Genomic DNA, 144179 nt, shown 5'->3' with positions numbered 1-144179 from the left:
CTTTTTAATCACACCTTGTTTAAACAAATTGAAAAAAATAGGTATTATCCAGTAAAGTCTAGCTGGGTTAGTGGCTGAAACATATCACTTAGGAGAAAGGACTTTTGGCCTCAGTTTATATAATCATAAAAAGCAGTAAATTTTCCACTTTTGTGTATCTGAAGTGAATGCATTATTTCTTCAGGTAGGAAAGAAAGCACTTGAGAAAAATATTTTATACGTAAGCCAAAATGTATTTTCATTCTGATATTTGGTCACCTGCACAGACTCAACTTGTCAATATTTCAACTTAATTTTTCACTGTGAAGATTCAATTTACACTGATAGATCTTCCATATACTGAGTGTTTCCCTATGCCACACACTACTCAAAATGTTTTACATACAATGCTGATTTAGTCTGCATTAAATCCATTCAAGATGCATATTATTTTTACCATTTCACCCTTAGACTAAGACTCAGAGATATTAAGCATCTTGTCCAGGTTACACCATAACTGGGATTCAAGTAGAGGTTTTCTATCTCCAAAGCAATTAACATTATATCACATTGCTACCTAAAATTTCAGAAAATATCTAATGCTTTGGATTTATTTTATTTACAATTGCTTTCAACTCATTTGTTCAATAGTTAATTTACCGAGAAAGTAAAAACTTTTTTTTTTTTTTATACACCACTAGAGCATTCATGTTGTATCATGCCAAATGTGTTTCTGACCTACTTTCTGAGATGGAAATCAAAACATATTTTGATTTAGTATTAATTCATGTTAGGGTGATATTTTTCAAATATTTTTAATTTTTCTCTAATAAGCAGTTATAAGGGGTGACTGGGTGGCTCAGTCGGTTAAGTGCCTGACTTTGGCTCAGATCATGATATCACGGTTCATGAGTTCAAGCCCTGTGTCAGGCTCTGTGCTGACAGCTCAGAGCCTGGAGACTGGTTCGAACTCTGTGTCTCCCTGTCTCTCTGCCCCTCCCCTGCTCATACTGTTTCTCTCAAAAATAAATAAAACATTTAAAAAAACAATAACCAATTATAAGAGTTTGCAATTATTTTATGATTATTTCAACATTTTATAAACATCTATGAGATTCATGCCTTATGCATCAGAAACTGCTTTCTATACTATTTCCGTTTCTATGAAATTTGCTTAGCCCTGGTTTGCCTATACATTATGTGTCAGAAAGAACCACTCAAAGTTCTTATATTTTTACCTATCTCATCCATCTCTCATGGTGAATGAACTGAAAGCTGAGTTGATGGTTCATAAAATTCCCTGAAGTAAATTCATTTCAGGTTGCTCTCCCATTTCATTTTTGCACATGACATGTTTTACAGAGGCCATCGAAGTCATGTTTTCATTTGGTGTGAATTAAAAGCAGATAAAATATGAAATCCAGCAGTATAAAAATCTAAACAACTTGTTGATGTGCCATTTAATGAAGATATTTATAAATTTCATATTTCACTCAGAGCAATCATATGCCACATTTTGAGATTTGCTTGTTTTCTCAAACAGAGAAAACTGTTTCCTTTCAGAAGGAAAGTCTGAAAAAATATTCTATTAACCTTCGTGTAAGAAGTAGTGTGGTGTATGGAAAACTACGGACTTTAGATAAGTAAGGGTTTCAACACCATCTTGAATACTTAACCTCCTCAAATGCCAATCCTTTTAGCTATAAAAACATAATAACGTGATTTTGCAAGGTTGTTGTGAGGCCTTAATAAGATAACATAGGTAAAGTGCATGGCAAGTAACTGGCATATGATGGAAACAGACTCTGACAAAGAGCTCCAGCAATCATGAATTTATAGAATCTAACAACGCATATAATAAAAATCTCTTGCATTTTTTCAAATATATTTTACATGTATTATCATCACAACAGTATACTGATGAAATAGAGCACTTTCACATTTTACAAAAAGAATAATGAGGAATAGAAAGTTTACCTAAATTGAGAGCAACATGATAATAACATAACAGTTATTAAAGTTTCATCTTTTTAGAACATTTTCAACACCCAGATAGAAACCCCATGCTCATTATCAGTCACTCTTCATTTCTCTCCAATCCTCCCCCATCTCTAAGCAAATTTTTATCTACTTTCTGTCTCTGGAGCTGCCTATACTAGATATTTCACATAAATGCAGTCATGTGTTTTTTTGTGTGTGATTAGCTTTTCTCACTTAGCATAATGATTTCATGTTGTAGCACGTATCAGTGTTCCACTCCCTTTTAATTTACAACTAATATTCCATTATATGAACATACCATATTTGTTTATACATTTATCAGTTGATGAAGATTTGGGTTGTTCCCACTTTTTGGCAATTATGAACACTACTGTATAATAAAGATTATGACTCCATTTTTTGAGGTTTAATTGCTGACTTTTAGGATTTACTCTTCCTTTTTCCCCTTCTGCTCCGCAACTGGGAAAGCTGATAACAAATCACAGATGTCCCTTCCTTTGGCACCAATGGAAAGATCAAACCCTTGATAGAAACCCTCATCCCAGCTCCATCCCTTAACCACCATGAAAACCACCAGCCACTCACCTTCCCCTGCTTTTTCAAGCCATTTTAGATCTGCTTGGGAGACTCCCTTTTCTCCCCCGCCCAAAGCCTCATATGTTAGTAATCAACCCTTACATACCCTTTTGGTGTTTTGTATGTGTAGAATAATCAGTCTCAAAAAATTTTTTTAAGTTTATTTACTTATTTTTGAGAGAGAGAGAGAGAGAAAGAGGGAGGGAGAATCCCAAGCAGGCTCCATGCTGTCAGCACAGAGCCCAATGCAGGGCTCAGTCCCATGAACTGAGAGATCATGACCTGAGCCAGAATCAAGAGTCAGACACTTAAATGACTGAGCCACCCAGGTGCCCCCAGTCGACAATTTGAACCAAATTTTGAGTGGGAGTTCACCTGCTTCTGCAGGATGGTTACAAAAGACATTGCCACGATCATTTGTGTGCAAATTTTTGAGTGTAGGTATGTTTTCAATTATCTGGAGTATATACCTGGAAATAGAATTGTTGGGTTATATAGTGACTTTGTAAAAATTTTTTTTAGGACCTGGCAAATCTTTCTAAAGTGGCTTCAGTGTTTTACATTCCCACCAGCGGTGTATGAGAGTTCTAATTACTCTATATCCCTGACAACACATTGCCTCTTTTACTACAGCCATCCTAGTGTGTGTAACATAGTATCCCATTGTGGTTTGGATTTGTATTTCTCTAATGCCTAACATTGCTCAGTATCTTTTCATTGGCTTATTGGGAAATTGTATATCTTCTTTGAATGAATACCTATTCCAGTTCTTTTCCCATTTTTATATCAGGGTGTCTTTATGTTGTTGAGTTATAAGACTTCTTTATGTATTCTGGATACAAGTCCTTTATCAAATACATAATCTGCAAATATTTTTCCATCCTGCAGATTTTGTTTTTTTTTTTTTTTTGTTTGTTTGCTTGCTTATTTATTTATTTATTTATTTAGAGAGAAATTTCAAGCAGGGGAGAGGGGCAGAGGAGAGAGAGAGAATTTCAAGCAGCCTCCATGCTCAGTGTGGAGCCTGACATAGGGCTCAATCCCAAGACTCTGGGATCATGACCTGAGCTAAAATCAACAGTTAGATGCTCAACCAACTGAGCCACCCAGGCACCCCTTCACCACTCTGTAGATTTTATTTTCACTTTCTTGATGGTATCTTTTGAAGCACTAAATTCCCACTCAGTAACTTCAACCTTCAACTCACTGATTTTAATTATGTCATATGGCCATCTGATCTGCAAGAGGGGATGGTAAATGTTTTCTCTCAAGGCAAAATTTGCACTCCTGACAAAATTATGGCATTGTTACTAAGATGAAGGGCAGAATGGATTTGGGGGTGATGATAAATAGACTGTGCAATTTAGGGTAATGGGATGAATCAATAAATCACTATCACAGCCCCTCAGAATCTATCTTCCCTCTCAGAAGTCTATTGTGGTGTCTCTCTGCCTGGTGCCAAGACTCCTTTACTGCCATAACTTCCAGGTGACAGATGACCCTTTGTACACAAGGAGATTCGTCTATGTTGTACCCTGGATTCAGCTGCCTTTACCTGTCATAACTCCTATATATATATAAATTCCCCAACTAACCAATATTTACCCATACATAGGGAAGTTATAGAAAATAAGACATTCCATGCTTGGCAAACTTAAAGACTTAAGGGCCAAAATTGTTCAGGGGGGGAAATGATGAAGAGAATAAAAGCAAGGGAAACGTAGATAAAATTAAATTTCCTTAGGGCACCTGGGTGGCTCAGTACGTGGTTCATAGTCATGAGATGCAGCCCCATGTCAGGCTCTGCACTGGGCATGAAGCCTGCTTAAGATTCTCTCTCTTCCTCTGCCCCTTCCCTGCTGTGTGTGTGTGTGCTCGCGCACTCTCTCTATATATATATATCTCTATCTCTCTCTGTCTCAAAAAAATAAATTTCCTTACACTTGCAGGCCATTTATAAATACAGGACATGCCAAGTATGACACTCTTTAAGGAACTCATGGCTGCCTAAATGTTAATGTTTTGCTACCGACAAAAGCTATCTTAGCTTCCTAATAGCCAGACTTCCAGGATACTGTAAGTTTTCTTTAACATATGAAAATTCCATTAGAGACTTCCTTTATCTCTGCCCATCCCCAACTTAAAAATATATAATCAATTACTCCTCACAATCACAGTGCAGCTCTTTCTGCCCATGGGTCATGTCCCTGCACTATGATAAAAGCACCTTTTTGCACTGTGAAGGAAAGGAAAGGAAAGGAGGAAGGGAAGGGAAGGGAAGGGAAGGGAAGGGAAGGGAAGTGGAAGGGAAGGGAATTGAAGGCAGGGAAGTGAAGGTACGTGACAGGTAAGGGAAGGGAAGGGAAGTGAAGGGCATTGAAGTGGAATGTGACTTTCCGTCTTGCCGTGCTTCATTTATTGGTATTCCTTCCTTACGTGCCTCCTCATCCTTCCTAGGCAGGGAGGGAGAAAGAGAGAGAGAAAAGAAATCTGATCAAATCTAGGGCATCCCTTGTGATTCATTTCCAAAATCTTGTCAACTTGTGTAATGTCTCCTTTTCACTTTCCAACCATAGGATTAAAAAAAAAAAATTACTCACTAGAATCAAATGATTGACAACCTCTACATTCCACAAAGCTTTTTTGAGCCCTGTGTCATTGTTATAAAGCTCCCACTATAGCCCAAGGGAAATCTTTGTGATATTTTATTTACATCTTCTTAACAAATGACAATAAATAATTATCAGAGTTGTCCTTATAGTAATCATCTTAGAGAACTAGAAAGGTATAAAGGGTAACAGAAAAAAATACCTCATTTTAGATCATGAATATTACTGCATGTCTTATTCAGTGGAACTCTACTTTCCACTGAATATTATGGCATCTTATAATTTTCCAAATTCACTGTTTAGTATTGACTGCTTAATGGAAAAGATAGAACTGTGACCAAATTCACAATGTTATTCATTTAATATATTATTCATTCATTTGCTCAATATGTTTGTGTATGCATATATATATATATATATATATATATATATATATATATTATGTGCAAGACTCTTACACTCAATGAGTTTATAGTTTAGAAGTAAGTCATGGATCACCATGTTCATTGTTGCTGTTCATAAATGAGGAGACATATTCAAAGAGGTTAAGCCCCAGGAACATAATAAAGTGTAGTCTTTAAATATTGATCTTATCTCTTTTCCTTTTTTTTTTCCTTTCAGATGTAGCTCTGTTATAGTATCTATATTGCAGGTGCTTGAAGTATCAATTTTTAAACACAAATTTAATTCATTTATTTACATAGATATAATTCAAAATACTGTTTAATGTGTTCCTGAATCTTTTGATAAACCCAGAATTTTTACATGATTATTTTTTAGGTGTCTGCATTCAACTTTTCACAGCTGAACACAGGGACTCATAGGGCATGAAGCCAGCATCAGTTGCACTGATGCTGTGAAAATGAAGCCAGTAACATGACTTTGTGACAAAGTTACATTATCTTAACTCTTTACATTGGGTTTACTAAGACAAAATGACTGGATATATTTTAATAACTATGTAACAGGTTAACATACAGATGCCTTTTTACTTTAAAGCAAATAATCTATAAAAATGAACACAATATTTTATTCATGTTTCCTATAAATGAATATTTGGCATAAGTTACAAGTATTTTCTAAAATGCATTTAATAATTTCTAAGTCATTTATAATTTTCCTGATATTATTACCCAAGGTAAACACAGCCAGACATTTTAGCTTTTTCTGGAGTAAAACATTTTGATCTGCCACCCAAAACTGCCACCAGCTTCTTGGAATTCTTTCAGTCATCTCTGTACTCCCTCTCAATATTGAGAGAAAGGGAGAATAGGAGAAATAGGAGAAAAGGGAATGTAAAGGAGGATCAGTACTATAATCTTGCACGATTATTTGATCTTGGAGATGTTCTATACACTCAGAGTCAACTATGCCTATTTCTCTATGAGCACATTTCAGGTTTTTGAAACATGACTTATTTAACATCACCCTGGCTGCTGAAATAAAGGAGCAGAGATCACTGAGGTCATGTTTCCAGGCCCAATACAGAAAGTTTTATATCATCAGATGGTACCTTCCAGGTGATAGCCACAGACAATGCTGTTTCTTACTGTGAATTATCCCTTCCACTAGTTGTTCACTTACTCATATTTACCGCTGTATTTTTTATGCCACACAATACCCAGACTCTTACCAATGTCATGTCGTTACTCTGTAAAGGGCATTTTCCATGGTCATGCAAAACCAATACACGGAAATAGTTTAAATACTTTTAAGCCAGGTATAAGCAGTAGGGGGGAAATGTCACTCATAGAGACTAAGCCTCGAGTTGGGGTTTTAAAAATTGCTATTGCATTCTCATGTTTGTGTCTATCATTCAAAAAGTGCTGGATTTGCTGCAGATGGGCATGTTTCACATTTGAATAAATATTTCTGCAGAATCGAAATTCCAGTCCACTTAGCATATTTTATACTAAACCTTATTACCCATTAACATATTCAACGAAACTTTCTCATTTGCAGCCAGATTCATGGATTTATGCCATAGACCCTGAAGATATCTGAGACTATATCAACATTATACAACATCTACTATACACAGTGTATAGAGAAAAACTACCAAATCCAAGTTGGACTTTAATTAACGTAGTTAACATATCATTATTATGTTCAGGACAAGAAAATGTATTTACATTAGGGATCAGCCTATGAAAGTATAAGAACTTAATCTATTTAAGAATTTCATTCAAGGAATATATAAAAGGATTTTGGTACATCCTATATAACATTTGAGAATTTGGGGAAAAATGTCTGAGATATATATATATATATAAATAAATATATATATTTATATATAGAATATATAGAATATATATATAAATATAAATATTCATATATATATTTATATTTATATTTATATATTCTAAAAAAGGATGTGTACAGTGCCACATCATAAACAACCAAAGTTGTTTTTTTTTTTAATTGGCAAAGTACTTGTACACCGTTATGTAACTTCAAATCATGCTTTTGAAAATCCTGCCTTCTCTGAATTGTGACAAATTCACAGTCCTTTATCTTCAAATGTAGACAATAAAATGCACCCTGATGAAAGTACCAAAATGTTTACTTTTAATGGAATTCTAGTCCTAGAAATGAAAATAAATGTGCCTTGTGTTAATACATGGTTTATAATGTCTACTATATATTGTACAGTGAGTTCACACCCACTCAACTTAAAGACACAGATATTCAATCATCTGGATTGTTATTTCTGTTTGACACATTCAGATTTCTCTGAAGTCTACCTTGGGTACTTACAGCATCTTACATATACTATGAAGGCATGTGTTTATTTAAAGATTCAAGTAAATTAGAAATCAAACACTATGTATTTTAAAATTACTAACTTCTATTTTTAATCTTTCTTCCTTCTTTCACACAAAGTTTTTATTTACTCTAGAAAAGCAACCAAAAGACTTTAAATTTTCAGTATTAAGGATATATAAATGATCTATAAATACTTCAAATATATTTTATTAAATAATTACAGTGTTCATATTACAAGTCTGTTAATAATCGGTCAGAGGCAATGAGACCAACCAGGAAGCATCTGGATGTAAATGTGGTAAATTATTTGATTATTTTATACCAAGAAGTGCCCAGCATCAGTTGGCTTTGGAATCAATTCTTTGTTCAAATTCCCATTTATCATGTATCAGCTAAATAATCTTGGGCAAATTATGTAACTTCTCAAGGAGAACATCTTTAAAGTAGGAATAATACATCCTTACTTCACGGTATTGTTGAGAAGGATTATTTGAAAACACAAATATAAAGAGTTAAGCAATTTACCCAGAGTAAACAGTTAGATTTTCTATTCATCAACAGGCTTAGAGTTATATCTGAAAGTAAAATAAGTAAAAACATAAATCCTGACTATAAGACTATTAAAATAACAAAGTGAACTCTAAAGGACCTTGTAAAATATCCTTCTGTGAATATCTTCCCAAAATAGATAAAACTGTTTCTCGAATAGGCTATGAATGAACCTTACCCCTCACCAGACTCTGTTCCCTCTTTATTGACCTTCAATCTCCTGTTGCTTCCATATATGATTTTTTTTTTATGAAATTTATTGACAAATTGGTTTCCATACAACACCCAGTGCTCATCCCAAAAGGTGCCCTCCTCAATACCCATCACCCACCCTCCCCTCCCTCCCACCCCCCATCAACCCTCAGTTTGTTCTCAGTTTTTAAGAGTCTCTTATGCTTTGGCTCTCTCCCACTCTAACCTCTTTTTTTTTTTTTTCCTTCCCCTCCCCCATGGGTTCCTGTTAAGTTTCTCAGGATCCACATAAGAGTGAAACCATATGGTATCTGTCTTTCTCTGTATGGCTTATTTCACTTAGCATGACACTCTCCAGTTCCATCCACATTGCTACAAAGGGCCATATTTCATTTTTTCTCATTGCCACATAGTATTCCATTGTGTATATAAACCACAATTTCTTTATCCATTCATCAGTTGATGGACATTTAGGCTCTTTCCATAATTTGGCTATTGTTGAGAGTGCTGCTATGAACATTGGGGTACAAGTGCCCCTATGCATCAGTACTCCTGTATCCCTTGGATAAATTCCTAGCAGTGCTATTGCTGGGTCATAGGGTAGGTCTATTTTTAATTTTCTGAGGAACCTCCACACTGCTTTCCAGAGCGGCTGCACCAATTTGCATTCCCACCAACAGTGCAAGAGGGTTCCCGTTTCTCCACATCCTCTCCAGCATCTATAGTCTCCTGATTTGTTCATTTTGGCCACTCTGACTGGCGTGAGGTGATACCTGAGTGTGGTTTTGATTTGTATTTCCCTGATAAGGAGCGACGCTGAACATCTTTTCATGTGCCTGTTGGCCATCTGGATGTCTTCTTTAGAGAAGTGTCTATTCATGTTTTCTGCCCATTTCTTCACTGGGTTATTTGTTTTTCGGGTGTGGAGTTTGGTGAGCTCTTTGTAGATTTTAGATACTAGCCCTTTGTCCGATATGTCATTTGCAAATATCTTTTCCCATTCCGTTGGTTGCCTTTTAGTTTTGTTGGTTGTTTCCTTTGCTGTGCAGAAGCTTTTTATCTTCATAAGGTCCCAGTAATTCACTTTTGCTTTTAATTCCCTTGCCTTTGGGGATGTGTCGAGTAAGAGATTGCTACGGCTGAGGTCAGAGAGGTCTTTTCCTGCTTTCTCCTCTAAGGTTTTGATGGTTTCCTGTCTCACATTTAGGTCCTTTATCCATTTTGAGTTTATTTTTGTAAATGGTGTGAGAAAGTGGTCTAGTTTCAACCTTCTGCATGTTGCTGTCCAGTTCTCCCAGCACCATTTGTTAAAGAGGCTGTCTTTTTTCCATTGGATGTTCTTTCCTGCTTTGTCAAAGATGAGTTGGCCATACGTTTGTGGGTCTAGTTCTGGGGTTTCTATTCTATTCCATTGGTCTGTGTGTCTGTTTTTGTGCCAATACCATGCTGTCTTGATGATGACAGCTTTGTAGTAGAGGCTAAAGTCTGGGATTGTGATGCCTCCTGCTTTGGTCTTCTTCTTCAAAATTCCTTTGGCTATTCGGGGCCTTTTGTGGTTCCATATGAATTTTAGGATTGCTTGTTCTAGTTTCGAGAAGAATGCTGGTGCAATTTTGATTGGGATTGCATTGAATGTGTAGATAGCTTTGGGTAGTATTGACATTTTGACAATATTTATTTTTCCAATCCATGAGCAGGGAATGTCTTTCCATTTCTTTAAGTCTTCTTCAATTACCTTCATAAGCTTTCTATAGTTTTCAGCATACAGATCCTTTACATCTTTGGTTAGATTTATTCCTAGGTATTTTATGCTTCTTGGTGCAATTGTGAATGGGATCATTTTCTTTATTTGTCTTTCTGTGGCTTCATTGTTAGTGTATAAGAATGCAACTGATTTCTGGACATTGATTTTGTATCCTGCAACTTTGCTGAATTCATGTATCAGTTCTAGCAGACTTTTGGTGGAGTCTATCGGATTTTCCATGTATAATATCATGTCATCTGCAAAAAGCGAAAGCTTGACTTCATCTTTGCCAATTTGGATGCCTTTGATTTCCTTTTGTTGTCTGATTGCTGATGCTAGAACTTCCAGCACTATGTTAAACAACAGCGGTGAGAGTGGGCATCCCTGTCGTGTTCCTGATCTCAGGGAAAAAGCTCTCAGTTTTTCCCCGTTGAGGATGATGTTAGCTGTGGGCTTTTCATAAATGGCTTTTATGATCTTTAAGTATGTTCCTTCTATCCCGACTTTCTCAAGGGTTTTTATTAAGAAAGGGTGCTGGATTTTGTCAAAGGCCTTTTCTGCATCGATTGACAGGATCATATGGTTCTTCTCTTTTTTTTTGTTAATGTGATGTATCACGTTGATTGATTTGCGAATGTTGAACCAGCCCTGCATCCCAGGAATGAATCCCACTTGATCATGGTGAATAATTCTTTTATATGCTGTTGAATTCGATTTGCTAGTATCTTCTTGAGAATTTTTGCATCCATATTCATCAGGGATATTGGCCTGTAGTTCTCTTTTTTTACTGGGTCTCTGTCTGGTTTAGGAATCAAAGTAATACTGGCTTCATAGAATGAGTCTGGAAGTTTTCCTTCCCTTTCTATTTCTTGGAATAGCTTGAGAAGGATAGGTATTATCTCTGCTTTAAATGTCTGGTAGAACTCCCCTGGGAAGCCATCTGGTCCTGGACTCTTATTTGTTGGGAGATTTTTGATAACCGATTCAATTTCTTCGCTGGTTATGGGTCTGTTCAAGCTTTCTATTTCCTCCTGATTGAGTTTTGGAAGAGTGTGGGTGTTCAGGAATGTGTCCATTTCTTCCAGGTTGTCCAATTTGTTGGCATATAATTTTTCATAGTATTCCCTGATAATTGTTTGTATCTCTGAGGGATTGGTTGTAATCATTCCATTTTCATTCATGATTTTATCTATTTGGGTCATCTCCCTTTTCTTTTTGAGAAGCCTGGCTAGAGGTTTGTCAATTTTGTTTATTTTTTCAAAAAACCAACTCTTGGTTTCGTTGATCTGCTCTACAGTTTTTTTAGATTCTATATTGTTTATTTCTGCTCTGATCTTTATTATTTCTCTTCTTCTGCTGGGTTTAGGCTGCCTTTGCTGTTCTGCTTCTATTTCCTTTAGGTGTGCTGTTAGATTTTGTATTTGGGATTTTTCTTGTTTCTTGAGATAGGCCTGGATTGCAATGTATTTTCCTCTCAGGACTGCCTTCGCTGCGTCCCAAAGCGTTTGGATTGTTGTATTTTCATTTTCGTTTGTTTCCATATATTTTTTGATTTCTTCTCTAATTGCCTGGTTGACCCACTCATTCGTTAGTAGGGTGTTCTTTAACCTCCACGCTTTTGGAGGTTTTCCAGACTTTTTCCTGTGGTTGATTTCAAGCTTCACAGCATTGTGGTCTGAAAGTATGCATGGTATAATTTCAATTCTTGTAAACTTATGAAGGGCTGTTTTGTGACCCAGTATATGATCTATCTTGGAGAATGTTCCATGTGCACTCGAGAAGAAAGTATATTCTGTTGCTTTGGGATGCAGAGTTCTAAATAGATCTGTCAAGTCCATCTGATCCAATGTCTCATTCAGGGCCCTTGTTTCTTTATTGACTGTGTGTCTAGATGATCTATCCATTTCTGTAAGTGGGGTGTTAAAGTCCCCTGCAATTACCACATTCTTATCAATAAGGTTGCTTCTGTTTATGAGTAATTGTTTTATATACTTGGGGGCTCCGGTATTCGGCGCATAGACATTTATAATTGTTAGCTCTTCCTGATGGGTAGACCCTGTAACTATTATATAATGTCCTTCTTCATCTCTTGTTACAGCCTTTAATTTAAAGTCTAGTTTGTCTGATATAAGTATGGCTACTCCAGCTTTCTTTTGGCTTCCAGTAGCATGATAAATAGTTCTCCATCCCCTCACTCTGAATCTAAAGGTGTCCTCAGGTCTAAAATGAGTCTCTTGTAGACAGCAAATAGATGGGTCTTGTTTTTTTATCCATTCTGATACCCTATGTCTTTTGGTTGGCGCATTTAATCCGTTTACATTCAGTGTTATTATAGAAAGATACGGGTTTAGAGTCATTGTGATGTCTGTATGTTTTATGCTTGTAGTGATGTCTCTGGTACTTTGTCTCACAGGGTCCCCCTTAGGATCTCTTGTAGGGCTGGTTTAGTGGTGACAAATTCCTTCAGTTTTTGTTTGTTTGGGAAGACCTTTATCTCTCCTTCTATTCTAAATGACAGACTTGCTGGATAAAGGATTCTCGGCTGCATATTTTTGCTGTCTAGCACCCTGAAAATCTCGTGCCAATTCTTTCTGGCCTGCCAAGTTTCAAAAGAGAGATCAGTCACGAGTCTTATAGGTCTCCCTTTATATGTGAGGGCACGTTTACCCCTTGCTGCTTTCAGAATTTTCTCTTTATCCTTGTATTTTGCCAGTTTCACTATGATATGTCGTGCAGAAGATCGATTCAAGTTACGTCTGAAGGGAGTTCTCTGTGCCTCTTGGATTTCAATGCCTTTTTCCTTCCCCAGTTCAGGGAAGTTCTCAGCTATGATTTCTTCAAGTACCCCTTCAGCACCTTTCCCTCTCTCTTCCTCCTCTGGAATACCAATTATGCGTATATTATTTCTTTTTAGTGTATCACTTAGTTCTCTAATTTTCCCCTCATACTCCTGGATTTTTTTATCTCTCTTTTTCTCAGCTTCCTCTTTTTCCATAACTTTATCTTCTAGTTCACCTATTCTCTCCTCTGCCTCTTCCATCCGAGCTGTGGTGGTTTGCATTTTGTTTTGCATTTCCTTTAAAGCGTTTTTCAGCTCCTCGTGACTGTTCCTTAGTCCCTTGATCTCTGTAGCAAGAGATTCTCTGCTGTCCTGTATACTGTTTTCCAGCCCAGCGATTAATTTTATGACTATTATTCTAAATTCACTTTCTGTTATATTATTTAAATCCTTTTTGATCAGCTCATTAGCTGTTGTTATTTCCTGGAGATTCTTCTGAGGGGAATTCTTCCGCTTGGTCATTTTGGATAGTCCCTGGTGTGGTGAGGACCTGCAGGGCACTTCCTCTGTGCTGTGGTGTATAACTGGAGTTGGTGGGCGGGGCCGCAGTCAGTCCTGATGTCTGCCCCCAGCCCACCGCTGGGGCCACAGTCAGACTGGTGTGTGCCTTCTCTTCCCCTCTCCTAGGGGCGGGATTCACTGTGGGGTGGCGTGGCCCGTATGGGCTACTTGCACACTGCCAGGCTTGTGATGCTGGGGATCTGGCCTATTAGCTGGGGTGGGAAGGCAAGGTGCACGGCGGGAGGGGGGGCAGGCTTAGCTCGCTTCTCCTTAGGTGATCCACTTCAGGAGGGGCCCTGTGGCAGCCGGAGGGAGTCAGATCCGCTGCCGGAGGTTTGGCTCCGCAGAAGCACAGAGTTGGGTGTTTGCGCGGAGCGAGCAATTTCCCTGGCAGGAACCGGTTCCCTTTGGGATTTTGGCTGGGGGATGGGCGGGGGAGTTGGCGCTGGCGAGCGCCTTTGTTCCCCGCCAAACTGAGCTCTGTCGTCCGGGGGCTCCGCAGCTCACCCTCCCTTTGTCCTCCAGCCTTCCCGCTTTCGGAGCAGAGCTGTTAACTTATGACCTCCCAGACGCTAAGTCGCGCTTGCTGTCGGAACACAGTCCGTCAGGCCCCTCCGCTTTTGCAAGCCGGACTCGGGGGCTCTGCTTGGCCGGCGAGCCGCCTCTCCGCCCCGGCTCCCTCCCGCCAGTCCGTGGAGCGTGCACCGCCTCGCCGCCCTTCCTACCCTCTTCCGTGGGCCTCTCGTCTGCACTTGGGTCCGGTGACTGCGTTCTGCTAATCCTCTGGCGGTTTTCTGGGTTATTTAGGCAGGTGTAGGTGGAATCTAAGTGATCAGCAGGACGCGCGGTGAGCCCAGCGTCCTCCTACACCGCCATCTTCCTGCGCCTCCTCCACATATGATTTAATAGCTAGAAGCATCTTGCTTAAGAAATAAAAGAGCTTCTATTTCCAGAGGAACGCAGAGTTATTGATTCAAATTGAAATTCATGGTGTGAACTTCAAAAATCTGTCACTATTTCTCAGTCTTCATTATATTTATCTCCTTAGCTTATGGTTCAAGATAGCAGATCCTTTTATATTAATTACGTGTTCTTGTTTATCTCTTCCCAGCATGACAAGACCAAGAAAGCATAGATTTAGAATGGAAATACTTAATTTTAAGTCTTGGCTCCAGCATTATTCCTGAGCATCAGGTTTTACATTTGTAAAAATAAATAAATAAATAAATAAATAAATAAATAAATAAATATAAAAATAAAAATAACTACCTTGCTTAAGTCACAGGAGAAAGTCAACAGGCAATTATAAGACATTAAGGACACAAATATGAGAAATACTTTAAGACAAAGCTCAGGTTTTAATTAGGAATTCCAAGCAATTAATCAAACTAGAGTGATTGGTGTCATGATCAGGGAAATTCACGCTTTAGTTTTATTATAAACCTAATATAGGATATCTCCTCTACTACTGAAACATTTTTTTCTTGTACTAAAATTTCCTAATTTAAAATTCTATGAAGGGTCACCTGGGTGGCTCAGTCAGGTAAGTATCTGACACTTGATTTCGTCTCAGGTCATGTTCTCATAGTACTGGGATCAAGCCCTGCATTAGGCTCTGTGCTGAGTGTGGAGCCTGCTTGGGGTTCTCTCTCTCCTCTCTCTCTCTCTGCCCCTTCCCTGCTTGCACTCTTTACCTCTCAAAATAAATAAATAAACTTAAATAAAAAGGGGAAAAGAAAAAACCTCTATAAGATTCACTACTGAATGTAAAAACTTACCAATCTATCTATAACAGTTTCCACACACTCTTCCAGCCTATCTATGCATGTGTGTGCACATATAAACATGCTCATTTATTTATCCAAAACCACATGATTGATTGGTTGCATGAGTCTTTCACTTGAATTTATATATATTTATCTATTTGCTTTCCTCCTCTTATTAATGATAATATTTTACTTTCATTTGTGACTTCTCATTATCGTAATATGTTTCAAGTAACAGTGTTTCAAAAAATAAATTCCTCTTGGAATTTAGTAAATAAAGCAAATATCTTAGGTAGATATTCAATTATTCTTGACATTGTTTCCAAATTAAAAAAAATAAACAATTAATCCTGATTTCCTGAACACTTAATTCTCATTTGAGTTTATGGTAACAATCCCAGATCAGACTTAAGAGGGGAAACTCATTTTGGTATATTCAGATTTTTAAAAAGTTTTACTTGTATATATTTCACTATTACATGAGCAATTTGTATGAATTGTTGATAAAACAGTAAAAAAAAACTAAAGAGAAGTTAAAAAGAATCACCATAATTCTACCAGACTGCTTACATTTTGGAGTATATGTTTCATAATATTTTATGCATGAATAAACCATACTTTTAGAAGTGGAATATTATTCCTAGTTTTATAATTAGTTTAATTATATGTGCTAAACATCTCTTCCTGACAATAATCATGTGTGTATAGAATAATTATAATGACTTAAAAGTATTCCTTTGCATATACCAAATTTTATTTATCAATCCCATATAATGGGACAGTCACATTGCTGTATTGTTACATAGACAATATCATGATAAATACACCTAAATCTTCGTACAACTGTCTAATTACTTCCCTTAGGATAAATTTCTAACATTAGAATTTCTTATGTTAAAAGATATATATCTTTTTAGCTTTCATCATACTTTGACAAAACCCTCCAAAGGATTTTGGGTTGAAGAATACCTTTTTTCTGCATTCTATTTCTATATTGAATTTGAATTTTTAAAAAGTTTTCTGTATAAGGAATATCTTGCTTTACTTATATGTTTTTTTACTACTACTAAGCTTCATATTTGCACATATCTTACTTGGCCATTGTTTTTTCTGATTATATGAAATGCCATTCCTTATCCTTTGCTCATTTTTCAATGGAGTAGTTTTCTTTATATTACATAATAAAGAGATCTTTATGTGTTAATGTTTATAACCTTTTACTTTGTAAATGTCCCAAATGTTTTCTCAAGGTTTATAGCCCTTTACATTTACTTATTGCAGTTTTTGATGTGTGGATGTTTTAAAATTGTACATATCAGGTTGCCTGGGTGGCTCAATCAGTTAAGTGTTTAACTCTTAATTTCTGTTCAGGTCATGATCTCATGGTTTGTGACTTCAAGCCCTGCATCAGACTCTGTGCTGATAGTGTGAACCCTGCTTGGGATTCTCTTTTCCTTTCTCCCGCAAAATAAACATTAAAAAAAATACTACATACAAATTTTGTTCTGGTTTTTGTTATTAATTTTTTCCTGATGCTAAGATGACAAATATTTAGTGGGGAACTCTAAGCCTCCTTGAGCTTTATTTTTTTTCTTTTTTCTTTTTTTTTATATGAAACTTATTGTCAAATTGATTTCCATACAACACCCAGTGCTCATCCCAACAGGTGCCCTCCTCACATCAACCCTTAGATTGTTCTCAGTTTTTCAGAGTCTCTTATGGTTTGGCTCCCCCCTTCTCTAACTTTTTTTTTCCTTCCCCTCCCCCATGGACTTCGTTTAGTTTCTCAGGATCCACATAAGAGTGAAAACCTATGGTATCTGTCTTTCTCTGACTGACTTATTTCACTTAGCATAACACTCTCCAGTTCCATTCACGTTTCTACAAAAGGCTAGATTTCATTCTTTCTCATTGCCATGTAGTATTCTATTCTGTATATAGACCACAATTTCTTTATCTATTCATCAGTTGATGGACATTTAGGCTCTTTTCCATAATTTCGCTATTGTTGAATCTTGAGCTTTAAATTTAAAGTTTAAGGCATTAAAATTTAAAGGCATTCATAACCTATGCTTGAACTTACTATATATTGCACTAACCCAGTGTTGTTGGTACAAGCTTTCAATTATATAAGTTCTTAGAACCATGTACTTTCAAACTACATGTAATAATTATAATACCCATGTTAGTTATGCAATTTTGGTTAATATTTGTTGCCTTTCTAGAGAAAAACCAAGCCTATTTTGTACATTGTTGGATCACCATTATATTTAATTAACTACAGTAGGTGTAGAATAAATAATTGAGAATTGTGAATGAGCCAATAAATAACAAAAGTTTATAACCAAGAACCTCTAGGCAAAATATATCTCCACTGCTCTGACTTTCTTAAAAATAATTTAAAATATTTTAGTATTTATATCCATTCTATGATAGGAAACACAATATGATAGGAAAGACCATGAAGGAGATTTCTAGAATGACTTCTTCTTTCATCATTGTATCATACTGAAATAACTCAAGAAGCATATAATATTTAAATCTTAAAATAATCATCAATGTCATGCTATCAAACATTTTATAGCTAAAGCAATTTACTTCAAGTCACCAAATAACTTGTCTTATTTTATTTTTAGCATGAACTCATTGTATGTATAAACAGCAAAATACAATGTTGGAGAGAATAATAAAAACAGATGGAGGACATTTTCACTTGAATGACCTTTCAGTTCACAGGCTTGAATAAGGCTGAGTCTAGTTATGCTAAATAACTAGTGGTACCTCTTAGCACCTGCTCAGTCTCCTATATGCATTCAACCTTTGCTTCTGGGTTCTTGAGAATAGCACAAGCTTCTGATGGGAGGCAGATGTGAGTTGATGTTGATGTGGCTATACAAGCCATTCTAGTGAATCCTCAAGGGTAAACAATGTACAACCTTGAAGATGAACTATAAAGATGGCAAACATTTGCATAAGGCCTTTTCTCACCATGAAAAAAATATTTCAAAATTTATGATAAAGAAAGTAAATGCTATATTCATTTGTCAGTCTTTTAGCATGATAGGTAACAACAAAATCAAACTGGTTTATTTACAACCTTTAATAACATATACAAGATAAAAAAATATGTTAAAGTCATTGTAATAAGCTAAAAACCTGCTTTATTTAACAGAAGAATACAGTATCTCAGGTGCTGAATTCAACATCCCTGGACGCAGATCTTGGTTCTAGCTCTATATTGTAGCAGTATTATCTACATGAACTTGAACAAGTCCCTCAGCTTCTAGGTTTTCTTGGCTATACAATCAGGTTTGTAACATTAACTATTAACAATAATCTCAATTATTTTTTGAGACACTTCATGCTAATCATCACCACAGTGTACATGAAAACATTCAATAACTATTATCAATTATTAATATTATTATACAAATAAAAACCTAGATTATAACAGTTTTATTGGCATAGATTCCTATGTATCCATCAAGATCCAGATCATAAGTCACTGGTTTTATAAAATCTTTCTTACCTAGAGCAGGTCTAATTATTTTTCATTTGAGCTCCCATTTCCTTATGATTAGTTAATATAATAAGATTAATTTATTGCATTGACTATTTGGATAAGTCACTTGGCTAGGGTAAGACTCTTCAGATCAGATGGCTTGAGGAACAACAAGTATTCACAATTCCATTAATTATTTAGCTTTTCTTTTACTGATTGAAAGGCACAGACAAAACTGCTCAGGGTGATGAAATTTATAGAGTCGATGTACAAGAGGAAAAGAGAAAGGAGGTAAGAAAGTGTAGGAGGAAGAACTTATAAACCTACAGAATTTTATTAAATTTCTGGTATGTATTTTGTAATGTGAGTTCTCTTCCCCAATAAATCTTTAATAACATAGCTATTTCTTATTAAAACTTTATAAAATTTGATGGGTCTGGAAGGGGGTATAACAAAATACTCCATGCATTCTAGATGATTAGAAGGGAGAAAGAGAATTACCAATGAGAGTTCTGCCACCTGCCCATTTCTGTGGCTGGCCTGTGAGTTCCAGCAGGTGGGACAATATTGATAGCTGATGCCTGCCAGAGTCTAAATAGGTGCTGGGGATTATAAGAGAAGTTCTTACGTACTTTAACCTTTCCAAACTGTGAAATCCTGTCATCCATCAATTTTGTGAACTGAACTTGTAAGTGCAGTCATCCTACCCCCTTTAAAAGGGAGAGAGATTCTGGTAGTAATGATGTGCCTAAATCTGATGACACATATAAATAGAAATACCCATGATTACATAGATATAAAAGAACATATTAGCCTACTTATTATTTTTTTATAAGTGTTCCAAAAATTTAGAGTTTTAACCTGGCATTCTAAAAACCAATTTTAGGGGCACCTGGGTGCCTCGTTTGGTTAAGCATCCAACTCTTGGTTTTGGCTCAGGTCGTGATCTCCTGATTGGTGAGTTCAAGCCCCGTGTTAGGCTCTGCACTGACAGCATGGATCCTGCTTGGGATTCTCTCTCTCCCTCTCCCCCTCTGCCCCCCCCCCACTCGCCCAAACTCTCTCTCTCAAAATAAATAAACATTAAAAAAAGCAGTCTAACATTTAAAAATAAAAACCTGTTTTAGAGCCATGATATATCAAAAAAATTATGTTAAAAATTAATAATTGCACAATGATTTTCCAATATTTATTAACTAAATAAATCACGTGTTTTCTTTGCCAGCTGAATATTATGCCTATTTCAGCTGGAAATAATGAACCTAAAGCAAAATTTAAAGGCTCAGGAATGCCAAAAGTATAGTTAAAAAAAAGTATAGTAGTATTAGAGCAAAGAAGAATTAGGAAAACAAATCTGGACACACAGCAATAAATGCATTACGTATTTTGATAAATTCCAGGTATAGTTTTCAAAATTAGGTTAAAAAGAGCCATTGCTATCACTTTATGACAAAAATCCACTGATGCCTAGAATTAAAAAAATTAGTACCTCCTGCACATTTAATTACATGTTGGCAGATTTGTCAATATATACACCTTCAATAATGTGGATAAACTTGCCACATTGTGTTTCTTTTGCCTTTAGTTTCTATTTAAAGACCATGAAGTTAGACATGGATAATTTTAGCTAAAACAGGAAGAAAACCTGAGAAATGAAACCAATTATGTGACACTCAACTTGAGGTGGTCAAAACTACACAACTATAAATGGTATCTCACATAGGGCTCAACCATTTTAATTGAATTCACTATTCACTAATGTGACCAATTGTACTATTTAGATCTGATGAGCTTAAGCTGATAAAATCATCATCTCTGAGATGCACAAAAATTCTGGAGTGACTCATTTCTCAAACTCCACAAGACATTCTAGGAAGAGGGAGACAACGAGGAAGGGAGAACATGAAAGTTGTACATAGACTTTTAATGTTTCCATGGTCTCTGCTTGAATATTCTAAGAATGTCTATGTCTCCATCCAACTGTGATGCTGTCTCTAATTTAAAGTTATGAGATTACATAACTGAATGAAACTTTTCACATCTTTTAAGCTATTAGCTGCAGGAATTTTTTGTTTCTTCCTTCATTTCTTTTTTTTTTTTTTTTTTTGTCTTCACTCAGCCAGGTCCTTTTTTATTAGGATCCTATTAGCTGGCTTTGGGATGATGATAATATAGCTTGGCCAGTTCAATCACCACATTTTGTCTGTCGTTTTCCTCTCATGCACTTAATGGCTGCCTTGTACAAGATGAAAAATACTTAGAGCAAATCCCCCTTGAAAATGAACACAAGTAAGTTCACATAGTCATAAATTAATAACAGGCAATCTTTCATTTATACCTGCTTGTATCCTTTTGTCTGATTGCTCCATTAGTCCCTCTCCTCTGAAGTTTCAAATAAAGAAAATGTAATGCCACCTCTAAGTATAATTAGAATGGATAAATGAACAGAAAAGTAAGAAGCATTCTGAGTCATTAATTGTCCTAACAGGCTCAATCTGGGAAACATGAATGGTGAATATGCTAAACAAAAGAGAATGTGCACATTATGCTTAGAAGCAAAGTAAAAATCAGTGAGAGCAGCCTACAGGAGGAAAATATAGGATGCACATTGCTAGGCATCACTTAGCAAATTATGTCTGCTTCTTTATTATGGTATTGTTATCACAAGTATGGTAACCATACTGGTAGAAGCTTTGTGTTTAGGTGAGTAAGTTCTGGAAACTCTTTCTTATTGATGGGGCTATTATTAAGATGCAAAATGCTCTTTTTTAGATTGTGCTTATGTATTCAAACTATTTGACTATTTTTGTTTTGTTATTTTAAATAAAAGATTTTGTTGTTTGCATGTGTTAAAAGATAAACTGAGGCATATTAAAAATTATGGGTTTGAGCAAAAATCCATTCTATTGGGAGAGCACCAAACCAGAAGTAGTTAGGAGTGCTCCATGGACAAAAGCTTGGGAAGAGACTTTTACAGAGAAGCAAATCAAGGAAATTAATTGGTATAGCTTGAAGTTAGTTGGGTGGTTTGTGATTGGCTGCCTTTAGACTTTGAGTTTGGTAATCTTGAGCCATTTAAAGACTTAGATTTTGGTGTGTTAAGGTAGGCTACCATGGTATTAGAGTCACTTTGATGTAACGGCCTCCTTGTTTAATAGTTTAACACATGTATATTTGGTGTATGTGTGGTGTGTGTGTGTGTGTGTGTATCTGAAATTATGTAAACAAACTATTGGAGTAGACTTATTTGCTAGCATACTGGCAAAGAATAAATAGCAAGAGGTGACAGACCAACTGTATATACATATGAATAACTATAATCTATAAACTTATCAGATAGACAGTGTGGTGAGGTAGTTAGGACTTAGAAAGCATAGTCCTTGGGCCCAAATCTCAGCTTTGTCACTTACTTGCTCTGTGATCTTGAACAAATTACTTTTTTTCTATGTTGGTTTTCTTCGTGATGTGGGAATATTAGTGGTTAATTAATGGGATTTTGTGAGAAATACATGATTAAATAAATATAAAGTGCATGGAACGCTACATAGTCCATGACAAACACCCTTACCATTTCAGGATAAATATAAAATATCATGATGCGATATAGTACTGTCAACTGTACTCTGGTTGATGTTTTTAACAAGTTTTTACTTGATAATCCAGGGTTCAAGCAATCTATCGAGAGTCTGAAGGGAAAGGCATTTGCAAAATATAAAAATACTAAAGGTTATTATTTGCACTAAAAGACTGATGTACTGAACTGTCTATAGGAGATTTCACTAAGATCTTAGAGGTAAGTTTGTTACAGCAGAGGCCTTGGGGAGGTTGTTTTCCTGCCATCTCTGAGCCTTTATGTTCCCAATTCAAAAATGTAGTAAATCAGAAATGCAAAGTTAATGTAAACTAATAGCCCAATTCTTCATAAAATGAAAACAAAATTAAAGTTGCCTAATGCTAATCTGATATATCTCTTATCTCTCGCTTTAGCAATTTATCAATAGACAAAAAAATAACCAGTTTGTAACCATAAGCAGAAAATTAGCCTAATATGGACAATATTTGTGGAACATCTCCTAACATAACTATCTTTAGCAGCAAGCTAGTTTCTCCCTCTTGCCCCACACACCATTATAGCCTAAGACAAGAGGACAGAGCAGATGGGAAAACAAGAAGATAGGATCTAGCTGGAAATCTGCCAGACATGAAGAGGAACTAGGAAGCAATGTATATCTTCATCTTTCTACCTTGTGGCTTTTTAAAGGAATCAGCAAAATGGAGAGAAGGTGACTATAGCATGCCTCTCTCGCTATCTCTTATTCCTAGTTCAGATCTGATGTGTGCTCTGAGAAGGAGGAGGCAAAATGTAGATATATACAGACAGGAAAAGGAGAAAATGGAAACTAGAGACACACTGCCCTGAACATAACCTGGGGGGGGCGGGTTGTCTATAAGCTCCTAAAATACCCCCTCAAGGCACCTCAGCATAACATCCAGTATGACACGGGGGGACAGGAGTTCTCACACATGCCATAGAGAATATGCAGAGGTGCCAGTGGTGACACAGAAGCCTACAGTTAGGAAGAAGAGCTGCCAATGGCAAACATGCAATATCTGAACGCCAATTTAATACTTTAATACTTAAAGGCCTAATGCTGGCCAAACTGGCCATTATAGGCCATTACATTCCAAAAGGCAGTGACAAGCATAGCCCAGTAGAGCAAGTTCAGAGACCAAGCTGATTGAGTCAGCCCTCTTAAATAGAATAGGGCCAGATTACATATACAGGAGGCCCTCTCCCTTGTGGTCAGGAGGTCAAATCATCCTTCCACTTGAACATATCCAGGCACAACAGAGGGAGGAACAGAGAGAGGAGAAGAATATCTGAAAGCCTGATTGTTTCACCAAAAAAGACTTGAATAACCACATTAAGGGTGCTTAAGTCTCAAAGAGACTAACGTACTTTTAAATTTCAGTTGAAAGTTTGTATCTATACCTCCATACATTGCTCTCAATCCAGCTGAGTAGAGGTTTCTATGAATAATTAAATCAGAAATAGAAAATAGAAAAAACTGCACTTTCTTTCTTGATATTCTTAAAAATGACCCCATTACATTTCTTTTCCATGAAAAACAATTGTACTAAAATATATGAAAATTGGTTCTACACAAACTATCAAAAGGCTAAATGTGTTCTCACTTAGAAGTCTAAATAAATGATTTTTCTTAATAGAAAGAAAAGGAATAAGACAAAAAGGTTGACATCTTTTAATGAATGAATAATTAAAATAATTTGGTTTGAGTTGGTTTAGGGGGAAGCTATGGAGGGGGGGTTGTTTATTCTAGATTAAGTCATAATTTTTGGTTGTCATGTGCATGAAATGTCCGAGGTACAAGAAAGTACTTAGTGAAGCAAAGAAGACACATGGAGAGCCCAGAAGAAATTAGTTCGGTTTCCTGGGGTTAGAATTTGCATGCAATTTGTAAGCAGAGGGAACCCAAGGGCCAAGAGTGAACATTCGATTAGCACCACTTAACATCTTAGTTTTCCCTACAAAAACCAAAACCAAAATAACAACAACAACAAAAACAAAACCTCTTCAGAACACACACAAACAAAATCTCTTTTAACTTTATTTACTGGATATTGCTTAACAAATCTTTTCCCAGAAAAAAAAATGGATATCATATGTCCCATTTTGAATTAATTTTAGCCTCTGACACATATCCAATATAAAACCAAGTTCCATGAGGAATTAGGGGACTGGAGATACTCTTTAGTATCCCAACATGACTATAATATAAAAATTTTATCCCAATTTATCCTGATTAACCATAAAATATCTCTAAACTTTACAAAAAGTAAATAAAAACTAACATAAATTTTGTGTTGTTGTTTCTCTTACAAAAAATTGTTCCTCATACAAAATATGTTCTGTCTCCTAAACTGTCATATAAAATATATATAATCTGAATATTTTTAAATGAAACTCAAAATTATACCATGATATGGAGACAGATTTAACCAAATGATGTTGATGCAATTTTAATAGGGACAAAAATTTAAATACACTCACAATTCACGATTTCAAAGGAAAGGCATTAGTATTCATTGAATGTATGAGTTAAGAGAATATAAATTTTTCAGTGTTTAAGATATGAGAGAAACATAGTAATAGATATGAAAATCTCATCTGTAGAGGTGAGTTTTAAAGACAGTTCACCAAGCTTTACTGGGATAGAGATTTCTACATCTTTTCATGACTCTCAGTTTCAGACATAGAACTAAAGCAAATCTAATAGGCTAGTGAGTTTAAGTACAGGTGTTCTCAGTATCTTTGGTAGTCATGTCTCCATCAGAAGCTGGGCGATATTCTGGATCTTTTGACTCTTCATTTGTTAAAAGCTTACCTAGATCAACGTGCTCATTGTTCTATCTCGTTCCAATGCATGCAAGGAAGGTGTGATTTGTAATAAAATTAAAGATAATAAATGACATGTTGTTATCCATACCCATGTTTCCCCTCCTCCTTGAGTATCTATACAAGAATTTTAATGAATACCATTAAAAAAGGATAAGGGCCAATGCAAATTAACAACATGAATCTTTAACTGATAAGAGATTGTTATGGATGTAGTATGGCAGAAATTAATATTATATTTGACTTTGTCACAAGCACAAGTCTGTTTTAAAATCTCCTATTTGTTTTCCGTTTGTAACTCTGGTCTTAGCCACTTTTGACTCATTGGATTGCTTTATTGTCCCTGAGCTCATGGCTTATAAAGAAATCTACTTTAGCTGTTTATGGATGGTACTATGATTAGAAAGGTCAATATTCTCCATCTAAAAACTACGTAGAAGCAACAGAGATATAACTACTTTTAGAGGTCCTTCTCAGAGGTAAAACTCTAAGAATACTGATTCTTCTCATTTAGCTCTATTCTTCTCTATGGAACTCATTCCTTCACTGTCTATTTGAATGTGTTTCATTTCTCTCCAGGAAAATGATATTATAAGAATTGTTCAATATCTCCTCTTTTATTTCTAATCCTATTTGAGTCTTATCTTTTTTGTCTTAGTCTAACTAAAGGGTCATTAATTTTATCTTTTCAAAGAACAAGTTTTTACTTTCACTGATCCTTTCTATTTCTCTGGTTTCTATTTTATTTCTGTTCTGATCTTTATCTTTCTCCTGCTAAATTTGGGTATAATTTGTTCCCCTTTTTTCCAGTTCCTTGAAGTGTAAAGTTATTTGGGAGCTTTCTAATTTCTTTTTTTAACATTTATTTATTTTGAGAGGCAGAGCATGAGCAGGGGAGAGGCAGAGAGAGAGGGAAACACAGAACCCAGAGCCCAACATGGGGCTCTAACTCATGAACCATGAGATCATAACCTGAGCTGAAGTCAGACACTTTACTGACTGAGCCACCAAGGCACCCCCTTTTTAATTTCTTAATATATGTATTTATTGCTATAAAATTTCCTTTCAGAACTGCTTTTGCAGCATTTCACAAAATTTAATATGTTGTATTTCATTTTCACTTATTTCAAGATAATTTTTTCCTTTTGATTTCTTCTTTGACCCATTGGTTGTTTAGCAGTAGTGTTAGTTTACACATATTCAAAGATCTACTCTCACTTTTCTCTTGATATCTAATTTCATGACACTGTGATTAGAGAAGATCATTGGTATGATTACAATCTTCTTAAATGTGCTGAGATTCATTTTGCAGCCTGAATTTCTAATCTGGAGAATGTTCTATGTGCACTTGAGAGGAATATGTATTCTGCTGTTATTGGATGGAATGTTCTACATATGTCTATTAAGTCCATTTGTTCTAAGTTATGGTTCAATTTTGACATTTCCTTCTTTTCTGTCTATATTCTATCCATTGCTGATAGTGGGGTATTGAAATTCCCTACTATTATTGTATTGTTGTCTATTTCTCCCTCAAGATCCATTAATATTTTTTAATATATTTTATGCTTAGATGTTGGGAGCATATATATTTATGATAATTATACCTTCTTGATATATTGATCCCATTATTGCCATATAATGACCTTCTTTGCCTCTTGTTACCACTTTTGGCTTGAAGTTTATTTTTTTCTAATAAAATTATGGCTATACCCACTTTGTTTTGGTTACCATTACTTAAGTATCATCTTCCACACCTTCACTTTGAGTCTATGTTTGTCCTTGGAGATGAAATGAGTCTCTAAAGCCAATATTTAGTTGGCTCTGGTTTTTTAATCCACCTAGCTACTCTGTACCTTTTCACTGGTAAGTTATTGATATACAAGAACCTACCACTGCCATTTTATCTTTTGTCTTCTGGATGTTTTGTATCTCAATTGTTTCTTTTTCCTTGTTTCTGTCTATCTTTTTAAGTTGGAGATTTTCTTTTTTTTAGTTTTTTTTAAGTTTATTTATTCATTTTGGGAGAAAGAGAGACAGCATGAGCAGGGAAGGGGCAGACAGAGACAGGTGAAAGAGAATCCCAAGCAGGCCCTGCACTGTCAGCACAGAGCCCAATGTAGGGCTTAAACTCACGAAATCATGAGATCATGACCTGAGCTGAAACCAAGAGTTGGATGCCACTCAGGTGTTCCTAAGTTGGTGATTTTCTATGATGATTTGTTGAGTCTCCCCTTTTTGGTTCCATATCTTTGCTATAAATTTTTGTTTTGTGATTATAGGTAAGTTTGTATAAAATGTCTTACAGATAAAATAGCCCTTTTTCTGCTGATAGCAACATATCCTCATTTGCCTATACAGGTTCTGTCATTTTTCTCCTCCCCTTATTTTATTTTTTAAAAAAATTTTTTTTCAACGTTTATTTATTTTTGGGACAGAGAGAGACAGAGCATGAACGGGGGAGGGGCAGAGAGAGAGGGAGACACAGAATCGGAAACAGGCTCCAGGCTCTGAGCCATCAGCCCAGAGCCCAACGTGGGGCTCGAACTCATGGACCCTGAGATCATGACCTGGCTGAAGTCGGACGCTTAACCGACTGCGCCACCCAGGCGCCCCTCTCCTCCCCTTATTTGTTGTCACAAACTATTCCTTTTTTTCTGTGAGTTTATTACCAAATTGTAGTAGCTATAGTTATTTTTGATGCTTTTTTCCCTTTAACTCTTATGGTATAGAGCTTAACAACCTATTCTGAAACAGAGTTACAATTTTCTGATTCTGTCTATTTAATATCTTACTCAAAGTTTTGGTATTCTTGTCTTTTTAGTTCAGGTAGAAGAGCTTCTTTCAACATTTCTTGTAAGATAGATTTAATGGAGGCAAACTCTCTCACCTTCTTCTTGTCTGGGGAAGCCTTTATTTCTCTTTTATGTATGAAGGATAACTTTGCTGGATAAACATTCTTGGTTGGAAATGTTTATCTTTCAATACTTTGAATATGTCATTCCACTCTCTCTTGGCCTATAGTTTCTGCTGAGAAATCTGCTGAGAGTCTAATGGGGATTTCCTTGTGGGTTACTTTCTTTTTTTTTCCCTTGGCTGCTTTCAACATTCTTTCTTTATCAGACATACAGAGGACTAACAGACACATGAAAAGATGCTTAGCATCACTCATCACCAGGGAAATACAATCAAAAACTACAATGAGTTATCACCTCACATCTGTCAGAATGGCTAAAATTAACAACGCAGGAAACAACAAATCTTGGGAAGGATGTGGAGAAGGGGAACCCACTTCAACTGTTGGTGGTAATACAAACTGGTGCAGTAACTCTAGAGAATAGTAAGGAGGTTCCTCAAAAAGTTAAAAATAGAAGTACCCTATGGTCCAGCAATTGCAGTAAGTATTTACCCAAAGGATACAAAAATACAGATTTGAAGGGATACATGCATCCTGATATTTATAGCATCATTACTAATAATTGCCAAATTATGGAAAGAACTCAAATGTACATTGTCTGATGAATGGATAAAGAGCCATAAAAAAGGGGCCATAAAAAACTCAACGATAAAAAAGAATCAAATCTTGCCATTTGCAATGATGTGGATGGAGCTAGAGTGTATTATGCTAAGTGAAATGAATCAGAGAAAGACAAATACCATTATGATTTCACTCATATGTGGAATTTATATATGTGGAATTCATATATGTGGAATTTATATATGTGGAATGTATATATGTGGAATTTACAGATGACCATGGGGTGGTGGGAGAGACGTAAACCAGAAAACAGACTCTTTCTTAACTATGTAGAACAAAAAGAGGATTACTGGAGGAGAGGTGAGCAGGTATGAGCTAGGTGGGTGATGGGTATTAAGGAGGGCTTGTTGTGATGAGCACTGTGTATGTAAGTGATGAATCACTGAATTCTATACCTGAAACTAATATTGAACTATATATTAACTGAATGAAATTTAAATAAAAACTTGAAACAAAAAAACATATTCTTACTTTATCATTAACTTGACAGCTTCATTATAATGTGTCTTGGAGAGAGTCTTTTGCATTGAAATAGTAAAGTGATTTATTAGTTTCTGGGAACCATGATTCTCATGTTGGCTTTCCTAATGGAGTCTGATACTCTCACAAGTTTTCTTCACTTTTTCAAAATCTTAGTTCTTTATCCTCTTCTACCTGAACCATTTCTAGATTGCTATCTTCCAGATCACTTATTCTTTCTTCCATCTGACCTGTTGTATTACCAACAGATACCACAGAAGTACAGAGAATCATAAGAGACTACTATGAACACATTACATAACCTAGAAGAAATATATCCATTCCTAGAAACACACAATTTACCAAGACTGAATCAGGAAGAAACAGAAAACCTAAATAGACTGCTAATGATTCAAGAAATTGAGTCAGTAATGGTGAAACTCCTCCCAATACAGAAAACTTTAAGGCCAGACACCTTCACTGGTGAATTCTACTAAACATTTTAAGAAGAATTAATACCAATTATCCTCAAACTCTTCAAAAATATTGAGGAAGAGGGAACATTTCCATACTCAGTTCTATGAAGGCTGCATTGCCTTGATACCAAAACCAGATAAGGATACCACAATAAAACTATAAAACAATAGCCTTGATGAATATAAATAAAAAATTCTCAACTAAATTCAAGAACACATTGAAAGGATTATACATCATGATCAAGAGAGATTCATCCCTGGGATGCAAATATGGTTCAACATAGGCAAATCAATATCAATAATTCATCACATCAATAAAATGAAAGAAAAATTCCATGGTCATCTCAACAGATGCAGAAAAGCATTTGGCAAAATATAACAGGCACAGTAAAGTATAAGATATATGGAAGAAATATGCAAAAAGTTTTGGCATACTGATAAGAGCACAAAGGAAAACACAGACCCCCATGTTTAAGATCCACTTAGGACGGATTACCTTCAAAAAAAGTTTTTAGCAAATGTGTGTGGAAAGGAGAAGAATGGTAGTAATTAAGGGAAATAGGGAAGATTTCAGTGAGTAAGAATAGATATTACTAGACCCAATCTCATATATTTCTGATCCCTCAGATGATTGGGGGGATTAAGTTTAAGTATGCTTAAGTTTGATTTCCAACTTTTAGACAAGACTTACTCTAAAACAATAAGATGACTGCAAAGAGTTCTTCAAAACAGGAGAGTGATATCATAAAGCCAAATGGCAAGAGATGAGGTTTGAGTAACTAGCAGGAACTACCTCATGAAGTGCCCATGTAGCAAGTTAAAGAATACCTTTATCCTGAAAGTAATTTGTCCAAGATCACATGACAGATGAAAGATGGAGTAGAATTTTAAACCTAATCTGATTCTGGAATTCATGCTTTAAACCATCACGACTATACTGCACTGCATTTTAGAAAGATGGCATCATTGTGGAAAGTGCTTCAGAGTTAGACTAGATTGTCAAAGCAATTGGGAAGCTCTTGCCATTGAGATGATGAGGTCCTGTTTATAGAGGAATGGAAAGAGTGGGGAGTATCTAAGGAAAGAGATTAAAAGCCAGTTCATGGATTTAAGGATATTAACAAACTAGCCACACATATTCAGTTTCAGTCTGTAACTGCCACAAATCATCCCTGAGATAAAACATTTAGAATCAGGTAGAATAGGTTTTTCCCTCAGATCTTTGATTTGCTAGCTGTGCATCTTGGATCAGGTAATTTAATCACACTGACCCTCCACTAGTTGTCTGTAAATTAAAAGTAATAATGCTTAATCTCATAGAGATGCCATAAAAATTAAGTAAGGGAATTTTATATATACCTATATATCTATCTATGTCTTTTATAATATCTATCACAATGGCTAATAAACTTCTTATAACAAGGTTATAATCAAGGTTCCACAAATGAGGTTCTTTACACAAGTATGGTACTTCATTTTAATGATGTCTGTCCCAAAAAAAGCATATACGGAAGTGTGTATGGTGAACACTATTTCCTTCAGAAGATAAACTGGAAGGTGCATCTACATTGGCAGATACCACTTATTTGGATATGCATAGCATGACTTAGCTTCCTTATATTGTGAAATTCTCATTTAGGAGAAAAATATATGTTTGAAATACAAATCTGTTCAAATAACAGGAATACATGAACTGGAAATAAGGATTTCATTGCACAATTGGTACCATGATATGGACTCAATGTCTTTCTACCAATATCACAGAGATTAATATTTTTAAGTCAAAAAGAGTTTCACCAGCAAATAATAGGAAGACTCTGAAAATATTAGTACTAGAGCAATTTGACAGGTATATATATTTTTATTTTTATTTTTATTTTGTTAGGTTTATTTATTTTGAGAGAGAGCAAGAGAGAGCATGCATGTGTGTAAGCAGGGGAAAGGCAGAAAGAGGGAGAGAGAGAATCCCAAACAGTCTCCATGCTGTCAGTGCAGAGTCCAATGTGGGGCTTCATTTCATGAACCATGAGATCATGACCTGAGATGAAATCAAGAGTTGGAACCAACTGAGCCACTCAGGTGCCCCATCTATTTTTCTTAAATATAACCTTTGCATGATTTTCAAAGACAATACGATATGCAAACTATGAAAGCCATACTGAAGTTTTATTATGTAAAATAAAACCACCAGTCACAACCTCCCTGAATCTTTTCCAAATTAAACCTGTGGGTAGTAACTATTCAAAACAGAAGCATAGATATGGTAAAACACACAGATTTGTAATCATGGAAAGTTTTAAAAGATTTTAATTTCCTTATCTGAACAATTTTTAAAAGTAGATTCATCATCTATCTGAAATTCATCCTGAAGAAATTAAAGCAAAAAGAAAAATTCAACCTAGACAACCAACCAAAGATACGTGGGTCACAAAATTCCACAAGTCTTTTTTTTTTCATTTTTTAAAAATGTTTGTTTACTTTTGAGAGGAGAGACAGAGCATGAGCAGGAGATGGGCAGATAGAGAGGGAGACACAGAATCTGAAGCAGGCTCCAGGCTCTGAGCTGTCAGCACAGAGCCTGACATGGGGATTAAACTTACCAGCTGTGAGATCATGACCTGACCCGAAGTCAGACGATCATCTGAATGAGCCACCCAGGCACCCCATTCACGAGTCTTTGATAATATATTCACTTTTCTAATAACAACCTAGAGTTTATATCTCTAATCTAAAGTAGGATCTTTTAAAGGTAAAATAGGCAATGGTGTTCAAAACAGCAGGAATGATATTTCTAAAATTAATGCTTTGCTTCTGTACTGTGATAAGGTTTATATTAACCACATGAATTGAGGATACAGCATAACTACTTATATATTACTATTTTAGAGAAAAGTTAAAGCTAGACATACATACTAGAAATTAACAATTAATTGCTATTAGAAAATATTACCCATGCAGTCAAGATATTACTGATGAGTCACTCTATGCAAGATACTAATTTACAACATGTTTCTTTGCACTACATCTAAGAAATATGGTTTTCCTCCTCTGGAGAATGAATTTTTATTCCCAAGTGTCCTCCTTTATTTTTCAACTGTTATAAATACTTTCCATTATGAGATATATACCTATATAAGACTATATCAAACATATACGTTCAATTTAAAAGTAATTATTAAGACAATAACTATCAAGACAATATAACCACCTCTGGGGTTAAGAAATAGAACCTTTGTTACTGCCAAAGACACCTTTGTCCTTCCCTGTCATAACTCCTTATTGTACCCCAGGATTAACCACTGTCCTAACTTCTGTGATAAACATTTCCTTGGTTTTCATTATGATTTTACTATTGTTATAACTCCCTAAAACATATAATTTCATTTTGCCTCCCATGTTGCTTCATGTAAATGGAAGCTATTCTACATATTCTTCTGAGAATTGCATAAGTGCTCAATATAATGTTTGAAAGATTTATCTGTGCTATTGTATATATCAGCTATCCTCAGGTTTTGGAATCTGAGTTAAGCTAAGCTCCTAAAATGAATTGGAGTGTTTCTCTTTCTTGTCTCCAGAGGATTCTGTGCCAAATTAGAATCACTTTATTTTTTTTTATTCTTTATTTATTTATTTTTGAAAGAGAGAGACAGAGCACAAGTCGGGGAGGGGCAGAGATAGAGGAAGAAACAGAATCCGAAGCAGGAATCATTTTATTTCTTGAATGTTGAGAAGTAAAAATTATTATGTAGTAATAATAACGTAATGAATTTTCACATATATGTATTATGCTTATAATTTCAAATTTTGTTATTATAAATATTAGCATTATCATTTTGCATCTATCCATACATATACTTACGTGGTTTATTTTTTATTTTTTTTATTTACCTGGTATAAAATGGATTTTAGCCTTCTCTGATTTTTTTTGTTCCAATACTATGTTTGTTTGTTTGTTTTTAATTGATAGGACTATTCTTAACTTATACAACTATTCAGAATATAATAATGATTTGGAATTGTTTTTTCATATAATATAGAGATAAAAAGTTTCCCCCTCCAAATAAACATAGAAACTAAATGTTTTATAGTTTCGAAGGCCTGTTTTGAAATAGCCTTTGTCAATATTTTCATCTTTAATGTAAAATGATAATATAGTACCCCTGCCAACATTATGTGCTGAGTCATGTGAAATATGTTTACTCTATATCATAATGCTGACAACTCAGAAAGTCCATCTTCCTGCCTGGTTGTATGAAATTTCAAATCACCCCCAAAGGGATAACCCCAATTACAAGAAGTAGATCTTATATAGTGCATTGTGATAGAAATGCCTGTTAAACAGAAATAGTACAAACACTGATGATCAACATGACTGAACTCCAAAATTAATATCATTATCAAAAACTGAACTAATAAGTAAGGTTATGAATTTGTGAGTTTGTTTAGCTCCTTGCATTTCAGGTTTTCAACTTTTTATGCTCCAATTTCATTTTCTTTAAAGAAAATTTCTCCTGAATTAATGAGTTTTTAAGACTTCAGAGAACTAGTGTCCTTTTTCTCTTTGAGACATAAAATATTTGCCTCTATTATATTTGAATAACAAGATACACAACAAAGACATAAGGGAAAAATAAAGTACAATATAAATCACAGATAAGCCAAAATAGCAATTAAACTGTCAGCCTTGGGGCGCCTGGGTGGCTCAGTCAGTTGAGCCTCCAACTCTTGATTTCCGCTCAGTCCCAGTATCCTGGGATCAAGCCCTGCATCAGGCTCCATGCTGAGCACGGAGCCTTCTTAAGATTCTTCCCCTCTCTTTCTGCTCCTTACCTGCTTGCTCTTTCTTTCTCTCAAAAAAAAGAAAGAGAGAAAGAAAGAAAGAAAGAAAGAAAGAAAGAAAGAAAGAAAGAAAGAAGAAAAAGTACTCCAGCAAAAAGACTAAATAAATAAATAAAGGATAAAAAGAATTAAAATTGTCGTGCCTGGGTGGCTCAGTCAGTTAAGCATCAGACTAGCTGACACACTAAAAGTTATAGATGTTTTCAAAGTTGTTACTGTTCTCTCAAAATAGTTCCAATGTTAACTGGATATATTTATTTTTTTCATCACAGTGTAGCTACCTCACAATCTTTTAAAATATAGAAAATTTTATGGCACGAAAATTACACTTTTTATTTTCTTCTCCCACCAGGCTTTTCTTGCATCATTTCAAAAATCTGAATTTAATCCCACACCTTGTAAAAAAGTATCCCTGAAATGATTCTTTATACTTAAGTAAAATAAACACACAAAAAAATCAGAACTTTTCTTTTAAAAATATCATTTCAGAAGTTTATGGAAAAGGCTCTTAAAAGGGAGTATTTCTCAGCAATTCTCATATATTTCCCTAAGAGTAATTCTGGGAAATGAATTTTCAAGCTAACTTAAACAGTAAGAAAATACACATAATGCTTTCGTATTCCATCCCTGGTCCCTGATCTCCCTTAGCCCTAAAATATTGTGAACAGTGCTTTGAGTAATTTAAAATTCCCATTTGGGGCATCTGGATGGTTCAATCCGTTAAGCATCTGACTTCGGCTCAGGTCATGATCTCGGAGTTCGAGTTCTAACCCCACATGGGGCTTTCTGTTAGTGCAGAGCTCAAGCCCATTTCAGATCCTGTGTCCTCCTATCTCTTTCCCCTTATCTGGCACGTGTGTGCGCGCGCTCTCTCTCTCTCTCTCTCTCAAACATAAAAAAATTAACATTAAAAAAAATGATGGGCTCTGGTTAAAAAAATAATAATAAAATAAAATTCCCATTTAATAGAACCGAATAAAGATGAGGTTTGTACCCATTGTGAAACCTCACCTACTGTTTAAATCTTGAGTCTCTACCCATAGAGAGGAATGAAGTTGTCACACCTACCACTGAGAAATTCCACAACTGCTCTGAGGAATTGGAGGATATATAGTCTGGCCTAGTTATGTTTCTCATGGAATGTAGCATAGATCCATCCATGCACATAAAGGCAATTCACAATCACCTATGATACTTTTCACAGGGGTAAAATTACAGCCTGTTGCTACCTGATTGTTATGTGCTTAGAGGAATCAGATTCACAGTCATCACTTTTAATGTTTACTTGAACAGGGCACCTCCTTTTGCTCTGGCTGTCCAGATGTAATTAATTTAGAGGCATTCAAGACTGACCATTTGTACTTAAAGTACCTAACTCTTCCTTAGCTTCTACTTAATGTTTGCTAACACAGTCACCTCTTACTGCCTTTGGGTGCCCCAATACATTTGTATGAATGGAAAGTATTTTTCATATATTCTAAAATCTAACACTATGTTTCAACAAATTCATTGAATATAAATTATACCAAAAAAAAGTTCCTTATGCTCTACTTAGCATTCTAGAAAATAATTTTCATTTTTAGTTTGAAACAGATCATTATTGCTGGCAATTAAACATCATCCAGATAACAGTAAAAAGTAAATAAATAAGAAGAAATTTTCTCTACTTCTGTTGGTCCCAACAGTCTAGAGGTTAATAATCTCCCACAATAAAAACCTGTGTTTGAATACTGCTCTACAATTTATTTACTATTCATGTGGCCACTAGTAAGTACTTTAACTTAAATAAGCTTCATTTTTTCATATGTAAATTCTTCACATTTGAATTATTTTACTTGTCTATTGCGCTAGATGGAATTTTCAGCACAATGTTATAGAAGTGATGAGATTAGCCACACTTACCTTATCTCTGTTTGTAAGGGAAAGTGTTAGATATTACCATTGAGTATAATGTTAGCTTAGGGCTTTTATGGAATATCAAACATACATTAAACAGGAACCTTTCCAGTAGCCTAAACTATCCCAATCCTCAAATCTCATAGGTATACAATTTACAACTTTGTATATTCAACTGATATAACCAAGAAAAATGACAAGTTAAAGGGTAGTGATATTTTAAAAGTCACTTTAAAAGCTGAAAAATACATTGCTTTTGTTTTTAGGCAGTGGAATTATTATGTGCACCACAAGTTCTATTATTCTTTCAAGAAAACCCACATCATTTATCCCTTTTCAGTTCTCAAGCATTTCTATTTCCTCTGATAATTTTACCCCGAAATTAAAATGCATGATAATGAGACATAATCTTAGTTTTTCCCTACTGGGCTGCTCAGAACTGAGAGAATTTAAAACTTTATTCTTCCTAGTTTGATTGAACCTGTGAGAAAATGTTCTTTCTTAACAGATCAGTACAAAATATAATCCACAGGGACACTAAACTCACATGTGCACATGGTATCCCCCCATTGTTAGCAAAAATAAATTACTTCCTCATTATTTCTCTTTGCATGACAAACCTGCTCCACTTTGTAAGCTGCTTCAGATCCAGAAACATTTTACAAGATTGATCTTTCATTAATGTTTATATATTCAGGAATTTTGAATCTTGATTTATACTGGTGGTCTTCAAGAGGACAGTATATATACTAAATGAAATTGCCTGTGATGTACTTGAGATGCCAAATCCTTCTATTTGAAATTAGTCCCTCACCTTTTGTGTGTAAAATAAAAAACATATATTCTTCGAATTTGACCATGAAAGCTGTGGTTGCTTCTGGTGATTTTAGGCACTATTACACTCCTCTTGCTTATTTCCTTAAGCAAGAAATCTTCATGTTTTAGTGTTATTTATTAAATAAAAAAGTATGTGGGGCATAAGGTTCTGTGTCCTAGTGAATGAGTGACCACCTGAATCTGAATCTCTATATAGACTATCCAAAAGCCATATTGTTCAATAAAGAGAGCATACAGAATCACCTGTAATCCATGCCTATAGTATAGTATAGTATAGCCAAAAAGAACATACTATATAAGTTACTCCGTAAGTGTATAGGGAAACAAACATTCCACACCAGCAAAATCAGCTCCAGAGACTAAGGCAAACTGGAAAGTCAGGCAAACACTATGCAGAAAAGAAGAGAGAGCTCTGTGCACCCAGGGGTGAAAGAAGATAAATAAAATCATCATCAGCATCAAAAGAGGCCTGCCCTCCTTGGGAGAAAATACTAAGAAGAATCTAATATCTACTGCGTCAGAAAATTGACTATAGAATAATTGAAGGCAGGGGACTTAAAAGTACATGTGAATAGCAGGTTTGCGGAGGCATTACTTCATAAGGAGGAGAAGTAATTTTTTCTCAGAAAGAAGTGTGCTTTAGATAATTGGTAGTGAAGCAAAAGAAAAAAGCAAGCAGTAGAATTCCTACAAAAATGAAAGAAAATCAGAAGATCAAAATATATCAAAAAAGCACCATATTTTTAAGAACCAGAACATAATACTAATACAAGTGGACAGTTTTGAGCAAAAATACATAGAAAAACCCTCCAACTCCTCACTCCAGCCTAGATAACATCACCTGTTACTATTGATCCAGGAAGTATGACTGTGAAAAGGACTGAGACTGGAGGTAATATCCATACAAAGTCACTATAAAAAGAAAATGAAAATGAGAATCAAAATATTTTACTGGATAAAAACTCTCCCCTCAAAATTAATCTTGAAACAAAATAATAAACATAATACAACACCATACCCTGGATTAAATATCATTAAACAAGCATTTGCAAATATGAGAAAAACTAAAACAAACAAAAAACTGAAAAAAATCTCAAAAGAGAAGTGAACATAATTAGAAGATATGAAATTATTCATGGCATTTGAATTCAGGAAGAAAACTGAAGAAATTTAACAAAATTATCTCAGATTTTGAAAAAAGAAGAAATTAGAAAGTGACAAAGGGAGAAAATATTTGCATAAAAGTATTTGCAAATCTCATATCAAAGGACTCATATCTAAAACCTATAAAGAACTCTTTACACTCAACAGTAAGAAAACAAATAACCCGATCAGAAAATTAACAAAGGAATTCAACAGACACTGCAATAGACACAACCAGCAAAAAAACATATGAAACAATGTAAAAACATCATTAACTATTAGGGCAATGAAATTAAAACATTATGAGATCCTATAACATAGTTATCAGAATGAAAAAAACCACTACTACTAAATTACAGTGAGGATGCACAGAAACTTGATCTCTTATTAGTCTTAGAGTGCAGATGTAAAAATGCTACAACCATTCTGGAAATTACTGTGATTACCATCGAACAAATAATTACCTTGATTTGTGAAAATTTGGTGTATATTCATCTCTAGTTATTTATCCCTCCAGTCAAAATAAACCACCTGGTATATTTTTCAAAGTTCTGTTCACCAGGAGATTTTCCTATACCAATGTCCTTTAGGGACACGTGAGAGAGGGATTGTAGTGCTATAGCTGAATCATGTGTTAACTAGGCTCAAATATTTTTTCTTCTGTCAACTGGTCTTAAAGAACTTTCCATACAGTCACAGGTGGAGATTGAAAGGTAGGGGACAATGTAGCCAGAAGGAGGCTTATGACATTGGGCCACTTACTCATGAAACTTACTGGTGCCTTCAGGATTTGCTCAAGCCTAGTCTTGTATATGCTATGTCTATTTGATGATGGAGTGCTGCTGTGCAGGCCCAGATTTATGGCTAGTTCATGTTGGGGTAACTTAGTGAACAATGGTCAAGCATTCAGTACTTACTAACGTTTACAGCTGTTTCTCAAAAAGAATATAGTTATCTGCAGAGGATAGCACATTTTGCTCCAAAATCCTACAGGCCTGTGGCTAGTTTACAGACATGCTATACAGCATTTGTATCTGCCACAGACATTTCAAATATCACTGCATCTACTGGGATACATGCCCCAAGTTGTATAGAAGCTGGCACAGAAGCCTGGACCTATTGCAAAGTCTTTTCTTATTCTGGGTGCTACTCCAACCCATCAGTTCTTCAGCTACTTGGTAAAAGAGTCATAATAGCTTACCCAAATGAAGTATATGCTGCCTCCAGAATTCAAAGGAGGCCTAGGAGGCACTGTGCCTCTTTCTTGGCAGTAGGATGAACCAGTTGCAGCAACTTTCCTTTACCTTGGAAGGATGTTTCCATATCCCAGATCACAGGACCTTTAGAAATCTTATGGAGGTGACAGGCCCCTGAAATTTCATGAAATTTATTTGGCCATGTATGTGCTTTACCAAGGTACCTAAAGTAGTTGCTACCTCTTGATCACAGGGTCTAATCAGCATGGTATCATCAATGTAATAGACTCGCCACTATAGATTCCTGTGGAATGGAAAAGCAACCAAGTTCACTGCAGATTACAGTCTGACAGAGGGTTAAAGAGTTGATATAGCCCTGAATTAGGACACTGAAGATATAATGTTGGTTCTACCGATAAAAGCAAACAGCCTCTGACAGTCTTTACTAGGGTATCAAGAAATATTTGCCAGTTATCAAATATGCATATCAAGTATCAGGAGATATGTTGATTTGGTCTAGCAAAAAAAAAACAACTACAAAAAACAAACAAAACTTCCCTCCCCAACAAATCTACATGTGCAACTACAAATGTTGTCATCACTTTATTTAGTTTACGATGATTCATTCTTCATAGGCTCCATCTGTCTTCTTCACAGGACAAATAGGAAGGTACAGTGAGATGTGATAGGAGTAACCAGCGCTACATCCTTCAAGTCCTGGATAATGGCACTAATCTTCAGGAATTTATATTGTATTCATTTTACTATTTTGGAAGGCAAAGGTAGTATGTTAGTCAGGATTCTTCAGAGATACAGAATCAACAGGATGTGTGTGTGTGTGTGTGTGTGTGTACACACACACATTTTAAGGAACTGGCTCACACATTTGTAGAGGCTTAGCAAATCCAAAACCTGCAAGGGAGGCTGGTAGGCTGGAGACCCAGGGATGAGTTGCAGTTTGATTCCAAAGGCAGTTTGCTGGTAGAATTCCTTTTAGCTTGGTGGTCAATCTTCGTTCCATTAAGACCTTCAAATGATTGGGTGAGGCCCACCCACATTATAGAGGGCAGTCTGCTTTACCCAAAATCTTCTAATTTAAATGTTAATCTCATCTAATACATAATTTCATAGAAATATAAAGAATATTTTTGATGGAATATCTGGCCATGAGGGCGCAACCAACTTGACATTTAAATTAACTATCCTAGTTTGTTCCACTGGCTTTTACTTGGCCTTAACTACCATAACAGCTCTCTTTCCAAGCATCAGTTCCTAATGTGTAGATGCTGCCAATTACTGAGCATATCATTTCCAATTATGTCTACTAAAACCTTGGGAATAACAATAGGATGGGTTTAGATATCTACTATGAGATAAGCCTGAGACAAAGCTCCATTGACCACTCACTCTTCACAAGCCCCTACTCTCTATAGTAGACAGAGAGAGAGTTTTGCATCTCTAGGAATTTGTGTCAGTATAAAGCCACTGTCCAAAAATCATCAGTCTTATTATTACCCTTACCCTAATTGCATAACCCACTAATAAATGGTCACAGGTCCATTTGGGAAGACTAAGAGTAAGATAAACATGATAAATTAAGGACCCTTCATTAGAAGAGAGAGAACTGAGACTTTTTTCATTAAACAGGATTTGGCTCTGAAAATTGGTTGAGAAGACTTTATCCCCAATTTCAGTAATTCAGGTCTGACTTGTAATCATACTTAGGGCTTTTCCACTTATACAAAGCAAGTAAGCTTCAGAATACTGCTTTTTTCAGTTCTTGGAATATCATGATCAATTACTCAATAATTAATATCATAGAAGTGAAGAATATTTTGATTAATGCTTCAAATGTGCTGTCCAACATTCATAACCATCTTGTCTTTGGTGATAAAGTCTCACCACTTGCATAAATATCATCATTCACATAGAATTCAGGAAAATAAGTTTGATTTCAACAATTATCACTATAATGTTTTGCCTAAAGAGAAAAAAACAACAACACATACCCCCCTATCCACCTACAAAGAATGATAGAGAGAGAGAGAGGGGTGGGGGAAGGGAAGGAGAACAGAGAATATATCTTCTTTTCAAAGGCATATGAGTTTATAGTCTCAAGGACCATTAACACTGACATATATTATGTGATTTTTAAAAAATCTCCAAAATTTTGATAAAACAGAAATAATATAAACATTCTCTGCTCAGAATGCAACAAAATTAGAAATTAATAACCAAAGCAAAAAGAAATCCTTGCATCTGGGAATGTTAAAACTATTACATTAAAAACACTCTTGGGTTAAAGTGGAACTCAAATTATAGCACTTCTAAAATGTAATAATGATGAATATACCTCATATCAATGATCGGACACAAGTTCTTAGCCTTATATCAATAAAGTTTAAAAATAGAATGAAAATGAATTAAATTCCCAACTCAAAAAAATTAGAAAAATAACATTTTATGAGTATCTACTACATGACAGTTCTTCTTAGCAACTTTACTTATTAAAAACACTTACTGAGTATTTACCATGCCTAGACATTATACAAGGTATTCTATGAACATACCTCATTTCATCCTCACAACAATTCTATGAGGTAGTACTATCTCCATTTTACAGATGAAGACTTCATCTTTCTTAATCCATTTGGGCTGCTATAACCAAATACCATAAACTGAATAGTATGTAAACAACAGAAAATCATTTCACACAGTTGCAGATGCTGAGAATTCCAAGATTACAGTGACAGCATGGTTGAGCCCTGGCAAAATTTCCTGGGTTGCAGACTACCAAGTTCCATGTGGTTAAAGGGGAGAGGGATCTCTGTGGGGTCTTGTTTTCAAGAGAATTCCATTCATGCAGACTCCACTCTCATGACCTATGTCCCAAAGACTTCACCTCCTAATACCATCACATTGGACACTAGGATTCCAACATATGAATTCTGAGGGAGATACAAATATTCAGACTATAGCACCAGCCTATTACATTTCTCTAAGATAACTGTGGTCAGACATCTCTTTCAATCATGACAATTATTTTAGTCAAGTGAAATCTTTCAAGACTTGATGGTCTACATAGTGGAGGCTTCTAGAAGCCTGGACCTCAGTAAGATAAACGAAATAGCCATTTAGGCAAAGAAGTTCAGGAAGAACTTGCCTATACACAACCCATATGAATATACAGTTGATCTAGCTAAGGCCCAGAGACCTCAAAGAAATGAAACGATGTTTAGTGGGATAACTATGTTTTAGGGATCTGGAGAGCTGGATTATACTTTTTACTCTACCATAAATTGACTTTATGACCATGGAGAAGACATTGTCTACTCAAAGTCTACTATTTCTAACCTATCCCATAAAGAAAAAAGTATATATAATTTTTAAAGTTTGATTCAGTTCTAATCTGTAACATAGAATTCTTGGCAAGATGGTGAACTAACATAACTGGCTGGCTCCATCCCCTAGATCAACCTTGGAGAAACTGTAGCTTCCAGAAGGAAATACAAATTCAAAGAACTAGAAAGAGGAAGAGAAAGAGACAGAGAGTTACTAGCAAAGAAGAAAAACTTCTTGAACAGTTTCATGGGGAATGACGGTAAGGCAGTCACTGGACTTGCAAAATAGATTGAAGAAAAGCAATTTAAGTTTATTACTGCCTCCCTCTTGCATTATTTTTGGACCTAAATAAAACATAACACATCAAAACCTAAAACATCTCTCCATATGTTATTACTAGCAATAGCCCAGAATACTGGTGGAGGTATGTATGCATAGAGGTTTTATCAAGGCATAATGAAAGTTCTAAAGGGAAGAGGAGAGGTCCCACTAGCTGCCCCCAGGCATTTATTCATCCATTGTTTCTATTTCAAACTCTTCCCCAAAGTGCTGCCTGCACTTAAGGGTTTAAAGGTAAAGCCCTGAACCAAGGAATTATCTGGTGGAGTGACAGCAAACAAAAGCCACTGATAGTAGTTTTATGGATTGGAACCATCAACTCTAGGACTCAAAACCTCACTCTCCTTAAACTCAGTAGGACTGATACAAACCAGGTTCTGGTCTTTGGCCTTTTCCTAGTTTGGATTATCAGAAAGAAGAGTTGCTATACCCAAAGAAACATGAGATCACAGGAAAAATAAGTAAACAATTAATGAGTACAATTCCTCAAAAGTAAAACAGCAACTTTGAAAAGTTTGAAATTTGAAAAATTCAGCCTAGAGTAGAATTATTTAGAAGAGTAGACCAAGAATTGAAATAAGAATGATAAAATTAGGGGTGCTGGGATGCTTAGTTGGTTAAGCATCTGACTCTTGATTTCAGCTGAGGTCATGATCTCATGCTTCATGGGTGTGAGCCTGTGACGAGCCCTGTGCTGCAGCATGGAGCAATAGTTTGTTCCACTCGCTATTCCACTAGAATCCATTGGGATTCTCTCTCCCTCTCTCTCTGCCCCTCTGCGGCTCATTCATGCTCGCTCTCTCTCTCTCTCTCTCTCTCAAAAAAAATAAATAAACATTAACAAAAGTATAAACTTACATTAGGAGATAAGGAAATATATAAAAAGAATAGCATATTATTAAAAATCAAAAATTATTGGGGCACCTGGGTGGCTCAATTAGACGTCTGACTTTGGTTCAGGTCATGATCTCATGGTCTGTGAGTTGAAGCCCCATGTTGGGCTCTGCGCTGACAGCTAGGGGCCTGGAGCCTGCTTCAGATTATGTTTCTCCCTCTCTCTCTCTGCCCCTCTCCAACTCATGCTCTGTCTCTCAAAAATAAATAAACATTTAAAAAATCAAAAATTATTAAATATATTGGGGCGCCTGGGTGGCTCAGTAGGTTGAGCTTCCAACTTCAGTTCAGATCATGATCTCGCAATTCGTGAGTTCATGCTCCACGTCAGGCTCTGTGCTGACAGCTTAGAGCCTGGAGACTGCTTTGGATTCTGTGTCTTCCTCTCTCTACCCCTTCCCCGCTCATGCTCTGTCTCTATCTCTCAAAAATGAATAAACATTAAAAATTTTAAAAAGTTGAACAAAGAGAACAATATAGATAAGACACATATTACAGTAGATACAGCCAAAGATATAGCCTGGCAGATTTTACTGGTTAAGAAACAACAAGCCCTTTTAAGATTCAGATGGTTTATTTGTTTATATACACAGTGAAAGTAAGAGTAACCAAAGGTGCTAGCTCCCAGAATTTATCCCAAAGGACAGCACTGCAAAAAAAAGAGTATATGAGTGTAACATAAATGACAGGACACACTATTGCTAAGGAGCCAATGTCTTGCTATAGCTAATTAGTTTTATAGCTTTTTATACACCATAAAATGGTCATACTTCATCAGAACAATGGAGGTGATGAGGAACTATCTCATGACAGCCTCTTTGGTAAATAAACATACAAGTGGGAAACAGCCTTTTAGAAGCTCTTCACAAAGCATCTCATGGTTTCATGTTCCAGGAGGATTACAGGGCATTCTGCCAAGACTCAGATCAGCTACGATTTAAGACTTTCCTACATTTCTATGTAGATATATACAAGATAATTAGGGTAACATGGTGGAGTTATTTCCCTACAGAGAAATAGCATATGTGAAATCAAATTTTAAAACATGGATGATAGAAATACAAATGCCAAAATCAGGATAATAAGAGATACAAGGAAGAAGAGTAAAAATGGAGATGAGAAAAGAAATTGAAGAAGAAATGGAGATAAATTTTACAGAATTAAAGAAAGTTAGAAGATCTCAGATTGCAATATCTAACAATGTTTCAATAAAGAAAAAATGGAAAAAAACAAATATGAACATAAGAGCAGGAAATTTAAGAATATCAAAGATAAAGGAAGATTCTGAAAGTCTCTAAAGAGACTATAACCAACAAGAAAGAATTAGGTTTATATTCGCCTCCTCAATAAAAATCTGAATGTATTTAAACAATGAGGTTATTTTTAATGCTGAAGAAAAATGATATTTAAATTAGAATTTTATATCATATCAATATGACAGTCAAATGTGAGGGAATAATAATGATATTCCCAGAAACCTCCATTTCTTTAGAATGAGACAATTTGTGGCAGGCTGATTTCCACTACAACAAAGAAAAAAAAAACTAGAAGATTTATAAAAGTAATATTTTAGGTATATCAGAGAGTCATGGAAACAAGGGCTAGATATAATAAAACTATATAAAGGGTAAAACAGTGTTCTAAAGTGAGTTGGTGATTGCCAGCTATACTTTTTCCCAAAGATATTTGCTATTCTAGACAAAGCTTGAACATCTTGTTTGCTATAGGGAGAAGGCTTCTGTTAGGACAGGAAAAATAAACAAAAAAATAACTTTCGGATGGAGTGACAAATTAGAAAATTGAAGACCCTCAAATATGTCAGACCCATACACTTATACATAAACACAGAATATTTGCTAATTTATAGAATTGTATAGGAGGCTAACAAGCTACAGCAAAAGAAGATAAAATGATTAAGGTCTTACACTGCTTAGGAAAAAAAAAACATTGGCTAGAAGAGGCACTTGTCAGATATTTAACTATCTTCTCTCTCAACCATGTGGCAAATTGAAACTGCATGAGGCAGAGGTTTAAAAAACAGTGAAAACCCTAGGGAGGGAAAACCCGCAAATTCTTGGAGATAAAGAGACAAAGACTTACCAGGTTCTTAAACAATAATCCATGAAGGTCACAACATAGGAATAGGTACAATCCAGACAGAAATTGAGTCTTAATTTCTCAATCCCTAACTGAAATGACATAATCACCCTCTTAGTCTATTATCTATCATAAAAAAGGAAACTATCTCTCTAGTAAAAGATATCATCATCAAAAGTACCTACAGTTCTTTGATACAAAATTGTCAGCATACAAAAAAAAATTACTACACTTGAGAAAAAAAACCATCTGATGATAATCAAGAGTTAAAATAAATAATAGAAACAAGCAAAGATAATCCAGATATTTGGGTTAATATATGCAAAAGCTTTAAAATAGCACTCATCTGGGGCACCTGGGTGGCTCAGTCTGTTGAGTGTCCGACTTTGGCTCAGGTCATGTTCTCGCGGTTTGTGAGTTTGAGCCCACATCAGGCTCTGCTGACAGCTCAGAGCCTGGAGCCTGCTTCACATTCTGTGTCTTGCTCTCTCTGCCCCTCCCCTGCTCACTCATGCTCTGTCTCTCTCTGTCTCAAAACTAAAGAAAACATTAAAAAAAAATTTTTTAATAGAACTCATGTGCTCTATGGGCTGTTATCTAGGGTACAAGCTTGCACTACAAGGAGTAGTGTCAGTTTGAGGCCCCCCCTGAGGCCACTTGGCCAAACAAAATGGATGCTGAACCAGCAATAACACAAAGTATGTTACCTAAACCCTTGACACCTTATGAACACAGTTAATGTTTTTTCTTGCAATAAATTCTTATATTTAGAGATGCTGGGTCAAAAGATGTACAATTTTTAAAGCATTTTACATGCACTGCCAAAGTACCCATTAATAACTTTTTATAAATTTATTTCTCTGCCCAAGACAGTTGAAGATGCTTGTTTCTTTGTCCCCTCTTTGGCGACACTAGATATCACCCGATTTTTAAATCTTTGCCAATTTGATGGATAAGTAAATATTGCTTTCATGTTTCATTTGTATTTCTTAATTATTTGTGGTTAAATATTTTTCATTTGTTCATTGGACACTTGCAGTTCTTTTATTAATTATATTTATTCTATTATTTTTAAAAAATAAATTAGGGGCGCCTGGGTGGCGCAGTCGGTTAAGCGTCCGACTTCAGCCAGGTCACGATCTCGCGGTCCGGGAGTTCGAGCCCCGCATCAGGCTCTGGGCTGATGGCTCAGAGCCTGGAGCCTGTTTCCGATTCTGTGTCTCCCTCTCTCTCTGCCCCTCCCCCGTTCATGCTCTGTCTCTCTCTATCCCAAAAATAAATAAACGTTGAAAAAAAAAAAATTTTAAAAAATAAATTAAAAAATAACATTTGTGATTAAGAAAATATAGTTGAAAATATGGATAGGTAAAATTTAGAGAAATTTCAACTAAAATTCGACACATAAAAAAGAATCAGCTGAATAACCTAGAACTAAAAATATATTTTCTTAAAAGAAGAACTCAATTGATATTCTTAAAAGCTGACACAGAATTGGCAAATGGAAGACATGTCAATATTAAATATCCAAAATAAAGCACAGAGGAAAAAAGAACAGGAAAAATAAAATATAAGAAAAATGTGGGGCATGCTGAAAGGCTTAACATATATACAATTAAAGAACTAAAAGAATAAAACACATTAATGGAATAGAAGTAATATTTAAAGAAATAAAGGTTAGAATTTCCCAAAATGATGATAAATACACAACTCACAGATTAGAAAGTTAATTAAACCCAAGGAGAATAAATGCAAAAAAATTACAGAGTGCATATCATATTAGAATAGCCAAATGAAAAACAAAGAGAGAATCTCAAAAGAGGTAGGGAAAAAGCAACACGTTACCTTTATAGGAAGTAAGACACCTGACTTCTCAACACAATTAATGAAAGCCAGAAGCTCAAAGAATAACATCTTTGAATTTCTGAAAGAAAATAATTGTCCATCTATAATTCCATATCCAGCAAGGGTATCTTTTGAAAATAAATGCAGAGTGAAGATGTTGTCAGAAAAACAAAAGCTGATGGAATAGAAATTCTATAATTCAGTCAGGCAAACATCATCACAGATAGAAATATGGAATGCATAAAGGGCTAAAAAATACCAAAAAGGTTAATATAGGATGAATATAAATTAATATTGACTATAGCTTATGCCTGTTAAGAAGCCTGAGAATAGGGAGGGACCAAGATGACGGGACAGCATGGAAGGTTTTTTTGCATCTTTCATCCCTGAAATACAGCCATATCAACAATAAACCATCCTTCACACCTAGAAAAGTGATTCAAGGATTAACGCAACAATCTGAACAACCAGAACCACAGAACTCAGCAGGTATGCAGCTCGGAGAAGTGAAATGGGGAAGAGAGAAGCTGCGGAGGGCAGGGAGCTGCTTTTGATTGCAGAGAGAGGACAGAGACCAGGGGAGAGTAGGGGAAAGCATCCCCCAACTGCCCAAAAACAGGTGGAGAGAAAAGAAAGAGTATGCAAGGGACTGAACAAAAAAGGGAGAAAGGAGAAAGGAAAGTGTAAATTCCATTAAGATTCTATAAAAAGGGGGAGTGCAGAGTCCGAAACTCCCACAGCTCCATATATGGCAGAGCTCTGGTGCGAAGGGCGAATCTCCAGGAGCAGGGAGTGAGGTCCAAAGGGTCCATGGGCCACACGGGGAGAGGCGGTTCCCCTGCTGGGAGGACATTTGGTAGAGGCTGTGCAGCTACCACCAGACAAAGGTCCCAGTGGACCTTAGAGAAAAACCACATTCGCTGGTGCTGGAATAAGGACGTTAAGTGGGAAGCCTGGTGCTAGATGTGTGTTGTGATTTATCATAATCCCTGAAATGTTGCTGCTACACCATTGACTGAAATTTTTCTGGGGTGGGCTGGCACCCAGCCAAGTCTCTGTCCATCGGCAACAGCACAGACCCATGAACATTCCTGGGGGCACCCAGCCATTGCTTGGTGAGACCCTCCCTCAGAGGGTCATAATGTGTCAAAGCTGAAGTCCCTCAGAAGTGAGGGGTTGGGAAACACAGCTGCATCTGACATAAAACTCAGGAGGGAGGTGCCACTTGGCACCTGATGGCTTGGTCATGGAAGGTGTAAAAGCAGGCAGTGGATGGAAGCCGGAGACAAAGGAGGGGTAGGAGATTGCTGGTCAGGGAGAACAGAGTTCCAATACTAGAGACGTAGCTGGGTGACACCATTTTCACCCCTCTGGTGCATGCGTATCCACACCTACATGTGACAACAATCCACCCCAGTAAGCTAAGCAGTGCCATCTAGTGGAGAACGGAGCTATTACACTAAGCCCTGCCCAACTGGGCCAGTTTCACTCTTCAGGAACACCACAAGTCTCTCTGCCTGCTTAGTATATGGACTATAAAGTGCTTCATAGTTTGACTTGTAGAGGAAACTGATATAATCTCAATAGAATTTCAGTCTGTTCACTGGTCCATCTATTCAATTTTTTTTTCTTTTTCTATTCTTGAATACAGAAAGAAAAATTTTTATTTTCAATTTTTAATAAAATATTTTTTAAATTTTTTTCTACTATATTTTTTACTTTGTGTAAATTTTTCAAATTCTATTTTACTTCCATCATTTCATTTTATTCTATTTCATTGTAATCATGATTTTCAAATTTTCAAATGATATCCTTTTTCCCCCCCTCTTTTCTTATCTTTCCCTTTTTTTTCTAATCTATCAAGCTCTTTTCAACAACCAGACCAAAACACACCTAGGATCTAGCATCACTTATTTCATTTTTTTGTGTTTTTAATTTTAATTTTTTTACCTTATTAATTGCTTTTCTTCCTTCAAAATGACAAAATGAAGTTCACCCCGAAAGAAAGAACAGGAAGAAATGATAGCCAGGGATTTAATCAACACAGATACAACAAAGATGTCTGAACCAGAATTTAGAATCACAATACTAATAATACTAGCTGGGGTTGAAAATAGATTACAATCCCTTTCTGTGAAGATAAAAGAAGTAAAATCTAGTCAGGATGAAAAAAAAAATTGTTATAACTGAGTTGCAATCTTGAATGGATGCCACGTGGCAAGGATGGATGAGGCAGAGCAGCAAATCAGCAACATAGATGACAAACTTATGGAGAACAATGAAGCAGGAAAAAAGAGGGAGACTAAGGCAAAAGAGCGTGAATAGAGAATTAGAGAAATCAGGGACTCATTAAAAAGGAATAACATCAGAATCATAGAGGTCCCAGAAGAGGAAGAGAGAGAAAAAGGGGTAGAAGGGATATATGACAAGTCATAGTGGAAAAATTTCCTAACCTGGTGAAAGACACAGACATCAAAATCCAGGAAGCACAGAAGATTCCTATTAGATTCAACAAAAACCAATGATCAACAAGGCATATCATAGTCAAATTCACAAAATACTCAGGCAAGGAAAGAATCATGAAAGCATCAAGGGGAAAAAAAGTCCTTAACCTACAAGGGAAGACAGATCAGGTTTGCAGCAGACCTATCCACAGAAACTTTGCAGGCCAGAAAGGAGTGGCAGGATATATTCAATGTGCTGAATCAGAAAAAAACATGTAGCCAAGAACTCTTTATCCAGCAAGGCTGTCATTCAAAATAGAAGGAGAAATTAAAATTTCCCCAAACAAAAATTAAAGGAGTTCATGACCAATAAACCAGCCTGCAAGAAATTTTAAGGGGGAATCTCTGAGGGGAGAAAAGCTGGAAAAAAGAAAGAAAGACCAAAAGCAACAAAGATGAGAAAGGACCAGAGAACACCACCAGAAACTCCAACTCTACAAGCATGATAATGGCAATAAATTTGTATCTTTCAGTACTCACTCTAAACGTCAATGAACTCAATGCTCCAATCAAAAGACATAGGGTAACAGAATAAGAAAACAAGATCTATCTATATGCTGTTTACAAGAACCCACTTTAGACCTAAAGACACATTCAGGGGATAGAGAACATGTATCATGCTAACAGTCACCAAAAGAAGGCCAGAGTAGCCATACTTGTATCAGACAATCTAGACTTTAAAATAAAGATTGTAACAGAGAGATGAGGCATTATATCATACTTAAGGGGTCTATCCACCAAGAAGACCTAACAATTGTAAGTATTTATGCTCCAAATGTGAAAGCACCCAAATATATAAATCAATTAATCACAAATATAAAGAAACTCATTGATAATAATACCATAATAGTCGGGAACTTCAACACCCTACTTATAGCAATAGACAGATCATCTAATCAAAAATTCAACAAGGAAACAATGGTTTAGAATGACATACTGGACCAATGGAGCTGACAGATATATTAAGAACATTTCATCATAAAGCAGCAGAATACACATTCTTCTCCAGTGCACATGGAACTTTCTCCAAAATAGATCATACACTGGGACACAAATCAGCCCTCAACAAGTACAAAAAGATTGAGATCATATGGTGCACATTTCCAGACCACACCATGAAACTTGAAATCAACCACAAGAAAAAATGTGGAAGGATAACAAATACTTGGACACTAAGAACCATCCTACTAAAGAATGAATGGGCTAACTACGAAGTTAAAGAGGAAATTAAAAAGTAAATGGAAGCCAATAAAAATGATACCACCACAGCCTAAAACCTCTGAGACTCAGCAAAGGCAGTCATAAGAGCAAAGTATATAGCAATCCAGGTCTTCCTAAAGAAGGAAGAAAGGTCTCAGATACACAACCTAACCTTATGCCTTAAGGAGCTGGAAAGAGAACAGCATATAAAACCCAAAACCAGCAGAAGACAGGAAATAATAAAAATGAGAGCAGAAATTAATGCTATTGAAACCAAAAAAACAGTAGAACAGATCAATGAAACCAGAAGATGGTTCTTTGAAAGAATTAACAAAATTGATAAACCACTAGCCAGCTTGATCAAAAAGAAAAAGAAAAAGAAAAAGAAAAGGGACCCAAATAAATAAAATCAAGAATGAAAGAGGAGAGAACACACCCAACACAGCAGAAATACAAACAATAATAAGAGACTATTATGAGCAATTATATGCCAATAAAATGAGCAATATGGAAGAAATGGACAAATTCCTAGAAACATATACACTACCAAAACTGAAACAGGAAGAAATAGAAAATTTGAACAGATGCATAACCAGCAAAGAAGTCAAATTAGTAATCAAAAATCTGCCAAAAACAAGAGTCCAGGGACAGATGGCTTTCCAGGGGAATTCTACCAAATATTTAAAGAAGAGTTAACACCTATTCTCTTGAAACTGTTCCAAAAAAATGGAAGGAAAATCCAAACTCTTTCTAGTAAGCCAGCATTACCTTGATTCAGAAACCAAATACCCCCACTAAAACAGAGAACTATAGATCAATTTCCCTGATGAACATGGATGCAAGAATCCTTAACAAGATACTAGCCACCCAGACCCAACTATACATTAAAAGAATTATTCACCATGACCAAGTGGGTCACCATGACCAATTTATACCTGGATGCAGGGCTGGTTCAATACCCGTAAAACAATCAACGCAATACATCACATCAATAAAAGAAAGGACAAGAACCACATGATCCTCTCAATAAATGCAGAGAAAGAATTTGACAAAATAAAGCATCCTTTCTTGATAAAAACCCTCAAGAAAGTAGGGATAGAAGTATCACATCTCGAGATCATAAAAGCCATATATGAAACAACCAACACTAATATCATACTCAGTGGGGAAAAACGGAGAGCTTTCCCCCTACGGTCAGGAACAAGACAGGGCTGTCCACTTTCTCCACTGTTATTCAACATAGTATTGGAAGTCTTAGCCTCAGCAATCAGACAACACAGAGAAAAAAGAGGCATCCAAATCAGCTAGAAGGAGGTCAAACTTTCATGCTTACAGATGACATGATACTCTATATGGAAACCCAAAAGATTCCACTAAAAAACTTCTAGAACTGATCATTCAATTAAGCAATGTCACAGGATATAAAATCAAGGCACAGAAATTGGTTGCATTCCTATACACCAACAATGAAGCAACAGAAAGAGAAATCAAGGAATCAAGCCCATTTAAAACTGCACCAAAAAGGGGCGCCTGGGTGGCTCAGTCGATTAAGCGTCTGACTTTGGCTCAGGTCATGATCTCACGGTCCGTGAGTTCAAGCCCCGCGTCAGGCTCTGTGCTGACCACTCAGAGTCTGGAACCTGTTTCAGATTCTGTGTCTCCCTCTCTCTCTGACCCTCCCCCTGTTCATGCTCTGTCTCTCTCTGTCTCAAAAATAAAATAAACGTTAAAAAAAATTTAAAAAAAAACTGCACGAAAAAACCCATAAAATACTAGGAATGAATATAACCAAAGAGGTGATAAATCTATACGCTGAAAACTATAGAAAGCTTATGAAAGAAACTGAAGAAGACACAAAAAAATTGAAAGATATTCCATGCTCCTTGATAGGAAGAACAAATATTGTCAAGGTGTCAATACTACCCAAAGCAATCTACATATTCAGTGAATACCTATCAAAATGACACCAGCATTCTTCACAGAGCTAGAACAAACAATCCTAAAATTTGTATAGTGAAATACAAATAGCGAAAGCAATTTTGAAAAAGAAAACCAAAGCAGGAGGCATCAGAATCCTAGACTTCAAGCTGTATTACAAAGCTGTAATCATCAAGACAGTATGGTACTGGCATAAGAACAGACACTCAGATCAATGAAACAGAAGAGAGAACCCAGAAATGGACCCACAAACATATGGCCAACTAATCTTTGACAAAGCAGGAAAGAATATCCAATGGAATAGAAACAGTCTCTTCAGCAAGAGGTGCTGGGAAAACTGGACAGCGGCATGCAGAAGAATGAAACTGGACCACTTTCTTACACCATACACAAAAAATAAACTCAAAATGGATAAAAGACCTAAATGTAAGACAGGAAGCCACCAATATCCTTGAGAAGAAAGCAGACAAAAACCTCTTTGATCTTGGCCACAGCAACTTCTTACTCAACAGGTCTCCAGAGACAAGAGAAACAAAAGCAAAAATGAACTATTGGAACCTCATCAAAATAAAAAGAAGGAAATAATTAGCAAAGCTAAAAGGCAACTGACAGAATGGTAGAATACATTTGAAAACAACATATCAGATAAAGGGTTAGTATCCAAAATCTATAGAGAGCTTCCCACACTCAACACCCAAAAAACAAATAATAAGACATAAATAGACACTTCTCCAAAGAAAACCTCCAGATGGCCAACTGACACATGAAAAAATGATCAACATAACTCATCATCAGGGAAATACAAATCAAAACCACAATGAGATACCACCTCACACCTGTCAGAATGGCTAACGTTAACAACTCAGGCAACAACAGATGTCGGCAAGGATACAGAGAAAGAGGATCTCTCTTGCACTGCTGGGGGGATGCAAACTGGTGCAGCCACTCTGAAAAACAGTATAAGAGGTCCTCAAAAAATTAAAAATAGAACTACCCTATGACTCAGCAATTGCACTACTAGGTATTTATCCAAGGGATACAGGTATGCTGTTTTGAAAGGGGATATGCACTCCAATGTTTATAGCAACACTATCAACAATAGCCAAAGTATGGAAAGAGCCCAAATGTCCATCGACAGATGAATGGATAAAGAAGATGTGGTATACACACACACACACGTATTTATATATATGTATATATATATATATATATATATACACACACACACACACACACACACACACACACACACACACACACATGCATACATACATACCATGGAGTATTACTCAGCAATCAAAAAGAATGAAATCTTGCCATTTGCAACTATGTGGATGGAACTAGAGGGTATTATACTAAGTGAAATTAGTCGGAGAAAGACAATATCATGACTTCACTCATATGAGGACTTTAAGACACAGAACAGAAGAACATAAGAAAAGGGAAGCAAAAATAATATAAATACAGGGAAGGGGATAAAACATTAGAGACTCTTAAACATAGAGAACAAACAAAAGGTTGCTGCAGGGGTTGTGGGAGGGGAAATGGGCTAAATGGGTAATGGAGCATTAAGAAATCTACTCCTGAAATCATTGTGGCACTATATGCTAACTTGGATGCAAATAAAAAAGTAAATTATTTAAAAAAAAGATTTCCTTAAAATGTGAGGTCTTTCATGTCTCTTTAGCCTCAGCTCCAGAGCTTAGTCATCAATTCCGAAGAGTAGAAAAACAGCTGTATCATTATAAGAGCTTTTAAAATATATGACAAAGCATTTCAAATAAATATGAAATCAATGAGAAACACTATATGTGCCCAAAAAATGAGGGAATGATTCCTTTCTGCTGGAATGTTTAGGGTCTAGACTTTATGAAGGAAGTACACTTCAGCTGAACTTAAAGAATAGCTGTAGTACAAATGGAGAAGAGATAGCAGGAGGGATAGTTCATGTAGTAATTGCATGGAATTTGATGACTTTTTGGAAGTGGAAGCAAAGAAGTGGGATGCAGTCAACTAACTACAAAATGTTAAACCTGACTGATAAGGAAAATAATAATACAATTTGACCAAATCAAAGAAGCCAGGCAGAGGAACTAGGAGTAAAATAATGTTTTCAGTTTAAGACTTGTTTAATTTTTAGTGACAACAGTGAATAAATTCAGTAGAAGAAAGATGCTAATGGAATGTGGGGCAAGGTCAGGGCTGAAATTGATCAATTTGCATTATAAAGTCACATCCTCCTTTTTAAAAGTGGCTGATTCAATCAATTACTTAAGAAATTCATGTTCTCCTGGAAGCAATATTTCTTGCTATTTTAAACTTCTCAAAACTTCAAATAAGAACCAAAAAAATTGTATTTTAGTTGGTTCCTTCCTGCAATCCTTCAACAATATCTTTTGCAGGATAAGAAGAACAGGGTTTATTTAAAAACAGCTTTATATTCTCAAATTTTGATTTTGCAATGAGTCACTAATGAGTCACTATGGATGATTAAATATAAATTAGAATTAGTGGGTATTCATTCTGTAAAGCATGAATTATCAATATATCTTTATTCAAAAAAAACTAAAATTTAAGGCAACATGAATACTTTAATATGTCTGGATAGTGATGACCCTATCTCTTTAGCAAAGAAGAAACAAAAGGTATAGTGTTCTGATTCAACTTCTACTATTTTTCAGGTGCTAAAATTTAATGACTTCAAAGAGAGTTTTTAACATAAAGGTTTTTTCTATGTGAAATGAAACCCACTGACACCTAATTTAAGCAGCAATATGCAATCATCTAGACAGCTTTATTTTTCATGATTCTTTTATCTAAGTGGTATTGAGAACAACTCTCTTTGAAATTTTCACAAAATACATTCCTAGGTATAATAAAGCATGAAATAAAGTATTAATTGATATTTTATAGAAACACGGGAAAGTATTTGTATAATGAAATCAAACCTTTTATTACTGGTGCTCACATATTTGTATGGAAATTTTTCACAGAAGTTCAATTTAGTGTTTAACAGTTTGGAAAATGTAAAATTTATAGGATGGAAAATAAAACACACAAAACAAAAAATGTATGAAACTAATATTTTCTGTATTCTCATTTTCCCTCAAATAAAATGACTTTTGCATTTCTCATCATCACTCCCTATATGTGGAGAGTGAGGATCTTACCTGTTAACCATAGCAGTCTGCTCCAATAGCCAGTGACAATGTCACAGTCACTTGGATTGAAATGGGGGAAGATAGCCCACATTTCCATAGTGATATTCCTACATGATCTTTTGACTTGGCCATAAAAAAGGGATTATATCAATCAAGATAATATTAGACTGGAAATAGTAAAAAACAAACAAAAAACATAAATAGTGACTTTTACTTTAGTAGTTTATTTTAGCTCATGTAAAAATTTAAAAGTTTGGAGGTCAATACTATAGAATGATACAGCTGCACAAGGACATTTATCTTCCTGATCTGCTGCTCTGAACTTCTATGCATGGTCACTAGATGGCTACTGCATTTCTAGGCACCATGTTACTGGTTTAGGCTTGAAAAGGAGAAAGGACAAAGCCAATGGGACATGCCAGCCTAACCTGTCCCAGAATACCCACCCTGAGCTTCTACTTAGCTTTCATTGTTTTGAACCGGATTAGCTACAAGAAGGTCTGGGAGACATTTTTAGCTCTCTATATTGAATAATGAAAGAAAGTAAAGGGAAAAGAAAAGTGGCAGTGGCTTTGGGCGACTAACAGATAGCAGAGAGAACACTGGAAAGCTTTAGAGGGTCTCTTTAAGTATTCATATGAGTACTTATAGTTTATATGAGTACACTACAAGTGTATGCATAGTGTATGTAACTGAGGCCAGGAACAGAATCATCCGAAAGGATTAGAAGTAACAGTGCCCAGTGCTCACATAAGTCTGGCATAGTACCTGTTTCCACAAGCCAGATGGGGAAACACTGTGATTTGTGGGACACTGCATGAAATACAGTAAGGTTTTGCTTTAGTAGTGGGAATTATTAGCTCTAAACTGAGCACTGTTCCAGTCCTACAAAAAACAAACAAACAAACCTTAAAATTACGACCCGGGGCTCCTGAATGGTTCATTCCGTTAAGTGTCCAACTCTTGGTTTTGGCTCAGGTCATGATCTCATGGGTCGTGGGTTGGAGCCCCATGTTGGGCTCTGAACTGACAGCATGGGGCCTGCTTGTGATTCTCTCTCCCTCTTTCTCTGCTCCTCCCCCCCACCCCTTTCTCTCTCTCTCAAAAAATAATAAATAAATAAATAAATAAATAAATAAATAAATAAATGGTATTACTGAAAATATCAACTGTTTCCAAATACCTTAATGATAGTCAGGAATGAAGGTTAAGAACTTACATTTTCTCTATCTAGAGAAAGATAGAGATAGATTGAGAGACTTCAAAGAATTATCTTATACAGTTGTGGGAGCTGACTGAGCAAGTCCAAAATTATTAGGGCAGGCATTTAGAAAAGGGAGATGACAATCAATATAAAACTCCATAAATTCAAGCCAAAACTATTGGTCACAGGCAGAATTTCTTTCTCTTTTTAAGAAGCCTCATTCCTGCTTTTAAGGTATTTTGATTCACTCAGGCACTCAAATAATCCAGGATACCTTCCTTTAACATTAATGGATTAGGGATTTTAACTACATCTGCATAATCTATTCACAGCAACACCTAGATTGGTGTTTGAATGATTTGGAACTGCAGCTTACTCAAATTGACATTCAATTTGAGGAATATGGCTAAATTGGTACTTATGAAAAATTGTACAGTACTAAACTCCTACATTAGAAATGAAGAAAGGTCTCAAATCAGTGCTCTCAGCTTCTGCTTTAAGAAACTAGAAAACAAAAACAAGTTAATAAAATCAGTAGAAGAAAGGAAATAGCAAAGAACAGAGTGAAAATCGATGAAATGCAGGATGGAAAAACAACTGAGAAAAATCAAGGCAACCAAAAGTAGTACATTGAAAAGAATAGTATTCAATGAATAATAAATCAGTCTACCAAAATTCATTAAGGAAAAAAGGAGAAGACACTAATAATTAATCAGAAATGGAAGATATGACTACACTTCTCTTCTACACTACAGGTTCTATAAATATTAGAATAATAAAGGAAAATTATGAAAAATTATATGCCAGTAAGTTTGACAACTTTAGGCAAAATGGACAGATTCATCAAAAGAAGCAAAAATACCAAATCTAAGTCAAAAAGGAAAAGATAACTGGGCTATTATTAATGAAAGAAATTGAATTTGTAGTTTAAAACCTTCTCATCAGGAAGACCCAAGGAGCAGATAGCTTCACTGTAAAGTCTCCCTAACATTAAAGAAGGAATACCTAATCTACACAAACTTTCCAGAAATTTATAGAAGAAACACTTTTCAACTCATTCTATATGGCCAGAATGACCCCAGTACCAAAACCAGACAGAGACATTACCAAAAAAATAAAAATAAAAAAAAGGAGGAGGAGAAGGAGGAAGAGAAAGGAAAGAAGGAAGAAAGGAAGGATGGAAGGAAAGAAGAAAACGATCCCTCATAAACCTAAATCCAAAAATGACAAATAAAAAAATGAATTCAACAATACCTAAAAAGGATAATATACGCAGTAATGTAGGAATAGAAAGAAATTTCTTCAACCTGATATAGAACATCTACTAAAAACCTACAGGTAACCTAACTTAACAGTAAAAGAACAAATTCTTTCCAAGACTGAGACAACTATCTGTTGTCTCCACTTCTTTTCAAGATTTTTACAGTAGGTTCTAAAACATGCAAAAGGGCACTGCAAAGAAATAAAGGAATCCAGATTTGAAATGAAACAGCAAATTATCTTTTCTCCCAGATGATATGAACATCTAGAAAATACAATGGAATATAAAAAAAGTTCTAGAATATATGATTTTAGCATAATTGTAGGATACAAGATCAATATGCAAAAATTAATTGCACTTACTAGCAATACTCAACTAGAAATGAAATTAAAAACACAGTATCATTTACAGTAGCATCAAATATGTGAAATACCTGAGTATAAATATGACAAAATGTGAAAGAGCTAAATTCAAAACTACAATTACAATATTACTTTAAAATTATAAAATATTGTTTAGAGAAATTAGGGTAAATGAAGAGATATACTACATTCATGGTTTGGAAGACACAATATTGTTAAGAAGACATTTTTTCTCCAATTGATTTGTTAATTCTCCTCAAATACAATATCAATAAAAATTTTAGTTCCTTTACTTTCAGTAGAGATTGTCAAAACTGATTTTAAAGTTCACATGGAAATGCAAAGGACTAGATTAAGCAAAACAAATATAAAAATAAGAATACTTGTGCAAAGACTAACACTACTCGGTTTTAAGATTTATTATAAAAGTACAATAATCCAAATAGTGTGGTACTGGTGGGGTTATAAGCACAATAATCAATGGTACACAATAGAGTTCAAAAATAAATCCACACACATATAAAAAACTGATTTTTGTTTTCAAAAAAACTGATTTTGGGGGAAGCCTGCGTGGCTCGGTCGGTTAAGCATCCAACTTCAGGTCAGGTCATGATCTTGCAATTCGTGGCTTCAAGCCCTGTATTGGACTCTGTGCTGACAGCTCAGAACCTGGAGCCTGCTTCAGATCTCTGTCTCCCTCTCTCTACCCCCAGCCCCCCTGACTCGTGCTCTGTCTCTTTCAAAAATAAGTAAACATTAAAAAAAACCCTGATTTTTGACAAAGGTAATTCAGTGGTAATTCAAGAGCCTTTTCAACATTTGGTGCAAGCACAACTGGATATCTATTTGCAAAATAATGGACTTTAATAATCAATAAAAAATTAGCTTAAATCACTTAATTCAAAAAATAAATCTAAAACTAAAAACTTCTAGAAAAATATATTTGAGACAACCTTTAAAACTTTGGGTTATAGAAATTGTTCTAAAATAAAACACAAATAAGCATGAGCCAACCACAAACAAATTGAAAAATTGGAATTAATCAAAATTTAAAACTGTCAATTATCAAAAAACACCATTAAAAGATTGAAAATACAAGTCACACATTTGGAGAAAATAAGTGCACACCATATAAATACAGGTAAAGAACTTATATCCAGGATATATACAGAATTCCCCACTCAAAAATAAGAAAACAAGCCAATTAAAAAGTGGGCAAAATATATGAAAAAACACTTCACAAAAGCAATATATAGACAGAAAATAAACACATGAAAAGATGCTCAACATCATTAGTAATTAGGTAACATGTGAATTAAAATCACATTGTGATACCATTACACACATATTAGAATGGCTACAATTAAAAAGACATCATACCAAGTACTTGACAAGGATTAGAGGAACTGGAATTTTATATGATGCTTCTGGGAATATAAAATGTACAACCACTTTAGAAAAAAGCTTGGCAGTTTCTTAAAAATTTGAATATATACCTCCATATGCTCTATCCATTACATTGTAAGAGAAGTAAAAGTGTATGTCCATATAAAGACTTGCATATGGATGCTCATAGAAGCCTTTTTTGTAGTAGTCCCAAACAGGAAACAACTAACTTGTCCACCAAGGGGTAAATGGTTGTGTTTCTATACTAATAACAAACTATCAGAAAGATAAAGTAGGAAAGCAATGCCATTTACATCAAAAAGCAAATACCTAAGAATAAAACTAATGAAGAGGTTAAAAAACTATGACAACTATGACTTTGATGAAAGAAATTGAAGACAAATGAATGGAAAGATATTCTGTACTCATGGATTACAAGAATGAATATTATTAAATTGCCCGTTCTATTCCAAAGCAATCTACAGAATCAATGCAATTTCTATCAAAATTCCAATGGCATTTTTCATAGAAGTAAAAACAAATAATCTTAAAACTTGTATGGAACTACAAAGACCCTGATAGCTGAAGCAGTCTTTAGTAAGAAAAATAAATCTAGAGGCACCATGCTCCCTAATTTCAAACTATATCACAAGCTAATAGAAATCAAAACATATACAAAAGAACAGACTAGAGATCCCAGAAATAAACCCATGCAAATATGGTCAATTAATTTATCACAAATTAATTTTAATTTATTTATGGGCAAGAGTACACAATGGGAAAAGGACAGTCTCTTCAATAAATGTTGAGAAAACTGGATAGTCACATGCAAAAGAATGAAACTGGACCACTATCTTCTATCACAAACAAAAATTAACTCAGAATAGATTAAAGAACATAAGACCTAATCCACAAAACTCCTAGAAGACAATATAGGCAGTAAGCTCCTTAACATCAGTCTCAGCAATGAATTTTTGGATCTGACTCCAAAAGCAAAGTCAGCAAAAGCAAAAGGAAACAAATGTGACTACATCAAACCAAAAATCTTCTTAACAGCAAAGGAAATCATCAAAAAAAAAAAAAAAAAAAAACACAAAAAAAAGCAACCTAGTAAATAGGAGAAATCATATAATCTAGGTTATATGGGTTAATATCCAAACTACAGAAAGACTCATAGAACTCAATAGTGAACAAACAAACAAAGAAAACTCAAAGATACAGAGAATGGATTAGTAGCTGCCAAAGGCAGAATGAAATGGGTGAAGAGGGTCAAAAGGTACAAACTTCTAGTTTTAAAAGAAAGAAGTCATGGGAATGTAGTACACATGGTGACTGTAGTTAATAACACTGTTGTATATTTGGAAGTTGCTAAGAGAATAAACCCTAACAGCCCTCATCACAAGAAAACAAATTTTTGTGACAATGTATGGGTTCAGATTTATTGTGGAGATTATTTTGCTATACACACACACACACACACACACACACACACACACATATATATGTAAATATTGAACACTCATGTTTTACACCTGAAACATAATGCTATGTGTCAATTATACCTCAAAACAAGAGAAAAAAAGAGGCAAAAGAAAAAACTGAGATATATTCATAAAATGGAACACTATCCAGCAATTAAGCAAAATTACTGAGTGAACCCTTTGTTCCAGTTTAGACCCTGACCTTGTCCATGACCCCTACTATACTACTACCTCATCCACAGGCTGCAGTACCTCTTCCTCCTTTTTGTTGTTGCTGTTGCTGCCTATATACCTCTTTGGGTTGTGGAACTTTGAATTTGCACTTCCCAATTTGATGATATTTGATGATTATTTTGTAAAAGACTTTCTAGTGTGTAGAAGACACAGCTGTGTCCAACTGTATATAGCCACCAATTAGTTTTATTTGTTTTTACTATCTTTTGCTATCTGTTATGACTCAATGTGGATTTGTGTTTATACAAATTTTATTTGTGAGATTTCATGTTAAACAGCAAATAAATGCTTCCTTATGTGAAAAAAATTATTGATACATACAACAACATGAATGACTCTCTCAAAACAATTATTCTGGGTGACAGAAACCAGATAAAAATGGTTGATACTGTATGATTTCATTTATATAAAATTCTAGAAAATGCTAACTAGTCTATAGTGATAGAAAACATATCTGTAGTTGCTGAAGGAAGGGGCAGGATTAGTAGGCAGGAAGGATTAGCAAGAGGTAATAAAAACTGTTGGAAGGAATGAATATGTTCCTTATGTGATTCCAGTGATAGTTTCATGGTGTATACATACATCATAATTTACCAAACTGTATACTGCAAATATGTACAGTTTGTTGTATGTCAAGTATACCTCAATAAATGTGTAAAAAAACAAAAACAGAACTCTGTTAATTGGCACCTTAAATAGCAAATAGAGGCAAAGAAAAAAAAATTGTTGGGGGTAGGACATACACTCTCAGAATGTGTAGCCAAGGTTGAAAACCATAAAGTAAACACACTACAGCCCAGTTAGTATATGGATAATGGAAGGAAATGGGTATTTCCTGGTTCAATCATATAGCAGGCCTGATAAATCATAGAACATCACTGAAGATAAAGAGGTTCCCATGTTTCTTTCCAATGATAATTTATCTACCTTTGCTGTACTTCATGTCTCCTTAGTCTTCAGAAAATTTGCTCTATCAATTACCCCTTGCTCTTGGGCATCTTCACATTTTTTTGCTAGTTTTGTACTTGTTTGCCTATCAACACACATGCTTCAGAGACTAACACAAAAAGACAAAAAACAAAAACAAAAAACAGAAAAACAGTAACAACCAAAACAAGCTCTCCTACCCTATATCACTTCTTGACAATTTCTCTCTCCTTCTCCCCTTCCCTCACCTTCCCTCTATCTCCTTCTCCCTTCGTCATTCTCCGCTACTTGAAAGACTTGCTTACATTCACTTCCTTTACTTGTTCTCCTTCATCAACGCAACTACGACAATCAGGCTTCTAGCCCCACTTTTCCACTGACGTGGCTGTGGCTCAGGTCAAAAATGCCTGTTTTGTTATGAAATGCATTGAGAAATTTTCATCTATTTTGACCTTTCTATGTATAGTGTTTAACTCCATTAACCACACCTACTTTTGAAATCTTCTCCTCTCCTTCCAAGGTATGGCCATGGTTCCATAGTGTCCCTTTAGAGTTCATCTTCTGCTTTGTCACAGAAAGCCTCCAAATTTCATCTTCCAGAGCTCTTCTCTTCCCTTCTGTTTCCATGACTTCTCTATGACTTTTATGTTCCAGATCATCAGTTGTCCCACAGACACAAGTTCAAGTGGAACTTGTCATTTTACCTCCCCTTCCCCAATTTTGACTGGCATCAACAACCACCCGGCTGTTCAAGACGAAGAAAGCTGGACCATCCTTCCCTCCCTACTGAACATATTTAATCAGTCATTAACTGCTACTTATGCAATAACTTTAATATATTTTGAAATTATCCATTCACTCACTGCCATTAACTTTTTTCCTTTCAAAATCTCTTAACTGGTCTTCCTACCTCTGTTCTTGTTCTACTCTGATCCATTTGTCATATACCTGTCAGAGTAATTTCTTTAAAAGTAATTCTAACCCTGCTCTTTTCTCCTTCTGTTTAAGAGACTTCGTAGGGCATCCATCATCTTTAAGACAATATTCAAGTTCTTTAATGCTCTGACTTTTGCTCTCCACTCCAGGCCCATCCTTATGTCCTCCCAAATCTATTCCATTTACTCTAAGCATATTGAATACTTTGTGTTTCCTCAAACGTCCTTGGCAGTGCATTTTAATATTAGATTAGATGCTCATGTTTCAAATCCTAAGTAGAGTAAAGACCTTTTTGTGTGTCTGTTTTGTTCATGACACTCCCACATGGGTCTCCATAGCCATATTTCTTTTTTTTTTTTTTATTTTTTTTTCAACGTTTATTTATTTTTGGGACAGAGAGAGACAGAGCATGAATGGGGGAGGGGCAGAGAGAGAGGGAGACACAGAATCGGAAACAGGCTCCAGGCTCTGAGCCATCAGCCCAGAGCCTGACGCGGGGCTCGAACTCACGGACTGCGAAATCGTGACCTGAGCTGAAGTCGGACGCTTAACCGACTGCACCACCCAGGCGCCCCTCCATAGCCATATTTCTACTATGTGACTTTGTTACATCATCCATAACTAGCTGGTTGGATCAGGGATGAACATATGTCCCAAAATAAAACAATCAGTTTTTTCTTCTATATGGATATGCAATAAATTCAACTGTTTCTGATGTCACCTGGACCATGGACATGTAATATTAGGATCTGGGGAAATATATATTTAACCATATGCATAACAAAGCAGTGGAAAGAAAATTGAACCTGAAAGGAGATAGAGTTCAGATATAGGAGAGAGTTGGAGACAGGAAAGAAAAAGCAAAATTCCAGTAATCCAAAGATTGAAAGACAGACAGTTGGTAGGTAGAAGCTTGGGTGCCCAATGACTTTCAAGTTTCTAACCCTGATCAAGTCTCTCCTTTGGCTTTCTGAGCCCTTCCATTATATTTCCAATTAATTTCACTTTCATTTGTTAGCTCTACAATGTGTAACTAAATGAGACTTGACTATTAAAAAATAACATATAGATAGATAGATAATTAAAATAAATATCACTATTAAAATACTGTGTTAAAATAATAACTTTTTTTATTAAAGTTATTATTTTTACACAGTATTTTAATAGTGATATTAGGTATATTTTATACTGGGCCCTAAGTTTTAACAAATTTCATTAATTTACGATTGTGTAGAGTATTCAAAATCAAAAGGCCCCTCTCAACATAAATAAAGAAAATCAAAGGAATGATATTACCACAAGTAAAATACCTACAAATCGGAGAGAGCAGAAAAAGAGAAGACAAATAGAAGAATATACAAAAAAAGAATATTTCGTATTGAATAAGAAAAATAGCTAGACATTTATGAAGTCATAAAATGCCCAAATGAGAAATGTGTTATCCATTTTGTCTGATTTTGTCCAGAATCAGACAAAAACTGGACCATTCAGTCTGTCAACCTTATTTGAAGAACAGATAGATAAACAATTGACTCAACCAAATGGGACTGAAGGTCTTCCTTCATGAATTTGGAACTGGAGCTATGAGATTTAAGTCAGTCTTTATCTTTATGGCTTGATAGATGATAGATAAGATACAGAACCTTTAAAGAGTCCTTTCCAAACTACACAAGGAGGTGGAGGGGTGGGGAGAGAAAGTCAGTCTGCGAAGAGAAAAAAAACAACAAAACAGACCTGTGAAGAAAAGGCAAAAATAAGAGGTGAATCTTCTGCTAGAGGCAAGGAGGCACAACTCCTCCCTGTATTCTATGACATTCTCCAATGTCCTTATAATAAACTCATTTTTTCTTACATAGTTGCAAGCAGGTTTCTATTGCTTGAAACTATGGTGTATGGGGTCCTACTAATAACAGTTGTTTAATCAATGTTTGTAAAATGGAAATAGACATGAAACAGAAAATTTAAAAAATTTGATTTGTATGAACCTTCTTGCTTGTAATCATATTTTGGAGAAGAGGGGAACTTTGTAGACACATGCACTAGTCTTTAAATAAAAAGATAAAACTAACAAGTTTGAGCACTTCTTTCTTTTTATTTTATTCTATGGAAGAAAAAGGAAAAAAAGATTTATAAAGGTAAAATAAGCATTCAACCAAGAGAAGTCAACTAAAATTACTTTTGTCTGAAATTCTAGCAAATTTTTAACAAAATTTATTTTGTTATGTGAATTTTATTAACTATACAAATTTAACAGCTTCTCGGGCAATAAAAGATCTTAAGCTGAGATTGAAAGAAGCTATTGAGTAAAATGACACCCATCTAAGAAATAAAATGTAATCTATGGGAATTGCTTGTTTCATTTTGCCACAAACCTCTCACTTAATAATTTTGACTTGTGCAGCTTAGAGTTTTAGAATAGGAAAAAAAAAAAACTAGAATTGTTTTTTGTCTTATTCTCTGAGGATATATAGCCTAAATTATGCTAAGGTATTCTTTTGGATATGAAATTTTATCAGGAAACTGATTTTTACATGGGTGTTTTTTGTGCTGTAACTAGAAGTATTATCAGAACAATAAGAAATAATAATTTGATCTTAAATTTATTATCTGGCACAAAAATAATCTTAAGGATGGAAGTCTGAGTAATATCCACAATTGTGTCTAGTGCTTAGCATCTGGTAGAGCACATAGGTGTGGAAGTGAGCTCTGAGTATGGCTCACAGTGAACCCACACTTCCTATCATCCACCCTCCACATGGTACTAAGCTTTGTTGTGTACTGCCAAGATGGATGGATGGATGTCACCTCTAAGATTAGGTTATGTAAGATACCGTAACTTTTATTTTCAATGAACTCTCTTCTTTTGGATCACTCAATATGGGCAAAGACAACAGCCCCACAGGAGCAACTGATGTCTTCTACCATTGCCATGTGAATGAGCTTAGAAATGGATTCTACCGCTCAGCCAAGCCTTCAAGGACTGTAGCTGGCACTGATATCTTGAGTGCAACACTAGAAGAGATCTTAAGCTAGAGCCATCTAACTAAACTTCTTTCAGATTCCTAACTTTCAGAAACTGTAAAATAATAAATATTTGTTATCTAAGCTGCTATATTTGGGGGTAATTTGTTATAGAGCAATCAATAACTAAAACATAGATGATGATAAATGTTTGCTGATTTATAAATAAGTGAATAAATATTTTAGAATTATAATTTTCAATGATTAATTTTAAAAGTTTGAATAATGTCAGGGCCAGTAAAAGCCCTAATTCGTACTTTACGCATTCTCAGACAAAAGCTGTGGTAATACTTCTATTTTAATTCAAATTGTAGTTTGTTGTTATTGTTTTTTTTTTAAGATTTAATATTCTTATTATATCTGTAAAGGTACTTTTACTTTTTACACAGTATCAGTATAGGAGTCTCCTTGTTATTCCCTCAGAATTGCTATTCTAATGAAGGTTACAAGATTTTAGGTGCAAATTCAATCTTGTTTGTATTTCTTGTTGTAAAAATTTCCCCAAAAAACTGTGGGCAAAAAGAATATAAGCAAAAGGGCCAAGTTAGAATAAATTTTCTCAGTGGTCAGTAAGTTCCAAGTTTAATATAAGACACAGCTTTACATTTAACCAATTATTTCCTTGGAAAATTAAAATCTATTTATTAAACATGTATCAGTTTACTTCTCCAAAAAGTAACATTGCATGCTATTTCTTGAATGCATAAACACCTATTTAAAAAGAAAGAAAAACTTAGACCTCAAAAACTTTCATATTAATATGATACAGAATCTTTCAAGCAAGTCAGATAAATGTGTTTTAAAGCAGTTCTTCATTATACCAGTGCTATGAAATACCATCAATTTCCAAACTGTGATTCACATCCAATTTAAAACTTGTTTTTGTTATATGCATAGTTGGTAGCACTCTTTCTTTTTCAGCTGTGAGAATAAAAATTACAGAGGGAAAAGATAGAAGGCAAGCAAAGATTAATAGGATCCAACTTCAACAGTTTGATACTTTCTCAGTTGCTACAATAAATCAACAAATAGGTCAGAAAAGCCACCGTCTCATCTTAAAAGCATCAACCATAGTATATAATGGGATTTATGCATATTAAAGTAGCAGGCTAAAAATGCCAACAGACAGCACATTGTCATTTAAGAGGAACAAAAAAAAAAGCACCACTATCTACTACATAATACAAATTAAATGGAAGATCACAGCTATTTAAAGGGCTTGCCTAAAAGTACAATAAATTTAACTTTAATAGAATTGCAGTCTTTGATTTTTCACTAGACCTAATATATTCATTCAAAGCCATTCCTTTAACAATATAGAAGTGTAGAATTCACTCACCAACAGTGAAGAATGTGCTTATTTATAGGTTATTTTATTTTCTCATTGTAAAATACATCCATTACAGAGCCTCTAGACATGTGCAAATAAAATTAAATACAAACATATTTTCCCAAAAGACAAAAATTAAAATGAGGGTTATTTGATCCCAAGGTAGATGAATTTAATTGTAATGCCTATCTGTTCAGTCCACTTCAGCATATACTAAATAGCCAAACTCCACAGGGGTTTAGGAGGGTGGGGATCCTAGCCTGTAAAACACAGCCTCAAAGCAGTTTAAATGCTGAGGAAATAAGAAGAAAGTTTGTGGGGCCCCTGGGTGGCTCAGTCGGTTGAGCATCTGACTTCGGCTCAGGTCATGATCTTGCAGTGTGTGAGTTTGAGCCCACGTTGGGCTCTGTGCTGATAGCCTGGAGCCTGCTTTGGATTCTGTGTCTCCCTCTCTCTGCCCCTTCCCCGCTCATGCTCTGTCTCTCTCTGGCTCTCAAAGATGAATAAATGTTTAAAAAAAAATTTTTTTTTAAAAGAAGAAAGTTTGAATTCAGTGTTTAGAGGGAAAACTTATAATTGTGAAAAACGTTTCTTTAACACCTTTCTACAGATATGTGAGCATTCTCCTTTCTCACCAGAAAAAAGTATAGGTGCCTTTTGCTTCCATAAATCCCCCTTCAGCTTTTTCAACTTCTTCTGATTCCTCATAAATTCTCTAAATGACCTTTCCTTTCTCCCACAGGCCAACCTCCCCAAATTCTCATTTCCTTAGTTTCACAAAGTTTTAAACACACATACACATGCGCGCGCGCGCACACACACACACGATTAAGTTAATTCACATAAGTATGTGAAGGACTCTAATCATCTCAACCTTTGAGAGGATTTGACAATCAAAGGAAGATTCTTAATGAATCTCAACAAAAAAATGTGCTACTTAGGAGACCGTGTATCTTCGTCTCCAATCACTAGGTTTATATTGCCCACTAAATACAGTAAAATCATTTTCAAAACCATTCCGTTTAAATCTAGGCCAAGATATTAACCTTGTCTCTCTTAAAAACTAAACTAAATTAATTAAAATAGCCCTTGAAAATGAAAGTTGAGGCAAAATTGTACAGGGTCACTGAAGACCAGAGAAGCACTCTTGAGTTTTTGCCTGATGGTTTAGCATCATGGAAATTTGATGTCTTTGTCCTCTTGACATTGATTCTTGATTTGTTAGAATATCACACAAATATAATACAAATGAACTTTGTATCGGGTACCTAAATGTGAGAGCACATTTGTTACAGCAACTCTGTCAGGTATGCATTATTATGTCCATTTTTATATCAAATAGAGCTGAGGCTCAGCAAAATTAAGGCTCAGCAAAATTAAGCATTATTAGTAAGGGATAAAACAGAGATTCATATCCCTGGAAGTCATTTCAAAGCCTAAATACTCTGTCTACTACAATATGCATCCTTCTTCTTACCTTAAAATATATAATCAGATGACATTTAAATTACCTATTTAAATATATTGCTATAAGCCTGTAACTATATAATTCTGGGTACATTGGAACTTCACGATTCCCTTTTATGCACTAGTAACAGTATCTTCTACTTTCCAGCATGATGGCATGAGTGCAGTCTTCAAATGTTCAAAACGTTGTGAATCATCTATTTCCCAGAGATATGTGTTTTTGTAAATAATAAACTTAAAAAGCACCTAGAAAAACTCATTAAAAAGTAGCATAGCTACAAGTTTACAAAAATCCATCTATCCAGGTATCCTTCTATCTCTTTTTGTATATTTCTGAAAAAAATATAAATCATAATTTAAGTGTATCCAATGTAAAAACAGTACTAATTCAGCTAACTAGTTTCATCTGCTTCTTTTCATCTGACTTCTACTTAGCATTCTTTTAAGTATATTTCTTTGAGAGAGAGAGAGAGAGAGAGTATGAGAGGGGGAATGACAGAGAGAGAGAGGGAGAGAGACACTAGGCTTGACCTCATGAACTGTGAGATCATGACCTGAGCCGAAATCATGAGTTGGAGGCTTAACCAACTGAGCCACTCAGGTACCCCTTCTACTGAATATTTAATGCTTTCATTAATAATGTTAAGGACACTTTATGAAAGATAATAAAGTATTCCATAGCAGTGATGCAAACCAAATGTAAGCTTTGAATTTGCAAATGATTTAGCCAAAGCAGAAAGGAAAATAAAGGTGGTATTAGTATAGAGAAAGTAATAACAAGACAAAACTTAGGTTAGTAATTGATGATACAGAATACAAATACAGAAGTAGTTAATTTTTATTTTTAAGTAGGTTTAGATCCAAGAAAACTTGAATTGTAGTCAATATGTTGAGAGAGATGAATAAATATATGGAATTAACGAAGAAACCATATTTTTACCACATAAATAATTTAAAAGTAGAAGTAACCCTTCTAATCATTTATTAAAATAAACTGATAAATATATTATTGAAAAAGAGAAATTACCCACAAGTATATATGAGCATCTCAGCTTCTCATTAGTTTCTATGGCATACTAAAATCAGAAAATTTCAAATAAAAATTATCAATTCTCAAAAATAATATAATACAATTTAATTCAGTTTATCTATTATAAACTTTACTCATGTTTTAAATTCTAAATAGAATACCAAGCAATCATTTTAACTTACTAATAAAAACCTATGGTTAGGGGCACCTGGGTGGCTTAGTTGGTTAGTGTCCGACTCCTGATTTTGGCTCAGGTCATGATCCCGACGTTGTGGGACTGAGCCCTGTCTCTGGCTCATTCCTGAGCATGAAGCCTGTTTAAGATTCTCTCTCTCTCTCTCTCTCTCTCTCTCTCTCTCTCTGCCTCTCCCCTGCTCACACTATGCACACAAGGATAGGCTCTCTCGTCTAAAAGAAAAAAAAGCTATGGTTATTCCCACATGTTGTTACTATACTATTACAGGAACTTCTGACTTTTGTTGCTCATTGGATAGTCTACACAGGTCCAGTTTTGACACAATCAAATTATTTGACACAATCCCATATTTCTGGAATCTTGCCCATCATGGAGAGATCAAAGTGACAATTTGGTCAATCTATAATCTTGCAGACTGGCAGGATTCATCAATTATAGTTATAACTCACAGTTTCAGTTTAAATTCATAACTGAATATAGATCCAACTTTTATCAACTATCCTAAGAAGGAAGAGGACCACAAAGAATTTTACTTCTCAAAAGCATAGCTAATTAAGTGAAATTACCAACAGATTGCTACTTTTGGCAGAACACTGTCCCATTTGCTGACCATCCAAAGCGAGGATGGTTAGAAGATAGTGTTGTGGCAGAATGCCTCTCTGGCCTAGATCAGAAGACAAGACAGGAAAACTCAAGGATGGGGGGCAGGGGGGCAGGGGTTGTCTTTCATAAATGTTCAGACATGTCATCCTAAGTTTTACACGTATTCGGAACTAGATAATATTCAACAATGAGACAAATCTTGAGGGTGTAACAGTAGTCCTTTTTTAATTCCTTTATTTACATAAAATTGGTGGTGCCCTTTGTTCTTTTTTAAAAATCAAATACATCAGTTTAGTTCTCTTTGCTGCAAAGGACAATTTATTGAAAACAGTTGGTAGAACTTAGTTATTCAAGAATTTCAGGAGATTCTCCTTAAGATAGCAGAGTTATAGCTATCTCTGGGTCCATAAGAACAACTATCAACCCAGCATTCTTTAATAACAGAGACTAAAATTTTCCATAAGAAATTCATGATCAAAACTCTCTTTTCCTTTCAATGTTTCTCTTGGGAAAGAACACCTGAACTAGGCCTACTTGAATTCTAAGATGGAAACCCAAAAAGAAACAAAATAATGTATACAACTGCTCTGCATTTTTTACAGAGCTATTTTCATCAAATTTTAGTATACACAAAACACTTGAAATGCAACCCTGCATTTTCTGTGGCTTAATCTAGATCAATTCAGGATATGTACTTTGAATCTTTGTTCAAGTCATTCTCTTTAGCAAGATGAGTTATATAAAGGTAACCCTACATGAAGCCTGCCCCTCAGGTACCCAACATCAGTTTTATGAAGATCATCACACAGTGTCTACATGTGGTCCCTGAAGAAATGCATTAGTTGAACGTGGGAGGGGAGTCACTGGTTACCACTATGATTTTGATCAGTAAGGTGTGCCCGGAGAAATGCTGTTGGGAGTGTGTACTAATTGCCTACAAAATAGAGCTTCCACTGAGGACTAATCCCTCTGCCTATAATTGACCCAATGCTTACTTTTTAGTCCTTTATTTAGGGTAGGCAGCACTCACCAATACCAATGGAGAAAAAAAAAATAATCAAGCAAAAAACCAAAACAAAAACAAAAAAAGAACACCTTCTTCTAAGTTATTTCATATTAGAATTCCAAATTATATCATAATAGAGCCAATGCATAGATATAGGTCCTCAGAAATCTTTCCCAAAAGCACTTTCCTATATATATTAGTAACCATTACCATCAATGAATATTTTGAGAGTTATATCCTTGAGGTATCTCATGGTTTACCTTAGTGCTATGAAAATCTGGATGATAACTTTGTTCCCTGAATTCTCATTCTGTATAGTTGTCTAATTTCTGGTCTATGTGCACTGTGGTTTTTTTTCTCATGTAATGAAAAGGCATTATACAAATTCCCACTGGAAATTAAATAGAAAAGCCATGCTTCCACAAACTGGGTATATTTCATGGAATTCATGCCTACTAACATACTGTATTTTAAACCAATTACTCTAATGGTTCTTAAAGAATGTGTTTGAATATCATCATCCTGCATTGTTCTCAAGAGCCTGTCTTTATGTACAGTGACTACATACACTCTTAAACACAGATGCCTTAGGTACAAGATGAGTCTGTCATAAGGTATGTGCCACCTGCTTTTGCCTATCACTATTCCCTTAATGGCTTACTACCTGTGGGCACATTGAGCCACCCAAAGAGTAGTGTCATCCCAAAAGTAGCACCACAAAAGCAATACTTATGAGGCTGGCAACAGAAAGCCAGCTAACACAGCATTTTCCCAGTACACTGCCACAATATGTCATTTTTGAAAATGCCATGTTAGTGGATACAACTTTGGGAATTGACTTACTAACAATAATAACAATAAAAATGGTTGGCACTTAGCAAGGAAAGTGTTTTTCATTCCCATAGGGCCTACAAGTGCTTCAGACTCAGAAAATTCAGTCAACTCTAAGAAGGGTGATGGCACACCGCACAGTAACGAAAGCTCAGATAATGATCACCAAGGAGAGCAGTACAAGCTCTATCTAAAAGAGATATCATAGCTTTTTATTTTTCCACATGGAGTGATATAACCTTGGGTTTTTATCTCTTCAGAAGGGTGCCCAATAGGTCAAAAATAGACTTTTGCATCCCACTCTACATAGAAACAATTGAATGGTAAGGAAAATTGAACTTGCAGCTATGGAGCCCAGGTTTAGAATGGTACCATAAAATGGATTCCCAAATCACCTTGGCATATGTTTTTGCTACCCAGGATCTCAATGTAGACATCCCATTATAGACACATACTGTTAAAATATGAGCCAAGTATGTTTTCTATTTTAAAGAAAGAGGTAATAAGATTGAATTGCTGGGTAGTTTTTGACCCTCACAAACCAGTATTCATCACAAAAGGTTTCATCATGCTGGCAAGTGGCTTTTTGATCTTGCTAATGAACTGCCATAGTTGGGACTGGCTGACTTCTTAGGCTCATTATTACATTCATGTATGATACTGCCTATAAAGACTTTTTATAATACATATCAAGAAGTGTTTGTGTGCAAATGATTGTCAAGAATATGCTTTTCTTAGGGCAGGAATAGATATTTTCTTCCTTTTAACATAACATGTGTAAGTACTGATTTTTAAGAATTGGCAAATCTGATATGAAATCACTTTGATTAGTACATATCTTACCATTAAACTGACTTATCTAGTTTTCCCTCCAGTTCTCTTGATAACCGTAAACTAACTATATTGAATGAATTTGTGAGGGTTTGACTTTTCCCAATAGTTTCAAAATTTCAGGATTATTCCATTATTTTGGTAAAATTGATACCTTTTCTCTCTGCCCCAACCCCTATCTTGTAAAACTTTTACAAGTCTATTCAGTGTTCTGCTTTTCCTCCAAGAATTTTTTTTCTTGAAAATGTAACTATTGACTCATTTGCAGTGAGTCAGCAATGGTTTTCCTCTCTGAGTAATGCTCACATGAGTTCTACATATTAATTACTTTTACTGTCCCTTTTGCCACCTGACAGGAACTTACCCTTCTGGAAATGACAAAAGTGATGTTCATCCTGGAAATAAAATCCCCATAACCCAGAAATCTACAGCATTACACTCTAGCATAGTGGTTCCAAAGTTAATGGACCAGGGCTGACCCAACCTACTTAATAAAACTCTGGCAGCTGGAGACCTGCATCTTCAAACCCTCCATAGGGTTATCTCTCAGTTAAAATGCATATACACCTACTAGTAATAAGAACTTGAAATACAGGTTCTTGAATACAGTGAAAGTTTACTTTCTTCTGTTTTTCTTTTAGAAGTTAGAAGATAGACAAAGTCATAGTGGTATGAAGCACCACTAAATCAGTGGAGTCTCAGCCTCCTTCCTTCTGCTCTGTTACTTGTATCACTTTAATCAGAGAGAGATGAGAGCAAAGAGGAGAGAGAGAGACTGAGAGAGAGAGATGAGAGAGCAGAGGAGGGGAAGAGAAAGAGAGAGAATCCCAAGCAGACTCCACACTGCCAACACAGAGCCTGAAGCGGGGTTCAATTCCCCTGACCCCAGGATTATGACCTGAGCTGAAATCAAGAGTCTGATGTTTAACCAACTGAGCCACCCAGGCACCTCTGCTCAGCCCACTTTTAATCACGACCTCCCGCCTCAAAGTCATTTAGTCCTTCAAAATAGCAGCTTCACTATCCTTTCCTCATTAGGGCTAGAAACAGGAAACTAAGAGATAAGGAGAAAATGAAAGTCCCAGTCCAAGATGGAGACAAGAAGTCTCTTGAATTTACCTCCTAGATCTACAGTAATACACAAAATACTTCCCTCTGAAAGAAATCCAGAAACTAGCTGAGTGACTCCTACACTTCGGGGAAAATGAGAAACATGCATTCAAATGGCTAGGAAAGGCTGAGACACACTGTCACAATAAATATCACTCCCAGCATAGTGCCATACAGTCAGGAGGGAACCCCAACTTTTAATCTCCTTCCTGAGCCGCAAAGATTTTGAACCCCACATCTAGCACTCAAACTTTTAAGACTCACACCTGAGCCTCTAAAACACCTAGCTATAAAAGCCAATGGAGCTTGCATCCACAACTCTCAAGACCACAGCAAAAAGAAACAAATAAACAAAAACCTACACACACACATACACACAAAAACAAAACGCACATAAAATAACCAGTTCTTAAGGGGCTCACAAGGACTCATGGCTGAATAGTGAACATTCCTTGGGGCTCAGTGCAGAGGCAGAAGGCAAAAAATATCTATCTCCACTATTTCCTTCAGAGTCCTACTTGCATACTTTAAAAGCTATTGCCTGAGGGTCAAGCTTTCTAATTTAGAGCTCATTTAGGAGCTGACCATAATCTTCCTCAGAGAAGTTGCTAGACACCATCTCTGCCTTTTCATTCAAGTTCATACCAAGTCATCAATAACTTCCTGGAAAGAATTATGCATACATCTGGCACCCCAGTTTTATAGATGCTGCCCAAGGGACAGGCTCCTATATCTCTTGGCTCTGATAGCCAATAGAGTTTTTATTCACAGGTTCCACAGGACTGTAGTAAACAAAGAAACAGTTATTAACCAACTACCCCCCCCCCCCACCCCAGGACAGAGAGAAACACTTATCTCCCAGGCTTTCCTTGAAACAGGCCTATTTGCTTACTTTAAAAGCTGCTGCTTGAGGGCCTGGCTTCTAATTCAGCCTGGCTGACTGTGATCCTGTCCAGAGACTGGGGAAGGCAACAAATACCACCTCTGACTTCCCAATTCATCCCACAACAAATCACCAATACTTCCAGGAAAGGACTTTGTCACAAGTCTGGCACCTAAGATTTTGTGGCTGCCACCCAAGGGATGAGCACCTAGATCACTTGGCTCTGATAGCCAAAGGGGTTTACCATCATGAGTCCCACAGGAGTGTAACAAAGTAGGGTTTCTTAACTAAAACAGAATACCTCTCTGTGGTTGTATACCTGGCTTAGCATAGATGGAGTAGACAAAAAAGTCCATCTTGCAGTTTCTCTCAGGAAGGACACTAAACATGTATTTCCTTGAGTACCCAGTTTCCAATTAATCTGCATCTAAGGACTGAAAATTCTCCCCTTTAAGACACTAACAGGTTTTGGCACACCCTTAACAACTGGGAGCCACTAAGAACAAAAAAGGCAGGTGGACAATCACAGAGGTTGACAGACAACCAAGACTGGGCCAAGCTAATTGATAAGCATCTTGTCCTCCATGAGAGCTTTCTATCAAGACTGAGAGAGGTAGCTCTTTTATCTAATGCACAGAAACTAATGCAGAGAGTCCAGGAAATGAAGGAACAGAATAAAGAGTATGTTCCAAAGGAAAGAATAAAATTCCGGAAATACACCTTAATAAATGGAGAAAAATTAACTACCTAGAGTTCAAAATAATGGCCATAAAGATACTCATGAAGGTTAGGAGAACAATGCAAGAACAAAGGAAGAATTTCACCAGAGACAGAACATATAAACAGTACCAAATGAAAAAACAGAGTTGTAGAATAGGATAAGCAAACTGAATAATTCAAAAGTGGGTTCAAAACAGTCTATATAAAGCAGAAGAATTAGCAAACACAAAAAATAGGACAATGGCATTTATTCACTCAAAGGAGCAAAAAGAAAAAGAGAATGAAAAAGAGTGAAGATACTTTAAGGTCTTATGGGACAATATCCAGTGAACCAATATTCACACTCTAGGGGTCCCAAAAGGAAGAGAGAAGAAGGAAAATGGCATAAGGCCTAATCAAAAAAATAATGGCTGAAAATTTTCCTAACCTGCAGAAAGAAATAGACATTCAGATCCAGGAAGCCCAACAGCTCCCAATAAGATAAATCCAAGGTAAACCACACTGTGATCCATTATAACTGTCAAAAGTTAAAGACAAGAATCAAAGCAGCAAGAGAAAACAATTTGTTGCACACAAGAGAATTTCAATAAGACTTTCAGATATTTTAGCAAAAACTTTGCAGTCTGGAAGAGAGTAGCACAATATATCCAAACTGCTAAATGAGAAAAAAATTGCCAGCCAAGAATACTCTAACCAGCAAAGTTGCCCTTAAGAATTTAAGGAAACTAAGGAGTTTTCCAGACAAGCAAAGCTAAAGAAATCATAACCACTGGGTCAACTTTAACAAGATGTTAAAGGGACTTTTGGAGTTTAAACAAAAAACACTAATTGGTGACAGGAAAGTACATCAAAATATAAAGCTCATTGATAAAGTTAAATTCAGAATACTCTAATGTTGCAATAGTGGTGGGTAAATCAGTTACATCTCTAGTGTGAAGGTTAAAACAAAAACTATGAAAAATATTTAAAAACTAAACTGATTTGTGGGGCATCTGGGTGGCTCAGTCGGTTAAGCATCCAACTTTGGCTTAGGTCATGATCTCACAGTTTTGTGAGTTTGAGCCCCACATCAGTCTCTGTGATGACAGTTCAGAGCCTGGAGCCTATTTTGGATTCTGTGTCTCCCTCTCTCTCTGCTCCTCCCCTGTTCATGCTCTGTCTCTCTCTCCTTCAAAAATAAATACTCAAAAAAAATTTTTAAAAAACTAAAATAATTTGTTAATGGACACACAAGGTAAAATATACAAATTATTATATGAAAAACACAAAATATGTTTAGAAGTAGTGAAAAGGTAGAGTTTTTACATCAGTAAAGTTGTTATTAGCTTAAAATAGACTGTGATAACTGTCATGTTATATTTTATGTAAGCCTTGTGGTAACCACAAAGTAAACACCTACAGTAGATACACAGAAGATAAAAAGAGGGAATCAAGCATACCATTATAAAAAATCATTGATTCACAAAGGAATATGGCAAGAGAGGAAGAAAGGAATAAGAGAACTACAAAACCATCAGAAAACAATAAGTAGAATAGTAAGTAGAATAAATTCTCCAATCAAGATCACCTAGAGACTGAAAATGAAGGGATGGAAAAAAGATATCAATGTAAATAGAAGCCAAGAGAAAGCAGGGCTACTTTATACTTATGTCAGAAAAAAATGGACTTTAAGCCAAACATGGTAATAAGAGAAAAAAAGAAGATCATTACATAATGATAAAAGGGTCAATCCAACAGAGAAAATAACATTTGTAAATCTTATGCATGCCACACAGGAGCACTTAAATACATAAATCAAATATTTACAGACCTGAAAGAAGAAATAGACATCAATACAAAATAGCAGGAGACTGCTTTCAACAATGGAAGATCATCCAGATAGAAAATCAGTAAGGAAATATTGGACTTAAATGACACGTCAAATCAGATGCAATTAACAGACATTTACAGATTATTCCATCCATCAACAGAATACATATTCTTCTTCTCCAGGATAGATCACATATTAGGCCATAAAACAAGTCTCTCTCTTTTTTTTATTTTTATGTTTATTTTTGAGAGAGAGACAGAGCGTAAGCGAGGGAGGAGCAGAGACAGAGGAAGACACAGAATCCGAAGCAGGCTCCAGGCTCTGAGCTGTCCACACAGAGCCCAACGCAGGGGTTGAACTCATGGACTGTGAGATCATGACCTGAGCTGAAGACTGATGCTCAACTGACTAAGTCACCCAGGCTTCCCAACAAGTCTTAATACATTTAAAAAGAATGAAATCATAATATGCATCTTTCTGATTACAATGAAACTAGGTAAGTATTACAAAAATGCTGAAAAATTCAAAAATATGCGGAGACTGAACAACATGATACTGAACAACCAATGAATCAAAGCCAAATTAAAAAAAAATCTTGAGACAGTTAAGATGGAATGCAACATATAAAACTGTGGGATGCAAAAAAAAGGAGTTTTAAGAGGGAAGTTTATAGTGATAACAACCACCTGAGAAACAAGAAACCTCAAACATCCTAACTTTACATCTCAAGGAACTAGAAAAAGAAGAACAAAGCACAAAGTTGGCAGAAAAAAGGAAGTAACAAAAATCATAGCAGAAATAAATGGAGACTGGGGCTCTTGGGTGGCTCATTGGGTAAGCATCCAATTCTTGGTTTCAGCTCAGGTCATAATCTGTTTGTGAGTTCGAGCCCCACATCACACTTTGCACTGACAGGATTCTGCTTGGGATTCTCTCTCCACCTCTCTTTCTGCCCCTCCCCCACTTGCACTCGCTTTGTGCTCTCTCTCTCTCTCTCTTTCTCACAAAATAAATAAACAAAAAAATTTTTAAAGAAATAGATGGAGACTAAAACGGTAATAGAAAAAAGCAATGAAACTATTGGAGCCAGTTTTTTTGAAATGATAAAATAGATAAGCTTTTATAAAGTTTACCAGAAAAAAAGAACTCAAATAAATAGAATTAGAAACTTAAAAGGAGAGGGCACCTGGGTGCTCAGGGTCTGACTTGGGCTCAGGTCATGATCTCCCAGTTCATGGGTTTGAGCCCAGCATCAGGCTCTGTGCTGCAGCTGGGAGCCTGGAGATTTGCTTCAGATTCTGTGCCTCCCTCTCTCTCTGCCCCTGCCCCACTTGCTCTCTGTCTCTTTCCTCTCTCCAAAATAAATAATAAAACATTAAAATTTTTTTAAAAAGGAAATTTAAAAGGAGATAGTACAAACTGACACCACAGAAAGACAAAGGATCATAAGTGACTACCATTAACCAATTATATGCCAATAAGAAGGACAAACTAGATTTGGATTAATTCCTAGAAGCATACAATCTTCCAAGACTGAATCAAGAAGAAACAGAAAATCTGAACAGACTAATTACTAGTAAGAAGATTGACATCAGTAATAAAAACCTTCCAACAAAAGTCCAGGACAGATAGGTGCTTCTCTGGAGAATTCTAAAAATTTAAAGAAAAATTGATACCAATCTTTCTCAAACTCTTCTAAAAAAAAACAGAAGAAAAATAAGTACTTTCTACTCACTTTACCAGGCCAACATACCCTGACACCAAAAACGAAACAAGGATACCACAAGAAGAGAAAACTATATCCCTGATAAACACAGATGCAAAAATCCTCAACAAAATATTAGCTTACCAAATTCAACAGTACGTTATAATGATTATAAACCATGATCAAATGGGATTTTTCCTAGGGATTAAAAGATGATTCAACAGGCACAAATTGGTGTAATATACCACACTATCAAAATGAAAGGTAAAAATCATATGATTAACTTTATAGATACAGAAAAAGCATTTGGCAAAATTCAATAACCTTTTTTGATTAAACACTCCAACATATAACGAGTATAGAGAGAATGTACCTCAACATAATAAAGTCTATATACAACAAGCCCTACCTAACATTGTACTTAATGGTGAAAAGCTGAAAACCTTTCCTTTAAGATCAGGAAAAAGACAAAGATGTCCACTCTTGCCAATTTTATTCAACAGGGTATTGGAAGTCCTAGCCAGAGTAATTAGGCAAGAAAGAAATAAAAGACATCTAAATCAGAAAAGAAGTTGGGGTGTCTGGGTGGCTCAGGTAGCTTATCTTCCATCTCAATTTCAGCTCAGGTCATGATCTCTCAGTTCATTAGTTCAAGCCCTGTATCAGGCTCTGTGCTGACAGCATGGAGCCTGCTTGGGATTCTCTCTCCCTCTTTCTCGGTCCCTCTTCCACTCTCTCAAAATAAATAAATAAACTTTAAAATAAAAAGAAAGGAAAGAGGTCATTTTTTCTCTATTTGCAGACAATTTGTATTTATATAAAACCTTAAAGACTCTCCCAAAAATCTATTGGACCTAACAAACAAATTCAGTGACATTGTAGAATACAAAATCAGTATGCAACAATTAATGCATTTCTGTTCACTAACAACAAAGTATCAGAAAGAAAAATTAAAAACACAATTCCACTCACAAGTATATCAAAAAGAATAAAATACCTAGGAATAAATTTAAACAAGGAGTTGAAAGGGGTGCCTGGGTGGCTCAGTCTGTTGAGCATCCGACTTCGGCTTAGGTCAGGATCTCGCAGTTTGTGAGTTCGAGCCTTGCATCAGGCTCTGTGCTGACAGCTCAGAGCCTGGAGCCTGTTTCAGACTCTGTGCCCCCCATCTCTGCCCCTTCCCCACTCATGCTCTGTCTCTCTCTGTCTCTCAAAAATGAATAAACGTTCAAAAAAAATTTTAAACAAGGAATTGAAAAATCTGTACACCAAAAACTGTAAGACATTGATGAAAGAAATTGAAGAAGACACAAGTAAATGAAGGGATATTGCATGCTTATGGGTTGGAAGAATTATATTGTTAAGATATCCATACTACCCAAAGCAATCTACAGATTCAATATAATCTCTATCAAAATTCCAATGGCATTTTTCACAGAAATAGAACAATAATCCTAAAATTCATATGGAAACACAATCTTTTGAGAAAGAACAAAGTTGAACGCATCACCCGTCCTCATTTCAAACAATACAAAACTATAGTCATCAAAACAGCATGGTACTGGCATAAAAACAGACAAAAAAACAGTAGAACAAAATAGCCCAGAATAAGACCACACATATACTGTCAATTAATTTATGACAAAGGAGTCAAGAATATTCAATGAAGAGTCGATAGTCTTTTCATAAAATCGTATTGAAAAAACTGGATAACCACATGTGAAAGAATGGCTCTGGACCTCTACCTTACACCATACACAAGAGTCTTTCCAAAAATGAATTAAAAACTTGTATGTAAAATCTGAAACAATAAAACTCCTAGAAGAAAAGTACACAGTAAGCTCCTTGACACTGGTGCTGGTGATAAGTGTTTGGATGCAAAGGCAAGAAAATCAAAAATAAATATGAGACTACAGCCAACAAAAAGGTCTTCACAGCAAACAAAACCATCAGGCAAATGAAAGGCAATCTACAGAAAAGGAGAAAATATTTTCAAATCTTATATGACAAGGGGTTAATATAAAATATTTAAAGAACTGATACAACTCAATACCAAAACATAATCCAATTAAAAATGGGCAAAGGGACTAAATAGATATTTTTCCAAAGAAGACACACAAATAGCCAATAGTTACATGATAAGGTATTCAATACCACTAATTATCAGGGAAATCCAAACCAAAACCACAAAGAGATATCACCTTACACATGTTAGAATGTCTACCATCAAAGAAGTAACAAATGTTGGTGAGGATGTGAGAAAATGGAACATTTGCGCACTCTTGGTAGGAATGTAAGTTGATGCAGCCACTACAGAAAAAAGTATGGAGGCTTCTTAAAAATGTTTAAGTAGAACTACCATAAGATTCAGCAATCCCACTGCTGGGTATACATATGCAAAGGACACAGAAACAGGTTATCAAAGAGATATCTGAACTTATATGTTTACTGCATCATTATTCACAATAGCCAAGATATAGAAATAACCTAAATGTCCATCAATAAAAGAATGGATAAAGAAGAGATGTTTTATTTACATACAATGAAATATTATTCAGCCATGAGAAAGGAGAAAATCCTGCCATTTGCAACAACATAGATAGAACTTGAGGACACTATGCAAAGAGAAATAAGAAAACAAAGAAGAAAAATTATACATGATATCATTTAAGTGTAGAACCAGGGGAAAAAGTCAAACTCATAGTAAAATGGAGTAGACTAGTAATTACCAGGGGTTGGGGTTGAGGAGTATTACAGGGAGGTACAAACTTTCAGATATATGATGAATAAGGTCTGAAGATCTAATGAATAACATGATGACTATAGTTGATAACACTATGTTGTATAATTGAAATTTGCTGATAAAACTTAAACATTCTCAGAAAAAAAAAAAGATTAATACATGAGGTGACAGATGGATTAATTAACTACATAGGAAGAATCCTTTTTCAGTGTATTATACATATATCAAATATACATATATTATACATACATCATCACAACATACACTTTATTTGTATTTGTCAATTTTATCTCAATAAAATTGAAAAATAATTAGTGTTCTAGTCCACTTAGGTAATAGTGATTAGCTAGTGGATTTTCTACTATAAATTGTTATATAGTGGAATCGAACAATACTAACTAGTATTAAACCCAGTTTGCCAGGTACTGGTCTAAGAATTTTATATGTCATTTAATCTTCATCCAAACCCTATAAAGTAGGTTCTATTATTATCTATCATTTACCTGATGAGGAAAAGAGGCAGAGAGGTTTAGTAACTTGACCCAGACCACACATATAGTAATTCGTAGAGGTCTGGACCTCAGATAGCCATAAAACTACACAACTTCCCTTATTTTATTTTCAAATTAGACACATTTTTCTTACAACAGACACTGCAGAAATTCTGAATATTTTTCATATAGTTATTGAAAGGCAGAGCAAGTTTACTGCCTTCTAGTCACCAGCTATTTGCTGCCTTAACGCCTTCATTTTGAAACCTCAAAAAGGCAAAACTGTAATTTATCTTGATAGAGAAAATTCCCCAAAGAAAAACTGACAACTTTACAGAGTTATTAAGATATTTCCATGTCAAAATACTTTTTATCCCACAGAAACTGCCTTTTCTAGCAAAATCCCTAAGGTGAATCTGCCAAAGTTACTTAGGTTTGTAATGCATGCTTCTTACGACTCCCACATCTGTGAAACCTTTTTTTCCCAGCACTAGAGGATGGACCTGAATGTAGCAGAATTGAATGTTGCTGAAAAACTCAATGGATTTGGTCCACTGTGGCTAGAAAACAAGCTTTTATAAGAGAATATAAGAAAACACAATACTGTTAACATTCACAAGGCAGCCTTCCCAATTAGGGTAGATAAGAGCCCAACAAATATTTTTGTTATATCAATTCTGTCTATGTGACTCATCACATAAGAAAAAGCTACCACATTGAATATGTTTCTCTGTCACTATAACTTTTTATAACCTCAGATAAATTGCCTAATCTCCTGAGATTCAGGGTAATCATTTATAAAAAGTAGGTTAGAGTAAATGAGTCTCAGATTTCTTCAAGTTCCACAATTCTGTGTTTTAGTGACCTTGCCTTAAACACATATTCACTAGTGAAAGGCACACTCAGAGGTGTGAGCACTCAGTACATATTGCATTGTTGGATGAATAAATGTTTGAATATAAAAATACATGAATAGAGGTGAATACATATATATTTATTTACAAAGTAGTTTTCTCACCCATGCATATTAATTTAGCCTTTAGTTTTTAGCCCTAACGCATAATTTCCTTAAATACACCTTTTATTTTGAGCTTCTTATTGGGAATTTTCAAGCACAGAATAAAAAAGATAAGGGCTCAATAAATGTGCACACACCCATCACCCAACTCGAAAGCATTAACTTGATACCAGTCTTTATCTTATCTATCGTCCTTTTTATACTAAAACAAAGCAAATTTCAGATATATCATCCCACTCATAAATAAAAGCTAAAATAAACCACATTGATGACAATTTCTGCTTTCCAGTTTACTATAGAAACTGGACTATCTGCCACAATTGAATTACTGGAAGTTCACCCATTATTTTCTGCTTATTTTGAATGTAGTCAGAATCCTAAGGAAAAAAAATCCTTGAAAACCTAAAATTTACACAGCATGTGTCCTTTAAGTTGTATGAGAGGGTAAGAATGTTTAGCCTATAATTTGCATTAGTTCTACTGACAAACCATTCAGTTCCAGTAAACGCTTAGGGGGATATTGATAAAGATTCAGGAGAGGAAAGTAGAATAAATCCCTGAATCAGATCTTTATAACATTACATGTGTCTTTGATTGGAATTCCAGACTCTAAACATGACCATATAAAATTAAGCTCTGTGTTGAACTTAAAGCATACACACACACACACACACACACACACACACACACTCCAATATATTTAAAATGTATTCACCTTATATAATTGGCCATATTTGTTTTTATTTATCATAAAGCAAAATACAAAATTAACTAAACTCTCTGTGTGTACACTTTTACTTTCCCAGCTTCTCCGCATCTTTATCTATCTATTCTTTCCTGGGATGCTTTTATTTGCAGCCCTAAATTTTGGTTAAATACTAGTCACTAAAACATGCCTAAAACCCCAATAAACTCAGTTTAGACATCCTTTTCTTATTGATTCCTAAATTGTCTTTGATTTATTCACCTACTTCTCTCTGAACTATGCAGATCAGCACAATGCCAAAATAAAGTGATCTTGAATTTATATTTCCTTGTAAATCTAGCTTTCTGGTACACCCATATTAAATCCCCGTTCCTAAGAAGACTATCTTCAACATTTCCTCAAAGATCGTGTCTCTGAAATGCTAGGTTTTTTTTCCTTCAAACTCTTAGGTGAATAAGGAATAGGAAAAGGAAAAATTAAATTTCAAATAGATCAAATCCAGATGGTTAAAAGGTAGCACCAAATAAGTAGGTCAAAACTACAAAGCATTTAAAAGATAATAGGAGAGTATATTCATAACATAAGTGTAGGGAAAGATTTCTAGGTAAGACACAAAAGTTACAAACAAAAAGATTGATAAATTTGGCTAAATAAAAGTTAATAACTTCCTCTTATTAAAAGACATTTTAAAGAAAAGTTAAAAGCAAGCACCAAAGTAGAAAAAGAATGTTCTAAGGCATATATCTAACAAATACCCAAGTATTCAGAAAATAGAAAAATACTTCATCAGTCAAAAAAAATCCAAGACATCCCAAAAGAAAAATAACAAGATATGACAGGTTCATAAAAATTGAAAATCCACTGACCTATACACCTTGAATGGGGAGTTAGAGGAAAAATGCGAAGTAAAGGGTTTGCTTCAACCGCTTAATCGGGAACAAAATTTATTTGCAAAGAGACACTACTAGATGCTCATTCAATTGGTGAAAAATTTTAAATATAACTACAACAAATGTTGGTAAAGATGTAGAGCAATTGGAACTTTGAAAACCTGCTAATACAGTGCAAACTGGTACCATCATCTTGGAAGACAGTTTGTGTAATAGCAGAGTTAAAGAAAAGCATCCTCTATGACACTTTAATTTCACTCCTAAGCATTTGCCTTAGAGAAACTTGTGCATGTGTGCACTGGGATACACGTGTATATGTATGTCTACTCACCACATAGATGTGCTGACCAGCAGTATGTCTTAAATAGCCAAAAATGGAAGCAACTCATTAACGGGTGAATGGATAAATACCATATGGCAATACATGAGATAATGAAATAAATACAACATCATGGATAATCTTACAAAGACAGAAATTGAGCTAGAGCAGTAACAAACAAAGAATACAGTGTGATTTCATTGATAAAAGTTCAAAATAGGTAAACTAAGCCCATTTTAATTGTAGCTGCTATAATGCTGTATTTCTTGACCTGGGTGGTGATTATGTGGACATTTACTTAATAACTACTTGTTAAACTGTGCATTTGTATTTTATGCTCTCTTCAGCATGCATATTTTATTTCACAGTAACAGTTTTAAATTAAGATGACCTCAGATGCTCTAATATATGTCTTTCCTTGTTATTTCTTACATAATAATATCTATACGTAATTATGAGTGTTAACATTTTAAATATAAGGATTTTTAAATGTACTTTTTTATTAATGTTTTAACATAAAGAATAGTTTAAAAAGGAGAAGATTAAAGAGTTGACTTTTTTTGTCATATTTGCTTCAGATTGGTTTATTAAAAAAATAAAAATTATAAACATAGCAAAAGCTACTCCCTTATCCATCTCTTTTTGCTCCTTCCCCTGAGGTAGTAATTTTTCAAAAACAGGTGAGTATCATCAGTTTGTATTTTTTAATTCATATATATATATATATATATATAATATATATAACTATAAAGAATATAGCAGACTGGTTTTAAAATGTATATAAACTGTATCACCTCACAGATATATTTTTGCATCTAGCTTGTTTGCTTAAAAATTATGTTTCATATTTACATATGCTGATGAATGTCCTATTTGCTTTTTTACATTTTAACTCTTGGAGAGTATTCTATTGCACTAATGAAACACAATCTGTTAATCTATTCCCTTATTGAGAGACAGTTTCATTCCACTTCTTTGCTTGACAAAGAATGCAGCATCAAATTTTTGTACATATATATGTCTCTTGCCCATATTAGAATATCTCAAAAATTATAAAAATATACAGAAAACTCTAGAACTTAAATCACTCGTTATCTCACCACTAGAGATTTATAGTTTTATATGGCTATTTGTTTTCAAACACAATGAAATTGGGAAATTGTATAACATGTACATATACACACATGGTGGTTTTCTATCCTGCTTGTTACTTATGAAGAATAATTTCACATACCATAAAATAGCCTTTAGAAACATGTTCACCAATGGCTACATGGTGTTCTTTTGTACAGATGGACCATAATTTATAAAATCCCTCCTCTGTGTAAGACATGTACCTGTTTCCAAATACTCTGTTCTCACTCCAGTTTTCTGTATTCTAGCCAATCTAGCTTTCTTTCAGTTCCTCACATATAACTGCTTTTTTCATGCATCATGGCCTATGTACATAATCATATTCTTTCTCATACTTCTCACATGGCTGGTTTCTTCTCATCTTTGACATCTCAATGTCAATAACCCATTTGACATCTCAATGTCAATAACCCCAGCAAAAGAGACATTCTCTAAGAGCTCTTTCTAAATTATTATTCTTTCTCAGGTGCTCGTCACTTCCCCCAAATAATATTTATCAGACAACATAACTATTTCTCTCTATTTATTTTTGGGAGTGAGAGAGAGTGCAGGGAAGGGGCAGAGAGAGAGAGGCAGAGAGAGAATCCCAAGCAGGCTCCGCACTGTCAGTGCAGAGCCCCACACAGGACTTGAACCCACAAACCACAAGATCACTACCCGAGCTGAAACCAAAAGTTGGACACTCAACTGACTGAGACAACCAGGCACCCCGTCATAACTATTTCTTTATATGTCTTTATTTTGTCGCTCTCTCCATGAGGTCAAGGACACGATTGTTCTTGATCACTTTCAGCATTGGACAGGTTGTGCACTGCACAAATGTTGGAGGAATATTCATATTGTAGTTATAACAGGTTTATATATTAATTACAACAGTGTTCCAGCAGATGGCCTAATGTACCTGAGGAAGAGGTTCCTTTTTAAAGCTTACTCAATATTAACTTTGAGAGATTCAATAAATAACTATTGAGTGAATGGATGAATTTACATTATAACTTATTGGTTATCCTCAACACCAATTTTCTTCATGTCTTCTTTCTCTCTACATTTTCCCAGAATTCATTGCTGCCCTTATGTTTACCACACAAGATGAGTGAGGAAGCATGATCACAGAATCTTTGTGGTACTTGGATCAATGTCAGTAATTTGACATACAAAAAGACTGGATGAAACAGCAAGTATTTTTGATACTTAAAAATATGAGGCCTAACCCACCACATTTAATTAACTCAGTGAAAAGAACTTAAGTATGTAGGTGATCAACATGTTGTAAAATTGGCTTAAGAATTCTGTCTTGCTCTCATAAAGCTACCATTATATTGTGCTTTTCTGGGGGCATTATTTTCATCCTGATATCCAAAAGTTAAATTTTATTATCTACAAAGAAAAATATCAAAAACTTGGTAATATTGAAATTACAAATGCTCCCAATTCTGAAAATACTATGCACTGACACTTTTGTAGACTACAAGAATCATTAAAGCAAACACCAGTCTATGCTTGTAAAGTCAAGAATAATGAAAGTATATTTGGCACACTAAGAATAAGCCTTTCTTTACATCTGACAGTATGAAAATAAACCTTGGCAGCTGCATTTCAGCTATGATGGGAACTTTCTGACAGCTTTCCTCTCTATTGCTCATAAGAAAAGGACTTAAATGAATTAGTGTCAGGTGGATTAGTCAGATTCTGTTCAAACTGACAGAAGATCATGTCTGTACAGCTACTTTAAACTCTCAACATTAGTCTAAAGAATGGGAGAATGTCCTGTATTTAAAATGGAGTGAGTTTTGGAATGTCAAATATATATCTTTGAGAAAACATTACCTCTAATGTGGGAAAGGAAAAAAAAAAGGTATAGTTCAGTGACATCAACACTAGAGCTATCTGATAAAAACAGGTTATAGTTTATGTATTTATGCAGTTGAGTGTTTACCTTATAGACTCATAACTGATTTGAATCAGATGCAATAAAATAGCAATTCCAGTCAGAAAAACGTAGTTTCAGTCATAAAAAATGCATTTTTAAAAAGTGGCAAAGATCCCTTAAGATCAAATGAAGCAATAGCTTTATTTTGCATTTAAGAAACTAGATGAGGAGAAGGGAAATAGATTTATCTGAAGTCATATAGCTAATTAATTTCAGTTAAAGAAATAAAAAAAATTGACTATATATTAATGAATACTTTTACTTATTTTAGGGCATTCAAAATGGCCAATAGGTACCAAATGACAAACAACACCATACCTACAATTATGGAATACTTTGGGTTATCATTTTTGAAATAATTATATTTAACAATTGTGTGACAATATTAAAACTTGATATTTAATATTTCTAATACTGAACTGAAAATATTTGGGGGTCAGGCAACATGGTTGGAACTGTATATGATTTATCAATATTCAGTGTATAGGATAGATTGGAATGAGAAAAGATGGGAAATGGGAAGCCAACTGGGAGGATATTCTAATAATCTAGAAAAAAAGGTAATAAAGGAAAAATTACGGTGAATCAATTTAGGAATTGATACAATTAATCAGGCAATAAGAAATGTTCCAAAGAAAAGATTCCTGAGTATTAGGAGCAGAAGTTATGTGGTACGAGGATGGGGAATGGATGGGAAGTGAAAAATCAAAATCAGTGACTGTAGAATAATGCTCAAAATCTTCTAAAAATTAAATAAAAGTGAGAAATATGAAAATAGCTGGATATGATCACGTTGGCAGCCTAGTGGAGAGAGACCTTGACAATGCAAAAAAGAGTAGATAGATGATAGTACATGTCACCTAGAAAGAAAAAAAGATATTCCTTTCCATCTAAGCTAAAAATATGAAAGAGTCTAGTGTGTCTAGCATAGAGAGAAATGCAGCTTGAATGGCGTAAAAATAGTAAAAATAGTTTAAAATATTGATACATTGGGCACTTCTTTTGCAAACTGACATGGTATGTCACCACAATCAGTAACTTTTCCCATAGAGAAAACACATCAAATATGAAAAATAATGACAATGGCAGAGAGATTCCAAGATATCCCCCAATGCTCCTCACCTCCTGGTACTCATAGCTTTGTGAATTCCCTTCCCTTTGAGAGTGGGTGCGACCTGTGACTTGATTCTAATGAATATAAGGTGATGGGCTGTCACTTCTGTGATTATGTCACACAAGACCATAACTGCCATCATTCTAGCCATCCCTCTCCCTTGCTGGCATTAGTGAAGCAAGCTGAAATGTGGTGAGCTGCCCAATTTGTTAAGGAACTGAGAAGGACCTCTCAGCTTATCAATTATACTTCTTTAAAAATTATTTTAGTGATTATCCTAGAGTTTACAATATACATTATTTACTAATGAAGTCTACTTTCAAAGAATGCTATTCTTCCCAAGTACCTAATAGTGTGGCGATTCTTCCCTCCCATCCACAGGAACACCACTGTCATTCATTTCACTTTTCCATATGCACTAATCACCCAATGCAATGTTACTATTATGACCTTAAATAAAAAGTTATCTTTTAAATTAATTCAGAATTTAAAAAACAAAAGACTTTTTATCTTAATCTTCATTCACTTTCTCTCTGAGGCTTGTTTGGAGATGCAAGTTTCTGATGTAGCATTTTTCTTCTTCCTCAAAAACTTCTACAATCTCCTGCAGGGGCAAGCCTGCTAGAAATCAAGTTCCTCAGTTTTCCCTTGTCTGAGAAAGTCTTAATCTTCCTTCCATTTTAAAGGATAGTTTCAGTGGATATAGAGTTCCAGCTAGGTAACACTTTTCTTTCATTGCTTTATTTCACTCCACTCTCCTCTTGCTTGCATGAATTCTGAAGAGCAATATAATTATTTCTTGTTCCTCTATAGATAAGGTGTTACGTTCCTCTGACTGCTTTCAAGATCTTCTCTTTGTCTTTGGTTTTCTATAGTTTTAATATGTTATGCCAAGGTGTAATTTTGTCTTGTTTTGTTGTATACATTCTTCTTGCTCTTCTCTGAACTGCTTGGATCAGTGGTTTTAAGTCAAAAAGTCCATACCTATTACCTTATAGGGCTATCCTTTAATTTGAAAAAAATCCAAATTCAGGTTCAGATTGTAAGCTACCATTGGAATACAGTCCCTCACATTTTGATAATGTAAAACCAGATGCAGTAATTTGGAGGTTTATCACATACTTTCTAATGGCCAGATCCACAGTCTTTTTCTCAGTTTTCATTCCCTTCATAGTATTTGATACTTAACTCTTGAAGTACTCAACTCACTAGCTAATGTGCCCTTTTTTGTCCATATAACTTTCCAGAAATTTTAGCTTCTCACTTCAGCTGCATATAATCTAATTTTATTGCCATAAATAGTAGATCTGTACCATGTGTGAACTTTCAAAGTCAAGATAGGCATATCTAGTTCTATTTTGCTTCACTTTATTGCACTTTGTACATATTGAATTTTTTAAATAAGTTGTTTGTGGCAACACTGCCTCAAGCAAGTCTATTGGAACCATTTTTCCAACAGCATTTGCTCATTTCATGTCCCTGTGTCACATTTTGGTAATTATCACAATATTTAAAACTTTTTCATTATTATGATATTTGTATGCTGGTCTGTAATCAGTGATCTTTGATGTTACTATAATTGTTTCAGGGTGCTATGAAACATGTTCATATAAGATGGTGAACTTAATAAACATGTATGTTCTGACTACTCTACCACATAGCCATTCCCCATCTCTTTCCCTCTCCTCAAGACTCCCTATTCCCTAAAAAACAACAACATTAAAATTGGGCCAACTAGTAACTCTACAATGGCTACCAAGTGTTCAAGTAAAAGGAAGAATTTCACATCTCTCACTTTAAATCAAAGCTAGAAATGATGAACCTTAGTGAGGAAGACATGTTAAAAAGTGAAATAGATCAATAGCTAGGCCTCTTGAGCCAAAGAATTTGCCAAGTTGTGAATGCAAATGAAAATATCTTGAAATTAAAAACACTACTCCAGGGAACACATGAATATTAAGAAAGTGAAACAGCCTTACTGCTATTATGGAGAAAGTGTTAGGGGTCTGGATAGAAGACCAAACCAGCCTGTAAGCCAGAGCCTAAACCACAGTGAGACCATACCTCTTTTCAACTCTATGAAGGCTGAGAGAGGTGAGGAAGTTTCAGAAGAACAATATGAAGCTAACAAGGTTCATGAGGTTTAAGGAAAGAAGCCGTCTCCATGACATCAAAGTGCAAGGTGAAGCAGCAAATGCTGATACAGAAGCTGCAGCAATGTATATAGAAGATGTAGCTAAGATCATTAATGAAGATGGCTACATTAAACAACAGATTTTCAATGTAGATGAAACATAGATGTAGATGAAGAAGATGCCATCTAGGACTTCCATAGCTAGAGAGGAGAAGCCAATTCCTGGCTTCAAACTTCAAAGGACAGGCTGACTCTCATTAGGGGCTAATAAAGCTGTTAACTTTAAGTTGAAGTCAATGCTCACTTACCATTCTAAACATCTTAGGGCCATTATAAATTATGCTAAGTCTACTATTCTCCCTCTACTCTATAAATGGAACAACAAAACCTAGATGACAGCACATCTGTTTACAACATGGTTTGCTGAATATTTTACTCACTGTTCAGATCTACTGCTGAGAAAAAATGATTACTTTCAGAAAATGGCTGCTACTTGGCAATGTACTTGGTCACCCAAGAGCTCCAAAGGAGACGTATAATAAGATTAATGTTGTTTTGATGCCTGCTAACACAACATTCATTATGCAGCCCATAGATCAAAGAGTCATTTAAACTTTCAACTTTTATTATTTAAGAAATACATATTATAAAGCTATAGATGCCATAGGAAGTGAATCCTTTGGTAGATCTAAGCAGAGTAAATTGATAATCTTCTAGAAAGTATTCACCATTCTAGATTCCATTAAGAACATTCATGAGTAATAGGGAAGAGTTCAATGCATCAACATGAACAGGAACTCAGAAGAAGTTGATTCCAACCCTCATGGATGGCTCTGAAAGACTCAAGATTTCGGTGGGGGAAGTAACTGTGGATGTGGTGGAAACAGTTAAAGAACTAGAGTTAGAAATGGAGCCTACAGTCAGTTGAGCGTCCGACTTTGGCTCAGATCATGATCTCACAGTCCGTGAGTTCCAGCCCTGCGTCGGGCTCTGTGATGGCTCAGAGCCCGGAGCCTGTTTCAGATTCTGTGTCTCCCTCTCTCTCTGACCCTCCACCGTTCATGCTCTGTCTCTCTGTGTCTCAAAAATAAATAAACGTTAAAAAAAATTAAAAAAAAAATGGAGCCTAAATATGTGACTGAATTGTTGCAACTTCATGATAAATGTTGAACAGATGAGGAGGTGCTTCTTATAGATGGGCAAAGAAAGTGGTTTCTTGAGAAGGAATCTATCCCCAGTTAAGATGCTGTGAAGACTGTTGAAATGACAACAAAGGATTTATATTATGACATAAATTTAGTTGATAGTGCAGCAATAGATTTTAAGAGGATTGATCCTAAAGGCGCCTGGGTGGTTCAGTCCGTTAAGCTTCGGACTCCTGATTTCGGCTCAGGTCATGATCTCACGGTCCATGAGATCATGCCCTCCTTGGGCTCTGCACTGACAGCACGGAACCTTCCTGGGATTCTCTCTCTCCCTCTCTTTCTCTCCCCCCTTTCCCACTTGCACACTTTCTCTCTCTCAAAATAAATAAACATGAAGAGAGAAGAGAAGAAGAAGAAGAAAGAAGAAGAAGAAGAAGAAAAGAAGAAAGAAAGAAAGAAGAAGAAGAGAAAGAAAGAAAAAAAAGAAAGAAAAAAGAAAAGAAAGAAAAGAAAGAAAAAGAAAGAAAGAAAAAGAAAGAAGAAAGAAAGAAGAAAAAGAAGATTGACCCTAATTTTAAAAGAAATTCTACTGTGGGTAAAACACTATCAAACAACATTGTATGTTAGAGAAATTGTTCAGGAAAGGAAGAGTCAGTTGATGTAGCAAACTTGATTGTCTTATTTTAAGAAATTTCCACAGCCACGCCAACCTACAGTAACCACCTTGATCAGTCAGCAGCCATCAACATCAAGGCAAGACCCTCCACCAGCAGAAAGATTAAACTCAATGAAACCTCAGATGGTGGTTAGCATTTGTCAGTAATAAAGCATTTGTAATCAAAGTATGTACTTTTTAAAAGATATAATGTTATTGTACAGTTAATAGACTACAGTATAGGGTCAATATAATTTTTATATGCACTGGGAAACTAAGAAGTTCATTTGGCTTACTTTATTGTGATATTTGCTTTTTGTAACATTTACTTTATTGCAGTGGTCTGGAAGTGAACCGCAATACCTCCGAGGTATGCCTTTATAAAATATTATCCCTTTTAAAATAAAAAATAGACTTAGACCTTATTAACTTTTGGACACTCCCTCATTTTAGCTCACTTCTCAAAGGCAAATGAATTTAGTTTTACTTTTAGAATTAAAGTTTTTAGAAAATTCCATACAATGCATTAACTATTTATTATATTATCAATAATTACACATTCTTCCAAGGGGCTTAATGAAGCACCAAATTGCAAAGTAAGCATTAGTCTTCAAAATACCCCTAAGAGGTAGATAAAACTAAATGAGAATAAGATCTCTTTCAAGGGTTAGATTCTTTAAAAAGGTAAGGCAGGCAATTCATTATTAACAATACTTCTTACATTATCACACAAGTTAAATCAACACATGAGTCCAGAAATTCTGGAAGCATCTTTGATGACTAATTTGACTCTCACTTCAACAAAGAATCATGTGTCCACTATTAATCTGCCCTAAAATCTCCCATCCACATACTTTCTTGAATCCACTACAATAGACTTGAGGTGCACACATGATTTTTAATCTGGTACTTCTTTTTTAACCTCGCCTAGCTACTTTATCTTCCCTATAGATAATCAATATTTATTTTTGTTAGGCTCTAGCTCCTATGTTAATGATTTGACGTCAAAGATTGACTGCATTTGACAGAAATGCTAGGAGCTAGACATGTTGGGATGAACTATATTCTAATTTGGGTGATTTCTTTCACTTGGCACAGTTCCCTTTTCCCTCAAAAAATAGTACCCTCTGTGTGAATTCTGGCTACAGCTGAGGAGATTGGCAATTTCAGTCTCTAAAACTTACTATAAACCAAGAGAAAAATGACCAAAAAAAAAAGACGGGGATGGGGGAAAATCAGTATTGTGAAACTCAGTCAAAGAGACACAAAAATCTGAGAAGCATTTATGCTTGAAAAACTGCTGAACTTCAGAAATGGAAAAAATAGTGGTTAATTTAAAATATAAGTATTTTCTTTCATTTCTTCTCTTTTTTTAATGCTTATTTATTTTGAGAGACAGAGAGAGACTGAGTGCAAGTGGGTGAGGGGCAGAGAGGGAGACACAGAATCCAAGGCAGGCTCCAGGCTTCAAGCTGTTAGCACAGAGTCTGACCAGGGGCTCCAACCCACAAACTGTGAGATCATGACCTGAGCCAAAGTCAGACCCTTAACCAACTGAGCCACCCAGGCACTCCTACATTTCTTCTCTTAACTTTAAGGAAAAAAAAGATTGTGTAAGCAATAATTATAAAACTATAATGCCAAGTTTATAACAGATATTGTAATATATATGACAGCCAAATCATAAAAGAATGTGATAGGAAATGAGCAGTTATATTAGAGCAAAGTTTCTGTATTTTACTGGAATTTCTATCAATCTGAAGGAAATTATGATAAAATGCATATCAATATTCCATGACTAAAACATAGTCAAAATGATAATTTAAATATGTTTAAAAATCTGTCTATTTAACACACACAAAAATAAGAGCAATCAAGAAGGAGCAGGGTAACATGAAAGAAAGACAAAAAACAAATAGCAAAGTAGCACATGTAAATCTAGACAAATCAATAATAACATTTAAATGTGAGTAGTCTAGGGTGCCTGGGTGGCTCAGTTGGTTGAGAGTCCAACTCCTGATTTCAGCTCAGATCATAATTTCACAGTTTGTGGGACTGAGCCCTGTGTCAGTCTCGGCACTGACAGAGTCTGGGATTCTCTCTCTCTCTCTTTCTGCCCCTCTCCTGCTTTTGTGCTCGCTCTCTCTCTCTCTCCCTCTCTCTCTCTCTCAGTCAAAATAAAATAAATTAATTAAAATAAAATAAAATAAAATAAAATAAAATAAAATAAATAAAATAAAATAAAAGTGAGTAATCTAAACATTCCAAAGACAAAGCAGAGATATTCAGACTGGTTTACAAAAGCAATATCCAATTACATACTGCCTACAAGAGATATACTTTAGATTCAAGACACAAATAAGTTGAAATCCAAACGAAGGAAAAATATAAACTATGCAAATAGTAACAATAAGAACTATGGAGTGACTAGAGTAATATAAGACAAAACAGAATTTACAGCAAAAAATATTAGAGACGAAGGGGGGCATTTCATAATTATATAAAAGTCAATACACAAGGAAAATACAACAATCCTAAGTATATTTACCTAATAACAGAAACTTAAATGCAGCAAAAACTGATAAATCAATTCAACAATTTTGGTTTGAGATCTCAGTACTACTCTCTCAATCATTAATAAGACAACTAGTGACATTATAATTATATCAAAAACTTGAACAACATTATAAATATTTTCATCCTACCTGCAGAATTCACCTTGATTTAAACTGCATATGGATTATTCTTTGGTATGAAACATACGTTAGGTCATAAAACATGCCTCAATTAATTTAAAAGAATTTACATTATAAAAAATATGTTCTCCAATCACAACAGAATTAAATTAGAAATCAAAAACACTGGTGAGGATGTGGAAGAAGGGAACCCTCTTACACTGTTGGTAGGAATGCAAACTGGTGCAGCCACACTGGAAAACAGTATGGAGTTTCCTCAAAAAGTTAAAAATAGAACTACCTTATGACCCAGCAATTGCACTACTAAGTATTCATCCAAATACAAAAATACTGATTCGAATGGATACATGCACACTGATGTTTATAGCAGCATTATCAACAATAGCCAAATCATGAAAAAAAGAGCCCAAATGTCCATCAGCTGGATGAATGGATAAAGGTGGTATATACAATGGAATATTACACAGCCATAAAACAGAATGAAATCTTGCTATTTACAATGATGTGGATGGCGCTATAGTGTATCATGCAAAGTGAAAAAAGTCCATCAGAGAAAGATACAAACCATATGATTTCACTCCTTTGTGGAATTTAAGAAACAAAACAGATGAACATAGGGGAAAAAGAGAGAGAGAGAGAGAGAGGCAAACCAGAAAACAGACTCTTAATTATAGAGAACAAACTGAAGGTTACTGGAAGAGGGAGGAGTGGATGGGGTGATGGATTAAATGGGTGATGGGTATAAGGAGGGCACTTGTGATGAGCACTGGGTTTATATGTAAGTGATGAACCACTAAATTCTATACTTGAAACTAATATTATACTGTAGGTTAACTAAATGGAATTTAAATTTAAAAATATCACATAAGTGATAGATAACTAAACATTTTCTGAAAGGAAACTCAATTACCAAATATTTTAATAATTTTTTACACATCTGCTATCAATTCTAAACATGAGTATTTGCTTGAATATTCTTTTATCATTAATAAAACATTGTGCAATTGAAATGTCCACATCTTACATTCTGCAATAGACAACAAGGACTGCTCATATTTTGACTAGCTATAATCAAGGTAGTAAGACTTATTTCAGCTAAAAACTGATTATTTTTTATTTTTTAAAGTTAATTTATTTGAGGGGGGAGGGGCAGAAGGAGAAGGAGAGGGAGAAAGAGAATCCCAAGTGAGCTGAGGTGCTTGAACTCATGAAATGTGACATCATGACCTGAGCCAAAATCAAGAGTTGGATGCTCAACCAACTGAGCCACCCAGGCGCCCCTATAAAAAAGATTATTTATAATAGAATAATGATCAGATATCACTAGTTTCTACTGAATATGGAAATAACATGGAACTTCTTGGACACACACACTAAGAGTCAGGGAATTGCTGTTCTTTTTAGAGTGCTCTTAGGTAACAGTATTAAGAGAATATTGAGCAGAAAAAAAATGCTCTTCTATCAAAAAGAATGTGTTTACTCTCATTGGAATGCACCATTTAGATAGATGGTAAAATATATTATTCTAAAATAGTGAGTGTCTGACCTAAAATTAGAAATGCTTCCTTAAAATACAAATCAAAACCACACTCAGATATCACCTCACGCCAGTCAGAGTGGTCAAAATGAACAAATCAGGAGACTATAGATGCTGGAGAGGATGTGGAGAAACGGGAACCCTTTTGCACTGTTGTGGGGAATGCAATTGGTGCAGCCACTCTGGAAAACAGTGTGGAGGTTCCTCAAAAAATTAAAATAGACCTACCCTATGACCCAGCAATAGCACTGCTAGGAATTTACCCAAGGGATACAGGAGTACTGATGCATAGGGCCACTTGTACCCCAATGTTTATAGCGGCACTCTCAACAATAGCCAAATTATGGAAAGAGCCTAAATGTCCATCAACTGATGATGGATAAAGAAATTGTGGTTTATATACACAATGGAGTACTACAAGGCAATGAGAAAGAATGAAATATGGCCCTTTGTAGCAACATGGATGGAACTGGAGACTGTTATGCTAAGTGAAATAAGCCATACAGAGAAAGACAGATACCATATGGTTTCACTCATGTGGATCCTGAGAACTTAACAGAAACCATGGGGGGAGGTGAAGAAAAAAAAAAAAGAGGTTAGAGTGGAAGAGAGCCAAAGCATAAGAGACTCTTAAAAACTGAGAAAAAAACTGAGGTTGATGGGGGTGGGAGGGAGGGGAGGGTGGGTGATGGTATTGAGGAGGGCACCTTTTGGGATGAGCACTGGGTGTTGTATGGAAACCAATTTGACAATAAACTTCATATATTGAAAAAAAAATAAAAAATAAAAATAAAAAATAAATGCTTCCTTAATACATGCAGACAAAAATAGTCAAAGCTGAAAAGGAATTAGTATAGGAAAATTGGTTTTTAAAGTTTAAATAATTTAGACCATTAAATAATTTTAGACAAATATTTGCCTTACAATAATGTGCCCATCGGATTTTGTTTTTCGTTTGTTTGTTTACCAAATAAGGGAGGTGATTGTAGTGGTAAATAGCATGAGCGGGGTGTCTGGGTGGCTCATTTGGTTAAGTGTCCAACTTCGGCTCAGGTCGTGATCTCACAGTAATGGGTTCAAGCCCCATGTCAGGCTCTGTGCTGACAGCTCAGAGCCTGGAGCCCACTTCAGATTCTATGTCTCCCTCTCTCTGGCCCTCCCACTCACGCTCTGTCTCTTTCAAAAATTAACAAACAATGAAAAAACAAATAATTTTTTTAATTTAAAATATTACTTTAACTGACTTAACAATACTTCTTTCATTTGTATCATCCTTTTAAAGTTTATAAAAGATGATGCCTACATGTTTCACCAACTATCTGACTTTTCACTAGATATGAACTAAGTTTCATTAAATGATCCAAAATACACACTTGTGTTAGAATAATTGTACTTGCACAAGATAAATATGATATATGTGGCATCTTCTATATAGGCCATTTAATTAGTAATATGGTTATAAGTAAAATTCAAAATTTTGAAAGTGTGAAAAAAAAGATTATAAATATTTCATGACAGACTCAAGCTATTAAATCACACTTACAGAGCATTCAGCAATCCACAGGCCAGACAGAGGTAATGACACTTGGCATCAACGTGTCAAAAGATCCACCTGATATGGAATAAATAACCCCATTTTATTTAAGCATGAGGTCAATGTTCAGCAAGCTTTTCCTCCCTGGAAGGGTAATGATTTCAAAGCAATTACCCCTCAGCTGTCAGAATCCAAAGGTCAGATTTGACCATTTGCTATTTTTAAATGCCTAGGCCTATCTATCAGCTAACCTAAAATTTGTGATAACTGTACAACTACTTTTGAGTGCTGGCAAGAAAGTAGGAAATCATGAAACAGAAACTGTAATTTAACCTGTGAAATGGATACTCAATAACAAATGTAATATGTAGTTTTGAAGTATTAAAGTTTGGAAACTACTAATCTCCAATTAAGGAGAGAGTAAAAACAGCTTTGATTTTCTCTAACCTACTAGAGAGCTGGAAAACAAAATTACATTTTCCCCATATTACTCAACTTTCAACAATTATTTTTTGGTGTTTTCTTATTTTATGGTTTCTTTCTGTAACCTTAAGCAAATTGCTTAATCACCCTGAATTTATTCCTCAGTGTGCCCCATAAATAATTTAAACCTTTCACAAATTTCCTATGGTATTATGAATTCTATACTAAACTTTGGCTATTAGGTTGTGTCCAATTTTTTTTCAACCTATAATTTGAAGGGTCCCTCCGCTTCAAGAGTTAAGGTATAATTAGCCCTTCCACAGAGACACAAACATCTGACCGAAACTTTTACTTTTCTACAACTGAAGGAATTGCCCCCATTCCCCACCTCCCACTTTTTTTTTTGATTTGTTTACAGTTTTATTGAGGTATAATTTACATTAGATAAAATTCATCCATTATAAGTATATAAATTGATGGATCTGGGGATTTGTACAGTTATGTAACCATTACTACCACCAAGATACAGAACAGTTCCATCACCGTAAAACATTTCCTCTGCCCCTTTGAGTCAATCACCTACCCTGTCTGTGCCCCCCATGGTAAATAGGATACAGACTGATAATGGTTTATGGTTAGTGGAAAATGTGTAATCTCAGCTTAAAGCTTTATGTTTTTTAAATTTTGCTTTATACTGGAGAGAACACATGTGTTCATTAAATCTTTTGACCTTTTGACTTGTAAGGAAAAGAAAGATTGGCTAAATAATAGGGGTTAATGAAGGGGGATTGCCTTTTTTTCTTATGCTTGGCCATCTTGCTATCTCCTCTGTATCTATGCTTCTCATGGAGCTTTGGTTAGTGACACTAATAGCAGTGTTGTCTCTCTCCTCTTGATAGCTATTGATACTGAGGCAGCTAGGTTTCTTTCTATGCTGTTGGTTCAATTGCTATCAGGCCTTGGATTTCTTTGGACTGACTGGTCAATGCATGGAGTGAGGAGAGCTATGGGGTAACCTTTGACTTTACCATTAACTCATTCCACTAAGCTCTTCAATATTTCTCTTTACACGCTGCTCCATTGTTCACTTCTCATCAACCAGCCAGTCTTCTCTGTACTTCCCAGTCCCAATTCCAGAGGAAAACAGACTGATTTGACTAAATGTTTTCTACACTATTTGAAGAAACACAAATTCTATAGATAGGTTAGGTGCTATTTCTAAAATAAGAAGAAACATTTTCAACTATACTTCTCTTATAATGATTCTATATATGAGCCATTTTGTCTTACATCTGGAAGGTTCTCAACCAACCAATATCATATGTCCAGAACCTATCATACCAAGCCACCTCATAAATCACTGACTAATGTATGGTCTACCTTATGGTGAAGTGCCTATTCCCAGCCCAGCCAGTGACCATTACTGCCAAATCATGGTGTAGGAATGCTTCTCTGAGCAGACAATCCATTCATAGGGAAGAGTTACCAGGCACCATTGACATATCTGATATGATAAATATCCATGTGTACATTCACATACACACATGCACACCACACCAACATACATTAGAAATTGAAAGCATTTTGCCTGCTTATTTTAATGTATGGGTAAATGTTCTAAGTAGATGTAGAGACTTAACCTACAGTCAGTGCCTCAGTTATCTACACTTTTAGGAAGTCTGGACATTTGTAACCTGGATATTCCTACTCTGAATTATGAAAATGAAAATAATATCTGGAATAAATAAATCATGGTATATATTCAATGGTAACATACAGTATATGTCAAAATATAAGTTTGTACAGTCCTAGTTAAAGAACCTGTGATATGGTGGGTGCTAACTGGTGGCCCTGACTATCAGTTCTCAAATAGTAGATCTGTGGGGTTCATGCCTGACAATCTCTAAGAGATCCACACTCAGATATACAGTTTGGGCCAATGTGTAATGGAAATGTGGGGTTATGTTTTCGTATAAATTTTCTAAGTGACTCACATGGATAGCCATGTTTGCATAGTAGTGGAAATCACAGTGGTATTTTGGACTGACTTCTACCTGACTTGAACTTCCCAAACAAAGCTTAATCATGGCTTGATCTTTCTGGTGATCAGCCCCTATCCAGGAGCCCACCAACAGTTGCTTCATGAGAAGAAAATATACTCCTATCACTCAGGAAATTCCAAAGGAATTAGGAACTCTGTGACAGATAACTTTCATCGCTTAAGAAACTATAAGGGTCCTAGGAGCTCATGTCAGAAACTGGGTTCAGAGACCAAATATTAAAACAAAAGATCTTCCTAGTACTCCTTTCTTGCAAGGTTTTAGGAGTTTTATGTCAGGAACTAGAAGCAGAGACCAAATATATTTCTTATTATTTCACAGGGGTCATTAACTCTGGCACTTTTAATGAGAATAAACTTAAAATAATCTAAACAATATTGTAGATAAGCTACATTTGCCTATTAAGAATTACTTTCATTTGTTCAATGATTTTACTATACTCAGGGAACTTTATTAAGAGCTTTACTTACATTAGCTTATTTAATTCTCACACAGCCTTATGAGTAGGCTATATTTATAATTTTCATGTTACAGGTAGAAAACGGATGCATGAGAGGTTAAGTAACTGCCCAAATGTTGGGGCACCTGGGTGGCTCAGTCAATTAAGCATCCTAGTCTTAGTTTTGGCTCAGGTCATGATCTCATGGTTTATGAGATCGAGCCCTGCATCAGTCTCCATGCTGACAGTAGGGAGCCTGCTTGGGATGCTTTCGCTCCCCCTCTCTCTCTCTCTCTCTCTCTCTCTCTCTCTCTGCCCCTCCCCTGCTTTATCTGTCTCTCTTTCTCTGTCTCTCTAAATAAATAAATAAATAAACTTTAAAAAAAAAAGTAACTGTCTGAAGTTTGCATAGTGAAGGCATGACAGGAGCAGGCAGTCTTGATTCCAGGCCTTCAGAAGATGTGGCATCAACTTATACACATGCTTATTAACAATATTACATACCTAACAATTAACTTAGGCACAGAGGCAGTTAATTTTACTAAGCACAACTCAGAAGCTGCCTTGTTTCATCACAAAGCAAATCCCTTCTCACTAAAGATTAATAAACACATCTAGTCAGTGTGGGTAAATTCTTGTTTAAGGTCCTAGATCCTACCGTCTTTCAATCTATCTATTCCTTCTGTCTCTGACTTGTACTTTCTGCTTATTGGGCCACATGCTAACTTTTGATGACAGGCTACAGGCACTTTCAGATCTCCTCTGCAGTGACTCACTGTCAGATTAGTAAAACATAAGGTTTCCAATGCTTACAAAGGAAAGTTTCTACAACTGCTGCAATTACTTTTTTTTCATCACTATGTTTACTTCCAATTAAGCTCTGTGGGTAAGAATTTACAAAACCCATCCCCCTTCTGCATGAAAATTTGAACTCTGGTTAACTTCCTAGATCAGTTTTTTTTTTTTAATGTTTATTCATTTTTGACAGAGTGAGAGAGCATGAGCGGGGGAGGGGTAGAGAGAGAGAGAAAGACACACAGAATATGTGCTGTCAGCACAGAGCCCGACGTGGGGCTCAAATTCACAAACAGGGAGATCATGACTTGAGCTGAAGTCAGATGCTTAACTGACAGGTGCCCCTCTAGCTCAGATTTTCTGAAAAACTGATAAAAATAGAATACCAACTTTCTTATTAGGCAACTTCACATGTGGAAAAAGTGACCCCTACCAGATTGCATTTGGACTGTATGAACTATAAATACTTAGTAGAAAGTCATAATTTAAGGCGCATACTGATTTTCACGATTAGGCACATCACACGTGTTACATGCATTCTCCAGGTCAGAGTCTCCACCTGGTCTAAAGTACAGCCCAACCCTGAAGGCATTTGAGTTTGCAGTTGCTAATAGTCCTCTGTCCCTGGGAGGAATTTTATTATCAGACCTGAAGTTGGAGCTAGGTTTAGTGGACCACCTCATCAAAACTGGACCCCAAGAGAAAAGTGTTTTTAAAAAAGAAAACTTTCTTTCCTTCATTTTTTTCTTTTTAAGCAAGCATTTGCCATACCTAATGACATTGCTATGTTGCACATTTAAACTTCGAATGGTTTAGAACAATAGCAAGAACAGGTATAAATATTCTCTATAAATATTCATACAAGAAATTTAGAGTATAGTATGTTTCAAGTTTTTAAAAATTACTTTGACAAATCTCAGATGGATTAAGTTACTTTTAACGAAATTTCTTGTTCTCACGGTGAGTTTTCAAGATAAATGCAGAATTAAATAGTTAAACATGTTTTTTGTCCAATTTCATCAATACATATAATTATAAATAATAATAAGTCTAGGGCTAAGACTAATGACGTCAGCAAAATCACACTAAGTAGATTCAGTTTACCCTGACTTATGAAAACAGCATTTTAAGGCAAAGAAGTAACAAAAAGTATCCTGTTATTTAGAGAACAATGCAGTTTAGGAGTGGAAAACAAATCATGTCCATTCATTCTTTCAGCTGGTTTAATTCCACAACTTTGCATATTCACCTAGCCTTAGAAAATGGTAAAACTATTTATCTTAGAAATGGAATTCAAATTACAAAAGAGCCTATTTCCCTCCAGTAACAATCAGCTCAGTACTTACGAACTCCATTTTAATAAGTAAATTTGTTCAATATGTAGATCAAATTCCATGTTAATTAACATCTTTCTAGAAAACCCTGAATAATAAAATTCAAACAGAATTTAAATTATAATTTATATGAACATTGATTTCTATTTTGATAAATTATTTTCTCATAGTAACTTGCATTTTAATTGGAAGGGTAATGATTCTATGTAACTAAATTCTTAGTTGTGGAATCTTTGAGCCACTAAAATTTAAAACATAAGAGAAGTATAAGGCTTCAGTTGAATTAACTAAGGGAGGAGATGAGTGGCTAGAAGTAAAAGGATTAAAAAAAGAGAAAAAGGGGCACCTGGATGGCTTAGTCAGTTAAGCATCTGACTTCAGTTCAGGTCATGATCTCATGGTTCAGGAGTTTGAGCCCCATATTGGACTCTTTCTGCTGTCAGCACAGAGCCCACTTAAGATCCTCTGTCCCCCTCTCTCTTTGTCTGCCCCTTCCCCCAGAAAGAAGAAAGAAAGAAAGAAAGAAAGAGAAAAAGAGAAAGAAGTTTGGAAAGAGGTAAAAAGAATCAGAGATGCAGGGATGCAGGCAGGTTGCCCAACTGTGGGACTCGGAGAGTGGGAAAAAAAATGTATTACATTCTTTCTCCTGACCAAGATATACTCTTTGGACAGAACCAAAAGAAGTATTAAATTGTCTAAGTCTATGGGTCCTCTTTGGTCTGTCCTGGAATCGGCACAAGCAGCTACTGAGGAAGAATGGGGAAGGGGAAAATGTTAGAAAAAGAGAAATGTGACTAGCTACAGCTTAACCCATGTTCCAACTCAGTGGTTGCTCGCATAGAAACAGCATTGAAGAGGTAAAACAGGCAGATTTTCACCAGGTGCATCAGTGTTGGGGTTGATATTGTGCTGAAGGTGACCTTTAGGCAGCAGCCTGGAACACTCAGGGATGGCCCTCAACTGAAGTAATGGCTAGAAACTAAGAAAGCAAACAGAACCATGAGAGAAATAATAGATTTATTAATAGTTGATGCTGCAGTAATACTCAGCAAATTAATACAATTTAGAAAATTTTTGTTAGTTATGACTTTTCTACAGATAACAGGTATAATCAATTCATTACTTTATAGCACTTTTAAAATTATCTCTTTTTTTTAATGTTTATTTATTTTGAGAGAGTGTGTGTGAGAAGGAGAGGGGCAGAGAGAGACAGAATCCCAAGCAGGTTCTGCCCTGTCAGCGGAGAGTCCCATGCATGGCTCCAGCTCACAAATCGTGAGATCATGACCTGAGCTGAAATCAAAAGTCAGACATTTAACTGACTGAACCACCCAGGCCTCCCAATCTTCTGACTCTTGACAAGCTAACTGACAAGGCAATAATTCCCAGCATAACCAGATGTGTAACAGAAAGAGGAACAGGCTGATAATGGAGCATGAGGAGACAAGGATAGTGGCAGAATTTAGAATAGCAATTCCTAAACTTTAATATGCATATGAATCGACTAGTTATCTTGTTAAATTGCAGGTTCTTATTCAGTAGGTCTGAGGATAGTCCTCAGATTCTGTTTCTAATCAACTCCCAGGTTATTCAAATGTTACTGGTCCATGGAATACAGTTTGAACAACAAAGAATTAAAGAATGAGAACAATTTATAAGCATAAAAAAGTTAAAATACAGCAAGACGACAGCCAAACAACAGTCTAGAGCATCACAATTCTGGCCAACACGACCTTCTTAGCAAGCCTATATAGTATGGGCAGCCCAACACCCAGGAAATGCAACATTGGGCTGGTTAAAACAAACAAATAAACAAATAAACAACAACAACAACAAAAACCGTATATATTCCTCTAAAACGTAAACCATTATTGGATAATACATTTCCACAAGGAATTATTTTAACTAATACTAAATCTTTATAAGACTTCATTAAATTTTACAATTTCCTGTAAACATTATCTTTTCACCCCAATCAGAAATACTGTAGACCCTGGGCAGATTTGTGAGTTGTGAGGAAGGTAAATTGCAACCTAACATAAAAAGACATTTCAAAGCAAAGGATGTTTTCCCCATTAACCTTCAGGGTAACTTAGTTATGACATGAGATCAAGAGGTAGTGACTAGAGAAGAGATTAGAAGAAAGAAGGAAGCAGGAGATAGAATTCCACAACACCCACACTTGCCCAAGTAGGTAGTACTGAAACAAGAGCACTGTTTGTAAACAAGCAAAGAAATATGATGACTCAAAAATACAAAAGTCAAGAGCCTATGGCATCATGTATAAATCAAATGGCAGCCACACCTAAAATAATGATAGTCTGCTTCAGAATATACTCAGAAAGTATGATGGTACAGTGAACTGGAAAGCAAAGGATGACCTACAAGTTCTATCTTTGTCACTATGCAGAAGAGTTGGTATATCCTTAGAAAGGCCTTTTTGCAAGGTTGGCCCCTTGGCTAGCATCTGAAAACTTGGGTATAAAGAGGAAATTTTTCCAACATTCTTAGAATTGATAAGTCACTCACTGTGCCTCAACTCTGTAAAAACAATGTGGTTTATACTGAATATCTACTTTCCTTCTGAGAGACTATAAATTCGGTAGAGTCTAAGCAGAGGGTGCCAAAATGATCTGGATTCAAACATCTTAACTAACCTTCTGTCTTCCATTCTTACCTTCTACCCCTTCAAAAAATTCCCCAAAGTTCAGTAAAGGAGATCTTAATAAAATTTTAAAATAACTAACAGCTTTGTGGGCCAGAGAGTGAATGAGTTTGTAATAACTCTATTAGGTAGGTGAGAATTAAAAATAAGATTAACACAGTTCCATACTCCTGCAGTGTTACATGTTCAACCCCACAAATGCTGGTGTGATGCCAATCATAAGAACAAGAGCAACATGAGCAGAATTTATAAACCCTTTCAAGCTTTATTGTACCATTAAGGCTCCTGTAGTCCAACAAGCCCTAACTAGTTCTTTAAGCAAATAAAATGTTGTAGAGGATTAACTTCTGGGGAAGATAACAGATGAGGAGGATCCTAAGCTCATCTTGTCCCATGGATACAACTAGCTAACCACCACATCAGTGTAGATAACCCAGAAAACGATCTGAAGGGTGGTGGAACAGACTCTCCATAATTCAAGGTAGAGAAGAGACCACATTGAAGAGGGGTGGAGACTCAGTCAGGGACTGAGACTCTTGGGACTGTCTGCAGGAAGGAGGATCACAATGGGCAAGGAGAGAACAGGAGCACATGTCCAAGCCAGGCATCCCAGACATGGAGGACTGACATGGGGAAGATGAATCCTCGTAACATTGGCTTTGAAAATAAGAGGGGTCCCAAAATCAGTGGGAACTTTCAAAATCAGCAGGCTTAGCTCTGAGAGAGCCTGGAGGGCAGATTCCCCACCCTTAAAGAGACAGCACAACAGACAACCCCAGTGAGATATGAGGTAGAAGTAGCAATTTGAAAAACATGATTTATTTATAATCTCAGAGTTTGTGCTGGAGGGGCAGGGATCATTGAGAGTTCTCCAAGAACAAAAATGCTGACAGGCACCATATCTCTCCCCCACCCCCCAGTGCAGTAGAAACAATTGGCACCTAGCTTGCTAACAGCTCACACTCTGCCCCTGTGTTCTTCTGGGGATGGTCATGCCACTCCCAGCCCCTCAGGCTTCAGCAGAATTTTTCCCAGGCAGCTGCAGGTGCCCTTCTGCAGCAGACCAGCAAAGACCTTGCTAACACCACACACCCTGCCCCTGCATTTTCCGGAGGAACTGTATCCATTAGGCCCTTGGCCAGAGCCCATCCAAAGCAGTGTCACAAGCCTGGCAGCATGCAACCAGACCCAACAGAGGCAACACTATTGCAAAATGACTCCTGCATTGGGGAGAGGGGAAGATAACCACACACATGGGTCCAGATGAGACCCCAGCAGCGGGTGGGTGGCAGACATATGGTCTGACTACAGGCCCTGACTATCAACAAAAGTTTCTCAAGAGACAAAAGAGGGAAAGCACCTTGCAGTTTAGTGCTACTCCATCTCTGGAAAACGCCTGGTCTGACTCAGCTCAAACCCAAGGCAGCCCCCTAGACTGGCTTACTAAAAACACAGAGAACAGCCCTTGCCCACAACAGAGTCATTGCAGGACACTCTGCAATGAAGGTAAACAGCCACGATAGTAGGGCACATGAAACACATAGAAAAGACATCCATGAAGTGCTAGTTTCTGATAAATAGGGGACTTTGCCCTGCAGGACACTACAGGATCTCTTCTTCATAAGGTCACTACTTTCAAGAGCAGAAGATATAGCTGACCTTTCTAAAACAGAGAAACACATACAGAGGCACACAAAATGAGGACACAAAGGAATATGTCCCAAATGAAAGAACAGGAAAAATCACAGCAAGAGAGCTAAATGAAATGTTGATAAGATAAAGCGGAGATAGAGAATTTACAGTAATGATCATCAAGGTACTCACTTAAGAGAGGATTAAAAATGGAATTACCATGTGATCTAGTAATTCCACTTCTTGGTGTTTACCCAAAGAATACAAAAACACTAATTCAAAAAGATATATGCACCTTTGTATTTGTTGCAGTATTTTTATAATAGCCAAATTATGGCAAAGACCCAAGTGACCCTTAATAGAAGAACGGATAAGGAAGAAATGGTGTGTGTGTGTGTGTGTGTGTATACATATATGTGTGTGTGTGTGTGTGTATATATATATATATATATATACACACACACACACACACACACATACATAATTTCCCCCTCCCCCCCACTGGAATATTATTCAGCCATAAAAAGAATGAAATCTTGCCATTTGCAACAATATGGATGGAGCCAGAAAGCAAAATAAGTCATTCAGAGAAAGACAAACATCATACTATTTCACTCAGATGTGGAATTTAAGAAATAAAACAAATGAAAAAAGGAGACAAACCAACAGACTCTTACCTATAGAAAACAAACTGATGATAATCAGAGGAAAGGTGGGCAGGGGGAATGGGTGAAATAGGTAAGAGAGATTAAATGTATCATGATGAGCACTGAGTAATGTATAGAATTGTTGAATCATTATATTGTACACCTGAAATGAATATAACACTGTATGTTAACCACACTGGGATTAAAATCTTAAATAAATAAATAAATAAATAAATAAATAAATAAATAAATAAAATGTCATAGAGGCAAATGTTCACTCTATCCTCAAGAAAATGACAACCCCTGGGGCGCCTGGGTGGCTCAGTCGGTTAAGCGTCCAACTTTGGCTCAGGTCATGATCTTGTGGTTTGTGAGTTTGAGCGCCATGTGGGGCTCTGTGCTGACAGCTCGGGGCCTGGAGCCTGCTTCAGATTCTGTGTCTCCATCTCTCTCTGCCCCTCCCTCACTTGTGCTCTGTCTCTCTCTAACAAAAATAAATAAAATGTAAAAAAAAATGTTTTAAAGAAATGACAACCCCTATACAAACTACATTTTTTATGAAGAATACTATAATGTTATATAGTGTGAAGAACAATACGGTAAACAAAGGCTGAGCTTTCAAATAGTGAGGAGCAGTACAGATGAGGAATAGATTAATGCCCTGGTGGGTCTGGACTACAGTGCTAGGCTACATACTGCCAAAATGACAGCTGCTACTGTGTTCAATAAACTGAGTTACCTGCTTCCAAATGGCAGATCCGTCTTTATTGCAACCTGCCACCTCCAAAAGTAACTGCTTGAAGAGTGGAAAGAGAGGATGTCTAACAGTTCCAGTGCCTGCCGGCAAGTTTGATGACCATTTTGAGGGTGACCTGCAGGCTTCTCCTTGCTCTTAAGATAAAATCCAGAGATGTCATTGTAACCTACAGTGACTGCATCATCTGACTCTATGGTAATTTACCAATTCCACTACTCACCACTGACTGGTCAGTATACTCTAGATCCACACGCTCCTTTCAGTTCCTCCAGGACCATGTTCCTTCCTTCCTTGGAGTTTTCTCTCATGCTGCTCCCTCTGCCTAGAAAGCTGTCTTCCATCAGTATTTTATCCAGCTAACTTCTACCACTACTTAGGTATCCAAATCTAATTCCCCAGACAAATGCAGTCTAAGGTCTAAGATGGAACCGCATGGTCAATACACTTAACATATAGTGTGCTTCTGTGCTGTAGTTCCTAACTCAAGCATAATTAATATTTATGGGAAAATTTCTTCAATTTCTATCTCCTCTACTACATTGCAGGTTCTGTATTGTGATGGACCCTGTTTTATCTTGTTCATTAGTGTAATGCTATAATCTAAAATGATGTCTGACCCCTGAGGCCTTAATAAATATTTGTTGAAAAACTAGTTTCGAAGAATCAAAGCATTCTATGCAAAATGAATAATATAAGCAAAGTCAAGGGATCACACAGCTATTCTAGCAACTAATATAAATGGGGGTGCATTAAGAGATAAGCTATGAGATCACTTAAGGATAAATTGAGAAGAACTGAGTTTTCTGGTTAATTAGTATAGACTGAGTAATTAAAGGACTTATGTTAACAAATAATGAGATTACAGTATCATGTATCAGCTGTGAGAGACTGGTTAGAAAGGCACTGCATTTATAGAGGTTTTGGGAAATGATCTCAGGATGATGGCAATGATTGCAGCAATTGAATAGATATAAACAAAATTCAGAAAGGAGGAGGAAAGGATTTAATTTTGGGTGAGAGCTTGAAGATGAGAAAGGAATCAAAGATTTTGAGATTTCAAGACTTAATGAACAGAGGGATTTTTTGCTTCTGGCTTTGATGGAATAAAACAAAACTAGCTTTTCCCTTATAAACTACCATATAATTTAAAAAATACACACAACAACTCTTTTCAGGCACTGGACAATAATCAGTGAAATCCAGCGATAGCTGAGAGATGAGATACTCATGACATAAGCCCAGAATTTCCCTCTCTCTGTTTCTCTCTGTGATTTCCCAATCACAACACAATAAGCTGGAAATCAAGCAGAGTACAGCTATTTCATTGAGCTAAGAAAGCAAAGATCAGAGTTCATGGCAGCTGGGGAGTGGCTGGAATTTGTGGGGCAGAGCATCTAAGAGGAGGGAGCTGTTCATAGAATGGGAACAAAATTCCATATAGGATTTCTTTGGTTCAGGAATGGGCTGCACATATACAGGGAAAGACTAAAGTCAGAGAGCACCTGCTATGTGTTAAAAGTAAAAGTAGAGCCTACTTTTGGCATGCCATAACAAACCTTAAAACCAAGTATGAAAGATCTGCAGGAGAAAGAGTTTAAATGTTAGTTCTGCCAAGATATAGAGACTTGGGAAACACCTTGTGAAAGCAAATACTATAAGTCAATCCAGCTTCCCAAAGATTTATAGTTTTTGGCCCTCAATAGAGCCTCAATGAGTCTTGAAGGAATTAAAGAATACAAGGTATTGTGCTAGGCACAGGAAATGCCAGATAAATTAAATCATGGTCTTATGCACAGGAAAGGGACTGTACAAATCCAGGGAGAGAACTTTTCAGCTAGCATGAAAACATCAGTACTCTCATGCTCAATATCTGTAAAATTTCTTACCACTGACCAATCTCTTTTGAAATTTACTTTCTTGGATTCCAGAACATTCCATTCTAGTTTTTCCCTTCTTTAGTCTCAGACTAGGCTTTTCTCAGTCATTTTATCTAATTCTGTCTCCTTTACCTTCGCCCTAAAGTAGGTGTCCCCCAGTGTTTAATCTTAGACTCTGTTTCTCATCTTCACAATATTACAAATTCTCTCTGGCTATTTCAAGTACCAAATGCCTGTAGTCACTTCTGTGTGTTTGACACACAAATCTGCCTGCCTATCTAGCCATGAGCTCCAAACTAATACCTTCAATTATCTCCAGAGAGACACCTCATTAACCACTCAAGTTTTAACTAAAACCAAAATTTAACTTATTAACAAGACATGTTGTTCTTCTTGTATTCTTTATACTGATAAATATCAGGCCACTTGGTCCATCATCAACTTAAGCTATGCATAGAAATGAAAAAGCAGAGGTGAACTTGGTTATTCTTTTGCCCATTGCAACCTTTTGAAGGATAAATAAGATAATTATTTTTCAGGTATTTTAATCCTCTATTAGGCCAATCAGCTATTTTTTAAATATAATATCAATTTTTATAAAAATGATAATCACACCAGGTGATCCATTTCTATAACAGTGTTTTGCAAGATTTAGTGTGCATAGGAATTTCAATAATACCAATGACTAATATTTATTGGAAGCTTACTAGATGGTAGGCACTATTATAAGAACTTCCCACAGTTATTTAATGTAAGCATCACAAAGATAAAGTAATTCCCATGTAACATTTTAAAAATAGAAATTTTGATATAGTATGTCTGGTTTGAGACTCAAGAGTCTATATTTTTAACAAATATTCAAATGTTTTTGATGTATGTAGGCATTAGATCCACTGTTTTATAGAGTCTCTCTTTAATATGCCACTAAGTTTCAATTCCTGGCATCACTGTGTTAATTCAGGACTTATCTCTCTCTCTCTCTCTCTAAATATGTCAATTTCTATTTTTCTTTACATTTGCAATCCTTCCCTACTGTAAAAATTCTGTACTTTGTCATCAGCAAGTTTTTTTCAGCCCCTTCAGAATAGAATAGAACTGCCTTGGCAACACATGGTGGTACTATCTCCAAATATGTTCAATTAATTGAGCTATATTACGATAGATAATGCAACACTGTTCATTTATTCGTATATATTTAGAACCTCTGACCTTTTAGTTTAAAATAGATCTTTAAGTGATATTGACTTTATTATAATTAAATTATAGTATGTTCTCAACTTCAAGAAAATTCCTTCTAATCATTCTAAACATAGAAGCAACAGATTTTAAACAAGCAGAGTTTCACTAAATAAAATTAAAATTAACAACCCCAAATATCAGTAGCTTTATATATATTTTTAAGTTTATTTATTTATTTATTTAGAGAGAAAGAGAGAGCACATGTGTGTGCACCAGTAGGGGAGGGGCAGAGAGAGAAAGAGAGAGAGAGAGAGAGAGAGAGAGAGAGAATTCCAAGCAGACTATGCACTGTTAGTGCAGAGCCTGATATGGGTCTCACATACACAATTGGTGAAATCATGATCTGAGCTGAAATCAAGAGTTGGATGCTTAACCGACTGAGCCACCTAGGCTCCGTAGTAGTTTAATGTATTAATAATTTACTTCTCCTTCTCATGTCACATTTAATAGATATACACATGTCACATGTCCATTCACAGCATAGTGGGGAAAAATCAGGGAAGATCTGCTTCACATAGTCATTTAGAGACCCAAGAGCTTTCCACCTAGTGGTCCAACCATCTTTAGGAGTCTCTTTTTATAAAAGCAGTATATGTATAACACTCCTTTAAATGACTCCCTAAAGCCCTCAGATTCTACTTCCATTGCATACAAAGTATTAAGATTGCATTTTTCTGAAAAAGAAAAGGAAATCACTGAATCTAAATAAACTGGAAAATCTTTAATAGAAAAACCTCCTTATAGAGTAATATTCCAGCATGCAAATATGGTACACATAGACATAAATGTATAAAGCTATAGTCTAAATTTTGATAGTAATTCACATTTAAAGGATAAAAGATGGCTACAATCTATAGCTCAAAAAATTGCACACCTTGCAGGAAAGGAACAAAATTTTATTTCACCATATTACAGAGGCTAAAAGTAGCTAACTATATTAAATGTAATCAGTTATTAACACTTCAAATGTCCATGTCCTACCTTTGTACCTACAAAGCTAGTAAAGTCTGATACACTAATGTGAATGTTCAGATAGCACAGCAATACTTTAACTCACACTGTCCATTCAATGTGAACTATGATGCTAGGGTACAAAAGGCCAGTTAAAGATGAGTTGGTAAGTATTTTTCCAGCCTTATGAATTAGGACAGAACGAATTCATGGTTATAGCCATTTGATTCCTAAAGCTTATCTAAATCATCCAACCTACTGGAGAACTTATAAAATAAATGCAACTCTTGTGACTCAATTCATAGAAAACTGTTTCTATATGAGGGCTCAAATTTCCCACTAGACTTTTTTCTTTTTATAATAGTTATTTCAAACAGCTTTTCCTCACTCTAGTAAATAATCTGAAAGTTAAGAGCAACTGCATTTGGCAGGCTAGGCCAAATTAATCAGAAGAGCATTGATCATAATGAAATGGGATGGTTCCAAATACTCTCTCTGAATTCTGTTTCACCTACCTATTAGTATCTTTGGTTCTGGAAGAAGATATTAAGAGGAGACACTCCAGGCAAATACACATGTAACAGGATGTTAAAACACAAGTCTTTTTGCTTTGATTTCAATTAAGTCAAAAAATATAATACACATCAATAAAAATGAATGTAAGACAGATGACCATATGTAAAATTTGCAAAGAAAACATTAATACCAACAATTCTTGGATTCCTGAAGCAAATCAGAGATAATAAATTGGGTCAAGGTATGGAGAGAGTGGATTTTTAAAGAGACTCATTGATGGAAATCCCAAGAGAATGGGGTAAGTATGGAAGGTGAGAAATTTTCTATCTAAAACCTTAGATTCCATTGTACTACTTCCAGATCCTAGAATGTCAATTCTCTAAAGTATGAAAATATAGCAAATGTTTCAGAATTTTAAAGTGGCTTGTGTTAGCAGAATAAACATAACTGTGTTGGGGCTGGCCTTCATACCCAGAGAAGGCCAGGTCTAAGATGGTGAGCTATGCCAGAAAGAGAAAAGGCAAATTTGAAGCCATTTTAAGGCCCAGTTCCTACCTTTCCTCCTGAAAAGTTTCAACAACACCAATAGCTTCTTTGTGTTCTACCAGAGAACAGGGACTAGAGGTAGAGCAGTAGACTGAGGAAAGCACTGTATTGTACATATCATGACATAGAGCTAAACAAGTCCTCAGTGATGGAATCTTCAGGACACACACACACACACACACACACACACACACACACAAGCACCTACAAGAAAAGAAAATCAGCACCTGTGACATCTACCAGGCCCAAAAACCTTGAAGTCAGTTTATGACATGGCCAGACATCTGTCAAGTAAGATATTTCTCTGTCCTGTGTCATTTTCTTTTCTCTCCACTTATTTCTTTTTGTTGGATATAGACAGTAGAAGAGGAAGTAAGGTAAGAAGGGGGATAGAAAAAAAAGAAGCTGAGTATATTATCATCCCCTTATTAGATCAAAGATTTTCATCTGCTATAGGTCTTAGCTAAAGAAGGGAGAGACTACCAAATGCTAGACCTTCCTATAGAGGAAAAAGAGGTTATAATCCTCAGTGAAGGTTAAAATATTAATTATTATTTATGGTGATTTTTTACATAATGAATTAACACTATATTTTTAACTTAGAAGGACTAAAACACTAAAACTGTTATCAGACAGGAACAAGAAGTGGGTCTGTCAAAATTTCATCAAGGGTCAGAGTAAGAACACCGCCTCTCTAAGTGGAACATAGAAATAAAATTGTGCTTTGATTACAAATAAATTACATATGTTAACATTCAAATGAAACAATATTTACAATTAAAAAGGACTTGACACCAAATAACTTTGGGGTACCCCAGCTTTGGCAAGTGGACTGACTCAGCCACCTATAAATCATAGATCATCTGTTTACAACAGGTAAGCCTAAGAAGCCAAGTCCCTAAGGCCACAATTGTTCTTTTGTTATCAGTATTTTATCTTGCTAATGGTAATAACACATCAAGGAGAAAACTAGTTTCTCCCAAAAGCATAAAGCATTTTATTTAAGCCCAGAGCAAGTAAGAAACATTCCCAGTGGTCCTATCAAAACAATTAGAATATTCCAAAAATATACATTACAGACCAAGCAAAGGACCACTGAATGGACAAAATATATGTTCACTCCAATATCCCTACCATGTCTAGTTCTGATGCTTGTTCTGTTTCTTTTTTTTTTAATTTTTTTTTAACGTTTATTTATTTTTGAGACAGAGAGAGACAGAGCATGAACAGGGGAGGGTCAGAGAGAGAGAGGGAGACACAGAATCTGAAACGGGCTCCAGGCTCTGAGCTGTCAACACAGAGCCCGACGCAGGGCTCGAACTCACGGACCGTGAGATCATGACCTGAGCCGAAGTCGGACGTTTAACTGACTGAGCCATCCAGGTGCCCCTGTTCTGTTTCTTTAAATTGTGTTTTTTGGGGGCACCTGGGTGGTTCAGTCAGTTAAGCATCTGACTTCAACTCAGGTCATGATCTCGGTGGTTCATGAGTTAAAGCCCCACATCAGGCCATTGGGCTGGGCACTGACAGCTCAGAACTTGGAGCCTGCTTCAGATTCTTGTCTCCCTCTCTCTCTGCCCTCTCTGCTCACGCTCTCTCTCTGAAAAATAAACATTAAAAAAATTTAAGTCATCTTTTAAAAAAATAAATAATAAATTGTGTTTGTTTTGCCTTTTATTTTTTTAAATGTTTTTTTACTTATTTTGAGAGAGAGCGAGCACACAAGCATGTGGAGGGTGGGGAGGGGCAAAGAGAGAGAATCCCAAACAGGTCCCATGCTGCCAGCACAGAGCCCCATGTGGGGCTTGATACTGTGAACGTGAAATCATGACCTGAACCAAAATCAAGAGTCAGACGTTTAACCGACTGAGCCACCCAGACACCCCTTGTTTTGCCTTTTAATATGCCTTTATTTTGTTCTTGATAGCCAGATATGGGGAATTGCATAAAAGGAACTGCTATAAAAAGGCCTTTAGTAATATGGTAGTGAGGGAAATAATTTTTAGTCCTTCGATTAGGTCTCCGTCTTTTCGTGAGCCTATGCCTCTGCGCAATAAACTTCACAAGTGTTTCTCAGGTGTTTTCTCCCCAATTAGGTGGTGCGGGATAGCTAGAGGATGTTGGGGTTAGGTAGTTCCATTCCTCTCAGTCAGCTGGGCTCTGATAATACACCAGCAAGTTAGACTCCAGTTAACTAGTTTCTACTGAGGGCGTATCTTAAATTTTTTTTTTTTCAACGTTTATTTATTTTTGGGACAGAGAGAGACAGAGCATGAACGGGGGAGGGGCAGAGAGAGAGAGGGAGACACAGAATCGGAAACAGGCTCCAGGCTCTGAGCCATCAGCCCAGAGCCCGACGCAGGGCTCGAACCCACAGACTGCGAGATCGTGACCTGGCTGAAGTCGGACGCTTAACCGACTGCGCCACCCAGGCGCCCCACTGAGGGCGTATCTTATTAAGAAGAATACAATGCTCTGAGTATCTCAAAATGTTTCCTTTGTTCCTCCCCCTTCAAGAAGCCTGAAGGAATTATTCTCCTATATTTACTGTAGGAACCTGGTCAAGTTTCTGGAGGTAAATCTCACATATTGCAGGGCCCCTGCCCATGACTGGAGCCCCTGTTTTTAACACTCAGAATTATCTACCCTGAACTTCTAGCAATTTCTTAGTTTTGTAGTTCAGGTTTTCCTTCCCTGGCACTAGTTCCTGCCATGGTTTCTACTCCTGAGTTTCTCCTCTCAGGAGCTCTACTCCCTGTATTTGCCTGACTCTTCAATCTTGGGGACAGTAGTTTGTCCTATGTCTCCCCTCACCTTCAGGTCCAAGAATTGTTGATTTTTTAGATTGTTCAGGTTTTTAGTTAAGATAGAGTGGCGGGGCGCCTGGGTGGCGCAGTCGGTTAAGCGTCCGACTTCAGCCAGGTCACGATCTTGCGGTCCGTGAGTTCGAGCCCCGCGTCAGGCTCTGGGCTGATGGCTCGGAGCCTGGAGACTGTTTCCGATTCTGTGTCTCTCTCTCTCTGCCCCTCCCCCGTTCATGCTCTGTCTCTCTCTGTCCCAAAAAATAAATAAACGTTGAAAAAAAAAATTAAAAAAAAAAAAAAAAGATAGAGTGGCAACTTACAAGCTCCTTATAGGAGACTAGAAGTCTTAAAATAGATTTTAATCTCTTCCAGCATTATACAAGAAAAGTCCTAACACTGTTAATCAATAGTATCCTTGACCTTGACCTTTTAGCATCCCTCTCAAAAGTTACATTGAGTGTGGGGCAGGATGAATGCCTCTAAAATGTATTTAAAAGACATGTCTTCTAAACCATAACTTAGTGGAAGGGATAAGGGCTTGAACAAAAGCAAGTGTTGCAGTTTTCTCCATTTTACTACTTGAGTAAACAGCCACAAATTCAGTTTTGCTATAATCAGGTTCAGGGTACAATTTCAAAAGAGCTCAAAAACTGGCATTAAACATGAGCTTATTATCGATCCTTATCACATAACTTTCTACCAAAGACTTATATCTTCACCGTGTATGTAAATACTTACTTGAAGAACACAAGGAACTTCCAGTGTTTATTTTCCAATACCTGGTCCAACATTCAAAAAGCAATTAGCTTAGAAAACGATGGTTTTGAACCCAAAGTCACCATGGTCATGAACAACATCCAATAGTTTTAAAATTCTGAGGATATCCTCCTAATCATCCTGAACAGACAGCCAACTCCAAGCAAGCAGAGTTTCACTAAGCTAACTAAAGCACACAAAGGGAACAGGTAACTATTGCCATTGTAGTGATTAGAGATGTTTCCGACAGCCAGGAGATTCATTGTGACATAATATCAAGTAAGTTTGGAGTTTTTCCCACCCTCACAAAATTAGGAAGTTAGTCACTTCTTGGTGGATATTATGCTATCAGATAAAATGAGAATAATAATGCATTCAATGTGTGATAGATTACTACAGGTAATCCCAGTGCCTAAGAGGAAAGAAAATAAAGGTCATGGCCACTGAGGAATTTCATAGGAAGATGAAACTATTTTTAGTTGAGTTGCTGTCATCCTTCAGGTTGATAAAACAATGTCCTCTCATTAGTTCTGGGCTCATAAATGGCCTGTAAGGATTTCTGGTCTACAGATATCATTTTTTACTCACATGCTAACTTTTTAGAATTACACCCTTAGGAATCCATGGCTTTGGCTTTAAGACAGTGATATTTAGCCAGGCCGGTACATTAGAGTCACCTGGGAGCTTTTAAACCTAAATATTCTCCAAGCTACAACTCCTGAGTGTCTGATTTAATTGGTTTGGGGTAGAGTCCAAACAAGATTTTTTTTTTAAGTGACAAAAGACTTAAAATGGGGCTGATTTGGGCACATGCAGCCCTTGATGTAGGAAGGTGAAACTACATATGTTAGAGTAAATAGAAGATGAAATCCAAAGATACATTATAGACCTGTAGAAGAGAAAGGAATAAAGACAAGGTAAAATTTTAAACTGTTCACTGCAATATTTTGCCTAGAACCAATTCTGGGAATGGAAAAGACTGATGAAGGGTGGATGGACTTGGAAAAGTTTGGCACTTTGGTGAATTTTAAAAAACTTGTCCTGAAGGTCTATTTATCACAGTTGACTTCTTTCTGAGAAGTAGCACAAAAATGTTTGACAAGCATTGTCTTCACCAGTCCTTAGCTCAGCAGGTATTTTTTCAACTTTGGATGGAGGAAATTTTCACAGAGACAATAAGTAACTCTACAAAGGTCACCCAACATTTTCTGTCACTCCAACTGGGAAAATAATAAGTTAAACTTAAGTAATGCCTTCTTTTCAAAGAGAACTAAACACATTTCCAGGTGGAGGAAGGTGAGAAGAATCATCATCCTTTGTTAGGTCAGTTTGCTACTTAGACCTACAGATTAGCAAAATACAAAAGAGTTTATGGCAGATCCCATTTCTACACCTTAATCTCAAAAACTATGGAACTAGTAAATAAGATTTAAAACCTTTTCAGAGTGCTATAAATGTTTGTGAAATAAAGATTTATTTTAAAAATAACAAAACTAAACTGTTTATACAATAAAAGGAACATACTGGCTTTCTAAAATATTACAACTGGGTTTTTTTGTGTTTTTTTCAAAAAACAGGACCATTTAAAGAGATAAATTTTCAATAAAAGTGTTTTTAACACAAAAGCAAACCTTTACTCCTCTGTAAAATTTAATTGAGATGCCAATAAAATATAATGTTCATTGTAATTTGCAAGTAGGATTTCTTCACTTGCCAGAGCATAACAGTGTTGTCTGAGCACTTAAAGTAATCAGGTGTGTTTTATGGTGTTACACCTATGTCAGATTATTATGGCAACATATTTCAAATTAAATAGCTCCGATACAAACATTTCATTTAATTTTTCTTTTTTTTAACAGAAATTAGATTTTGGAGTTAAATTATTTAGCAACCAAATGGAAAATAAGCAAAAATATAAGATTGCATTACCTCTAGATGATGATGTTAGCAACCAAGACTAATGGCTGAGACATACAAATTACTGCCCCAAGGTGAGCTGGGAGACCATCTGCTCCTCCCTGTTCAATTTCTTGAAGCGATTCTAACTGCTAATTAACCATGAAAAGTTGTGCTGTGAACCTTTCACCTGACATTCTTCTGAAACAGTTCCTAAGGAGTGCTCAGAGCAACGTATGTATAATCAATTGCCATTTCAGCGGTGACCTGCTGTCCTGCAGAACAGAGCCTCAAACTGTGATTGTTCAGCTCTTGAGGAGGAAACTTTCATTTTTACTTTTTATTGGCCAATATACACAAACTTATCTACTGGACTGTTTTCAGTCATTTGGTTTGCTTCTCTCATAAACCTTAGCTCCTTAGATGATCAGACCCAGGAGGAGAGCAAATCTGACTCCTACTTTATATGCAGAGAGTGCTGGAGGTGGTCTATCTTAGCGTGCAGAACCCAGGCTCAAGAGTCAAAATTTCTTGCTGCTGCTTCTGGCTTCACAAATTAGAAAACTGGCTTTCAGCCTTGATTGCATATTGGAATCACCAGGAGAACTTAAAAAAATGCTGATGTCTGGGTCCCACCCTTAGAGATTTTGATTTAATTGGTCTGGGGTGAAGCTTGGGCATTGGAGAGTTTTTAAGTTCCCCCAGGTGATTCTAATGTGCAGCCAAAGAGGAGAACTGACTAAGGAGGATCTAATTAGATCGGATTATTACCTTCTAAGATACTTTTAAGACTAGCTCCTTAGGCTCTGGTTGTTTCAGAAACCACAAGTCTATGACTCTAAGCCCCTTTGAACTGTGATCCCTGTGGTACATTTCTATAAAGCCCCTTATCTAATACATTTTTCCAACTTCTCTTTCATATCCACACACTCTTCCAATTTGCTCTGGAAAGACCAGAATCCATCATCAGCAAAATTACCTGACTCAGTAACTAAAATTTGTTGTTACCAAGAACTGCACTCTGGAATGTCTCAGTTTCTCCCACTCTCCACAACTAAGATATTGTTGGATCTTCTGTATCCCAACTCCAAAAATCCTTTGCCTTACTGGGATCTCTAATCTATTGATATTATTTTTCTCCATTATCTCCTTCATAATTAAAAATAAATCCTTTCCCTATTTACATTCCATGATCCATCATGATATTCACTTTCTCCCTCTCCCCCCCCCCCCCCCCGTATACTAACTTGCCAAGATCCCAACTCTGGTTAACTTGTAGTCTTCACCTTTACTACCTTTACCTGAGAAGCTGACCATGGCTAAAGAAAATTTCAGAACCAAGCTGGTCTCAAGTACATGACCATAAACCACAAGGGGAGAGGTAATCTTGCCTGAAATTCTATAAAAGTGCCACAGTAAAATTATTCTCCCACTCTCCTAGATGACAGATCACCTTTCTCTTATAATATCCAAAACCCCATCTTCCCCTCTGTCACCTAATGTTTTTGCTCTTAATTCTATAGGGAAAACAGGAACCCCAAATATCACTTCTTCCTCCTTACACCATCTTACCAAGGTCAGCAATGACCTCCACATTGCAAATCCAAATGTCAGGGCTGTTTTTGTAAGACCCCACCTCTTAATCACTTTCCCCTTCCTGAACAGTTCATGCTTTCTTCATTTGGCCTCTCAAAAACACCTCTCCTCCCTCTCTCTCAGGTCCTACTCTCTCATTTGCTGTAACTTCTCAGTATCTTGTTGGATTTTCTTCATCTTCTGCAGACCTCTTCTCATGTATCTACATACACTTGGCAGGTAATTTTATTTAATTCCATGTCTTTAAGTGTAATCTTTTCCCTGAACACTAGACTGTTTCCAGTTGCTTACTTATAGCACATCTTTTTTTTAAGTTTTCTTTATTTTGGGAGAGAGAGAGAGAGCACAAGCAGGGGAGGGGCAGAGACAGGGAGAGAGAGAGAATCCCAAGCAGGCTCTGCACTCTAAGTGCCCTGATGAGGGGTTCAAACTCACAAATCACAAGATCATGACCTGAGGCAAAATCAGGAGTCAGACATTTAACCGACTGAGCCACCCAGGAGCCCCTTAATTATAACATGTCTTAAATATCTAACAAATTCCATACTTAACATACTGTAAATGAAAGTATTGATACAGTTACACTCTAAAACATGCTCTTTCCCTGAAATTTTTAATAAGATGGAACTTTCATTTTCCCCAATGCCCAGATCAAATACATTGGATATCTCCTTAATTCTTATCTTGTTCTCTGTATTCAAAAAAAACCTAGAGCCCAACCACTTTTCATATCATCCAACATTATCAACCTGGTCTCTTGCCATACTATTAAGATTCTTCTTGGTAGGCTACTTATTTCTACCTTGCTCTAATAAGGACATTGAGAGTGTTATTTTTCAAACATACATCAGAACATGTCACTACTCTGCTCAAAATCTTCCAGTGGCTTCTAGCCCATTCAGAATCTTCACCTGAAGAGATCTGACATAATAAACCCCCTTCCAGTGGCTTTCCAATGCTCTGTCCCCTCTTGGACATTTTTCCTATCACATTCACACACAGTCATGCCTTTCCATCCAGACTATTCTTGCCATCCCAAACAAACTAATATTTAAGGACTTTAAGAACCTTCCAACTTATTTATTTTATTCTCTCTTACTAGAATACCCTTTCCTCAAATATCATCCTGGTTCTCTTGCTCTTTTCATTCAGGTTGAAATGCCATATAAACAGAGAGGCCTTCCTTAATTATACCACCTAAAGGAATCCTGAGATTTATATCCCTAGTCTCACCATTCTCTACCTCCTTACCCTGACTTATTTATATTGATTTTATAACCCTAAAACCATAGCTATTCATTTATTTCCTGTATCCCACCCTCAATTTAATACAAGCTCCATGATAGCAGGATATTGTCTGTTTGATTTATTCATTATTTTATCTCCTCTGCGACAAAAACAGTGCCTGGATCGTAGTATGTTCTTAATAATATTAATGACAGAAGATGCAATATCTTCCAATTTTCTTATTTATAAAATAGGAAATAATACCTGATTATTGTGAATGTTAAATACATTTATGTATGTAAAACACTTGTCCATAATAAGAGATTGATAAAATTGAAAATAAATATATGGCCAGGAATATGCCAATTTGTTACAAAGGTGACTAACTTCATTAGGTATTCATCGTAAAGAAACAAATTATTCTATGGAATTTGATGTGACTTCAGTTTGCAGTTGAATTCCTGCCAAGGATTTCAGCATCATTTCTCTGGGTTGACAATTCCACCTCATGAGTGTCTCAGAAATTATTTAGAAAAATAAAATCATGGAATAGCTCTATTTAAAATTAAAGAGAAAACTTTAGTTACTTCCCATCTCATCTTTTATCCCTTGAATGTTTATGTTGTTAAAGTAAATAAACAAATGAGACTAACATAAAAGTTTAAATTACCAAATTCACACATTTAAAATAGAAAATATTTGAGTGACATCACCACAATGGTCAAATAAGACATCCTTTGTTTGTATCCCCCCTCAACACCAATAATTTGGCATCTGTCCTTAGACTAACTAAATTACTTTATAGGAGCCATCAAATCTAGGCAGGAAATTGTGAAACCGTAGTAGAGTCCAAGAACAAGAAGAGCCAATTTAAGAAGACAGGTTAGCTCCAAGTCAGCTCAATTGCCAACCATGGTTCTAGCTGTAGTCCCTGAAACAGTTCTGTGCATCTGAGAAATTCGCTATAAACCCATTTCCATTTGGCTTTGGTTCTGTGGCAAGCACTAGCCCCAAAGATGGAACTCTGTGATTTACCCAATAAGTAATTCAAATTAGCTGTTTTAAAGAAGCTCTGTGAGCTACAAGAAAGCACAGAAAGACACTTTAATAAAATCAGAAAAATATACACAAACAAAATGAGAGGTTTAACAAAGAGATAGGAATCACAAAAGGAACCAAACAGAAATTCTGGAGCTGAAGAATACAGTGAACAAAAAGAAAAATGCAATAAAGAACATTGATAGCAGAATGAAAAAACAAAAGAAAGAATTTGTGAAACAGAAAATGGAGCCTCTGAACTTGTATAGTCAGAAGTAAAGAAAGCCTACATGAACTATGATATACTATTCAGAGAAGTAATCTGTAAATTATTAGATCCCCAGAAGAAGAGAGGGAGGAAGGGGACAGAAAACTTAGCAAAAGTAAATGAGAACTACCCAAATCTGGGGAGAGATTTTCATATTCAAGTTCACAAAGCTAATAGATAACCTCAAAATTTCAATCCCAAACAATCTTCTTCAAGTTACATTAAAATAAAACTATTTGAAATCAAAGCAATAATAGAGTTTAAAAAGCAGCAAGAAAAAAAATTGTCTCATAGGGAACATATATATAAGGCTATCAGTGGATTTCTCAGCAAAGTTTTGCAGGAGAGCAGAGAGTAGGATGATATAGTCAAAGTGCTGAGGGAGAAAAAAAAAATCACAAAACACAAAAAGCAAACCAAGAGTACTTCACCCAGCAAAATAGTCCTTCAGAAATGAAGGAGACATAAACCCTTTCCCAAGCAAACAGAAGCTCCGGGAGTTTATCACCACTAAATCTACCTTACAAGAAGTGCTAAAATGAAGTCTTCAAGCTGAAATGAAACAACACTAAATGGGAGTGTGAAAACATATGAAAATATACAACACAATGGTAAAGATAAATACAAGTCAAATTCAGAGTACTCTAATACTGTAATATGATGGTGTGCTAACCTCTTAACTCTATTAGAAAAATTAAAGGACAAAGTATTAAAATAACAATAGTTATAATAATTTGTTAATATATACCAATAAAAAGGGTAAATTGTAATATCAAAAACATGAAGATGGGGAGTAAAAGGGTAGAGCTTTGTATGTGACCAAAGTTAATTTGTTATCAGCATGAAAGAGATTGTTATATCTATGTTTTATGTAAACCTCATGACAACCAAAAAGCAAACACTTATAGCAGATACACAAAAGATAAAGAAAAGGAATCGGAGCATAGCATTACAGAAAATCATCAGTTCTCAAATGAAGACATGAAAAGAGGAAGAAAGAAAAAAGGGAACTACAAAATAGCAAAAAACCACAACATGGCATTAATAAGTCCTTCATTATTAATAGCTATTAATAATCATCTTAAATGTGAATTGATTAAATACTCAGTCAAAATACAGAGTGGCTGAATGGATTAAAAAACAAAAAAACATAACACAAAAACAAGACCCAACTATATGTTGCCTGCAAGAGACACTTCTGCTAGATACACATGGGCTCAAAGTAAAGGGATGGGAAAATATTAATAGGCAAGTAGAAACAAAGAGAGCAAAGGTAGCTACACTTATATCAGAAAAAGAGACTTTAATCCAAAGCTTATAAAAAGAGACAAAGAGGTCATTATGTAATGATAAAGTGTCAATTCACGAGGATATAAGAATCATATATATACATATGCACCCAACATCAGAACACCCGCATATATTAAGCAAATACAAACAGACCTGAAGTGAGAACTAGCAATACAATAATAATAGAGGGCTTCAATACCTCACTTTCAACAATAGAGAAATATTCCAGACATAAAATCAATAAGGAAACATTGGACTTCAACCATATTCTAGCCCAAATAGGCCTAACAGACATATACAGAACATTTTATCTATCAGCAGCAGAATACACATTCCTCTCAAGAACACACAGAACATTCTTCAGGATAGATCATTACATTAGGACACAAAACAAGCCTTAGCAAACTTGAGAAGACTGAAATATATCAGATACATTTCCAATCACAATGGTATGAAACTAGAAATCAATAAGAAACTGGAAAATTTCCAAATGTGTGGAAATAACACTACACTCCTGAGCAATCAATTGGTCAGGAAAGAAATAAAAAGGGAAATAAAAAAGTATCTTGAAGCAAGCCAAAATGGAAACACGATGTATGAAAACTTATGGGACACAACAAAAGCAGTTCTAAGAGGGAATTTAGCAATAAACACCTACATTAAGAAAAAAGGAAAGATCTTAATTAAACAACCTAAATTTACATCTCAAGGAAATAGAAAAGAAACAAACTAAGATGATACTATATTTAGTGAAAAGAAAGAAATAACAAAGATCAGAGGAGAAATAAATTACAGACCCCCCAAAACAAATAAACAAACAAACAAACAAGAAATATCAGTGAAACAAAGAGCTTGTTTTTTTGGAAAAATAAAGAAAGTTGAGAAAACTTTACCTAGCCTTACTGAGAGAAAGAGAGACAAAACTCAAATAAATAAAATCAGAAATAAAAGAGGAGGTATTACAAGTGATACACAGAAATTCAAAGGATCATAAGAAACTAATATGGATAATTATACACCAACAGATTGGATAAACTAGAAGAAGTGGATAAATTACTAGAAACACACAACATACCAAGACTGAATCATGAAGAAATAGAAAATCTGAACTGATCAATTAATTTTAAGGAGATTGAATCAGTAATCAAAACCTCCCAACAAAGAGAAGTCCAGGACCAGATGATTTCTTTCTACCAAGCATTTCAAGAATTAACACCAATCCTTCTCAAACTCTTCCAGACAAGTTAAAGAGGAAAAAAATACTTGCAAAGGCATTTTACAAGCCCAACATTACGCTAAAACCCGAGCCAAACAAAAATACTAGAAAAAAAAAGAAAGTTACAGGCCAATATTCCCGATGAATATAGATGAAAAAATTCTCAAAAACATTCTACCTAACTGAATTCAAGAGCATATTAAGAGAATCAAGTAGGATTTATCCTTAAGGTGCAAGGATAGTTCAATATGCACAAATCAACAAACGTGATACACCATGCTAAAAGAATGAAAGATAAAAAGTGCATGATCATCTCAATAGGTGCAGAAAAATCATTTGACAAAATTCAACATCCATTCATGATAAAAACTGTCAATAAACTGGATAGAAAAGGAACATATTTGCTCACAGTAAATGCCACATATAATAAGCCCACTCTAACATGATACTCAATGGTGAAAGTCTGAAAGTTTTTCCTTAAAGATCAGGAACAAGGCAAGGTTACTCACTCTCTATATACTTATTCAACACAAGAAGTCCTACCCAAAGCAATCAAGCAAGAAAAAGAAATAAAAGGCATCCAAGTCAGAAAGGGTGAAATAGAATTGTACATTATAGAAATTTGTATTTATTATATATTATATTATTATATTTATGATAGAAAATTGCATTGTAGAAAACCCTAAAGCCCACAAAAAAAAAAAAAACTATTAGAAGTACTTAACAAATGGAAGTAAAGTTGTAGGATACAAAAATCAATATGCAGAAATCTGTTGCACTTCTATACATTAACTATAAAAATATTTGAAAAAGGAAGAAAACAATTCTATTTACGATAGCATCAAAAATAATAAAATAATGTACATAGGAATAAATTTAACTAATTAGGTGAAAGAACTGTACACTGAAAGCTATATGACTTTGATAAAAGAAATTAATGACATAAATAAATGAAAAAAATATCCTGAGTTCATTGATTGGAGAAAGTAATGTTATTTAAAATGTCCATACTATCCAAAGTTATCTACATATTCAAAGCAGTCTCTATCAAAATTTTGATAGCATTTTTCACAGAAATATAACAAACAATTCTAAAATTCATATGAAACCATGCAAAAGACACCAAATAGCCAAAGCACTCTTGAGAAAAAAACAAAAAGCTGGAGGCATCACGCTTCCTGATTTCAAACTATAATACAAAGCTATGGTAATCAAAACAGCATGGTACTAGCAACAAAAATAGATACACGGACCAACAGAACAGAATCAAGAGCTGAGAAATAAACCCTTGCATAGTTGATCAATTAATATTTGACAAGACAGTCAAGCATACTCAATGGAAAAGGATAATCTTGGTGTAGGAAAACTGGATGATCATGAGCAAAGAAACCAAATTGGATGCCTATCTTACACCACAAACAAAATTAACTTCAAATGGATTAAACACTGAAACATAAGATCTGAAATCATAAAATCATAGAGGAAAACATAGGGAAGAACTCCTTGATAGTGACCTTAGCAACATTTTTTTTTAGAAATGACATGAAAAGCACAAACAATAAAATAGAAACATGGAAATGCAAGCTGGGGCAGCCACTCTGGAAAACAGTATGGAGGTTCCTCAAAAAACTAAAAATAGAACTACCCTACAACCCAGCAGTTGTACTACTAGGCATTTATCCAAGGGATATAGGTGTGCTATTTCGAAGGGACATATGCACCCCAATGTTTATAGCAGCACTATCAACAATAGCCAAAGTATGGAAAGAGCCCAAATGTCCATTGATGGATGAATGGATAAAGAAGGTGTGGTATATATATACAATGGAGTATTACTCGGCAATCAAAAAGAATGTAATCTTGCCATTTGCAACTATGTGGATGGAACTGGAGGTATTATGCTAAGTGAAATTAGTCAGTCAGAGAAGGACAAATATCATATGAATTCACTCATATGAGGACTTTAAGAGACAAAACAGATGAACACAAGGGAAGGGAAACAAAAATAATATAAAAACAGGGAGGGGGACAAAACATAAGAGACTCTTAAATATGGAGAACAAACAGAATTACTGGAGGGGTTTTGGGAGGGGGGATGGGCTAAATGGGTAAGGTGCACTAAGGAATCTACTCCTGAAATCATTGTTGCACTGTGTACTAACTAATAAGGACGTAAATTTTAAAAAATTGAAAATAAAATTTAAAAACAGTCAAAAAAATGTTAAACATTTAAATGTTACTGTTAAGGACAATTTCCCGAATCATTCCACATTAAGTCTAATGGTATACCTTTCTCTGATGTGTTGTTTTATTATAGAGGGGTTTGGAGCTATACTAAAGGACGTTGGATCTACAGAAAGTTCCTCTGGTGTTTATTGTTAAAAATACAGAATTTATATTAGTGGACCAAATAATACATTGCATTTGATAAAGAATTTCATGTGTTCTGAACTAGTCCTGCATTGTAATAATTAATATTTCTTGATTCCTTACTATGCGCAAGGCTTTGTTTTAAGAGATTCACAAATTCTGAGTATCATCCAAATTAGATTCACAATAAACCAATAACATAATAATTTCTATTCTACATGAGAAGAAGTAAGTCACAGTGGGTTTAAAAAAACAAACAGGAAGTAGCAGAAAGAGCCTGATGCTTTGCTATAATGCATCAGGAACAATTTCCTAATAGAAAACTTAAATAATTTTATCTGCTTTTATTCAGTTCAACACTATATTTAAGTACTTAATACATTTGTTGGAAATTGAAATAACATAACATAACATAACATAACATAACATAACATAACATAACATAAAAACAAGTGGAACTACATCATTTTAAAAGCTTTTGCACACACACACACACACACAGACACACAAATCAACAAAATTAAAAGGCAACCTATGGAATGGGAGAAACTTTTGCAAATCATTTATCTGATAAGGGGTTAATATCCAAAATATATTTTAAAATCCTATAACTGAATAGCAACAAAACAGTATGATTAAAAAATGGGCATAGGACCTGAATAGACATTTTCCAAAGAAGACATACAGATGGCCAACCCGTACTAATCACCACTAATTATCAGTGAAATGGGAATCAAAACTACAATGAGATATCACCTCACACGTGCTAGGATGGCTATCATCAAAAAGACAAGGGATAACAATTGTTGGTGAGGATGGAGAGACTAGGGAATCCTTGCACACTATTGGTAGGAATTTAAACTGGTGTACCAATATGGAAAACAATTTGGAGGTTTCTAAAAAACTTAAAAATAGAACTACCACATGATCCAGCAATCCTACTTCTGGTATATATCCAAAGGAAATGAAATCAGTATTTCTAAGAGGTATCTGCACTCCTTTGTTCACTGCAGCATTATTCACAAGAGCCAAGATAGAGAAACAAGTTAAGTGTTCATCTCCAGATGAATGGGTAAAGAAGGGATGTTTTATATATACAATAGATATTATTCAGCCATGAGAAAGGAGGAAATCCTACCATTTGTGGGAACATGGGTGGACTTGGAAGGCATTATGCTAAATGAAATAAGCCAGAGAATGAAAAATACTACATGGTATCACTTATATGTGGAATTTATTTTTTTATTTTTTTATTAAAAAAAAATTTAATGTTTATTCTGAGACAGAGAGAGACAGAGCATGAGTGGGAGAGGGGCAGAGAGAGAGGGAGACACAGAATCGGAAGCAGGCTCCAAGCTGCTGTCAGCACAGCTCGATGCAGGGCTTGAACTCACAAACCGTGAGATCATGACCTGAGCTGAAGTCAGTCGCTCAACCAACTGAGCCACCCAGGTGCCCCTTGTGGAATTTTAAAAGTTGAGCTCATAGGAAAAGATAGTAGAATGGTGACTGCCAGAGGCTGGGTAGTGAGAGTAATAGGAAGACGTTGGTCAAAGGTACAAACTTCCAGTTATGAGATGAATAATTTCAGGGGATCTAGTGTACACCATAGTGACCATAGTTAACAATGCTGTGCTATATACTTGAAAGTTGCTAAGAGAGTATATGTTAAATTTTCTTAACACACACACACACACACACACACACACGTAATTATGTGAGTTGATGGAGGCATTAATTAATGGTAGTATGGTAATTATTTTGCAATATACACATATATAAAATCATGTTGTACACCTTAAATTTACACAATGTGAAATGTTATTTACATCTCAATAAAGGTGGATAAAATAAAATGATATTTAATATACATTTGAGTCTCAAAATTATTAGGAATAACATAATGGGCCTTATATGTTGTAAATACTTAAATATTATATTTAAATTTAAGTCTCAAAGTTATGTTATATTTAAATTTAAATGTCAAAGTTATATTATATTTCAATCTCAAAGTTATATTATATTTAAATCTCAAAGACTCAAGGATCCCAATTTAAAGAGTTTAAGAAAATATGGGGATTTTGTGGAGGAACATGGAAGATGGCAGCATAGGAGGACACTGGGCTCACCTCCTCCTGCTGATCACTTACATTCCACCCACATCTGCCTAAATAACCCAGAAAACTGCTGGAAGACTAGCAGAACGGACTCTCCAGAGCCAAGCGTAGACAAAGGCCCAGGAAGAGGCTAGGAAGGGCAGAGAGGCGGTGCATGCTACACAGACTGGTGGCAGGGAGCCTGGGTGGTGGAGCGGCAGCCCGGCAGCAAGGCAGAACACCGAATCTGGCTTGCAAAAGCAGAGGGGCCAGACTCCATGAGTTCTGACATCCAGCAGGACTTAACATCTGTAATGTTATAAGTCAACAGCTCTGCTCTGAGAGCAGGAGGGCAAGAGGACACCAGGAGGGAGAGGTGTTGAGCCCTGGAAGACAGAGCTCAGCTCCGTGGGGAACAAAGGTGCTGACAAGCGCCATCTCCCTCTCCCATAACCCAGCCAAAATCCCAAAGGGAACCAGTCCCCGTAGCCAAACTTGCTGGCACCGTGCAAATGCCCAATTCTGTGTTTCTGTGGATCCATCCCTCCAACGGGTCTGCCTCCCTACCAGTGCTGCAGGGCCCCTCCAGCAGGGGACCACCAGGCGGCAAAGTGAGCTGACCCTACCCCTTCCGCCCCCGTGCACCTTGCAGATCCACCCTGGCTAATACGCCAGATCCCATCAAAGCAGCACCACAAGCCTGGCAGTGTGCAAGTAGCCCAGACTGGGGCCACGCCACTCACAGTGAGTCCTGCCCCTGGGAGAGGGAAAGATAAGGTACACATGAGTCTGACTGTGGCCCCAGCAGTGGGCTGGGGACAGACATCGGGTTTGACTACGGCCCCACCCACTAACACAATTTACTCCAGACAGCACGGGGAAGTGCCCTGCAGTTTGGAGCTACCACAGGGACTACCCAAAATGACGAACCTGAAGAACTCTCCTCAAAAGAAACTCCAGGAAGTAGCGACAACTAACAAATTAACCAAAAATGATTTAAGCAATATAACTGAAAAATAATTTAGAATAATGGTCATAAAATTAATCGCTGGGCTTGAAAAAAGCATAGAGGATAGGAAAGAATCTATTGCTACAGAGATGAAAGGACTAATACATAGTCATGAGGAGCTAAAAAATTCTATAAATGAGGTGCAAAATAAAAGGGGGGCAGCCATAGCACAGATTGAAGAGGCAGAGGAGAGAATAGGTGAATTAGAAGATGAAATTATGGAAAAAGAGGAAGCTGAGAAAACGAGAGATAAAAAGGTCCAGGATCATGAGGGGAGAATTAGAGAACTAAGTGATTCAATCAAGCAGAACAATATCTGTATCATAGGAATTCCAGAAGAGGAAGAGAGAGGAAAGGGGCTGAAGGTGTACTTGAACAAATCATAGTTGAGAACTTCCCTGATCTGGGGAAGGAAAAAGGCATTGAAATCCAAGAGGCACAGAGAACACCCTACAGATGTAACTTGAATTGATCTTCTGCATGACATATCATAGTGACTGGCAAAATACAAGGATAAAGAGAGAATTCTGAAAGCAGCTAGGGATAAACAGGCTCTAACTTATAAAGGGAGACCCATAAGACTAGTGGCAGACCTATCTACTGCAACTTGGCAGGCCAGAAAGAAATGGCAGGAAATCTTCAATGTGATGAACAGAAAAAATATGCAGCAAAGAATCCTTTATCCAGCAATCTGTCATTCAGAATAGAAGAAGAGATAAAGATCTTCCCAAACAAAAACTGAAGGAATTCATCACCACTAAACCAGCCCCATAAGAGATCCTAAGGGGGATTCTGTGAGTGAAATGTTGTAAGGACCACAAAGTACCAAAGACATCACTACAAGCATGAAACCCACAGACATCACAATGACTCTAAACCCATATCTTTCCATAATAACACTGAATGTAAATGGACTAAATGCTCCAACCAAAAGATATAGGGTATCAGAATGGATTAAAAAACAAAGACCCATCTATTTGCTGTCTACAAGAGACTCATTTTAGACCTGAGGATACCTTCAGATTGAAAGTGAGGGGATGGAGAACTATCTATCATGCTAATGGAAGTCAAAAGAAAGCTGGAGTAGCCATACTTATATCAGAAAAACTATGCTTTAAATTAAAGGCTGTAACAAGAGATGAAGAAGGGCATTATATAATAACTACAGGGTCTATCCATCAGGAAGAGCTAACAATTATAAATGTCTATGCGCCGAATGCGGATGCCCCCAAATATATAAAACAATTAATCACAAACATAAGCAACCTTATTGATAAGAATGTGATAATTGCAGGGGACTTTAATACTCCACTTACAACAATGGATAGTTCATCTAGACAGAGAATCAATAAAGAAACAAGGGCCCTGAATGTTACATTGGATCAGATGAACTTGACAGATATATTTAGAATTCTGCATCCCAAAGTAACAGAATATACTTTCTTCTTGAGTGCACATGGAACATTCTCCAAGATAGATCACATACTGAGTCAAAACATCCCTTCATAAGTATACAAGAATTGAGAACCTACCATGCACACTTTCAGACCACAATGCTATGAAACTTGAAGTCAACCACAGGAAAAAGTCTGGAAAACCTCTAAAAGCATGGAGGTTAAAGAACACCCTAGTACAGAATGAATGGGTCAACCAGGCAATTAGAGAAGATATTGAAATATATGGAAACAAATGAAAATGAATATACAACAATCCAAATGCTTTGGGATGCAGTAAAGGCAGTCCTGAGAGGAAAATACATTGCAATCCAGGCCTATCTCAAAAAACAAGAAAAATCCCAAATACAAAATCTAACAGCACACCTAAAGGAGCTAGAAGCAAAACAAGAAGATGCTCCAAACCCAGCAGAAGAAGAGAAATAATAAAGATCAGAGCAGAAATAAACAATATAGAATAAAAAAAAAGATCAGATCAATGAAACCAAGAGTTTGTTTTTTGAAAAAATAAACAAAATTGATAAACCTCTAACCAGGCTTCTCAAAAAGGAAAGGGAGAGGACCCAAATAGATAAAATCATGAATGAAAATGAAATTATTACAACCAATCCCTCAGAAATACAAGCAGTTATCAGGGAATACTATGAAAAATTATATGCCAACAAACTGGACAACTGGAAAGAAATGGACAAATTCCTAAGCAACCACACACTTCCAAAACTCAAACAGGAAGAAATAGAAAATCTGAACAGACCCATAACCAGTGAAGAAATTGAATTAGTTATCAAAAATCTCCCAACAAATAAGAGTCCAGGATCAGATGGTCTCCCTGGGGAATTCTACCAGACATTTAAAGCAGAAATAACACCTGTCCTTCTCAACATTTTCCAAAAAATTGAAAATGAAGGAAAACTTCCAGACTCATTCTATGAAGCCAGCATTCCTTTGATTCGCAAACCAGACAGAGACACAGCAGAAAAAGAGAACTACAGGCCAATATCCCTGATAAATATGGATGCAAAAATTCTCAGTAAGATACTAGCAAATCGAATTCAACAGCATATAAAAAGAATTATTTACCATGATCAAGTGGGACTGATTCCTGAGATGCAGGGCTGGTTCAACATTCACAGATCAATCAATGTGATACATCATATTAATAAAAGAAAAGAAAAGAACCATATGAACCTGTCAATCGATGCAGAAAAAGCATTTGACAAAATTCAGCATCCTTTCTTAATATGAACCCTGGAGAAAGTTGGGATAGAAGGAACATACTTAAACATCATCAAAGCCATTTATGAAAAGCCCACAGCTAATATAATCCTCAATGGGGAAAAACCGAGAGTTTTCCCCCTGAGATCAGGAACACAACAGGGATGTCCACTCTCACCACTGTTGTTTAACACAGAGTTGGAAGTCCTATCATCAGCAATCAGACAAAAAAATGAAATCAAAGGCATCAAAATTGGCAAAAATTAAGTCAAGCTTTCTCTCTTTGCAGATGACATTATGCATGAAAAACCTGATAGACTCCACCAAAAGTCTGCTAGAACTGATACATGAATTCAGCAAAGTCGCAGGATACAAAATTAATGTACAGAAATCAGTTGCATTCTTACACACTAACAATGAAGCAACAGAAAGACAAATAAAGAAACTTATCCCATTCACAATTGCACCAAGAAGCATAAAATACCTAGAGATAAATCTAACCAAAGATGTAAAAGATCTGTATGCTGAAAATTATAGAAAGCTTATGAAGGAAATTGAAGAAGATATAAAGAAATGGAAAACATTCCATGCTCATGGATTGGAAGAATAAATACTGTTAAAATGTCAATACTACCCAAAGCTACCTACACATTAAATGCAATCCCAACCAAAATTGCACCAGCATTCTTCTTGAAGCTAGAACAAGCAATCCTAAAATTTGTATGGAACCACAAAAGACTCCGAATAGCCAAAGTAATTTTGAAGAAGACCAAAGCGGGAGGCATCACAATCCCAGACTTTGGCCTCTTCTACAAAGCTGTAATCATCAACACAGCATGGTATCGGCACAAAAACAGACACAGACAAATGGAATAGAATAGAGACTCCAGAATTGGACCCACAAAAGTATGGCCAACTAATCTTTGACAAAGCAGGAAAGAATATCCAATGAAAAAGACAGTCTCTGTAATAAATGGTGCTGGGAGAACTGGACAGCAACATGCAGAAGAATGAAACTAGACCACTTTCTTACACCATTCACAACAAAACTCACAATGGATAAAGGACCTGAATGTGAGACAGGAAACCATCAAAATCCTAGAGGACAAAGCAGGAAAAGACCTCTCTTACCTCAACCGCAGCAATTTCTTACTTGACACATCCCCAAAGGCAAAGGAATTAAAAGCAAATATGAACTATTGGGACCTCATGAAGATAAAAAGCTTCTGCACTGCAAAGGAAACAATCAACAAAACTAAAAGGCAACCGATGGAATGGGAAAAGATATTTGCAAATGACATATCAGACAAAGGGCTAGTATCCAAAATCTATAAAGAACTCACCAAACTCCACACCCAAAAAACAAATAATCCAGTGAAGAAATGGGCAGAAGATATGAATAGACACTTCTCTAAAGAAGACATCCAGATGGCCAACAGGCACATGAAAAGATGCTCAACGTCGCTCCTCATCAGGGAAATACAAAGCAAAACCACACTCAGATACCACCTCATGCCAGTCAGAGTGGCTAAAATGAACAAATCAGGAGACTATAGATGCTGGAGAAGATGTGGAGAAATGGGAACCCTCTTGCACTGTTGGTGGGAATGCAAACTGGTGTAACCGCTCTGGAAAACAGTGTGGAGGTTCCTTAAAAAATTAAAAATAGATCTATCCTATGACCCAGCAATAGCACTGCTAGAAATTTACCCAAGGGATACAGGAGTGCTGATGCATAGGGGCACTTGTACCCCAATGTTATAGCAGCACTTTCAACAGTAGCCAAATTATGGAAATAGCCTAAATGTCCATCAATAATGGATGGATAAAGAAATTGTGGTTTATATACACAATGAAGTACTACGTGGCAATGAGAAAGAATGAAATATGGCCTTTTGTAGCAACGTGGATGGAACTGGAGAGTGCGATGCTAAGTGAAATAAGTCATACAGAGAAAGACAGATACCATATATTTTCACTCTTATGTGGATCCTGAGAAACTTAACAGAAGACCATGGGGGAGGGGAAGGGAAAAAAAAAGGTTAGAGCGGGACAGAACCAAAACATAAGAGACTCTTAAAAACTGAGAACAAACTGAGGGTTGATGGGGGGTGGGAGGGAGGGGAGGGTGGGTGATGGGTACTGAGGAGGGCACCTGTTGGGATGGGCACCTGGGTGTTGTATGGAAACCAATTTGACAATAAATTTCATATTTAAAAAAGAAAGAAAGAAAGAAAAAAAGAAAGAAAGAAAGAAAGAAAGAGAATATGGGGAGTCTAGGTGGCTCAGCTCAGCTCATGATCTTGTGGTTCATGAGTTTGAGACCCATGTTGGGCTCTGTCTGACAGCGTGGGGCCTGGAGCCTGCTTCAAATTCTGTGTCTCCCTAGCTCTCTGCCCCTCCTACCTCATGCTCTATCTCTTTCTCTAACAAAAATAAATAAACATAAAAATTTTTTAAAGAGTTGAAGAAAGTAAAAGCCTTTCCTTTTATATTAACACCAAGCAAGATAAAATGTTTTGTAAATAAAAAAAGTTTCCTAAATAAATTTATATTATACATTTAAAATAAAATGTTGAAAGATTCATTGTTCTTATAGCCATAGCAAAGGTCTCATTTTGTATGTTTTTGTACAAGACAACAAATCATCAATTTAAAACTGAGAAAATTTTATGAAAATACATTCTACTTGACACTAAAAACACCTAGGATGGACTAAATGCTTCACTTTTAAATTAGTGTCTTTTGCAATTTTCACCACAACCAGACTTATACTCACAGGTCTGGCTTCTAACTCATTCAGTCATTCCTTTAAATTGTCTACAATTAAATTGTTAATCTAGACTATAAAATAAATTGGCTTTTAAATTGAACAAAGTTTAACATGTATGTTTGTAATCAAGGGCTTTAGTAGAGAGGTTTTAGATCTAATTAAAATACACACCTTCTCTATAAATAAGCACATACACAAAATTTTGCACAGAATTTAGGGAGATCTCTAAATGGAGAACCTCCATTATCCCCTAGATTCTATGGACCCCAGGTTAAACTCACAGTTAAACAGAAGGAAGAAATGTAAACATCTATACAGAATACCATTTACTGAGTCTGTAAAAAATACCAGGTACTGTCCTAGGCACTTTATATACTTATTTAATCATCACAATAATCCCTGAAAAATATATAGTGGTATCACCACTTTGTAGACAACAAAAATAAAGTTGAGAGAGTAAATCACACAAGTAGTGCCACATAACTTAAAGAAATTAAATTTGATACTCTCCATCATATTATTCTGCTATAGCTTTTTTAGGGTCATGTAAAGCATTAACTGTAGAGCCATGATCTGAACTCAGATACCCTTGCCTTTTTAAATTTTTCTTAATATTTATTTATTTGCTTTACCTCAATTACACAGCAGCACCAAATTCTTCTTCAAGGCACATCCATTTTCATAAAATAGACTACACTGGAATTCACAGTGGATCCAATTTTCCATCCCTTACTTCCAAGAGACTATTTAAAGTATATTAATTAGGTTACTGTATTTTTTAGGTATTTCTCCACTATTCCCCAAATCCTCAGAGCAAATATAAATCATAAAGACATTAAAAAAGCTTTTGAAGTCCTTTCAAGTTCATCACAAAAATTCAGCAGTCACTCAACAGTAAGTTTGTTTTGTTTTGTTTTCTATTTTAAACAATGAGCTACTCTTTCATTCTCAAGGTCTTTAAAAAAAATCACAGAATTGTTCAGCAACGTACATAGAGTTCACACCTTTAAACTCCACTCTGTTTTTTGTGAACAAGCTCTTACATGTTTCATATCCACTATCTGGGAGCCAACTAATCCTCAGGGAATAAATTTCTAGGCCCTCAAGAAAAATGAAATTACCTAGCCAGCCAGCTCCTAGCACTCACCTATTAAAAAGAAACATAGCTGAGTCTTTAATGTTTTGATAAAGCAAGCAGTGATCTGGATTTCAAACTTTTTCCATCCTCCCGTTGAAAACTGAAGATTACACGCCGAATAAGAGCCTTTGTAGCTTACGTGAAGCAACTAAGCACTCCTCCTCATCCTTAGTACATGTCACTGGGTTGGCAGCTACCTCTGGCCTTGTAATTTTAACACATTCATCATGCTGTACTTTAATATACAAATCATAAACTTTAACTAAACTACATCTACATTTTCATTAAGCTCTACTATGAATGAAAATTTGTCACCTTGTATATTGCAATCAGAATGGACACAACAAACTCCTGAACTTGAAAAAGATTCATCACTCAGTGATTTGAAATTTTTCATAACACTATAATGCAAAACTAACTTATGCTACTATATACAATTCAAAGATTATTTTTCTTGATATACAGAAAATTCATACAAATCTCTGAGAAAAAATGCTGAAACTTCAATAGAAAAAACAAGAGCCACAAGTATAAGTAGACTGTCCTCTCCTCTACAAGTATACAAAAGTAAAAGTTCAGTGTTAAGAAGCTGAAAAATATATATGCATAGAAAATTTTCAATGAATTTTAATTTAAGAACCCCCCAAAAGCATTTTGATATATTTACTAAAATTCATGTTTATATGTTTGTTTAATTAATTTAATTACAGAATGGAAATGATATTGTATTTACAATTTTGTTTCCATTTTCCATTCACATTGTGATCATTTTCTCATGTCATTAAACATTCCTCGAAAATATCCTGCAGACATATTAAAATAAACAAATCCTCTAGGGAATATTGAGGAAGTATTATAAAGCAATATTCAAATGACTTTCTCTCACACACAGATTTTAGAACATAAGGGATTCCCTGTAGGGAGTAGAGACAAAGACTTTGTCCTCTAAAATACTTCCCCAGGTTTTATATAATCTTGCAAACTGATAACTGTTTTTCTCAACTTTTGTCCTAGATTTATTTTCTTTTCTGAGTAAATGTCACACTACTTATCCAGAATTCTGTTTTTTCACATTATTGTCTTCAGAGTCCCTTCATGCGATTCCAGAAAAATTAAAATTTCATAAATTAAATATAGACAATTATGAGAGTTTTCTTAAGTTAAGCAGATTTTTAAAAATCCCTTATTATGAAGATATTAGCCAAACCTCCAGTTAATGTTTAGTTATAGACCTCTGACCAGAGTGTGCATGCTATTAAATATATACATCCACACTGACAAGAAAACAAATGTCCCATTTTTAATATAGAGACTGACGCAGAATATACTTTATAACTCTGAAGTCAAGATGCTGTGATCTTCAATCAATGCTGAAAACAGTATTTTTATCCAAGTTATAAATAATCAAAAGTTCTAATTTTTGCATATATTCTTTTAAAAAAGAAAGGAATATAAGACTTGGGTAAAGGCTATACCTTACCTCAGAAGTTTTATAACATGCTAGACAGAGATGAAAATCCAGTTAAATAGTATCCAAACTCGGAATTTCTTGTCCATCTCTAAATATTTGTTTGGGGGGTGCCTGGGTGGTTCAGTCAGTTAAGCATCCGACTCTTGATTTTGGCTCTGGTCATGATCTCACGGTTTGTGGGATTAAGCTCACATCGGACTCTGCGCTGAAAGCATAGAGCCTGGTTAGGATTCGTTCTCCCTCCCTTCCCTCTCTCTGCACCCCCCCCCCACCTGTTCTCTTGCTCTTTCTCTCAAAATAAATAAATAAAAACATTTTAAATAAATAAATAAATAAATAAATAAATAAATAAATAAATAAATAAATATTGGATCAAATCCACATGTATATTTATTTAAAGTTATTTACACACATGTTATGGGAAAAACATACTCAGAACTGTAACTGTCCTGTTACAAGCCTTAACGAACTCCCATTGCATAATGGATACAGTCCATACAGTCCATCCTCTACATGAGGATATGCATGGCAAGTCAGGCATCATCACACCCCAGGTGATCCTTCCCCTATGCCTTCTCTCCAGCCCAGCTGACCTCCTGAGTTTCTTACATAACTACACTTGTTCTGTCTTCACAGTTTCACTTACGATTATAGACCATTTGCTCTATTCTACTTTATCAAACTCTAAAGAAGAGCCATGCCTTCAAGATCTGTTCTCAGGTTCACTTCTTCCATTAAACTTTCCCTGAATACAGGGCTCTTATTGTACTTGGCATACATATTGGTGCTTGGTTATATTCAACTGGTCATTCTTTTTGGATTATATTCTATTGTCTGATGTACACAAATTCTTCCTTTTGAATGAGATTGTAACATACAAGAAGGCAATTATAAAATACCCTAAGTATAGCACACTGAGATGGAGTCTCATAAGAATTCAATAAATACGTCTTTATTTAAACTTTTCTTCCTAAAATACAGTGCAGTCTAATGCTGCACATGCTACCACAGCTGTGAAACCGGACACTATTGATGTGACCAGAAGAAATGGAAAGGTTTTGAAATCGTTTTATTGACTGAAATGTAAACACAGTCAAAAGCTTGCAATAAAATTTTATCATGTCCCTGCACTTTAAAGAAGTCACATAAATAAAATAACCA

The sequence above is a fragment of the Lynx canadensis genome, chromosome B3 (genome assembly GCF_007474595.2).
Source record: "Lynx canadensis isolate LIC74 chromosome B3, mLynCan4.pri.v2, whole genome shotgun sequence".
NCBI lineage: Eukaryota > Metazoa > Chordata > Mammalia > Carnivora > Felidae > Lynx > Lynx canadensis.
The sequence above is the reverse complement of the archived record's forward strand: the minus strand, read 5'-3'. Positions refer to the sequence as shown.